The sequence below is a fragment of the Maniola jurtina genome, chromosome 23 (genome assembly GCF_905333055.1).
Source record: "Maniola jurtina chromosome 23, ilManJurt1.1, whole genome shotgun sequence".
Classification (NCBI taxonomy): Eukaryota; Metazoa; Arthropoda; class Insecta; order Lepidoptera; family Nymphalidae; genus Maniola; species Maniola jurtina.
Window position 1 is genome coordinate 1,581,007 of NC_060051.1, and position 121,896 is coordinate 1,702,902.

At 38.0% G+C, this 121,896-nt stretch overlaps 3 protein-coding genes and 2 long non-coding RNA genes across 14 annotated transcripts in view; 4 read left to right on the forward strand and 1 right to left on the reverse strand.

Annotated features, from left to right (window-relative positions):
- Positions 1–29,373, forward strand: part of LOC123877432 — a 77,234-nt gene extending 47,861 nt beyond the window's left edge. Inside the window, exons 5-14 of one of the 2 annotated variants that reach the window (XM_045924225.1) lie at positions 1–5; positions 1,570–1,723; positions 6,185–6,296; positions 9,565–9,949; positions 11,330–11,460; positions 12,354–12,562; positions 12,909–13,031; positions 13,403–13,612; positions 17,561–17,764; positions 25,574–29,373. The exon at positions 1–5 is cut by the window's left edge and continues 88 nt beyond it. In XM_045924225.1, the coding sequence (XP_045780181.1) occupies positions 1–5; positions 1,570–1,723; positions 6,185–6,296; positions 9,565–9,949; positions 11,330–11,460; positions 12,354–12,562; positions 12,909–13,031; positions 13,403–13,612; positions 17,561–17,764; positions 25,574–25,995 (1,955 nt within the window). In that variant the 3' untranslated portion in view covers positions 25,996–29,373. Of the gene's footprint in view, positions 6–1,569; positions 1,724–6,184; positions 6,297–9,564; positions 9,950–11,329; positions 11,461–12,353; positions 12,563–12,908; positions 13,032–13,402; positions 13,613–17,560; positions 17,765–21,266; positions 22,040–25,573 lie in introns of those variants that run through there. The other variant, XM_045924226.1, reaches the window with a different exon arrangement.
- Positions 29,374–38,747: 9,374 nt separating this feature from the next.
- Positions 38,748–100,126, reverse strand: LOC123877426 (microtubule-associated serine/threonine-protein kinase 3). 7 transcript variants are annotated; one of them, XM_045924206.1, is made up of 38 exons: positions 99,736–100,126; positions 77,953–78,035; positions 77,152–77,226; positions 67,946–68,079; positions 65,207–65,218; positions 64,815–64,890; positions 59,429–59,529; positions 58,888–59,007; positions 58,607–58,735; positions 58,295–58,376; positions 57,809–57,913; positions 57,142–57,306; positions 56,182–56,309; positions 55,509–55,655; positions 54,734–54,839; positions 54,026–54,225; positions 53,448–53,518; positions 52,941–53,050; positions 52,445–52,562; positions 51,685–51,809; positions 51,453–51,555; positions 50,954–51,114; positions 50,727–50,813; positions 49,942–50,120; positions 49,591–49,730; positions 49,024–49,150; positions 48,404–48,530; positions 47,718–47,819; positions 47,415–47,486; positions 46,563–46,685; positions 46,284–46,381; positions 45,362–45,508; positions 44,333–44,446; positions 42,951–43,184; positions 42,346–42,524; positions 41,529–42,031; positions 41,004–41,132; positions 38,748–40,256 (listed from the first exon to the last, which is right to left on the reverse strand). In XM_045924206.1, exons 1-38 carry the CDS (start codon positions 99,866–99,868, stop codon positions 40,101–40,103), a joined length of 5,001 nt encoding a protein of 1,666 aa, XP_045780162.1. In that variant the 5' UTR covers positions 99,869–100,126; the 3' UTR covers positions 38,748–40,100. The 7 variants fall into 7 exon arrangements, with proteins under 7 accessions (XP_045780162.1, XP_045780163.1, XP_045780161.1 ...); XM_045924207.1 differs by having other exon boundaries at positions 44,333–44,443; positions 59,429–59,532; XM_045924205.1 differs by having other exon boundaries at positions 59,429–59,532.
- LOC123877449 lies at positions 59,769–71,279 on the forward strand. The gene is made up of 3 exons (XR_006798592.1): positions 59,769–59,844; positions 69,043–69,048; positions 71,268–71,279. It is a non-coding gene; the product is annotated as an uncharacterized LOC123877449 (long non-coding RNA).
- On the forward strand, positions 82,103–92,362 carry LOC123877453. Its single transcript, XR_006798596.1, has 3 exons — positions 82,103–82,113; positions 83,202–83,205; positions 92,284–92,362. It is a non-coding gene; the product is annotated as an uncharacterized LOC123877453 (long non-coding RNA).
- A 1,390-nt stretch (positions 100,127–101,516) lies between the features above and the next one.
- Positions 101,517–117,727, forward strand: LOC123877433 (pollen-specific leucine-rich repeat extensin-like protein 1). 3 transcript variants are annotated; one of them, XM_045924227.1, is made up of 10 exons: positions 101,517–101,677; positions 106,989–107,063; positions 107,423–107,558; positions 109,457–109,533; positions 112,012–112,060; positions 113,000–113,134; positions 114,540–114,618; positions 115,073–115,295; positions 115,599–115,710; positions 116,080–117,727. In XM_045924227.1, the coding sequence occupies exons 1-10, from the start codon at positions 101,615–101,617 to the stop codon at positions 117,123–117,125; spliced, it is 1,995 nt and encodes a 664-aa protein (XP_045780183.1). In that variant the 5' UTR covers positions 101,517–101,614; the 3' UTR covers positions 117,126–117,727. The 3 variants fall into 3 exon arrangements, with proteins under 3 accessions (XP_045780183.1, XP_045780184.1, XP_045780185.1); XM_045924228.1 differs by having other exon boundaries at positions 112,015–112,060; XM_045924229.1 differs by lacking the exon at positions 101,517–101,677 and adding an exon at positions 101,738–102,252.
- The last annotated feature ends 4,169 nt before the right edge of the window (positions 117,728–121,896 follow it).

Consider the following 121,896-nt stretch of genomic DNA (forward strand, 5'->3'; position numbering starts at 1 on the left):
CAAAGGTAAACCACCTCTCTACGTCGCATTCCTTATTTCAGAGGGGTTTTTTTTATTATTCAGATAAAGTTCCCTGCAAATTCACCTGGTGGTAAGTGATACTGATGATCTTAATTGTGGACTAGACGATATTTTTTTATTTTTTTTTATTTCAAACCCTTATTTTACTCCTTTAGGGATTGAATATTCAGAAATTCTTTCTTAACAGATGTTTACATCATAATACGATCCGTCGCGTCCAGTGGTTTGAGCTATGCGTTGATAGAACAGTCAGTAAGTCAGTCAGTCAGGTTTTCCTTTTATAGACATAGATTATCAAATAAATAGTAATGAAAGTAATGTTAGTTATGACCTACGATCCTGGCGCCGCCTAGTGTGAGTTTCCTGAGGATCTCTTTTCATACTGAATTGGCGCCAATACTGGAATTATATTTTGTCCTAATAGAATTTATAAGTTGATAACTATGACCTTCTGTTGTTTGTTTTCATTGTGACTCGGTATGACTTATAATTTATGAATTTCAATAATGGCTTTATATTCTGGGATTGTCGCCGACATATTATACCATACCAAAATGTTTTTTTTTTTTCATTTATTTATTCTGTTACCAGACTCCAAAACAGATTGTGATACCCTTCGTGCCCCAGAGAGCATGTAATGTCCTTATTCTAAACTTGAGCTACTCGTTCATCCATAACCGTCTGCAGAGGTCAAACTGCCATCCGATCTGTGTACTCTATGTGTATTATGTCAAATATCAGTTGTTGTATTTATAACAAGTGTAAATTAAAAATTTATAACACCCCCGACAAGTGACGGTTAAAGTAACTAGAAAAGAGCAGATAACTTTCAAACCGCTGAACCGATTTTCTTGGATTATAGCTAAGAACACTCTCGATAAAGCCACCTTTCAAACAAAAACAAACTAAATTAAAATCGGTTCACTAGTTTAGGAGCTACGATGCCATAGACAGATACACAGATACACACGTCAAACTTATAACACCCCTCTTTTTGGGTCGGGGGTTAAAAACCAACGATATTATAAAACTCAAGAGCAAAGCTCATTATTTTAAATAGTGAAGAAGAATTCGTACGTTTATGCGTGTGGGATTTAATAATTGCTTAATGTTTTAAGCAATTAATAAATATCTTTGACGGTGATGCAAAACATGGAAACCTGAATTCCTGAGAGTTGTTTATAATGTTCCCAAAGGTGCATAAAATCTACCAACCCGCACCAGCGTGATGGACTATAGGCTAATTTTTCTTGTCGGTTCGCGCCCGACGCCCTGATGTTAGGCCACGGTTTGCTTTTTGCCAGTGTAAATCAGACTAATATTATAAGAGTGAAAGTTTGTATATGTGTGTGTGCGTGTGTGTATGTTTGTTACTCCCGCGGGACTCACAAACCTATTCACCGCGGCTAACACCGCACGCAACTCGTTTGTTACATGTATGTTCACTCATTACATTTAGAAATTTCCTTGAAGTATAGGTAATAAACTATCATAAAAATTATAAAGATGACGGTGATGACGATGGCTAACAGTAACTCCATGTTTCAGGCAACCACAGCTCTCGGGGAGGTGCTGGCGGTGAAGGAACCCGAGGTTGTCGTCAGCACGGAGTACCGCAACCAGTTCGCGTGGCCCAAAGATGACTCCGCGCCCAGGAAGAGTATCTCAATGGGCGCGCTCAAGAAGGCAGCCGTCGCTGAAGGTGAGTTTTAGCCCCAGGGTGTAGGACTTTGAATCTTATGACAATGACGATAAAGTTCACTGTCGCATCGAGGAACCGGGCTTAATCGTCAGTATGAACTCTCAGTCTCCTCTTTCATGAGTTTCTGTCCCAAGGTGTCGGACTTTGAATCTTATGCTAATAAAGATAAAGTTCACTGTTGTATCGAAGAACCGGGGGTTTGATCGTCAGCATGGATTCAGTCTCTTCTTTCATTAGTTTCTACCCCAGGGTGTACGACTTTGAATCTTATTGTAATAAAAATAAAGTTCAATGTCGCATTGAGGAAACGGAGGGGGTTACGCGCTGCCCAGCCAGTGATTTTTTGTGAGACAGAACCTGGGTACTTCGTCATGCTAAATTGTCAGCCGGCTCCTTTTGTTCGCCTATTACAGGATGTAACCAGAACACTAGCAAAAATGAAGACAGGTGATAGTACTGATGACTACTGATAAGCTCCCACAAAAAAAACGCGAAAAAAATATTTAGAAATCCTGTATTTTTTAAAAGTTCACAAATTGCAAATAAAACATCTGATAACGCTAGAGGTCATCGAACGTTACGTAACTCGGTCACTGGAAGCCAGTGCCTAGTCGAAGGTGGGACATTGACCCGAGTTTTTAACCCCCGACCCAAAAAGATAGGTGTTATAAGTTTGACGTGTGTATCTGTGTATCTGTCTGTGGCATCGTAGCTCCTAAACGAATTAACCGACTTTAATTTAGTTTTTTTTTTGTTTGAAAGGTGGCTTGATCGAGATTGTTCTTCGCTATAATCGAAGCAAATCGGTTCTGCCTTTTGAATGTTATCAGCACTTTTCTAGTTTTCTTATAGAGGTTTTTGTGTCGAGGTTTTTTTTTTTTAATTTTAAGTTATGTACGCTATACATTGCGGGTTTGAAAAACACTAAATGACTAAAGGTACACGATAGGCACATGCTCATTGGCATTGGATTGTGGCAGTATAATAACGATCTTAAGTTTTTGCTAGCGTTCTGTTTGCACTTTGTATAATAAATACCCTAACTATATATCTTGCATACCTACAGTTTGAAGCCCGCAATATTAAGCCAGACTTTACTTACTACCTTCAGATCAAAAGCCAGACCTACCCTCTAAAGTAATAAGAACGACGACCCTTTTAAAATATTCAGCTAAAATCTATCCCCTGTTCGACAATGCCTACCCGATTCCACTTCCTCGCCGTCACAAAACCCTGCGGCATTATTTCTTACAGAGCATCGTATTTGGGAATTGGGAAGTTGGGAACCTTGGAATACGAAATTTATTGAATTAGGTACTAAAGTAAAACAGTTTTCGTCCTCTAAAAGGATCTTTTACCAGACGAAATTGACGATTTAAAAGATCTTATACTTAGTTAATGTTAAAATAAAATGTTTCAAGTTTGCATTATTGCCTACTAGAGGATGCCCGCGACTTCGTCCGTGTGGATTTAGGTTTTTAAAGATCCCGTGGAAATTGTTTGATTTTCCGGGATAATCTGCCTATGTCAATAACAGGGACGCAAGCTACCTCGGTACGAAATATCATACAAATCGATTAAGCGGATGGGTTTTTAGGAATCCCGTGGAAACTTTGATTTTCCGGGATAATGTCCGTCCCCGGGATATAAGCTAACCCTGTACCAAATTTCGTCAGAATCGGTTAAACTTTTGGTCCGTGAAAAGGTAGCAGACAGACAGACACAATTTCGCGTTTAAAATATTAGTATGGATAAACCAGCCCTTCTGTCATTTAAGTGGCTCTAAGTCAATAGGTATTTCCTTAGTAGCCTTTTCAAGTGAAATAATCCAACGAAATTATTATTGTTTGTTGAAGAGAGAAAATAATGGCCACGCTTTCTGCTCGGATTGCGAGGTAAAAGTTTGTTTAAACCCCGGTTATACAAGCAAGATAATATTTTTGCTTCATTTTAAAGCCTTTTCCTTTGAAAAGAATCTACTTGTTCTTCTTGCCAGTTCACTGAATAAGAAACGATCATTTCCAGTCTTAACTCCGACCCGTCTACATTCTGTAATTAGATTTTAGAGCATATCTACCTCTACTATACCTGAATTGATTTAGTGTGAAAGTGTGTTCGTTGATAGTTTGTCCTTCAATCATGCCGCGCCGCAACAGATCAATCAGCGTTAGGCCCGGTATCTACCTAAGCGGAGAGAAGAGATGTGTTCAGTCGACCAATCAGACAACAGATGCCGTAAAAAAAAAACATGTCATCATTTAAAAATCTGATTGGTTGACTGTACACATCTCCTCTCCACTTCGACGAAGGGTTCCTGACCCTTCGTCGACGTCCTCGTCGTCAACCAATAAACGACCACTGTAGGACAATGTCCTTTGTAAGAAATTCCACACGGTCCAGCTCCGCGCCTGGATAGGATGGATCCAGCGGCTTCCTGCGACTCGTTTGATGTGGTCTGTCCACCCTATGGGAATCTGCCAACGCTTTTACAAGTGTAAATTAAAAATTTATAACACCCCCGACAAGTGAAGGTTACAAGTAACTAGAAAAGACCTGATAACTTTCATACGGCTCTCTTCAAACACTCTCGATCAAGCCACCTTTTAAACAAAAAAAACTAAATTCAAATCGGTTCATTAGTTTAGGAGCTACGATGCCAGAGACAGATACATAGATACACACGTCAAACTTATAACACCCCTCTTTTTGGGTCGGGGGTTCAAAATAGAGTTAAACAGAATAATTTTTTTTAATGTAAACTTTTGCAAGTCCTTTTGAATCGTCAAAGTAATTTACCACTGGTTCGGAATGCCGTTTTTACCGAGAAGATTATCAGACGTGCTGGATATCACTATACATTGAGGAAAATGTTGGTGGGCAGTATGTAGGTACAATTATTAATAATGATTTAATAAATAATAAACTAAACAACTAAACTAAATAACTAAATAATAATAATTAAAATAATGAACCTAAAACTAAAAAAAAACCCTTAAAAATATAATATAATAACTAAAATAAATTATTAAAGGAAGTCCCTTTAGGCAAGGTTCCGAAGATACTGGCAGCGTTCCCCCTTTGGATGGCTAGACTAATTCTTTGTCCGCTGCCAGCTCTTCGGTCTCCTGTGATGTCGATTAACCTTTTTGATATTTCCCTAAAAAGGCTTATAGCGCTAGGACCCCAATTATTGAAATAGAATGTAAGAAGCAGTAAGCCACCCAAACTTCACTGTTTTCAACTAAGTAATTTGAATAACTCAGGCGAAAGTTTGAGACTGCAAATTCATCCTTCTACTTATTCAGTTGTTTATAAACTTGATGGGAGACCGACGCGGCGGCCGAATTTTGATGAAGTCAGAGGAGTTACATAAATTGCCTCAACTTTCAAGAAACTTTGTTCATAGCTACTCCGAGCATAGCTACTACAGATCCAGCCATCCGAGTTCATGGTGCTATATTGTAAAAGCACAATCAAAGCGGGTTTGAAAATCAATGAGTGTATTTTCACATTAAAACCTGTTTTTATTGTAACTTTAGATTTTTAAAACTTAAATCCACGTGGATAAGTTACATCATAACAATTATAAAATGCTATAATGATCTAAAGCACGTCATTTTTATGTTAAAGTGATTTCAATATAGTGTTACATTTGTAATTCTGCACCTCTGAAATGTGTATCAGTCATTATTTCGGCTGATATACCTCGCCTAAAAAACCTAAGAAAATAATTTAACATATAATATATTATTGTAGTAATAAACACTTTTTTCTCTTTAAAATGAAATGATACATGAAATGAATATAATATTTAGTTGTATGCTAAAATATGGATATAGCACATCCCAGACATGTTTAAGTACCTCAATTCAGGCAAAATATTTATAAGTCATAGCTATATAGCTAGTCATATTAATATTATAAATGCGAGTGTGTTTGTTTGTTGGTTTGTCCTTCAATCACGCCACAACGGAGCAACGGATTGGCTTGTTTTTTGCGCAAGCGACGGGCCTGCCCGCGAAATTCAAATTTTATTTGGTTTTTCGCAATTTGTAAACTAATACGACAAAGCAGGCTTATGGCATTCTAGTTGCGACAATGACAGTATCATTTCCACGTGTTTATATAAAAATCTTTACTTGATAAGGTCCAGTTTAAGATATTAACTAACTAATTTTTGAGTTACAGTCGATACTAGAGCTAATTTCTTAAACTGGACCCTTTAAAGTAAAGATTTTTATATAAATAGATGAAGTAAAGATTTTTATATACTGTTATTGTCGCAAATAGAATGCCATACGTCTACTTTGTCATATAAGTTTACAAATGAAAAACCAAATAAAATTTGAATTTCGCCGGCAGACCCGTCACATCTACCTTGAGAGTGAGCCTGGAGTGACATGCGGATGAAGTCCGTGGGCATCGGATAGTGTAATATAAAATTACCTAATCTTTTTCCAGGGTCAGTAGAAGCTGAGCCCCTCATGAACCACGTGGACGGAGACCATGACGATGCTCCCAAAAGGTACATCGAAGACTATCTGTGGAACGGACAGAAGCCCGGCGTGCAAAGGTAGGCTTTACAATTATATGTAAACACTCGATTTAACCCTCTTTGGTTACAGGGTGGTATTTATATTTCATACATGCTGAAAACCAAACGTTTTTGTTTGAAGTAAAAATCAAGCAATGTCGTTATCACCCTGATACAAGCCGTCTCAGTCAAGAGTATGTTTGTATGGGAAACTTCTCCGTAGAGTAATTAATATGAAAAAAAGTACACAATGATCGTCATACTACCAAAAAAAGGCAACCTGTGCTCAAAAAATTTTACCTCCAAACTTTTCAAGCGAAGTTTTGTAGAAAATTCAGAAATGAAATAGTTATAGTACATTTTAAGATTTTCTTTTAATGTTGTTTAAAAAAAAAAGTTGTTAACTTTTAGTGTACTAAGATAGATAATAAAGCATGTATGAAATATAAATAACTTAATGAATCTTTTACTACAGTAAAAATATAAACTCAGAGTCTATTTATAAATCCGAAAATTTTAATATCATAAATAGGCTCTGACTAAAAATTTTGCTTTAGCTTATACTCACGAACTCACTCGTGCTTTTCCATTTATATTTTTAAAAATTTATAGATTGTTTCGAATATTTTTTCATGTAACTATAATTTCCACATTTCTAATTCGCATGCCCTTATTATTAATATTACTAATATAATATCTTTCACATAAATGACAGTTATAAATACAAAAAACTACAGGAACAGTCTATAATTTAAAACAGAAAACCGAAAAAAGTCTTCTCATGTACCATCACGATGCTTTTGCTTTTGCTGAAGCAGCTTTTTTGCAAATCACCATTTTGAGTACCCATAAAAAATGAAATGGATTTTAACAATTTAAAACACCCTGTATTTCATATAAAAACACTTGCCCACACATACACATAAAAACCACACTTTTAGAAAAATCCGTGAGATTCCGGACGTTTTTTACACACAAAGAATATTTCAAGTACTGTTACGATAATTTATGTAGTTATATTTCTATATATTTTTTTGTAAGTTTAAAAGATAATAAAAATAATTTTTCAGGTGAAGAAAAAATAATAAAATGCTAATTATTACTAACGACACTTGCTAACTGCTTTTAATATCTGTGTCTAGATTTTTTGTACTTTATCTACACACGCAGGAAACTTTTACTTATCTTTGACGACTCTTTTATAAGTTTGTAAATAAACAAAAATATATGAACTTAATTTTGTAAGAGCAATGTAAAGTAACCCTTCTTATATTACAAAAACCAGCCGATTTCCATAACCGTTCGTGTGGATTTAGGTTTTTAAAAATCTTGGCAGAACTTTTTTTTTTTTCACGGATACAAAGGTATCGTCGTGCATGATGCAAGATGAAAAATCTCTAGACTTGTTTCTCTGTGTCAAACATTTAAATTGGTTCAAGGCAAAAGACCGACAAACACATTTTCCCATTTAACTTAATATATTATGGGAATGAACCTTGCTATTTAAACTTACATAACCCACCTGATTTAACCTATGGAAGTATTTACATTAAAAATCTAAATTTAAATACCGATGTGCACTTTAAGCATTTCTTACACTTTTGGCTATCGTTTTCACCCTGTGTTTACACAATATTTCCTCTTACGCACTACTATACTATAGCAAAATTAAACATCTTATTTCAATTAGGTCTCTCTATACAATCTCCTTTACCTACCTAAAATAAAAAAGGTTGCGCCCAAAAAATATTCTGTACTTTGATACGTTTAACAAAATCTTATGTTTGTTACTAAAAGAAAGCCCTATACAAGGTTCTGAATTTTGAAAAAAGCCAATAATATTTTTCACTAATATTATATAGAAATTTATTCATTTTTTCGTACGAAACATTTAAATTTGAAGAAAATGATAACTAAGTAGGTATATAGTGGGTACTTCATATTTTCGTATATGCTTACGGCATATAATCCTCGTAAAGACGAAACCAATTCTCAACTACATGCAACCCGGTATATTTTCTGAATTTTATGGCGAATAATTTACGGAGTTTATAGCCATTTGCGAGGTAACCTTGAAGTTAGATAGCAGACTTCGTTTGCGACACTGTGTCTATTCTAGCTCTAAGGTCAAGGTCTAAAACAATGTCATTTCTTCATACCATTCAACATTTACGAAAAAAACAAGTTATTTTTTTTCAATTACGACTGCGAACAATAACAATAGCTAGATCAAATAAAGAGATACTATAAAAATCATATACTCCTATTAACATACGAATATTCATGGATTACAAATATTATAACTGTGAAAATGTGTCTGTCTGTCTGTTACCTGTTTTATTGCTCATTTATTCGACTGATTTTTACAAAATTTGGTATAGAGATAGCTTGCACCTTGGAAATGTACTGGTACTTTTTATCCCAGAAAATCATAGAGATCCCGCGGGAAAATCCAAAATCCCTAAACCCATGCTTACGAAGTCACTGATTTCATCTAGAAAGAAATAAAAATCAGCAGATAATACAAAAAGAGTTACAAAGTTTAACTAAAGTTAAATCCGAAGTCAAGCAACATGACATACCTACCACAGCAATTAATACCTATCCATGACGACAATCTTATTTCTGAATTCATAAAAATATTGAATTCATGAGGTGTTATTTAGTGCAGTCCCATTTTCGAAATGGTCACCCTTCACATTATGTTTGACTTGATATACAGGGTGTATCGCGATTAGAGAATTGTTAAAAAAATATTAATTTAATTTAAAGTGCAAATATTTTTGAAAACAATTGCAATATGGTATTAAATGAAGTAAGTGAACGTGTAAAAGTTTCCTGCGCGTCTGTTCTGCCCTATCTGTTGCGAAGTCACGTGTCTGGGTGAAGCAGAACAAGTCTAAATTTCGTTTTTGGTATTTGCTTACATCTCAGTCTCCTCACGGTGGCGGTTCCTAGGCCGAGTAGAACTAGACAGACTATATTTAATAATTATAATTAGTTCGGAATGTCATCTAATAGATTCTTTTTTAATATCGATGTGTCCTGCACTTTTGTCGATGTGAACGTTAATTCAAATTTTTGTTAGATTGTATGTCGTTGTATCACCTAACACTTCCGACACCGAGTCCGACGGCGCCGGCGCATCCTTCTAGACTCTTCCAGGACTAACATCCTAACACCATTGCGAGCTTAACAATTATTTGAGCATGAATCTTACTAACCTGGCTCGGCGCGAGCTCTTCCGTTTATTTGCCGCATCTCATAGTAACGGCCAGACGTCTGACTTGAAACTGGAATTTTGCAGAAAATCGACGTTCCGTAGCGCGCTATCGGCCCTCATATACAACGGGGAGGATCGTTCCAAAGATAATAGGAAACGTTACAAAAGCGAGTACAAAAAGAAATTTAGACCGTTCTCTCAATACGTGTACGAGGCGTCTAAAGGGACGTTTACGAAATGCAGGGGGAAAGGGAAAGCGATAGAGGAGGCGAGCGAGCGATTGGTGGGGGGTGCGGAGGGCGCGGGGGCGAGGGCCGGGGGCGACGGGGTAGACGGGGCGGGGCCGGCGGGCGCCGAGGACTCGGCCACGACGCTGCGCGCGGCCGGCCTGCAGCCGCTCGGCCTCGCGCAGGGCGACTCGTGGTACCGCGAGGTGCTGGACCTGCGCAAGCGCGCCGGCGAGTACAAGGTCTGCGCCACCTCTCTACATACTTCATACTCACCACACTCCTACACTTGTAACCGATTTGAGGAAAGTTGGACGTGTTTCTGATGGCCAAACCGGATTTGCCATGATATCGAAATCGTACCTACCTATCAGTGTTTTGTAACGTCATATTTGACATCCCTTCAACGGTGAAAGGACCATGGGCGTTTTGGGCTAGCCCTCAAAAGTTACCGTTGTCATATAAAAAGTATGTGTGTACTCCATTTTAAAACTATGCATCTTAGTTCTAATCGAAGGGGAAAATGCTGATACGGCTCATTTTTTAATTTGCCAAGTGAAACGGACACTTTCAGATTTAAAAAGTGGAGAGAAAAATATATGAAGGAGTTTTTATTTTATCAAATTCAGTTACTGGTAGAGCATGAAATTAAAAAAAAACTTTTTGAAGGTCGAATACTGACAAAAATTTAAAGAATTGTGTTCTTTGACTTTTGGATACTGAAAATTGCTCAAAACTCTACTAGTGCATTTGAATTCTACTTTGCTCCCATAACAGGAAAAAAAGTAGAAACAAAACCCCTATCATTTCATTTCATATCACTTAATAGGTTAGCCCCAGCTTCATACAAACGTGCCCATGGTCCTTTAATATAAATTGCACATACGATTTTAATTTCATAGCGTATAAATTCAGACTAATATAAACAATTAATTCAGAAAAATTTGACATTCAAAAATCTTGTGAGTACTATACTATAGTCAAACTAAATCAGAACAAATCTTAAAGTTTTCTCAAATCCAGTCTCTTTTTAATTAAAAGATCTTAAAAAGTTCCACCAAGCAAAATAAAAATAATTCTATATTCTATCAACCCCTATTCTTTATATTCCAAAATTTTAATTTAATATCCCCAAACCATCATTCATATTGGCAATTTAGTATACTATACCACTTATCAAATATTACAAAGTTCCTATTTATCTTATTAATAATTCAGGACAGTACCTCTTGATGACTAGACCTGCACTTCACGTAAAAAGCAATTAGGGGTATAAGACTATTGAACTGCGATACCTCTTTGAGTTTAGAGTACTTTCATCTAAGACTACAGAATATGAGAGCACTATCAAGCTCTAAATTGTAACTGAATACGAACATATTATAATAATAATGCTGCAGTGTTTTGAGTGAGACACTAGCTCCAAATAAGTACTTAAGATTATTATAAAATTCATTCCTCTCATGAATAAAAACATATACAATACACTGCAGATGTTTTGAGTGAGGCACCACCTCCAAATAGGTACTTAAGATTATTCCTTTCATATTCAATTGAATATTTGATAAGTGGTATATTCACAATCATGCTTTCATATTCAAAATTGGCATTATATCCGACAGTACCGCGGCTGGGGGACCGAACTAGCTCCAGAGCACATCACCCAGCTTTACAATAAACAAATCGAACTCTGGTACCAAGTGTCCCGCCGGTCCTCGCTGTCTGCCCTTTCACTCGCTTCCACCAATCACAAGTAAGTGATGCACTAGATTATATTTTTTAATTGGTTAATCCAGCACTGAGGGCCAGATTTGAGTTTAGAAGCTTTGCTGTCAAGTTAGATTTCAGGGTCTTCCCAGATTCATCCATGACAGAATGTAAAAATGAGGTTGAAAATGGGATGATTGTAAGTCTAGTCTGAGCTTTAGTTTTCAATCAAACAACATCATCTCCATTTTACGTAAAATGATTCGATTGAAGGACAAACCTTTGAATTAATTTGATACATATAGAGCAAAAACCATCATCCTGAAGTTTAAATCATAGAGGATGTGCTTCATACGACTAAATACCTAGAACCTCAATAGCTCAACCGGTAAAGGAGTGGACTGAAAACCGAAAGGTCGACGGTTCAAACCCCGCCCGTTGCACTATTGTCGTACCTACTCCTAGCACAAGCCTGACGCTTAGTTGGAGAGGAAAGGGGAATATTAGTCATTTAACATGGCTAATATTCTTTAAAAAAAAATGCTAATCAGCTATATGCATGATGATAATCATAATGATGCATGACAGGAGTTCTGTAATCTGTATCTAATGTTATAGCAAAATAGCTTGAAAAATATGGTGCAGTAGCTACAAAGCTAACTTTGTTGATGAATTTCGGAAGGTCTACAATTTATTAAAATCATGGTCCTTGGAGTTGGACGAATTTCGCTTACATTAAGTTACATTTAAGTTTGATTAGCGTGGAGCTGATGCTAGCAAAGAATGGCTTGGATTGCGAGGTGATGAAGCCATCGGTGTTATGCGTAGTTTAGCCATCATCAGCCAGGAGTAGATCCAAACGCAGAGCGATTAGTTAAAAATTACTAAGATTTTATACCAAAAAATAGGTCCGTAATACAACCAAAGAGGGTTTTTCAGGGCCTTGCCTCGAGATGAAAAGGATGGCAAGGAGTCGAGGAACCAATCCCCGAAGAAGTTCAGGTCATTCCGCTCGGCACCACACCAGTCCATCCATGCCAAGCTTCAGGAGACGAAGGCTTTAGAACGGTCTCCACATAAGACTTCGCCCCAGAAGCAAAGGAAGAAGCTGCAAGGGCACAGCTTTGATGATGGTGCTACCCAAGAAGGTAAGGATTCATTGAAAAGTGATACTGTAATGATTTAGTACTAGATACAATTTAAAAAGCTAGATTCTATTTAATTAATAATTTTAGATAAAAATCTATTATAACGATTTATCGTCATCATGTTGTCGTACTTGATTTACGTACAGCATTGCCCTTGTCAATAGTTAAATATGCATGTGGAAGAAAAAAAGAGAAGAGGACGACCAAAGAAAAAGTGGATGGATTGCGTGAAAGAGGATATGCGTATAAAAAAGAAGACATGTTTTGCCGACCCCGCGTAACGTGGGATAAGGTCAGGAAGAAGAAGATTGTCTCTAGTCTAATAAATTTTTTGTTTCAATTTCAGGGGCAAAAACTGATTCAGCATTCCGCTCCCCGCGCCGCCGGCCGCGCTCCGCTGACCCCGCGCCCGTGCCTAGCGTGCGGCACATGCCCAACGGACACGAGGCACGCCCTGCCAAGCCTACTGGTAAGTGTGTTGTAACTGTTGTAACCAAGGGCATATGCTAGATGATTGTTGAATCCCAGATGTATGATCAACTGTGGTCAATTTTCTGTTCATTATTCTCTTGTTTATCGATGTAAATCATTAAGTAATCAATATAATAAATGTCTGAGATTTATATTTTTTGTTTTTGAAATTGTTTAACTCAATTAGAATACATCTATCCCAATTCTTCAATTTTAAACATTGCTAGTTCTTGGCTCAAGATTATTTTGATTTATTCATATATTCGTAATATGTAGCCCTTAAGTACTGACTTTTTACTGTTATCCTGCCTGATGCTTGACCCTATATCCAATTTTCTAGATATTCTAGTGTGACTATTTGTTCTGTAGGTTTGCCGTTAAGTAGGGGGAGTAGTAGTAGAGTTAGGTCGTCATCCCGAGGGGGCAGATCACCCTCGGCACCGAGCAAAACTGGGGCAGTAAATGGGACAGTATTGGTAAATGGGGATGTTGGGGCAAACGGGACATTGGGGAAAGGGGCAACATCGCCAGACCGGGGCCGACGCAGTCGCAGCGTTTCAAAAGTGGGCATAAAATTGGGTGCGTACGATCAGGTGACAGTTGCGTCGACGCTCTGTTTTATTTGACCTGCTTTTGTTGAATTTGTTAAAATATTCTGTATCGCTTAAGTTCTTTATAATTGAGTAAAAGTCATATTTTTCTGCGATACACTTAAGGAAAATTTATTCTTGGATTTTGTGTAGGGAACTAGAAACTTAAATATATTCAAGACTAAATGCCTAATATCTTTTAGGGTCCGTAGACTACGTACCTATGATTTGGCTACTTTTATTATTATCACTGATCATCGCACATTTTTTCAATGTTTTCTTTCAAAAAAAAAAATTCAAATTATTTTTATTCAATTAGACTTTTACAAGTGCTTTTGAATCGTCAAAATAATCTACCACTGGTTCGGAATGCTGTTCCTACCGAGAAGAACCAGCAAGAAACTCGGCGGTTGCTCTTTTCAAATGTACAATTTACAATAATATGCCATACTGTATACAAGCAATTGCAGCGCCGTGTATTGCTGGAGCGCATCAAATCCAAGCTTTTTTGTCATTTACATAATCTTCGATTGTATAATAAGCTTTTTTCAGGAGCATACTTTTAATAGATTTTTTAAACTTGTGTAAAGGCAAGTCTAAAATTGATTGTGGAATTTTATTATAAAATATTACACTCATTCCCACAAACGATTTTCCAACTTTCCTGAGGCGGAGCGTAGGATATGCGAGCCTATCACGGTTTCTAGTTTGCCGGTCGTGGAAATCACCGATTTTTTTGTAACTATGAATGTTTTGTCGTACAAAAATTATATTAGCGTAAATATATTGAGAAGCTACTGTAAGAATACCTATTTCCTTAAATTTCTCTCGTAGGGAATCGCGCGGTTTTAAATTATAGATTGCGCGTATTGCCCTTTTTTGTAATACGAAAATTTTTCCAATATCTGCCGCTTTACCCCATAGTAAGATTCCGTAAGACATAATACTGTGAAAATAGGCAAAATATACAATTTTTGCAGTTTCCACATCAGTTATCTGTCGAATCCTTCTAACAGCGTAAGCAGCAGAGCTGAGTTTACCAGCAAGTGTTGATATATGGGCGTTCCATTGAAGCTTTGCATCTAAAGTTATCCCCAGGAACACGGTAGTTTCTTCTACTTTCAACATATCATTATTTACCATTAAATTAAAATCATTTGCCGTCTTAGTATTGGGCAATGCGATATTCTCATTATGGAAACAATTATTTCAATTTGAGCAAACTGTTTGCTGTCACAACAAAATAAAAATAAATAAAAATACCTTGTAGATAAATCGCATATGGCCGTTACTGTCGGCAAAGTAAATTATTATTTTCTGAGATTGTAAAACTGCATAATTAATTTATTTTTTATCAATAATAAAAATAAATAATTTGGAAGTTTGACCTACTCATAGCTACCGGTCCGAGAATTTTTTGATTTTTCAGAAACATCCTGCCTGTATGCCTAGAGTGTATCGCATCAAAGTATGATGAATTCCTATTATATTGTAAAATATCTAAATTGCCTACGTATAGTGCCCGGTAAACAACTTGAGCATTGACGCGATTGGCTGGCGAATGGCGGGGGCACGCCATTGGTTGATCAGCCGGCGCGAGTGCACGCGATTGGTTGATACGCCGACTTTTGCTTCCCGGATTCGCCAACTTTCTCCCACTACGCTGCTTCAGGTCCAAGTTGTTTACCAGGCATTATATGTAGAGTGGGATTTTTTAATTTTAAATATATTATTTGTAATTTTTAAAGCTTTTGTTCAGCTTATGTGATTATTATTATACTAACTAGTCAGTGCGTCTACGCAACGCAGGTCACGTAAAAAACGCATTGGCACCTCAAGTGGGAATGGCTTCGGCACTTCACGGCGCGTGAACTGTATGTGTGTCTTGTCCGTTTGTCACACTAATTGCACTAACAACACATTAGTGGATTGTGTTAGAATATAATATTTTTAGGGTTCCGTACCTTAAAAGGAAAAACAGTACCCTTATAGGATCACTTTGTTGTCTGTCGTGTCTATCAAGCAAACCCATAGGGTACTTCCCGTTGACCTAGAATCATGAAATTTGGCAGGTAATCTTATAGCACAAGTAAAGGAAAAACCGAAAACTGAGAAAGTTTTTACATCACAATAAAAAATTAGAATGTGTTCATGAACAAATATAATTAATTAGTATTTTCAATTTTCAAAGTAGGTAAGATGGTTATACCGAGTGGGGTATCATATGAAAAGGCTTTACATGTAAATTCTAAACCAGATTTTTATTTAATTTTATGCATAGTTTTTGATTTATCATGCAAAATATCGAAAAAATACGACTGTAGTACGGAACCTTCAATGCGCGAGTCTGACTCGCACTTGGACTTGACTTTTTTTTTGGAAAGGGAAGAAATGGTGGAGGGTAAGGGTTGATGGTTAAAGAGATTTAAGAGTATGCCACGTTCGATTTAAATACCTTCAAGGCAAGAGAGAATAGGCATCTTGTAGGCAAGCGCAAGCCTATCTTCCAATGAAAAAAATTGGGTGTATTTATTAGATAAATGTGTAGTTTAAAAAAATCGCTTTTTCAATTATATTTGTGTCGTTTGTGACACTAACGACACATTATACCTATTTGTATTAGAACAAATTAGTGTAAAATAGTAAGGAATGGTTTGGGGCTCTAATCATTTGTGTAGTGTCATGTGTAACACTAACTGCACTAACGACATATTAGGGGATTTGTGTCATATACTTATAGAGATGTAAAATGGTGTGGTGGTTGAAATTTTTGGGTCATATTTTTTTGGTTTCTAGTGTTTTGTGACAATTTTTGAATAACTTTTAGATTGTGTGAATTTTTTAACTCGCATGTACCTATCTTTTGTCTCGTGATTTTGTTTTTTATTTTTATTTAATATTTTATAGTCAATCCTAAACGTACCATTTATGGGTACATACATAACCTTTTGTGAATTGGCTTTATTTTATTTTTTTCATTTTGATGTTTGTATCTGTGAGCGTGTTCACTTTCAATATTGATGTTGTGAATTAGATGTCGTAGAAATTGGTAGAACTAAATTAATAATAATAAATTATTTATGATTTTAGAGTAGGTAAGTTAATACCGTGATTTAACTTTATAAACTCTATGCTAAATAGAAAAGATAGTGACATTATCAACGTACAGCTCAAATCGATGAGTCAGAGATGTTGCTTGCTGGTTTTCGTGATAAGATAAGATAAGTTGATGATGAGTGAAGTCGGAGGATACCTACTGTGATAAATATACTTACTGAATTTTATTAGTAGGTAGGTACTTATAACTGAACATATCCAACGATCAATAAATAAAAGCTCACGATCACATCATTTACTGATTTATCGATCGACAAAAATGATCCGTAGCTACCTACAGTGACGACAGTCAAAAAATATGATGACAATCGGATGCCCCTTATATACAGGCTGTAACCAGAACGCTAGCAAAAACGAAGACAGATGATAATACTGATCACTGACAAGATTCCACAAAAAAAAACCCAAAAAAAAATCCTGTATTTTTAAAAGTTCACAATATATTGCAAATAAAACATCTGACTGACGCTAGAGGTCAACGAACCTTGCGTAAGTAGGTCACTCGGAGTAAATGCCGCGTCGTAGGTGGGGCATTGACTCGGTGGTTCTGGTTACACCCTGTATAACGAGTCCAAACTATTAAGAAAGGAAAATCGTGTCCGCAATATTGTGATGGCTAAAAATTAAACTATTTTGTCACACATTTAAAATTTGTCCAACAAAATCCATTGAAAATAAATATTGAATCAAAATATGAATGACGGAAACGATTTCACTTTGTTAGTTTGGATTTGGACGCGTTTCATTACTATTATTATTATTATCAAGGATAGCTTTGGTCGGCATTTTTTTTTTTAATTATTACATTTTCAAATTACAGACGATGAGATAATACCGTCTCACCGTAGCGCATCGGTTGCCAAGGATCACTTTTTCGACGACTCGCCGATCGTCAAATCGCCTCCGGAGCCAACCCGGGTGAAGTCCCCGGAACAACTGAACATGCGTTCACCCGACCCGGTCAATTGGACGGTACCTCTTGACACCGGAAAGACTTTCACGGTCACCCAAAACGTCAAAAGCGGTGAGTGTAGTCTTTTGAACAGATTGGCGGCAAATATTATCAAACTAAGTTAATTTATAAGTTAAGTTAGGGTAACTTCGAATTGAATTGTCAGTTTTGAGTAACTTTTTAATTTGGTCGTGTTATAAAAAGGTCTTTTATAGTAGTCAGTTGGTTCGGAAACATTTTTGTGATAGTTTCAACTTTCACTCGCTTCAAAGAGTATCTTTTTCATATTAAAATTATTTTATCTTACACATATTAAAATACCTACCCATTCATGTACTTAGTAAATAGTGTTGCAATAGCAAAATTTCTACCAATAAAAAAGTAATAATTTTGATACGAATTTTTTATACATAATATGAAAAATTAGTTTTGAAATTCGTATTATACGGGGTGTAAGTATGGCGTAAACTTAACACAGCTGATTATATTTTTCAATATTTTTTTACTTAATTAAAAAATCTACCACGTTATTACGTGGCGTAGAATTTCCTACAATAGGTTACAACTTTGCTTTTATTCGAAAAACTTAATTATTTTTTTTGAGTTTTATTTGTTAAATTAGAATTGGGTAGTTTTACGAAACGCCATGACTTACGCTGTGTATACGAATATTCTTTAAAAACTTACATAGTATTTTGCTGTTTTTTTAATAATATCAATTAAATCATTATTAGAATAGGAAAATAAATTAGTAACGACTGAAAAACATTAGTCTTTCTACCTCGATTAATTGGAATTTGATCAATCAAAAGAATCTAAATGGACAAGATACTCTTTAATACGTAGATAGGCAGCATTCGTGAAATCAGGAATGTACTTAATTGTTACCTAATTAAGACCTTTGTTACCTTGATGTAGGTAAAGACGTACCTAAAGATCAACAAAATTTAAACACTAATATTTACGCGATATTTTAATAAGCATGCGCCACGGTGACTGATAAGTCAGTCATTAAAAAAGTCAAAAATTTCGACTTTGACTATAAATTGAAATTTTAAAATACTTTTTCGAGACTTGGAGTCAACTTTTTTTAAGTCAAAGTGTTTTTGAACACTTTATCAGCCTAGTTACTAGTTCGAGGGGTGCCCAACGAGTCACACTCAATCGTGTCACAGGATGTGATTACTGATTTATATAGTGCACTTTGACTTTGCTTAGACTTAAGATTGAGTTGAAACGAGACAGATTTATGTGCGAGATATACATCATCTGTCTCGTTTTTACTCTGTCTTAAGTCTAAGCAAAGTCAGAATGCGCTCTGTAGACTTCACCCACATTGTGACTCGTTGGGAATTGATCGATTTTTTCCCATCGAGTCACTGTTACTAGTTGCAACCTTTGGGATGCAAACCTTTGACGGCCTCTCTGGCGAAGTGGTAAGCGCTGTGGTCTTGTAAGCAGAGGTCCCAGGTTCGATTGGGGGTTTGAAATTTTAGAATTTTTAAATTTCTGATCTGGTTTGAGGGAAGCTTCAGTCGTGGTTACTTACAATTCTAATTGCCAAGCCGTACCGCCAAGCGATTTAGTCTTCCAGTAGAATACCGTGTAGAAACCAAAGGAGTTTGGGTTTGATGAAAACTGCCGAACCCCTTCCAGGTTAGCCCCACCACTACCAGATGAGATTGCAGTCGAGGGCTAACTTGCATCTGAATAAAATAATAACAGAAATCACACTAATATTATAAAGGAGAAAGTTTGTATGTGTTTGTTTGTTGTAGCACATAGGCTACTTTTTATCCCGGAAAATTAAAGTGTTCCCAAGAGAATTTTAAAAAACCTACATCCACGCGAACGAAGTCGCGGGTATCAGCTAGTATACAATATAAGGAAGACATTTAATTCGATTTAGCGACCTGCTGGACCTTGAAAGCTTAACAAATATATTACCGGCATATAAACGTAGAAAATATTAGTGTTTAAATTTTCCAAAATCAAAAACAATACGAGCCATCACACTATCATGCCACACAGTTATCTAGCTACGACATAATATTTACCATTCCATTAGTAACAAAGTGTGTATTGTGTATAGCAACCCCACAGTACGACGTAGACGCTTGCAACACTCACACTGAGACACAATAAAATCATGTACATATAATTAATTATCCCTTAAGGCGCATGACACTGGTCTGCCCGCGAAATTCAAATTTAATTTGGTTATTTCCAATTTGTAAACTGATACGACAAAGTAGGCTTATGGCATTCTAATGGCGCCAATGGCAGTAATATCATCTCCACAGGTTTATATAAAAATCTTTTCTTGAAAGTTTTCAGTTTTAGAATTTAGTCAAAATAATAATGCATGGCTTTGAAATACTCTTCCGCGATCTGTGTTTCCTACCAATACAATCCGAGAATCTTTAAAACAAGAGTGAATAGGCACCTTCTAGGTAAACGCGTCCCATCTTAGGCCACATCATCACTTTCCATCAGGTGTGATTGTAGTCAAGCGCTTGCCTATAGTGAAAAAAAAAATGAGTTCGACGTGAGTTAGTCACAAATTAGTCGATACTCTGAATAATTTCTTAAACTGGACACTTTCAAGTAAAGATTTTTACATAAACCTGTGGAGATGATACTTCCATTGGCGCTATTAGAATGCCATAAGCCTATTTTGTCGTATTAGTTTACAAATTGAGAAAACCTAAGTTAAATTTGATATTCGCAGGCACCGTGTAAGTTAAGCCTTAAGCTGATCGCGTACGCACTTAACGCAAGCCTAATAAAAAAAAATCTGTTAAGTTAAAGTAAGTAAAACTATTTTTGAGGATGAATCGGCAAAAGGTAACTTATCTTCTAGTTCTAAAACCGGATCGTTTACTTGAAGTTACTCATTCTCATTCGCAAACTGTACTTTCCCTTCTAAAAATTACTAACTAGTGCCTTGCAGCGCGGTAGGGCACGTTAGGCGCGTAATGTGCGATCATCTTTATGGGGATTTAATCAGAGTTTTAAAAAATACTCATTAAAAAAAAAGAATCATCCACTTGGTTTTTTCACAAACATTGCGTTTTTTTTTTAATTGAATCATCCGAACATGTAGACGTTTGACGTCCACAGAAATTATTTGGAAAGGATTCACAGGGCCTTTGCCTGGAATGTAGATAAAAGAAAAAAAAAACTTAAGTATAACATATAATTTTACCAAAATGCAATGGCGGGGATCTATTCGAGTAGCTAAAGCTAGGAGCGAGGACTATAACTATTCGAGTTTTAAAACTATTCGATTTCACAAATGAAAAAGTCGATCTTTTTCATAGTTCCTGTAAATACTTTGAAAAAAAAAAGATTGATGCCGTCTACTCTTCAATACCAAAAATATTATAATTTTCTTGGTCTGAAGTCTATTTTCTATTTCTATATAGAATCTACGTTCAAATCTTAGCGCGAAACACAACTGTCACTGTCAACTTACGTCAAACGTCAAATAATTTCTGCGGACATAGAACGTAACCGTAGTCGTTTCACTTATTTCACGTCATTACCATACAAATCACTCACCATATTTCAGATGAGAGCATTAAGCGCCCTAGCTCTGACTTTAAGAGCGCCTCCGTGGCCGAAGAAGGTCCCCTGAAGACAGGTACGACGACTAACGCCCTCGCCTAGGCAACGGCCATACAGCCATACACACACGGTCTTAATCAGTGTGACGGACGATGCGACAGTGAACTCTATCTCGATTAACATAAGAATCAAAGTCCTTAACCGCCATGAAATAGTTATAATTGTTATGTCAAACTTGACAGTTCTTACGAAGAAGTGTCAAATTTGATTTAATAAAATAAATACCGCGTTCTACGACGTCAAACTAATTTGACAGCTTTAATACAAGAACTGTCAATTTTGCTGTAAAAAATTGCAGTTACGAATCTGCTGCATTTCAATTTTCTTAGTGAGTAAAAGTTGGAAAAATACTTTTGAAACGTGACGTGATTTAAGTCCAATCAATTGTAGCATTTTGTATGACTATGCAACACTATAGATGAACTTTTAATCGCACTTACCTAAGAAGTATTTTTTCACCCTTTATCGCTATATATTAAAATCTTAACATAGTCGTAACTGTAAATTGGGATGTATAACTTGACAGTTATTATATGGAGGCTGTAAAATTTGCGTGTCGTGATTAAACGTAAGTACCTATTTGTCGCGTCGTGTTTTCGCCTGGCCCTATAGAGATCACTGCCCCATAACACACCATCGACACAAGAAAAATATATTAATCTGTTTTATATCTATTGACATTGAATAGTTCATGATTAAATTGTGTTACTCCAATAACTGAAATGCTTTTATTTATTTTGACCGTTTACCGCCGAGATGTCGACCACGTATGTATTCACTTGTTGTGTGTGTGTCTGTTTCAATGTTTGCGTCACAATCACAGTTTCGCACCCTGGGGCTTGATTCTCCGAGACATCCAAATCGTATCAAAAGTTAAGAAAATCAAAATCATTTATTCAAAGTATGTGCACCTTTTGTTCGTCAGATTTGTTAGATTTGAAAGATGATAATATAGTGGTGATAATTAATTACGTTAACTTAAAACTAAAGCTACGAGGATTTCAAACGTGCCGAGGTCTGAGTATCAGTCTCAGTCTGGTATCAATGATTACCGGCCTTAAAAGTTCTGCGAAAATTGTACACAGGAAGGACTTTGACGTCCTTCAAAAATCTGATTAAATATTACCATCTTTCGTCAACTCCAATTAAATTTTGTCGAAAAAAAGGATAGTACGTTTAGGTACCTCTGAACACGCATTGGCAAAGATATAATGTGGCTAAAACTGATAAAGGTACACAATCTTTAAACTAATTTGACAGGTGTAAATTCGATGCTATCATTTTCCTCGGCACTTTGAAAACGATATATTTGGCCCTGTCATTTTAGTTTATAAATTGTATGGAACGAAATTACTAACCATCCACAATGTGTGTTCAGTCGGGGAAAATCGTATACCACAATATCAACGGTCTAAAGACGGCAACCAACTGATAAAATCCTGTCTTAAAAGAATTGGTTGTCTGCATTCACTTGAACTGCTATTTTTGAGGTCACATTATATGGTGCTTGTATAAAGAGTTGTTGATTTTGAGATTACACAATGCAGTTTGAACTTTGCAGCAAGATACAATTTGGATGTCTCTATGAATAAGGTTCCTGGACTTTACCCTTGTTATTCATCTCATCTGTCGACCCTATCGTTCACTTTTGCATGCTGCCGTCATGCGAGTGTAGGTTTTTGAGTAAACTCATTCACTGGATTTGGCGTTGTCCTGTTAATTTTAATGGCGAGTCAGAGACTAACGTATTTTTTCAAAATCGGAAATCTATCATTTAGTATGGGTGGAAAACCTAACATAACCTAACATCTTTATACTAAATGACAGATTAAGGCCTGGTTTCCACCTAAGCGAAGCGGAGCTGTGTTTAGTTGACCAATCAGATTTTTAGAAGTTGATGTGCTAATTTTTTCTGGTTAGTTATTAAGAATCTGATTGATCAACTGCACATCTCCTCTCCACTCCACTTAGGAAAAGGAGGAGTCTCTGTTAATTTTTATGACAAATCAGGGTAATGATTCTTTATGAGCTATGAGACATCAATCGTATCTTACTCAACCCATTTTCGGCAAGGTCAAAAATGCATGTCATCAAATTGCTAAGATAAGATTTGAATGGCAATATGGAATCACGTCCCTGTTCGTACTATAATTTAGAAATTACAATTCACGCAAAAAGTTACACTCAAGACTGTTGAAATCTTATACGAATTTTGGAAACGTTTATCTTTTCACTAAGAAGACTGCGAAAATATAAAGTCTAACGACTATAATTTCAGAACCTATGTTGAATTTTGATTGTCATAAACGTTTACAAAATTCTAGCCATTCAAGCATTGTGACTGATATGAAGAGTGACTTATTTTTTTTCAAAAAAGGACAATCATGCTAGCACTTTTAAATTAACTCTAGTGACGTCACAATTTTATACCACTTCTTATAATGATTGTGAAATAAAGCAATCAGGGCCCGCTATGATATCAAATCCTATCACACTCTTAATTAAAAGTGACCTCAAACTTGATAATAAAATTAAGAAGTGTCAAACTAGACATCACTTAATGCAAATGGAAAATTTGCTGTTATCGATACATAAAATTGGGACGTCCATAAAGGAATATTAAATTCGTTTCCCGTCATCACTTGATAGCTTTTGGGCTAGCCCACAGTATATAAAACCTCCGATAGATATTTCTTCAGTGATTTCATAACATCAAAAAAATTGCATGATTTCTACAACCCCTGTTTATATCTCTAGCTAGATGTTCTTGTATGTCCCTCTTCCCTTGAATAACTAGGAAGCATGAGTTAAAAGTTTCACTAAAGATATCTACACCAACGATTTTCCAAATAGATAAATAATATATTGGAGCAGATTTGAGTAAACAAATTCCTCACTTAAGTTCCCGAAATCAAAAGAGACAGTCAAAAAATAACCCACCATCGATATATGTATATTCACTTAGTATGATAGGATATACTTAAGTAAAAAATCATAATTATATTTAGTAGGAATGAAGTTCTAAAATCCCATTTGGCCATCCATACAAATAGACAGTGCAGCAACTCTAATGATTAGTGTTATTTTATAAAATTAAAAAAAAAACATTTGAAACTCGAGTTCTTTATTCGCTATTATGTAACTGCAGTACTTGGTCAAACTTGTTAACCCATATATCAATAGGTGTCAAAATTATTGATATCATTAATTCGGTTAAGAGAAAATACGATTCAATTGCCATACTCAGTAGACTTCTGAAATGAGTTCAGTAGAATTTAAAGAGATTTAAAAGAAATTTCCTCAGTTTTGAGTAAAGAAATAAGTTGGTGGTGATATCATTAAAAGATAGCATGTAAAAGTGAAAACTTCAGAAAAAAATGTTTTTCTATTACAGTCTTGTAAAACGTAGGCATTTTCGAGAATGATATCTATAAATAATGATCGATGTACACAAAAAACTAAATTCAGAGTGCTTAATTATTATAAGGTTACCTACGAAAAAGAAAAAATTGTTTTAGCTCTCACAATTTAGTTTAATATTTATAGTTTTGTGTACATCATTATTGAAATAAACTATGTAAACGGTTTATCTATATATCTAAATGTAAGTAAGTATGAAATAAATAATAGAGTTTCCTAGACTGCACCATAAATGGTGACGCCAAAGCGATTCAATAACATTAGGTGTTTGGATACATTTAGATTTTTATATCTTTACTGCTAATAAATTTTATAGGCACAGTAGAAAAGAATAAATCCTATAGCTACACGACGTTAGAGTTTTCCACGTTTTTACAATTAGTGTATTGATATAACTACTTATATAATTATTGATATTTAATGTTAACATGTATTGAAAAAATCTGTCTGTGTTTTTTCTGTGCTTTTTATGTTTATTTTGGAAGTTTCAAAATACAAAGTTCTACTTGCTAGAGTCTACTTATTATATTTGTAGTTGTAAAAGAAATTATTGAACTACAATTTTTCATACAAATAATGAACGCGAACGATAGTGAATAGAAAAAGAAAAAGTTGCCAAAACGGCAATATTATGTATAGGAATTGAAGAATTATACATAGCATCCATACAAATTAACAGAGTAAGGCCAATAAGTACTGGAAAATAATATAGACATTAATCTTATTTAGTCGAAAATTGTAGTCAATTTGTTTTATTTGCAAATAATTTTGAAGCTTCCAAATGTAGATTAATTTTGAGCATTAGACTGATCTAAACGAACCCCTTTCCAGAAATCGCTCCAATTCACCACCAGCAAATGTCACCAATTCGCTCTCTTAAAAAGAGCGACTCCCCTACAAGCCTTAGCAAGCGCACCGATAAGACCCCCACAACACCTATCAGCTTAACCCCTATCGATGAAACCAAGGCACTGGACATGAACAATATAAACGGAATCAACGGGATTAACAGCAACCAGGTAACCCCTGAAACCCCTATCGACATTAAAGATATCAAAGATATTAAAGAAATGAAGGAAAAAGAGAAGGAAGTAGTCAAAAAGTCGACCGAAGCGACTCAAGTGGCACCAGGGGTCGTCGACACGACCGTGGTCAATGAGACCCCCACAGGGGGTCTGACTGCGGCAGAAGTCCTGGACAGGGCTCGCACAAGGTTTGACAAGTTTTGGGGCAAAAAGGAGGATGAGGTTTAGTCAATTTCAAAAAGTTTATTACAAATTGTGACAATTTAACAATTCGCCTATCAGTTCCTAAAGCTTCGATGAATTTATAAGACGAAATAAAATAAAGTTGTAACTGCAATTTTTGACATCAAGCTTGAATTTTTGGATGAAAAGGGCTTTAAATTGACATCTCTACATACAAAATTGACTTAATTGACAGTAACAATTTATATAAATAAACAATTGTCCATATATTATGACAACTCTCCATATAGTCAAGTTCGATGTACAAAATGCAGTTATCAATGTGTTAAGATTGGAATATCATGGCGTATAAGAAAGTATTAGGTACGTAGGTAAGTATGTATTATGAATTCTTGTGGGGCTTGAAAATTAGTACCTATGCATTTTATGGTATGAAATAAATTGTCACAATACGTAGTAAAACCGGAAAAGTAGGGAAAAAGAGCGGTGTATAGCTAGCTTCGCTTCAAACAACAATGTAAAGATAATAAAATATTTATTTGATAATTTCTCGACGAATTATGATATATCACTGTCTGATAGGAGTGTGATGGCTTGTGATAGTAGTGATGACCTTGACGACTAGACTAAATATTATAATATATCGGTTACTATATAATTACTAACACATTGTAATTTTTGTAATATATCTAAGAAATTCAAGTACGAATACCGGTTCCTTTTTAATCCAAAACAATATAAGAATAATCTTACTTAATTAAAAAATCGAATAATGTTATTATCAATATTATAAGAGTATCTTTAAACCACAAATACTTTGGTTAGCCGATAGTTTGGTGGGCTAGAGCAATCGCGCTCCTGTGTCGTTGAAATGATTACCTTGCATTTACATATTTGCCATAGAGGCCTGATTTGTCAAACTCGCCACTGTCCGATTGCGTGACGAGACCGAAGATGAATGTGTGAACGGGTAGCTCACGATCTGGCTTGCCATTTCTTACGCCCTCTAGTGCGAATGTGTAAATGTATGTTTATGAAAGGCACATACTTCCAAAGTTGACAATCACTTATGATTAAAAGATAGAGTTGGATTATAAGTTGATGATTGCAAAAGGATGCGTGTAAAGTTATATAAATCTTCAAGTTTTGGACTATCGGCCAATTAAAACTGTGTCCCGAGAAAACTCTTTTTCCATGTTAGTTATCATAAATCCCCTAACCTGTCTCTGATGATTTTCAAAAATTCCTATTTTTTGCTGTCATCGACAATTTTTATTTATATTTCTTGGCGTGCCCCTATTGAAATTAGCTTTGTATACCGTCTGTCTCTCCGTCCATCATATAGTAAAAATAAACCATACAAACTTCCAGTACCGGTCTTACTGATAAACTGTCAAATTGATTGATTATTCTATCATTATATCATTAATTATTTATAATATTAACTCATTTTTAACTACCCAATAAACCACATAGTAGGTACATAAAAATGTCAAATTCAGTCAGTATTATATTTATTTGAAGCATTAAAAAAATCTTAGTTTTAATTTTTTTTTTAAATTTCTTTATTATTCTGCTACTACGTTTACGTTCTATATTAAAAAATAACAGTCACTATAATACCAACCTAAAAAAATAAACAAAGTATACTCGCGTAAATGTAGTAAGCCGTCCAAAATGTAGTATTTTTTTGCGAATCTTTTTTAAAATTTAACATATTAATAGTTAAAATATTTTATTTTTAAAAATACTTGTAGCACTTCTTAAAAGTGTAGGCTATATTGAAAATATTTTTGAAAGCTTCTGTTTTATCTGTGCCTAATACAGAAAATTCGAATTTCGATTATGTGGCGGGAAACTTAATTAAGCTGAGTGTGAAGTGTTAATTGTTTATCAAACAAGTAAATAAATTATTAAAAATAATGGAAAAAGCTCGTCAATCCTGTAGACTTTGTCTTTCAACGTCAGAATTTAACATTTCCTTATTCAGGAATTATTCCCGTAAAACTAATATGCTGGAGAAAATAATCACTTGTTATGATCTCGTCATCAAGGAGTCTGATAACTTGACAAATATTTGTCACCATTGTGCAACAAATGTTGAGAATTATTATGATTCTATTATTCAGGTGAGAAAAACACAGGATAAGATTTGTAAATCAGATATATCTATCAACAAAAGCCAAAAGATTGAAGGTGAAAACAGGTGGGTAACGAGAACGTCATACGTTCGGGAACAAGTAAACGACATTGGACTATAAGTTTTCATTCCTAGACGTATATTTCGGCAAAGAGATTTGCGCAGAACCGAAGAAGACAAGCTCAAGTGCGTTGTTTTCTTATTTTTAATCACCAAACGTAAGTAAACCATCAAATAATAATGGTTATAGCTGGAAAACGCCAACCACTCTCATCGCGAATTTAGTGGTGAAAAAATAAATAAGAAGCGCGAAGCAAAACACAACCATAAAAATGTCTAATTCAGTCGGTATTATATTTGTTTGAAGCATTAAAAAATCTTAGCTTTGAAATTTAAAAATGTTTCTTTATTAATCTGCTACTACGTTTACGTTCTATGTTATAAAATAATAACGGTCACTATAGTACTAACCTAAAAAAAAAAAAAAAACAAAGTATACTCGCGTAAATGTAGTAAGCCGTCCAAAATGTAGTATTTTTTGCGAATCTTTTTAAAATTTAACATAATAATAGTAAATACATTTTATTTTTGAAAATACTTGTAGCACTTCCTTAAAGTGTAGGCTATATTGAATTTTTTTTCTGAAAGCTTCTGTTTTATCTGTGCGTAATACAGAAAATTCGAATTTTGATTGTGGCGGGAAACTTAATTAAGCTTAGTGTGAAGTGTTAATTGTTTATCAAACAAGTAAATAAATTATTAAAAATAATGGAAATAACTCGTCAATCCTGTAGACTTTGTCTTTCAACGGCAGAATTTAACATTTCCTTATTCGGCAATTATTCCCGTAAAACTAATATGCTGGAGAAAATAATCAGTTGTTATGATCTCGTCATCAAGGAGTCTGATAACTTGACAAATATTTGTCACCGTTGTGCAACAAGTGTTGAAAATTATTTTGATTCGATTACTCAGGTGAGAAAAACACAAGATAAGATTTGTAAATCAGAGATATCTATCAACAAAAGCCAAAAGAGTGAAGGTGAAAACAGGTGTGTTACGAGAGCGTCATACGTTCGGAAACAAGTAAACGACATGGACTATACGTTTTCATTCCTAGACGTATCTTTCGGCAAAGAGATTTGCGCAGAACCGAAGAAGACAAGCTCAAGTGCGTTGTTTTCTTATTTTTCATCACCAAACCTAAGTAAACCATCAAATAATAATTCTTACAAATGGAAAACGCCAAACACTCTCACCGCGAATTTTAGTGGTGAAAAATTAAGTAAAAAGCGCGAAGCAAAACACCAGGAGAGAGTTCAATCGAAAGATATGTTTGAATTATTTGACGGTTTACCATCAAATAATAATGACTATAAGTGGAAAACGCCAAAAAATGTCACCACGCGTTTTAGTGGTGGAAAAATCGAAAAACAGCGTGAAGAGAAACGCCAGGCGAGATGCCCATCGAAAGATATATTCGAATCGCAATCCCAAGACGTCGAAGATGAGTCTCGTAACTTTAGCATGGATTGGAAAATAACACCGAATGAAGATAGCATAAAACGCGTGCGGGAAAAAGTTTTTAGTCGATTGCATTTTTAGATTCGAATTTGGAATTTCCGTTACATTATTTTGCCTTCTTATTTGTAATAATTAGGTTAACAGCTCAACCCTTTTGAGCCACTGATGTTTTGATAAAATGTAAATTATTTTGTAATCTATTGTTTAAACTGTGTGATTTTAATTAATTATTATTATTCAACAGTTTAATAAGTATAAATAATAATAATTATTGTGAGATATCAAGGGTTTTTGGTAAATGACTGAATTCTTCTAAACGATTTTCAGTTTATTGCCACGCGAATAAATCATATACAATTTACTGTAAAATCAACAAAAACAGGTTATAAGGCCGAAAATTCCATACAATGCGTCCGAATTAAGAATAGGAATGTCATAATTCCTTCATTTGTCAACTGTCGCTTCAAAATAAATTACGGTTGCACGTAAAATACTTTGCATTATTAATGACGTATTCCTACGTTTAATAACCAAGTTCTAGTACTAAAAACCATTGAGAGCGTTATTTAAATTAAATCGAAATGTATTTCTAGCTACGACGTCACAAAACGTTGGGTGTTTCCTATTCTTAGCTCGAACGCATTATACCTACTTAAATTTCGATGTACTTATAGCAAACAAGTAAATTATTGATTAATCAAAGTGGCATCTAAAGTGACGATTTAAAGGTGGGGGGTGCAATCATTTACCAAAATATCACGATTATTTCGATACAATTTCCATGGAATTCCGTAGAACAGGGTACATAATATTAGCGTTTATTAAAGCTTAGCATATTATGACTGGTCGCACCCTGACGTAAAGAAATATAAGTATCATCTGCAGTTTTTTGATAAAGTGAAATAGCATTTTAGGTAGGTATTTAAAGCCGAATACTAAAAACAGGCACTTCAGAAGCTTCTTAAATTTTAAGTGTCTGCTTTTTTGACTGGCTTTCTCTTAATAGACAAAACGATGTTTACCTAAGTCAAATAAAACCGTTCACTTTTGAAATGATTTTTAAAGTGTTCGGAAATAATTTTCTTTATCAAACATAGAATTAACTTAAAAAAATTAACAAAGCAACTATAGAATATACCTAATATTTATAATGAAAACTAATAAAATCTGTATTATAATTGAAAGGCCTTTGAAAGGCTGATTTTAGTAAAGCCATACGTAGAGGGGCGGCCAGCCATGGTGTGCGTTGAATTTTAGAATTATTTCAATGTTGTAGAGAACTAAATATTTTATGCCTTTCCTACTCATTTATCTACTATACCTACCTGAAAATATTGTATGACGTATAATGCTGAAAGTAGTTACATGTGATTTTTTTTTAAATTATATTTTTAAATGAATTTCGTTCACCATTGTAAAGGCTTAGAACGGCAACGTGTCTAACGCGGCTTAACTCGTGTCAATAAAGAAATGAATCGAAAAGGCGGTGTTGTTCGTTCCCTCTCACTTATACATTATGATTGTATAAAAAGTATGAATGAGATGGAACGATTTACGCCGCTTCATTTCGATTCGTTTCTTTTTGGCCGAGTTATTCAAGGAATAACTGTGAATGAAGGTGTTCATAATTCATACTATCCACAGCGATTCTCTACAGTATGAGGCGATTTATTTCAGTAAGACCTGCCTTGAAGTTTCCGTCTTGTGTCGTTGCCATTACGCGTTATGCAAGTTCAGTATCAAGCCTTTTTTGTTCAAAAGGATACATTTTGTAGTATGTACTACACATACATTAATTAATTAATAATTATACTTTCATGTTGTAACTATGAAAATTATCTTTAAAAAAATATTTCTTAATGAATTCTTAAGTACCTACCTACCTATACGTATAACATAAAAGATACGATTAAATTATTTAAATTAAATATTACCTAAGTTGTTGAACAGTATTTTAATTAATTTAACGAAATATTAAATTAAAATGTTAAATGTATTTCAAATGAATGTACCTAAGTAATGAATTTAATAATCGTCTTGGATTAAAAAATATACGTGTTTGAATTTTATTACGCACGTGTTATAAAACTCGTACACACTACTGTGTTGTCGTGTGTTGTGACTCGATAATTCGTTTCTCGCAAAAAGACAACTTGCCTTGTAGCATTAACCTATTTGGTAGAAATTTGGTGTCAGACGACGCGACAAAAGTTAAGAGGGGTCTCTCCGTCACTCGCTTCATACAAACGTAGTTCCAATTTCATTTGAATATTAAGCAACCAAAGTCCATGAAATTTTGCAGACATATTCTAGAAACTAATATATGTGTTTTCTGTGGTTTTCCAGATTTCTGTTAAAATATTCGGTTTCAACGTTACGCGGTCTTAAAAATTTACATACAAATCTTTGAGCCCCTGTAATTTTAAAACTACATATTTTTAGAAAAATCTAAAACACCACAGACACAGATATTAGTTTCTAGAATATGTCTGCAAAATTTCATTGCTTTCGTTTCGTTGCTTAATATTCAAATGAAATTGGAACTACGATTGTATGAAGCGAGTGACGGAGAGAGCCCTGTTAAGGGGGATTTGTTAATTAGTCAACAGCACAGTGACCAACAAACAATTTGAGCAAATGCATACCTATAGTCCATTTTCAAATTTCTTTGGCGAACCGACCAAGGTTTGAGGGGATCTCCACCACGCGAGGGCACGCGACTGGCCGATTAATCGGCCCCTGTTTTCCGCGATGCGCCAACTGAGCCACTTTTGCTCAAGTTGTTTGCCTTTCTATCTGCACAATAGTCTGTCGCTTACTAACGATTGGTCAATATTGCGTTGCAACACATAACAACACCGTAATGTGTGGATAGCTCTAAAATCATAGTTGGAAACAAACTATAAAATATACACGTCGCGTTTCATCGATTTCCGTAGCTTGTCCAAAATGTGTTACTGTTGATTAAATATTGTTTTGTAGAATAAAAACGACGTGATTACCAAAATCATTTTAACTTACCTATATTAGTTTCCTTGATCGCAAGAGGCGTATTTTTCAGTACTGAAAATACGAATGAGGTCAGCAGCATCAGGCGTCAGGAATTATTTATTTGGAAAATAAGTCGGCAGAGGCTAGGTACCTTAGTTGACCAAACTTGTAGGAACTAATTAGGAGTACCTAACAATGAGTTTAATTAAATTGTAATACTCATACCCCTTCCAAGTGAGTTCGTTTCCGTCAGCTGAGCTTTTCATGGAGTATAGAGTGTACTTTGTCTTTGCTTAGACTTAAGACTGAGTTAAAACGAGACATATGTGAGATATATACATCTGTCTCGTTTTAACTAATCAAAGTCAGAGTGCGCTCTATAGATACCACCATGAGTTAAATAGTGAGTGAGAGTGATTCATGCCACTTATTACCACAAGTTCGTGAAGTGAACTCACAATCACGGACTAACTTGTTATCAAAGAAAAAAAATGTCCTCAGTATTTTTGTAGATGCAATCGATTCTTTCGAATCACTACTGACATCATTCACGTATTGAAAAATGCGTTGCTTGCACCTCTTACTGGTTAGTTAGTCCTACCTAGCTATTTATTTTACGTAAAATATCAAAAATTGCATTAGATATCTACCAGCAGGATTTGTACCTGGATTTCGCGCCAGCCCAACTTAGTATTGTTACTTGACAACGTTGTTATTTGTCTAAAAATAAGGTACCATGACAAAATATATCTAACAATATTGCTAAGTACCTAGTTTATCGACAGATAACAGATAGATTATATTATTTTGGCTGGTAGATATCAAGGTTCACCTTACCATATTATTATCGGGTCGAAATTTCTCAAATCCCACCCGGTTTCCGCAATTTTTGATATTATTTGAAAAATTGTTTCTAAATAAATACATTGTTAAGTTCCTAAATTAAAAATTCAAATGTTTTCTCCGCACAAATGTTTGTTTGTAATTATTTGTGACCCAACCTCCAAAATATTAGAAATAGACTCCATAGCATAATAATTAGCTTTGCTACGAGTTTTTAGCGTGATTTGACTTTTCAGTTGTAAGATCAAAATGGACACCTCGAATAAAATATGAAAAATGAATGTTTTTTATTTAACCTTTTTCGTTGGCCATAATTACTTACCTATTATTTAAATAACTAACTTCGAATTCAAACCAAGTAGGTAGTAGATAGTAACACAGGGAACTCCCAGTTACAATCTAATCGTCAACCCATCGCCGAATCACTACTGAGGACGGGTCTTCAGCAGGCACCCAGGTGGAGAGGGTGAAATTGCTTACGGTGGCGTGCGGTGAGGTTGTAGAAAAAGGAGGATGGAATGAGGTCAAACAGTTATTCAGTACACTCTCCTTTATACTCGTAATGGTGATAAAACAAGCAAAGAGAGCTCACGTCTCTGCGGTGCTCCAGGCTTTCCAACGAGCCAGTTAGGTTGGAGTAAGGACTTAGCTTTGACTTTTAGTTGAAACGAGACAGATTCATGCCAGCGGTATAACGCTGTCTCGTTTTAACAGTGTCTTAAGTCTAAGCAAAGTCTAAGTTGCGCTCTATTAATCTCAGCCTTAGTTTTCAAAGTCCACACGCCACGGTAGGGTAAAAAAAAACCAATAGAAACAGTTAATTCATGACTTTATTTCGTATTCACATCGAATCGTACAAGTTACTCAGAACATTCCTTTGCTCGAATATCTAGACACTTATTCAAAAAAAATCACATTCAGTATTTTTTTAACTAACCGCTACATACAATAAATTTGTTTTATCATGTTAAAACTTTATGGCAGGCAACACAGTAGATTGAAATAACGATACATAATAAGCTCATATTATACCTATTATGCAGTTCAATTAATAAGACATCATCGTCATCGTCAACAACCGATAAGGTAAGTCAGCGATGACCTTAAAACACCGGCAATTTATTGATCATATCATAATATATTCATAATATAATACAAATATTTTTTTTTTATTTAAATCGCTAAGCAAATGTAACAAAATGGTGTATGTTATACAATATTATTTAAAATTATGGTCCCAAAAACAATTTTGTTTAATAATAATAATATTCAGTACGCTAATTCATTGTTTCTCTTGGTCTCGATATTACATAAATAAATAATGAAAAGCCCCTTGACTACATTGGCCTAATTTACTCGGCGCAATGTAAAATGCCACTTGACATAACTGGTTTTGTTCCTTTAAAAAGGATTTTACTGCATTTCGTACATTGTCCAGCAGTCGCCTAACTTGTTTGGCTAATGTGAATATGAGGCTTAAAACTATAGATACCAAATTAAAGCATTCTTCGTTAAAAGAATACTTTTATTATCCCAAAGTTATATAAAAGCAGTTAGAGCTTGTCTATTTTGAAACGACGCGCCCCACCACCGCAATTTACACATCACTACTACACAAAATTATGTAGTGGGGCGCGTCATTTCAAAATAGACAAGCTCTACCCCAATTTGCTGACATAGCGATGAATTTTCTTTCAAATCATAACTAGGGTAGTGTGTGTACACCTTTACCCTGTATTGCCATGCATAAAAATTCACAAGCAAATTAAAAATTAATCAACCAATGAGTATTCAAATACTTACAAAGAGAAAAATCCATGTCAAATTTTTAAATAATAAAATCTTTTTCGAATGCACTTATTACTGAAAGTTTTAACTGTACTTCAATTACATTTTTTAATGCAAATACATAATATTTCTATAGGTACTTATACGAGTTTAAACATAAAATTTGTATTAGTATTAATATTTACAAGTTCTTTAATATAATATTATATCATTATAGTAAAGGTAAAAATAGTAATTCAATCAATTCAGCATAGCTATTTTAGCGACGATTTTGAATATATTAAAATGAAATGTCAATTGCAAAATAATTACATATACAAATTACTTATTAGTTTTTGTACAGAAGCAAAAATAAACAAGTAATAACCTGAAACAATATTAATAGGTGAATTCTATTACCGCATATAAAATTGATATATAAACAATGTTAAACAATTATTTACTATCTTTCCTTGTTCGGAAAGATAAATAAATAATAATCTTAGATTTTTTACAGTTTCGTTTTTGGAATGTTGGCAAACTGCAAAAAAATCGATTCTAGAATATCGTGTAGGCATCTGTTCTCACTAAGAGTCAATTTTTTTCTATATTCAAACTCTTACTCCGGAATAAGTTTGACTTTTGACAGTTTATTAATTCTGTTAGGTTATCGAACTATTGAAAAATCAACCCTTAGTTGCGTGAACCAGTTTGGTTGTGTACATTATATTTTTACAGCCGAATTTAATATGTAGATATATCAATCTAATGTCAAACTTATCGACAATAAACTTTGCAACGTTGTTCATTTGTCAAAAAAGACCATTTTGACAGATAACAACGTTGCTAAGTAACTTATCGACAGATTACAACCAGATTATAGTTCGATTCGGCTTTTTGAAGTACGAGAGATAAACTGCAAGAGCTGGTCCACGTAAATACAGTACAGTACCCGGTAGTATTATGTTTTTTTAAGATTACAAGGTGATTTGTGGCTCACTTCTCAACCGCCAATAAGTTTGAACCATTATTATATTATACCTAGCCATGTCCCTTAAGGTGCGAAATAATTTTCGCGCCTGTGTCAGACAAATCGCGTATATGATTCACTTTTGAAGATGATAATCGTATAGAAATATATTACAAAATTACAACGAATTATTTAGTAAAATCATTTAAAAATCTTCCATTTTATACAACAATAGCAAGGATGCTGGAAGACGAAGCCTCTAGGCTCTATGTGAGAATTTAATACTTAGTAGAAGAAAAATACCAACAAAAAAAAGCTATAAAAATTAAGGTTTTTGGACTTGAACGTCAAATGTCGAAAAAATAAAAAGATGTTCGACACAAGAGTTTGTTGATAAATGTACTTTTAGGAGCAATATGTTTAAAAATGGAATAGAATAGATTTTTATTCAAATAAACAGTCCTTTCAAATCGTCAAATAATTATTTACCGAGAAGAATAGTAAGCTCCATAGCCATTAAAAATACTTTTTTTTTCGTTATTATTCATTAAATAAAAAATTAAACAAAACATATTTAAAATCTTGTATCGAACTTCTTTTTATTGGCTGCTCAAATATTATACGTCATGTAAAAAAAAATTAATAAAAAAACTTCAATTAAAAAAGTTAAACAGAAATTAGAACAAGCTAAATGAATAAAAACATAGAAATAGGACAAAGATGTTATGTTGTTAGGATATTAACTCGGAACATCTCTGCATATAAAATAGTGACAAATAAAAGGAAAAAAGCTTAAGCAAAAAAAAACTCAACTAATCCTAAAAATACTATCACATTATCAAACTATTTTCTAAAGCAATAACTGTTACAAAAAATAAACTCGAATAGCGTAAGAGCCCACGGAATAAATTGGTACTTCCATTGAGATTAACTAGCTAACCCGCCCGGGTTTCGTTTGTGTGGGATTTCGGAAACCCTTTCCTAGTAAGGGGCTACGTAAAGAGAAAACCTACATGCAAGATCTCAAGTTCCTAGACCCAGCTGTTTGGTATGTTAGTCAGACATCTTCTTTCATACACCACTGCTTTTGAATTACCATAAAAAAATGAAGGGTGAAAGTAAAAGTTTATTGTTTTGTTTTTAAAATAAAGGTTTGGATACGTACGCTAACAATATTTTGACTAATTCATTATTAATACTATGCGTTACTAAGCATATATTGGGATGATCAATTTAATTTTTTAAACTGAAAAGTTAACTAAAAGTATCGAATTCTGACTAAGCAGATTATTTTATGGTAATTAAAAATTAGTGGTGTATGTTATGTACAGATGAAAACGGGAAACCACCCTCAGAAAGAAGGCACTTTCAGAGGGACTCAACTTACTCGTCAAGCTCTTAGCTTATTTTTTCCTCAAACTATATTATTATCTACGAGATTAAAACAATTATTATATGTTTCGCTCGCGCATAGTTACATCTCTTTTACACTAAAGCATTTTCATTAAAAAAAAATTATATTATAAACGCCTCAACTTTGTAATACTGAAAGACAGAGCCCGAAATATTTACTTCAAAAAAAAAAAAAAACAGTAAAAAATAAACTTTTTCCTTATATTTTCATACTTTAAAATAAAATCAATAAAAAGTATTCAAATAAAAAAATTCTATAAAGTTTTTGAGAAAGAAGAAATATTACTTCACTGGCAAGACATTTCGTGTTGGTAAATTCAAAATGGCTAGAGCCCATAGACGTTGAGTTAATTAAAAAAAAATGTTACTTTTAAATTTCGAACCCTGTCACAACGTAATATTTCAGACTAAAATCTGTACACAGTCTAACAAATAGGTACGTCGCAACTTACTTTTTTTTTCTTTTTTTACTATAATACACAACACCGACATATTACTTAGGTACTAAAAATCATTCAAATATTATCATTATAATTAGTTCATTTATCAGTTTCATTATATCAATAGTTTAATTAAATAAAAAGAAATCTATTTTACAAATTCTTCGGATGACACTAACGTTCAGTTTCTAAAACCGCTTAACAACGTTGTAATTTGTTAAAAATTGTATGGATCTTTGGAATTATGATTATGACAGCAGCAACTTTGCTAAGGAACAAATTTTTTCGTGCGCAAGTGTGGATCCACCATTATGAGAGCACCTTATCTGGGCGGACAATCAAATTTTCACTGCATTTATTCCTAGCTTAATCCATACTAATATTATAATTGGGAAAGTGTGTCCGTCCGAATGTCTGCTACCTTTTCACGGCCTAACAGTATAACCCATTTTGATGAAAGGTACAGAGTTAGCTTACATCCCGGGGACGGACATCTGCTACTTTTTATCCCGGAAAATCAAAGTTCCCACGAGATTCTGAGTCATCCGTTTATCCGATTCATATGTAATTTGGTACAGAGGTAGTTTGCGTCCCAAAAATTGACACAGGCAACTTTTCATCCCGGAAAAGCAGAGATTTTTAAAGAACCTAAATCCACGCGGACGAAGTCGCGGGCGTCATCTAGTATGGAAAATATATCAACATTTTCTGAACTCCAAATAAATTACTTTTAATGTCCATCTAGCAGACAGTCAAGTATGATAAGATGTAATAGCTCGGTTTCTAAACTCAAATTTTTTGTTGTTGTTAAAAACAGGTATATTTTGTATCCGAAACTGCATTCAATCGCATTGAATTAAAGTTCAATTTTGTTTGAAACCTCCAAACTTCATTATGTCAGTGTCATCCGAAATTGCACTTAATCAGACAGGTTTAAAGTATCAATTTGATTGACAAACAACATATACCAACACTACACAAATACACCACATTTACACTAGTGAAAATACACATACAGCTAGCTATATAGTAAAATGACAAAATGACGAAAATATATCTTATTCATTTCTTCTCGCTACAACTAATATATCTGTCTCTATTTGAACACGCCCAGATCCGAATTCACCGTACACTACACACATTCATAGTTAAACTTTTAAAGCACTAAGCGTTTACTAATTTCTACAGAAACTTTGACATACAGTGTTTTTCTTTTTGCTTGGAACCTACAGTCTGTTCACTAAGATATACTCTATCTTCGGAAATAAGTCAGTATAGCGCTCTCTCTGTTACGTATTCCCATACAAATGATAGAGACAAAAATCTTATTGGGCGCTAACCATTTTGTGTTACCAACCAATCTTGAAATCAGAATTTCGAATGTTTTTTGAAAACATGTTTGTGATTGGAGTTTCTTGCCTCTATCATATGTATGGGATTGCGGAACAGAGAGTGTTTCTTAAATGTTTTTCTAATCTAGGAATATAATAGAATGCTATTCTATTGTAATATATATAAAATACGAATATAAATAAACCCAAGTTAGGTAGTTAAGCGAATTATAATAAAACCTTTGACAAGATGCGGCACGTGCCAAGGCGTCGCGACTCAGAGGCGACCGTATCTAAGCGAACAGACTTTATTTAAACCGTTGTATATTCAGTAACAGACAGTTGTAGCGTTTGATCTACCGCATTTAAACTACCAAACAACCCGTTACACTATATTTCAATACTTTTCGAGTTCTGCGTTTCGCTACCTACATACTTTATGCGCATTAATATAAATCAACCACATACTATCAAAAAATTTGTTTGAAATGTCACTCTGTTGACAATGTACTAACCCCGCAAACTCGGAATGTTGTCGGATCGGACATACGCTTCTGACATTCGCAGAGTGAGTGGGACAAAAAGTTTACCAACAAACAATTTCTGATAATATCAAATTTACAGCCGGCTTTAAACGATACTTTTGAACGGTAAAGGTGCAGTTCCTTTTCACTCTATATATGCGTCTCTTTCTCACTTATCGGTGACACTGTATAGCTGTCTCTGTCTTCTTATTTTTCAACCGAAGAGGAACTGGAGGCTCTGCCCCGTCCCTTTTTCCCTTTTTTATCATCTGTGTCCTGTCTGTCGTAGTTTTTGTCTATGGGCAGTGATTCGGGTTGCTTTTGAATTTGTATCGGCTGAGAAGGTGAGTTGTAAGTAGTATTCTGAAACAAGTTACACAAGTTTAAAATTCTATAAAAAGTATGCTCCTGAAAAAAGGCATATTACAAAATCGAAGATTATGTAAATGATAAAAGAGTGTGGATTTTACCTGCAGCTCGTTTCAGCAGCGAGCGGGACCGCAATTACTTTTATACATGGCATAATATTGTAGGTATATCAAATCTTTGAAAAGAGCAACCGCCGAGTTTCTTGCTGGTTCTTCTCGGTAGGAAAGGCATTCCGAACCAGTGGTAGATGCTTTTGGTGATTCAACAGTATCTACGCTGTCTCAACCGCGCCGCGCAGCGAGCCGAGACCCTATGAAAAGGGACCCCAGGTGGGTTCGAAACTAGTCGGGCTTACATCGACTAAATACGTGAGTAAAGCCGATATCCATACTAAATGCGAAAGTGTGTCCGTCTGTCGGTCTGCTACCTTTTCACGGCCCAACAGTTTAACCGCTTTTGACGTTTGGTACAGAGTTAGCTTATATTCCGGGGAATCGGCTACTTTTATGCCGGAAAATCAAAGAGTTCCCACGGGAATTCTAAAGACCCATCCGCTCAACCGATTTGTATGAAATTTTGTGCCGAGGTAGCTTGCGTCATGTTATTGACAAAGACAACTTTTTATCCCGGAAAACCAAACAGTTCCCACGGGATCTTCAAGAACCTAAATCCACGCGGACGAAGTCGCGGGCATCCTCTAGTATTCTATACTTAAAATGGAAATCACTCATGATAGTTTACCTTTTTCTTGGCGTGCTTGTCTTTCTTGCATCTCTCGTCGTCATCGCGCTTGCGCCCCATCACACCCAACAACTTGCTAACCATGCTGTTCTTGCTTCTACCTTCGCTGCTTTCGGGGGCTTCGGGAGACTGCAAACACATTTGTTACATGACGATTAAGTCATACATACAGACACATCACAATCCAGATTCAAGAAAGCCAATAGTGGTATTGATTCTGACAGCAACTAAATTTTAGTTTATTCACATCTCTTTCTTATTAATGTAATGAGAAAATGACAGACAAACTTATTTTAAGTCTAAACTGTCAAACCACGTGACTATAGGTACCAGTCTTGAGCATGGTGTTCTCTAGAGTAGCACTATTTGAAGTCTTTAAATTAAAATTCACTTTCCGTTTCTTCTAAAATTTAGTTTTGGCTGTTCCCTAGTCAGTTCATCATAGCTCGCTTTCAGTGAAATATGTTTTAGTTTCAAGTTTTGGCCTGCAATAAAGAAAACACATAAATTAATTTCGACTCTTACCTTACACGCCTCCACAGATTCCTGCCTTTTCAATCCCTCCAACTTCTTCATCGACTCCGACCGCTTCGCTTCTATCTTCTCTTGCTGCTTCTTTTCCTTCTCTTGCTTTTCCTGCTTCTTTTCTTCTCTCTTATCCTGTTTCTTATCTTCTCTCTTGTCTTTACCCTCTGATTTTCTAACTGATCCGCTTCTTTCCATTGCCTTTTCTTGTTTCGACTTTTCTTCTGCTTTAGGGAGTTCTTGGTATTTTTCTTCCATTTTGAATTCCTTCCTTTCTTCTTTCTCTATCTTCTTGATCGAATCTTGCTTTTTCAACTCTTTCTCTTGTTTGGATTTGGATTTTTCCTTAGGTTTAAAATCTTCGTCTTTGAGGGAGGAATCTGATTTTTTCCGCGTTTTTGGTTGTATGTCTGTGATGCTTGGAATTGATTCTTGTGTTGTGTTAAGTTTTTTACTGGTCTCCGACTGTGGGATGCTAATATCTGTGCTTGATCTGCTATCATCTGAAATACATAAAAATATTGAAACTTCTTTATCTTACATACGACGTATAATTTGCGGTCTATTTAACAGTATTCTGTTAATTATTAGGTCATCTCTTGGAAAGATACATATTAATGCACCTTACTCACAACCTGCACGGGGAAGCTGGAAGAAATCTCTGTTTAGAGATAACCATCTCCTATGTACATAGCTTAATTTATCATAACTTTGTAACTACAATTTTGGTACATTAAAAATAAATATAAATATATAAAGGTCTATGTCCAGCAGTGGACATTCACCGGTAGATGATTATGATAATGTTGAAACGTACCCAGATTAAGGTCCCGCGACGTGTCGAGATTAGACATGCCATCCATGCTGCTATCAACGAAGGATTCGTCGGAGAGCGAGAGCGATGCGAAAGATGCGCTTGTGTTGAACGCAGACTTGTCTAGGCTCGTCTTTGGCGACGAGGTGAAGATACTCGGCGTGCTCTGTTTGGCTGGAGTCCTGAAACAACATAATTCCATGAAACTCAAAACTCAAAAACTCGAAACTCAAAATCATTGATTTAAAGTAGATATACTATTGTACTCCTTTTGATGGTGAGAATTGTTAGAATTTAAAGATGATTGGTGATAATTAATTAAAACATCTTGACAAAGATGACTTTTTGGATACGGACCGAACTACGAAGCTACTCTAAAGCTGAGATTTATAGAGAGAATTCAGACTTAAGTTTCAGTTAAACTGACAGAGCTCGCTAACGCGGCCGCGGCGATTTCGACCGTCTCAGATCCATTGTGATTGCCACGATCACAATGGATCGGAGACGGTCAAAGTAATGGGAACTTTCAAGGACCTGCACAGCCCCAAAGAAGAAAAGGAAATAAGAAGCAGAAGAGAGAAGAACTTCACTTCCATCGCTGTGTATACCTGGCCGGCAGTCGGACAGCGTGGTGCGTGGGCGAGTCCTTCTCCTCGGCGATGCGCGGCAGGGTGGGCTCGTCCGGCTTGTCCGGGGGTGGAGGGGTGGGCGGCGCGGGCGCGGGGGCTCGCCAGCTAGTGCCGCGGCGACTGCTCGTCACAGTGCTGACGGTGTTGGAGCCCACTCCCGCGCAACAGAGGGGCGATATCGAGCATTTCGCTTCTGCTGAACGCGGGTGTAACCTGTGGTGAAGTTATAATAAATAGAAGTTTATTTCATAAACGGCATTAAATATATGAAGTAGTCCAAATGCTGAGCATCTTTAACGATATAAACCAAATTAACATAATTAAAACTCAAAATATGTATACCTAATATAAGAGTAAGAGTGTATGCTAAGAGTGTAATTTTTGTACAATAATTAAAATGTTTAAATAAATAAATAAAAATATAACGTCACAACTAAACAAAAAGCATGAACTAAAGAAATATGTAAAAGCAACATAAAAGCGTGCTAAAAAATGACGCAACGAAAAATGTGATGATAAAAATAATTGAATTGAATGTAAACGATATAATACAATGTGCAAATAAAAATAAAATCATCTGAAAATAGATAGATAAAATTAGGTGTTAAAATAATAAGTTCGGCCACGGCGACCAATCTCAACAGAATAGAATAGTATAGAATATTTTTTTACTCAAACAAACTTTTAAGTGCTTTTGAACCGTCAGAATAATTTACCACGTCTGGTTCGGAATGCTGTTCGTACCGAGAAGAAACAGCAGGACATTCGGCGTTTTCAAATGTTCAATTTTAAATATAACAGGAAAAGCTGACTGACTGACTGACGGACTGACTGACTGACTGATCTATCAACATGTTACGCCGACCCAGGCACAGCACACCGCGCAGCTCAATATTGTTGATAGAACAACAGCACCAGAAAGTTGGCTCACAGCACACCACAGCGCAGCATAGCTCAATGTTGATTGGTCACCCCTATCCTATCTACGCAGCATGTGATCAACTCATTTCCGCCCCACTACTGAGTACGGGTCTCCTCTCAGAATGAGAAGGGTTTAGGCCATAGTCTGCCACGCTGGCCCAATGCGGATGGCAGACTTCACATACCTTTGAGGACATGGAGAACTCTCAGGCATGCAGGTTTCCTCACGATGTTTTCCTTCACCGTTAAAGCAAGTGATATTTAATTGCTTAAAACGCACGTAACTGAAAAGTTAGTGGTGCGTACCCGGGATCGAACCCCCGACCTCCGATTAGGAGGCGGACGTTCTAACCACTAGGCTATCACAGCTTCTACTTCTACTTCTTCTTCAGCTACGCAGCATAATCAATCCAAAATTTTAAAAAAATATATGGACCTACCTGTCAGGCGACAAAGCTCGTCGTAGTAACGGAGAGGCGGGGTCCCGTCGAGGCCATGCGCGTCTACACTCTCGCGTCGCGAGTGGCGAGGGGCTTCGAGCCTCGCAACCCCTGCTGTGTGGCGTTATGAGGGGTTATATTATAATGACATGTGCGTATGAACGTTACAACTTTCATCATCTAAATATATAAAAAGAAAAGATGACTGTCGGATCCTATTAGCGCACAGCTTCAAACTACTGGACGGATCGGGCTGCGATAGCTATTGTGATGTAGACCTTCACTAAGAAAAGATTTTCGAAAATTCAACCCCTAAGGGTGTAAAATAGGGGTTCAAAATTTTTGTGTTCGGCGCGGACGAAGTCGCGGGCTTATGCTTACCTTACCTTAAATGCCTTATCTCATTAGGACACCGGTGGTGGCAAAACCAGGTCGCACTACCAAAACTTTTTTCTTTCTTTTTTAACGATGTAATAAAAACCTTTTACTGACTCATTTTTAAAAATCGAATCCTGTAGATTACTAACAACCGAGAGCAAAAGTTACAGGACCAATTTTTTTTTACCAAAAGTTGTAACGTACAATGGCGATGAAAACAATGCATATATTGTTAGTTAGTACGATTATATGCAAAAAACATCCATATTATGATACTAAAAGATAAGTACAAACACAGTGCACAGATGACGCAAACGTGGACAAACATATAAATTACAAAAGACATTACTGCAATGTTTAGAAAGGTATTACCTATTTATAGAACTATTATCATGGTAATTAAGATTTAATTCAGTCATTAGGCATCCATTCATTCTTCTCTCTGGGCTGGTTTCCGCACGTAAACGTTTCCGTCTGTTGTGCTTATCCATTCATTCATTAGGGGCCAGAATTCTATCGAACCAAAGTGAAAATTCTATCGAAATAAACAGTTCAGTTCTATTTCAGTTTGTCGAATCATTCATTCGTCTGTTCATTAATTAACTTTTTCATTTAGTCATTCACTCAATCATTCATTCATTCATCAGTTACCTGGTGGGCGAGGCAGGCGCGGGTTGCGGCGGCTGCGGCGAGGGGGAGGGCGTTCTCGCGAGCGGCGATAGGGGCATGTGTTGTAAAGAGGCTCGGCGAACCTCCGCACCTCCCAACTTGTGCTTTAGACCGTGGAGGGAAGAGGGCCTGTTGAGTTTACATAGGGTTTTAACTTTTAGGATAGAATACATTTAAAACTCTGCAATCAATTTTGGACTTGCCTTTACATAAGTTTAAAAAATCTATTAAAACTATGCTCCTGAGAAAAGCATATTATACAATCCAAGGTTTTTTTAAATGATAAAAGAGCGTGGATTTGACCTGCAGCTCGCTCCAGCAATGCGCGGGACTTCAATTACTTTTATAATTGGCATAATATTGTATATCAAATCTTTTAAAAGAGCAATCGCCAAGTTTCTTGCTGGTTTTCTTGCTGTAGGAAAGGTATTCCGAACCAGTGGTAGATGCCTTTGACGATTCAAAAGTACTTGTAAAAGTCTAATTGAATAAAAATATTTTGATTTTTTTTTTATGAATCATCTGTCAGCTAGCTTTTCACTGCCCATCTATTTGACCGATTTTGACGAAATTAGGTACAGAAATACTTCCATTCCGCGGAAGAACGTAGGTACTTATTTTTTGTCGGCAAGAATCACGAGTTTACACGGGATTTTTAAAAGGCCTAAATTCAAGCCGATAGATACAAAGGTAGGTTGCATCCCAGATACAAACATATAGGCATATCCTGGAAAATCAAAGAGGTCCCACGGAATTTTTAAAAAACTAAACTCATGCGGAAAATTCCCACGGAGTTTTGAAACTGAAACAAGCGGGCAGAGTCGCGGGCAGTTTCTAGTTTCAAATATATTAAAATATAATTACTCATCAACAAAAGCAGTTTTTTTTTTCAAGTTTTGCTCACCGCTGGTAATGTGTGGTAGGGTGGGTGGTGTGCAGCGGTGAATCGGCGGCCGGCGACACGGTAGGGGATGGTAGCTCGCTTGAACCAGCGGACACCATCTGCACAATATTTACGTGTTTTTTTACTTAATAACCAAGGAAACGGGGAACCAAGGAGCCGGTCAATGTTTATTCTCCCTGGAACCCCAAGACCCATGGCACACACATCCTAAAACTCCCGTAATAGAGTCCCGTGGGCACACTTCGGGTACGGAACCCTAAAAATGACTAAGTAACATACCTGATGCATTTCCTGCGAAGCTCGCTTGGTAGAGATCCGCCGGAACAGAGAACACCGGCGGCGCGGGCGCGGGCGCGGCGGCGCGGACGCGCGTCTGCCGCCCGCTCTACGACGACCGCCCGCCTGAGATACACTTTCTTTATAGTCATTGTTAGGACATGGCGAAGCGTTACGCCTTTGCAAGAGTCCAAACTTAAACTGACTTTACTTTTTATGTGTATTAGGCCTTATTACTCGACGTGTAGATTATTATCTGTGCTTTTTTTGATTTCTCCAAAAGTTTGACTTACCAAAAGTAATAATTTATTGCATAACGTCAAAAGCCGTAAGTTGTTTAGCACTTTAATGATCTCATATTCGCGTGGCACAGTTATGCACATGCGTTAGGTGTATGTGGCGTGTTTATAGAAAAAGGTCATAAGTGCAACAGGTTTTTGATGCAATCACGGAAGTGCTACTCGAATTCTGAGGCCGACCGTACAATGAATTGAATTTACTAAATAATACAAGTGTAAATTAAAAATTTATAACATAACCCCGACAAGTGAAGGTTACAGTAACTAGGAAATAACTTTCAAACAGCTGAATCGATTTTCTTGGATTATGGCTAAGAACCCATCAAACCACCTTTCAAACAAAAAAAAACCCAAATTAAAATCGGTTCATTAGTTTAGGAGCTACGATGTCACAGACACGTACACAGATACACACGTCAAACTTATAACACCCCTCTTTTTGGGTCGGGGGTTTAAAAAGGCGGACCTTAATGGGTAAAACAAAGGAGCACATATTTTTTGAATAGACTAACTCGCCTAACTCAAACATTTAATGATTTTGATTGTAATTATTCACCTGTATGGTGGTCTGGTCTAACGGCGTAGCGCGAAGTGTAGCGTGCGGTGCCGCCAATAATAGCCTCAACACCTGCAAATAAAACAATAACATCATTACTACATACTAACTAACTAATTTAAACGCTGCGCTGGAGCTAAAAAATCGAAATTTTGGGTGATTTGGAATTGTTTCTTTTACAATGTAGACACACAATTAGATTTTTGGAAATTGGCTTTTTGTAGTGCCAGACCAGCACAATGGTCTTTGCCAGTGTCAAGTAGCTTGAAGAAAGCACATAAGAGTACCAATTTTCTGAATTACCTGTGTATGCAGCAGTCCCTGTACGGACTCCCCATTGAGTTGTGTAATGAGATCTCCAGCTCTCAGGCCGGCCGCCCACGCCGCACCTTGTTCACTCACAGCCTATAAAATAACATTTATGTTTTATCACACATATAAATAATAAATAAATCAACTAAATATCACTACTAATTCTGCGTTGCTGCTGAATGCTGATTTTTTTGCCAGCTCTTCTCAGTAGAATCTGCTTTTCGAACCGGTGGTAGAATCTTGGCATGACATAAGTGGCACAGGCTATCTATGTAAGTATAATATTTACGTAATTTACTTATATCATATTTTTTTATAAGTACCTTTTCTCCTTTTACAACCACTCTTATTGCCTAAGGGTCAATAGTAGAGATCTCTTATAGAGATAAGTACTTCCCTGTCCACTTTTCATCTATTAAAAAATTTAATTAAAAAAAATTAACTAAATTACTTTTATTACTTGAATAAGAATAAGGAGTGTTTATTTGCTAGAATGCTAGATTATGGTAAAATATACATTGTTCTTAAATATTAGGTAGAATCGCATATTCTGCCAAGCATGGCGTGCAAAATTAATTGAATTTATATAACGCAAAAAACATAGATATCATGTACGTTGTATGTATGTCATTGGTACAAGTAAATAAAAAATAAAAAAATCTGTGTAATATACTCACCGAAACCAAGTGATGCATGGTGTAATAATCTGTATCGCCGTAGTACACACGCACAGTGTGGATCGTGAAGCCGAAACCGCGTGGACCGCGACGCACCACGATCGGCGGTTTGGACGATTGGATAAGCCTGACAAACATACACAATACTCAAAAAACATGAAAAATACAGAAACATGTAACGAGCATAAATTGATTGTTTTACTTGACTTAAACTGAGAAATATACCTACAGTTGCACAGCCCTTCAAAGAAGAGGGAGAGAGAGAAGGAGATATGGCCGGGGGAGGGGAATAGAACAGAGATACCATTTATATGCAATGTGATTTATTAAATATAATAATCTCATATCGCAGTGCTGTGCAAGCTGAATTTATGTATGACTGTATGACTTTATTGTATCGTAACAGAGTCGTACAGTATTCTGCGGTATAGGACCCTCCCTGGCTATATAAGGTTGAAATCTATAGAACACACTTTGACTTTGCTTAGGCTTAAATTTCAGTTAAAACGAGACAGATTTATGCCAGCGGTATAACGCTGTCTCGTTTTAACAGGGTCTTAAGACAACAAAGTCAACGTGCGCTTATAGATCTCAGGCTTAGTCTTTGTCAGAATACTCACGAGTGGTTAGCGGTCGCGAAGGGCGAGGGCGGGTCGCGGCAGGGCGATGAGTCGCGCGACGAGTTGGTTGACGAAGTGTTGCCGGCGCATGGCGACGCCGCACCGCCTAACACTATGCTTTCCTCCGCTGAAACAAAGCAAAATTACAGTGACACACGGACAGACAGACAACAGATAGACAAACTGTCTGGACGAAATCAATTTGCAGCAATATTGTGGCTAATTTTGTTGTCATCATCATCAACCGATAGACATTAACAGCGAGACATAGGTCTCTTGTAGAGACTTCCATACGCCACGGTCTTGCGCCGCCGCCATCCTCGCGACTCGATTGCTGTCATCTGAATTCTGTAGTACACAATCGATTAACTGCACCGAAATTATTAATAGATTAAAGTCTAGTGCTCTTTTCGCCGCGACTTTGTCCACGCGGATTTACGCTATTAAAGATCCCTTTGGGATTTCTCAAAATACTTCTTGAGCGCCGTTTAAGGGTACACAAGAAATATTTTTTTTCTTATTACAGATTTAAGTTCAGTCCTACAATCGGAGATAAATAAAACTTACCCGGATGTATAACAAGCGACAGGCCTGATGTGCTGGCGGAACGACGCATAGACTTTGGCGCCGTCAAAACAGATGGCTTGCTCTTCTCTGATTTGTCCAGCTTGTCTATACCTTTGTCCTCTTTCTTCGGCGCGTCCGGTCTAAAACACAAGACAAAAACTGTATTAAATATTAGCTATCAAAAAACAATCACCAAGGAATTCTTTGTAGACTTCTCTCATTCGTCGTGCTTTTACGTTAGTAAAAGTAGTTTCGACTGCAATCAAAACTCTTCGCTGGAAATACATCATGGAGTCCACAGAAAATAAATGCCGTTATTCTGGTTCTTTCTATCTATCTAATAATACTCACAGTCTGGGTAACGGCGCGACGTGGCTCGCGTGCAACGGATGCGGATGCGGGTGCGAATGTGTGTGTGAGTGCGGATGCGCCAACGGACGCAATGCGGCGCGTCGTCGCGCAGCGGGGGACACGTCGTCTGAATCCGTTTGTGAGGATTCTGCTGTAGAGCCTCCACCTGCCCCGACCATCTGGCGACAAAAAAATTGGATAAAATATGTCATGTGCTTAATGGTGTCTTTAACTGTATAATAAAGATTTTTTTCTGTAATTTATTGAAGTATGGGCTTTTTAAAAAACCGAATGTTGGCTATTAGCTGCCAAAAATGCGATAGGCAGAACATGTGCAACGCATGACGACACAAGAACCCCGAAAAAGTTATTGGACAGCAAACCAGAGGGCCGTAGACGCCGAGGAAGACTGACGGAGTGGAAAAGAAGATTAGGGGTTTTGGGGTTCGGAGCCAGAAGGAAGCTACGTCTGACTACCTCCAAGGTAGAGTCTGCTTGACCAGGCCAAGGTTCACACAGGACTGACCAGGCCAAGGTTCACACAGGACTAAAGTGCTTTGTTGTTGATGATGATTTTTTTTATGACAAAACGTTTATCCATCTAGATATGACGGACGAGGAGTTTCATTTATCGCATTCTAGAGGGTCGTTACAATTATTTAAGTAAGAAATAGAAAATATAAATTCAAGCAGTGTTAATAATATGTATCGCTACATCTTGAATTATTCACATATAAAAGTGCATAGCTATTTATGTATGTATGTATATGGTAAATCCGACTTACGGGACATTTGGGGTGATGGTGTAGGGGTGCAGTGGGCGTTGTGGGCGGCCCGGCGCTGTCCGGCGTGCCCGGCCAACTGTCCGTACTCTGTGAACCAAACAAAACTATGCAAAACCATCCATACTAATAATACGAAAATAACTGTCTGTATATCCGTCTCTATATTTATCTTTTCATGGTGAATCTATTTCGACATAACTAGAACTTGGCTAGAAGAAGTCACTTACTCGGGAATCGTGAGACAGTGCGGAATGTGAGTGGTGGTAGTGGCGGCGCCATTGCGGTGATGTGGACGAGAATGCCGCGAACAGTCCCGCCTCGTCTGCTTCGTGCGTTTCCGTCGCTTCATCGGTTTCCACTTCGCTGTGGTTATAGCGATCGCAGCGACCTATATCAAACATTTCATATCACAGTAAACTTTTTATAGAGGTATTGGGCTTGCTGGGCGAATGACTTGTTTGTTATTGATATGAATATTTGGTCAAAGTCAAAGTCAAATTCATTTATTCAAAGTAGGTACAATTGTACTTCTTTTGATGGTCGAAATTGTTATATTTGTACGATAATAATTAATTTCGTAACTTAAAACTAAAAAAGCTCCGAGTTTTAGATGGCGTTAGGTTCTGACAGACAGCCGGACAAATGCAAATTAACCCAAGTAAACTCGGAGACCTCGATTCATTCTTTATGCTTCAGTCTCATAGTTAAGTTGTGTAGTTAACTCACTATCAAAATAACTGGTATCTTCGTCGTTTTCCAACTGTGGTATAAACTCCGCTTTTCGCCGCAGAAGGTTATTCCAATCCAGGCCGTAGAAATATATATGATCCTGTAAAATGAGATTTTAATAACGGTTACAGTAGGGTAATTCGCTATTCGCTATCTCTGTGATCTTTTTCTTTCATTGACTCGACAGAAGCAAAATTCGTTATTTTTCTGAAGCTATCCTACCACTTACCTTAACTTGATGGGTGCCCGCGGTCCCCAGCCGGTCGCGAGGGTTCCGCGCCAGCAGTTCCGTTATGATGGCACGCGCTTCTACCGCTATGGGGAAGTCATCTTCCGATGGCCACTCGATGTCATCTGTATGTGAGACCATTTTAAAGTACTGAACCGCGTTTGTATACAAGGTGTCACCAGAACGCTAGCAAAATCGAAGACAGGTGACAGTACTTATAATAACTGATAAGATAACAAAATAACTACGAAAAAATTAAAAAAATCCTGTATTTTTAAAAGTTATATAAAATATATTGCAAATAAAACATGTGACTGACGCTAGAGGTCAATGAACGTTCCGTAAATATATCTCTCGAGACAATGCATTGACCCGAGTTTTGCACATACAACGCGGGTTTGAAAAATACTAAATCATTAAAACTAGAAGATAAGGCAAATGGTTATTGGCATTGGATTGTGTTAAGGTAGTGTAATGTTGACAAGTCAATGACGAGTCTTTTTATATGCATAGACTTACCAAAAATCTTTTGTCTTAAGAACTATTAATGTGTTCCGAAGATACATAATTTTTTTTAAGTAAAGAATATTAGCTATATTTATCATTATGACTTATATTTCCCTTTCCCCTCCAATTAAGCGTAAAGCTTGTGCTAAAAGTTGGTACGACAATAGTGCACGGGTGGGGTTTGAACCGGCGACCTTTCGGATTTCAGTCCTCTAACCGTTGAGCTATCGAGGCTATATATAATTTCACGTACCGTTGACAGTGTGCGCGAAGAGTTCTTCAGGGGTGTCACCAAAGAATGGAACGCAGCCCACAATGAATTCGTACAGAATGATGCCCATCGACCACCAATCCACCGGCTTGCCATAACCCTGACACAAAAACACAAAGCAATTTACACTTGGTTAAAGGTCAGAAGTGACCAGCAGGGTGATTAGTTAACTCAGTGTTCAACACTGAATGATAGCCACTGAGGCCCCCCCCCCCCCCACCTCTCAATAAAAATCTGGATGGTTCTACTTCTTAAAACCCTTCTCTGGGTCCTGCCAGAGGAAAAGTGTCTTATAAGTGGGACTACACGGCAACTTCTGACTCGCACGCTAGATGTCTCTGCGCTGTATTGAATGACACTAGCGTACCTGTCGCAAGATTACTTCGGTCGTGCCGTACACCTACTTATCATCTTTGTAGTTAACTTCTGACTCGCTTGATAGATGTCGCTGCTGGCAGTTAAATGGCATTAGCGTTACCTGTCGCAATATGACTTCGGGCGCGATGTACTCGGGCGTGCCGCACACCTGCTTATCGGAGAACTGCCGCGCCTCGCGATCCGCGTACTCTTCGTATAGATTCGTTGCCACTGGAAGAAAAAATATTAATCTCAAAGATAAATAAACAAATGAACTTTTATCATTGACTTTATTATACAAGCAAAACTAGCTATCGCTAAAAAGTGTTAAGCAAAAACTTCTGAACAGCGCTGTGCCAGATAGCAATAACAATTCATTCAAATTCAGATGTTATTTCGTTACCGTAAGATACAATTTCAACTATACGCCATAGTGACAAAGCTGATTAAAAACATGCCCAGTAGTTGATCGTGATTGTGAGCTTTACTGGTATAGTAAGTCAATACTTCTTACTGACTAGAACTCAGATGATATACAAAATATAAAAATTGCAAAAGGACTGCACTGTCAGCATCCGGGTTCTATCGCTTATACCCATGTATAAATTAAAATAAAATATAAACTTACATGACATTAGACCCATTTTGCTGAGTCCAAAGTCAGTCAGTTTGATATGGCCCGTTGCAGTGATAAGCAGGCTGAAAAATAAATTCGTTAATGTAACACATTATGATGTTTCTAATTACATTTATGACAGCAGGACTTAGAATTACACGTCGTTACACGATGTTTATCACACAAACAGTTAATACATTAATTTTAAAAATTAATGTATTTGCTGTTTATACAAAAAACAACAAACAAATTAACTAAAAAAGCTTCAACAATTTTATACTTGTACGACATCCGAAGTTAATAGTAACGTTGTGAGTATTTTGCCGGCCAGCACATGAAGTTCCAGCAAAAATAACAAGAAAGCGAGAAAGTTCAATACGGCCCGGGATAGATATAAATATCAATAATTCAAAATCATGGAATTAATCGTAGTACCCGCTATTTACATTACAAATAAAGTGATTTTTTAACAAAATAAAATTTTACAAGTACTTCTGAGTTGTTGAATCTACCACTGGTTAGGAATGATTTTCCTACCGAAAAGAGCCAGCAAGAAACTCGACGGTTGCTCTTTAATATTAAGTACTCACTTGTCAGGCTTCAAATCCCGATGCACGATTCCGTAGGAGTGTAGATACTCCACAGCCAACACGGCCTCTGCAAAATAGTGGCGCGCCATGTCCGGAGGCAAAGGACCAGCCCGTAATAGTGTCGCACAGTCTCCCCCCTCCACGAACTCCAGAATGAGACAGAGATGTCTCTTCGTCTCGAACGAGCAGTACATCGTCACCTATAATTACAATAACACTAGACCTTATAAGAAATCACAATCAGATGGAGAAAGCTATCTGCTCGGAGTTTCTTTACGTGATCAGATCAAAAATAAGATCAGTAGAAGAATTAGAGTCACAGATATATGACCACAGGTTGCAGTCTGCAGAGCTGAAGTGGCAATAGACGGGACACGTAGTTCAAAGAACCGATAGACATAGGGGTCTCAAGACTCTCAAGGTGCTGGAATGGCGACCTCGCACTGGAAAACACAGCGTTTTTCAGGCACTATCCTCTATTAGATGAACAGATGACATCAAACGAGTCGCAGGGAGATAAATAGATACAGTGCAAAACCGTTACATGCGCCAGCAGTGGATGTCCATCGGTTCTAGACGACGACGCAAGAAAGTATGCAGAACGTATGAAAAAAAGAATTTGCTCAAGTTAATATGTATGTATCTTGTACAAGCCTAGCTTTTCTTTGTTCTTACCATTTATAAATTATGAAAAAAAAGATGACTTACCACAAAAGGGTTGTCCGCAAAACTTAATATATCTCTCTCAGCGAAGGCCTGCTCCACTTGATTTCTTAATATCAAATTGTTTTTGCTTATTTTCTTCATGGCATACCTTAAAAAATTTGAAAGTGTGTCAAATATCGATTCCAGATAAGAAAATTCTTGTCAAATCGTAATTGTTTATGTCCAGTCGTTAAATGATCCTTACATGAAACTGAGTCGATCGGCATTTAAAAAAAATTGTCAATTTCATTGACTTTTATGTGCAACTCACGCTTGCCCAAAAAATTGAATATGCCAAAATTGTTTTCACAAAGAAAGTCCTAAAGGTTCCTAAGACAGTTTCCCTGTATATCCTATAGTTTTGAATTTCCCCATACTGCCCCAGTTAAAAAAACACACTGTATATTATAGATTCGTGGATTTATCGTACTAAGTCATTTACAGTTCTTTCTTTACGCATTATAGTCATTTTTCATCATATATTGGTCGAACGTGTTCGGAACGAGACGGAGAGATGGGAGATATTCACTAGATTTCCCATTCTTCGCCAGATTGGCGGCTGTAACAGTGCCCTATCCCAACCTCTGTCGGATGAGGCTAGAGCCCTGCTACGGCTATACAAAAAGGCCTTACGGAAATAGATGTTTTCACAAAATCTGATGGCTTACGGAGTGACATATTCCCAAAAGGAAAAAATCCTCAAATAAAGAATTTAAAAAAAAAATAGTCATTTTCAAGTCGTCAAGATGTCAAGTTGTCCTGTATTCTTCTTCCATACCTCTGCCTAGTCTGCTTATGTTTGACGAGATACACAGCCCCGTAGGCGCCATTGGATATGAGCTTTATGACTTGATAATCGTTTTCTGAGGGTGGAGCGCCGCTTGCGGACCCCGGGCCTCCGGGAGGTGATTGACGACCGCGAATCCTGGATAACCAAAAAAAAATTAATGATAATAATCCATAAAGGCCGGCAACGCATCGGCGGTACTTCTGGTGCTGCAAATTTTCATGGGCGGCGGTAATCACTTAACTTCAGCTGACCCGCCTGCTCGTTTGCTCGCTATTTTATTGTTCAATAAAATCTTCTTAATTTAGTCCATCGCGGCTTCGTTTAGGCACTTGTGCGAGCTCCGATGAATAATCCCAACTAATCTTATGAATACGAAAGTGTGTCTGTCTGATATATGTCTACTAGCTATTCACGGGCCAACAGTATAACCGATTTTAATGAAAGGTACAGAGTGAGCTTACATCCCAGGGATGGATATGCTTCTTTTTATCCCGGAAAATCAAAGAGGTCAAGAGAAATTTTAAAAAACCTAAATCGCGGGTGTTGCACTGCTGTGTAAGACCATGTATGATGTACCTATATGATACCTCGAATAAACATTTTTCTATTCTATTCTAATCTATATTGTTTCAAGTTGCCACTAATGTGATTTGATACTTACTTGGAGGGTGAGGAACTGATGGGCACTGGCGGAGGGGGAGGCGGGGGCGGCACGTGCAGTTCAGCGAGAGGATCCTTGGACAACCCTAGTTTGTGGATGATGTACTGCGGTATATCTGTTGAGATGCCCTGGAAAATAAACGAACATTTCATCATCATAATAATCCTGAGGATTGACTATGATGACAAGTGTAAATAAAAAATTTATAACACCCCCGACAAGTGAAGGTTACAGTAACTAGAAAAGAGCTGATAACTTTCAAACGGCTGAACCGATTTTTTTCGATTATAGCTAAGAACACTCTCGATCAAGCCACCTTTCAAACATAAAAAAAACTAAATTAAAATCGGTTCATTAGTATAGGAGCTACGATGCCACAGACAGATACACAGATACACACGACAAACTTATAACAACCCTCTTTTTGAATCGGGGGTTAAAATGAGAAGGGTTTAGGCCAGCGGGCTGCAACAGGTAGACCGCGATCCGTAGGCGGACCGCGGACGGTCGAATCTTGGACCACTAAATGTTTTTAATAATATACCATGTATGAATTATGAATGAAAAAATTAAAACGTTTAACTTTTATACATTTTGCATTATAAATCATGATAATATCCACTTTGGTAGGATTATAAGTATTTCGCATTTGCTGTTCCTTGCGTGAACCAAACTTTAAAAACTGACCTTTGGCGTAATTTTTCCTATTAATGTTACCAATTGTGATTTATATAAATAACTCAAATATTGTAAAATATGTACATATGAGTTTTTGTTCTGGACCTCAATAAGAAAATTCAACAGTATTCGGACCCCTCTTAAAATTACTTACGGACCCCTGGTTTAGGCTACTCCGCCACGCTGGCCAACTATGGATTGACAGACTTAAAACACCCAGCCGCTCCGCAGAGGAAGACACGGGAGAAGGACACATTATGCTCATCTTCTATGAATGAATACCTGCAAATGCCTCGCATGTCCCTCAGCGGCCTCCAAAAGACGGTAGAACCTCTCAGGGTCGAACTCTAGGCATTCTAACAATCGCGCCGGTCGCGCCATGGCTAACGTCAGTCTTGTTACTAGTGGAGCCACTTTGTTACCGGCTTCAGCTGATTTCTCGCGTGTCTAAAACAAAATAACACTTTTTAGTATGTAAATTGTAATTTTTGTGACAGTTTTTAATAAACCTACTATATAAAACGAAAAGTTGACTGCCTGACTGATGTATCAACGCAGAGCTCAAACTATTTGACGAATCGGGCTGAAATCCTAGAGGGAAATTTTAAACAAATTTCAACCCCCTGTTTTACCACGTCCACGCGGACGAAGTCGAAAGGCTCGAAAGTCCACCTTAAGTTTGAGTTGGTATCAAGAAAGATCGCTTCAACTTTGCCGTGTGCTGTGCGCGTAAGCTTGTTTCTTGTAAAGGTTTAGCGTTCCTGTACGATGGCGTGTAGAAACCAAAGGGTTATAGTTTTAATAAAAACTGGCGTATCCCTTCTAGGTTAGCCTGTTTCCATCTTACACTGCATCATCACTTACCACCAGGTGAGATTGCAGTCAAGGGCTAACTTGTATCTGAATTTTTAAAAAAAGGGCTAAAAAATGTAAAGTAAAATAAGCTTACCTCAGCCAATAACCTGTCTAAACTGTCGCCCATATCGTAGAAATAGCTGCTTGTAACTTGTTTGGATTCAGACTTGTGTAAACAGTCGCGAGCCATTTCTAACACCTGCAATAAGATACTAGTGTAAATTAAAAATTTATAACACCCCCGGCAAGTGAAGGTTACAGTAACAAGAAAAGAGCTGATAACTTTCAAACGGCTGAACCGATTTTCTTGGATTATAGCTAAGAACACTTTCGATCAAGCCACCTTTCAAACAAAAACAAACTAAATTAAAATCGGTTCATTAGTTTAGGAGCTACGATGCCACAGGCAGCTGATACACAGATACACACGTCAAACTTATAACGCCCCTCTTTTTGGGTCGGTGGTTAAAAAGCAGTAATTGAAAGGCAAGGAAAAACCAGCATTAAATGTATTTACACTTTGGTTCGGATTCGGATGGCTATTGAAACTAATTTTCCAAGTATCAGCGGCAAAAATTACCTGTCTCTGTACAAATCTCTCGATGGGCGGACGGTCTTGTTTCTTATCTAATTCAGTCAGTTCCTCTATCAGCATTTTTAGCCTGAAAATTTTATGTCCTTTATCATGATACCCAAAACATATAATAGTTTTCTTATATTTTTCCATAAAACCTTAACAGAATATGTTTTTTTTTCTCACTGTGATACAGTGTTGACACACGCTCACAAGTTTTGGTTGCGTGAACACGCACTCACGCACTTAAAATCTTTACAGTAAATAATATGCACCTTATTTATCAAGTGCTAAGGTTCATATTGTTTTACGACTTACTTGTCGTCCATAGCCTTCTGCGCGGCGGGGAAGCGGGCAGCGAAGAGTGAGGACATCGCTGACACAGCGTCGTCTCTTGCGCCGCTGTCCGACCCGCCGCTGCCACCACCGGGGGAGCGCGACGGAGAACTACAAAAGACAAAAAAACCGATCAGGTGCGAGTCAAACTCGTACACCAAGGGTTCCGTACCAACGTCTTTTGTAGGTCTAAGACTAAGGCTTTAATGAGACGCGTTTTACGAGGCGTACTCATGCCAGAGACTGTATAGAGTAGCCCTTACCTGAGGCTGCGACTGCGCACCCGCCGCGGTACCGCCCTTGGAGAGGGCGCGCGGGCCGCGTGTCCACTGCCCCCACTGTCCGACAACGACGCCCAGTTCATGCCGCTGCCTTGTGAGCTGCTGCAATGGACAAAACAAATCACTTAGCCTGAGATCTATAGAGCGTACTTTGTTTTTACTCAGCCTTTTGCTTTAAATAAACGACATGCATTTATTTAACAATCTAACGCATTTATTTAACAATCTACTTTGAATAAATGATTTTGACTTTTTTTTTACTTTTTGAGTTTACGATGGTCGATGTCGACTGCCGAGTTAACGATGATCGATATCGACTGTCGAGCTAACAAAGGTCGATGTCGACTGTCGAGTTAACGAATGTCGATGTCTACTGTCGAGATAACGAAGATCAATGATAACTTTCGAGTTAACGATGGTCGATGTCGACTGTCAAATTAACGACAGGCGACGCCCACTGTCGAGGCAACGAAGGTCGATGTCGACGGTCGAGGCTACGGAGGATAAGGTGAAGTATAGTTACTTGAGCGAGTTCTGGTGGTGATGGCAGTGGGGACACGGCGCGCGCGGCGGCTCGCACTGCGCCTGCGCCGCCAGCAGCCGCTCCTGCGACGAGCATTGCGACTGCAACAAGGAGACGCAACGATAATAGCACAGCCTGCACAGCACAGAGGTACTTCGTACCAGAAATGGCCATTTCACAGAAAGCATGTGAAAAATCACGTCTTTTCATGAGTAACACTTGCTGCTTTACCTACTTAAAATAGCATGCAAAATCACGAAGGAAAGTCTCACTAAGGCTCGATTTTTCAATCATCAAATAACTTTTATCTAAGGAATTTTTGACAGATACATAATTTTGACAGATTTCCAATAGAAAAAATGTCAAAACCTCAAATTTTTGCCTCAGACAAAAGTTATTTGACGATTGAAAAATCAGTCCTAAGTTTGTAAATTGTTGCATTTAATCCCGCTTTATTGTTTAAATCATTTCAATGAAAGAGTTCCCACAGGATTTTTAAAACCTAAATCCACGCTGACGACGCGACGCGCGCCGCGAGCATCAGCTATATCGTTCAATAATTCAAAACTTCTACGCTACGAGCAACAAAACATATTTCACGAAAACTAATATAGAAAGCTTTAGGCATACATTTTTCATTACCAAGTAACAATGTAGCGATGCAGAAAACTTGGACGACTTTCAAAGAATATTTTAAGGGTGTACAATATGAAATGATCTCTAAAACTGTAGACGCAAGGTCGAGATTAGAATACAAATAACATAGCCTATTGAAAGAGAAGATGTACATACTTTACTACAAGTTCACAAGATTCTTGAGACTATTTAATTGGAGAGGGGGTGAAATAGTGATTTATTAAATTACTGCCTCGCTGGGGTGATAGCGAAGTGGTTAAGGTTTCACCTTCGTATTCAGGGGGTCTACGGTTCGATTCCACACACGCACCTTTAATTTTTCGGGCTAGTTTTTGCCCACGACTCCGTCCCCGATACATACTTATAGAACACGACAGGTCGAGATGGCAATCGGGGTATCAGGCGGAGGGACGCCCCCTACACCCACAGAGCACCCACGCTCGCTTTCACCGGGTTAGCACGGGGGTTGTGCGGGGCGATTGCCAACTCAACCTGTCGCGTACTATGCTTTGATGTAATAAAAGTCAAGAGTATTGCTATTTAGTTATAAAAACCCCATCAAAGCTTACAAACATGATTGCAAGCTGTAAGCGCTGTAAGGTAGTTTTTTTTTTTCAAAGAATATTAGTCACTAGCTGATGCCCGCGACTTCGTTCGCGTGGATTAAGGTTTATTGAAATCCCGTGGGAACTCTTTGGTTCTCCGGGATAAAAAGTAGCCTATGTGCTAATCCAGGGTATTATCTATCTCCATTCCGAATTTCAGCCAAATCCGTCCAGTAGTTTTTGCGTGAAGGAGTAACAAACATACACACACACACACACACACATACAAACTTTCGCCTTTATAATATTAGTGTGATTTTAATCATAACCAACATTCCCCTTTTCCCCTCCAATTAAGCGTTGAGCTTCTGCTAGGAGTGGGTACGACAATAGTGCAACGGGTGGGGTTTGAACCTCCGACCTTTCGGTTTTCAGTCCGCTCCTATAACCGTTGAGCTATTGAGGCTTTGGCAGAACACTAACTAGGTATTAAGATCTGTAAACTAACCCAAATTCGCAAGAAAGTAAATTGAATTAAACTTTATCTTTTTATAATATTAGTGTATGTACGGTGTGCTGAAAATCCAGTTACAAATGAGTAAGTGAAATTCTATGTAAATGAATCATGCATTCTTAACAATAACTACTTGAAATTATACTTCCGAAAGTACTTAATTAGCATGTGTGACACTTGTGTGAACGACCATGAATACGGCGGGTTTTTGGAACCATCACACTAATATTATAAAGGCGAAAGTTTGTATGTGTGTGTGTGTGTGTGTGTGTGTGTGTGTGTGTGTGTGTGTGTGTGTGTGTGTGTGTTTGTGTGTGTGTGTGTGTGTATGTTTGTTACTCCTTCACGCAAAAACCACTGGACAGATTTGGCTGAAATTTGGAATGGAGATAGAAAATATCCTGGATTAGCACATAGGCTACTTTTTATCCCGGAAAATCAAAGAGTTCCCACGGGATTTTGAAAAACCTAAATCCACGCGGGCGAAGTCGCGGGCATCGGCTAGTGGATAAATAAATAACTAGACTACCTAGAATATATATGAAGTTAGAATATACAAAAAAATGCATATAATTCTGAATTAAGAAAGCTTTTTGCAACAATGAGATTTTTTCAAACAACCGTCTTATGTTATTTTCACTTCTGTTTCAGAGTTAGCTTACATCCCGGGGAAGGACATAAGCTACTTTTTATCCCGGAAAATCAAGGAGTTCCCACGGGCTATTTAAAAACCTAAATCCACGCGGACGAAGTCGCGGGCATCATCTAGTAGGTAGGTAGGTACCTACCGAATATAATTTCAGAATCGATATCGTATTAATGACTAGCTGATGCCCGCGACTACGTTCGCGTGGATGTAGTTTTTAAAAATCCCGTGGGAACTTTTCAACTTTTCAATTTTCCAGAGTATAATCTATCTCCATTCTAAATTTCAGCCCAATCCGTCCAGTAGTTTTTCCGTGAAGGAGTAACTAACAAACATACACACACACACACATACAAACTTTCGCCTTTATAATATTAGTGTGATGTGATATAATATTAGTGTGATTCTTACTAACACGTTTTTATTAATTTGCTTTCGTGTGTTTGTTTATTTGCCTCCCGGCATAAATTTTGTAATCAATGTTGAACTAAATTCCCGATCAGCTAGAGGTTTGAAATTTTACATTTGTTGGTACTAGATGACAATCTAATTTTAAAACGCGGTATTTTAAATAAAATAAAATTTAGACTAAAAATATCAACGCGTTTTTCGTGGTTGTCCCATACAAACTTAACAAGAAGTGAATTGCACTGAGTCACGACAAGATAAAAATACAAACATTTCATGCATTTTATCACTGTACAGAGTTTAGCTATGAATAACAGGACTTGTATATCTATGTCTGGATTTTCAATATCACTTCTAATCTAATCTAAATTACAATTTGTGCTGTTCCAAGCATTTCAAATCCATTTCCTTGAATATATTATTTCATTTGACTAGTCACTAGGCTAAGTGCTGACCAACTACAGTACGCGACAGGCCGAGATGGCAATCGGGGTATGAGGCGGAGGGACGTCGCGCACACCCGCACGTCTCCCATGCTAACCCGCACCGGTTTAACGATTGCTATTTCGATCTGTCGCGTACTAAAACATACATACTTTCAATAGGTACTTATCATATCAGTCATACATATAACAAGGTACCTACCTAATATAAATTATTATAAGTATTAAGTTATTCCCAGGCTTTTTTTCTCAGAAAAAAAGACTTTCTAATCACTAATATAATTTCCATTTATCGTTAACTACCGGACGGAACTTTGGCGTTGAAAAAAGCATGTTTAATCCATTTCCTTGAATTAATTTTATTTGAATAGGCTGAGCGCATAGATATGTATGCTGAGCGAAACAAACCGCCGAGTTTCTTGTTGGTTGTTCTCGGTAGGAAAGGCATTCCAAACCAGTCGTAGATGCGATTGGCAATTCAAAGTCATCATCATTATCATCATCATCATCATCATGATCAACATATGACCAGCTCACTACAGATCACGGGTTTCCTCTCAGAATAAGAAGGATTGTGGCCATAGCCACGCTGGTCAAGTGCAGACTTCACACACCTTGATCATATTACGGAGAATTCTCAGGCATGTAGGTATGTGTGGGAAACAGTTGAGGCACGGTAATATTATGTAATATTACCGTGGTTGAGGGCCCTTTAAGAATCCCGTGGGAATTCTTTGATTTTCCAGGATAAAACGTAGCCTATGTCCTTGCCCCTAACTATCGGGCCGTGAAAAGCTAGCAAACGGACAAACAGACAGACAGACTTTTGCATTTATAATAATTAGTAAGGAAGTTAGATTTTTGATTACACATTTTCTCAACAATAAGACTACGATGCTGCAATCAATATCGCACACCGAGCGCCGGACATTATCGATTGCATTATGACCTTTGCAACTTGTCACGGGCGAATCGCTAACACATTCATCATGATCAACCTTTCTTCTTTCTTTCTTTCTTTCTTTTTAGGGTTCCGTACCTCAAAAGGAAAAACGGAACCCTTATAGGATCACTTTGTTGTCTGTCTGTCTGTCAAGAAACCTACAGGGTACATCCTGTTGACCTATAATCATGAAATTTGGAAGGTAGGTAGGTCTTATAGCACAAGTACAGGAACAAATCTGAAAACCGCGAATTTGTGGTTACATCATTTAAAAAAAATGTGTTTCAATTTTCAAAGTAAGATAACTATACCAAGTGGGGTATCATATGAAAGGGCTTTACCTGTACATCCTAAAACAAATTTTTATTTATTTTTATTATGTATAATAGTTTTTGATTTATCGTGCAAAATGTTGGGAAAATACCCGAGTACGGAACCCTCAGTGCGCGAGTCTGATTCGCACTTGGTCGGTTTTTTCTTTCTTTCTTCTCTCTGGGTTGGTTTCCGCACTTGAACGTTTCCGTCTGTTATACATGCGTTGGCCCTCCCCGCCGAAGTCTTCACTCCAGCCATCCAAGCTCGCTCCAGAAGCGGAGTAGACCGCCCAGGTTGCCGAGGGCTTCGTCACGGGCGAATCGTTAACACGTTAGATTGACAATACATATTTTATCCAAGTATACATAAACAGATAACCGACTACATACTTGTTTACAACTTACAAATTTTACTACTTGTTTACATCCGGGTGGAGAGAAATTCAATAATATATTATGTGACTATAAATGTTATGTAATAACTAATAGCGGCCATTTCGAAATTTATTGTTTTTATAGCGGCAATGGTTTTTTTTTTTTTGCTGGTAAAAATGCAGTTACGCATTTCCCATTAAAGCGGGTATGTGGGACTCACTGGCAATGCTACAGAGTACTAAACCCACTAAAACCCAACGGTACCTTCAATATGAGACGTCTCAGGATCCCGGGTATCGTATGCGACTGAGACGTCCCGACGTTGAACCGACACAGGTTTACACCCAATTCCTAGTGCGGGACAAGGTGAGCATAACGTCTTCTTCTCCCATGTTTTGTTCTGGGGAGTATAGGTGGCTAACCTTTACCTGTTACGGTTCATGAGGTACGCCAACTGACATACATACGGATGGACAGACAGACGCACGCATAGCGGAGGCTTAGTAAAAGGGTTCCGTACCCGAATGGTACCAACGGGACCATAGCTAAAGGTAATACTTACTGAAAGGCTGGAGCTGCCTGGCGTAGTACCGTAGCCAGAGGACGGCAAAGACGCTACAGACCATCGACGCCCGTCTCTGCAAATAAAGGAAATAATAAACTACCGACTAAATCAATTTATTTACCCAACTACGACAAAGCCAAAAGGAAGGGTTATGATTTTAGCAGTGTATGTATGTATGTATGTATGTATGTATTTATGTAGGTTTGTATTTATGTGTGTTCCACCGTAGTGAACTACTGAGCCGATTTTGATGAATGAGGTGTCTATCGATTCGTTATTACGGTCCGGGTGACATAGGCTACATTTTATACGAACAAAATTGACCTGACTGGTGTTATATCCAAAAAGTGGATTCTCCAAAAATTGTTTTGTTACTAAACAATACTTACATATCTTTATTCCTAATCAGCGCAGACATACAACAAATAATAAATTAATTATTATTGATATTTAGTATTTAAGTAATAAGTATGCATGCAACATTTATAAAAAGCAAATAAAAAAAGACTTCCATACCTAAAATAATTTCGAAATCAGATTCAATATTGAATAATAATAAATAGATTAGATAAAAGATTGATAAAAGTGATCTATAGCAAGTCTATAGTACGCGACAGACCGAGATGGCTATCGAGGTGAGGACGCCCCGCACAACCGCACAGCCCCCGCGCTCACCCGATGCGGGATAGTGCGGGTGAAGTGCTGGTGTACAGGGCGTCCCCTCGCCTTATAACCCCGATCGCCATCACAACCTGTCGGATACTATGAGTACAAGGTCCTAGCCAGGAATTTATTTTGGGTGAGGTTTCAGCGGGACCAAATTTTACCCAAATCCTCTCATGAGAATTTTGTATCAGTTTATAGAGTTGCTCGGATGCAAATTCCAACGGGATCTCTCAAACCTAATGCACTTCTACGCGGACGGCGTTGCTGGAAAACGTAAAAGAACAAACAAGCGCGAGCGAAGTGTGCACTAAATTTTTTAAACATCATAGGTACATAGATGCGTAAATAAGGAAATTCAATAATGAGATTTTTAGAAATCATTTCTCTTCATGTCTGGGAGATTGATGATCCCCCAAAACCCCTCTGGCTACGGCCATCATCATCATCATCATCATCACCAACCGGTATCCCCTGTTGGACATAGGTCTCTTGTAGGGACTTCCTCACGCCACGATCTTGCGCCGCCTGAATCCAGCGGCTCCCTGCGACTCACCTGATGCCGTTTGTCCACCTAGTGTGAGGTATTTATTATCATCAGACAGCTTAAACAGCTAGGTCTAGAAACTTGAAAATATACATACTAGACATTTGATGTCTCTACAACGCGACGCTGACTTCTAATAAGAAAGAATTTAAAGAATTTTCACCCGAAATGAAAACCTTATTTCAAAACCTTAAAAAAACATTCTAGGTAGGTACTACGACGTGAGAACTAAGAACGCAATTACAAGCAAGCAAAATCAACTATTACAAAAAAACGGCCAAGTACGAGACGGACTCACACACGAAGGGTTCCGTACAAGAAATAACACTTTTTAATTCCTTAGTTATGTAACCACAAATCCCCGAGTTTCGGATTTTTCCCTTTACTTGTGCTATAAGACATTGCTACCTGTCTTTTTTTTATTTTTAGGCGGTTGGCTGCAATTAGACCTGCTGGCAAGTGTTGATGCAGCCTAAGATGGAGCGCACTTGCATAGAAGATGCTTATTCACTCTTGACTTGAAGGTACCCATATTAAAATTGGAATTTCATGATTCTAGAATCTAGATCAACGGGAAGTACACTGTAGATTTCGATTTTTTTTACAGATCTTGACAGACAAGACAAGATTTTTTTTTAATTCATTATAGGACAGCGCTTGACCACAATCATACCTGATGGAAAGTGATGACGTGGCTTAAGATGGGACATGGGAAGTACCCTACAGGAAAACCAAGACAGACAACAAAGTGATCCTATAAGGGTTCCTTTTTTCCTTTTGAGGTACTGAACCCTAAAAACAAATGCACGGGCGGATTTATCCATCATCAAATGACAGGTTACCTATTGAAGCACGGATGATTAATAAATAGACTTTTTGCCGTACTCAAAGCGCGTCGGCAAAAACTATAAAACACGTTTTGAGTTCCAACTGATGATATTTTATCACGACTGGATGTTAAATAACTAGTACCTAACTACCTACCTAGTGAGAAGTTCAATGTATACCTGATTTTTTACACGCGCCTATACTTAGTCAGTTTTTTGTTTGTATACGCTTGGCCATCGATGTCAACTGATCCGATGATATTAATTTTCCAGTCCTACTTGTCGTCAAATTTCTTACGTATTTATGTGATATCTTTTTTCTTCTGCTTAGAGCCTTGTGTTTGTTAGCCATAAGTAAATCGTACTTTAGACTAATACGTTATCTAGTCAAAAATAAATTATTACTCAGTGATTATTTAATAGAGAGTCTTCCAAAATACTTAAAATCCACCTCCTTTGTTAGATTTAAGTTGAATAACCATTTTAAATCACCGATTAAACTAAGAAAACACGTGAAATCATTGTGACGTCACATGCCAGTATTTCATAGAAGCTTGCATACTAAGCGCGGGTTTTGACGTTTGAGAAAAAAGATACTGATTTGACTACTTGTCAAACGCCGGATAACACCGACATAAAGCCCCTTTAGAATAATGTTGTAGTTAAAATAAAAATATTTTTTATTCAATTAGACTTTTACAAGTACTTTTGAATTGTCAAATGCATATACCACTGGTTCGGAATGCCTTTCCTACCGAGAAGAACAAGCAAGAAACTCGGCGGTTGCTCTTTTCAAAGATTTGAAAATACAATATTATTATGGCATGAATAAAAGTAATTGAAGTCCACCGGTTAAATCCACGCTCTTTTATCATTTACATAATCTTCAATTGTATAATATACTTTCTGCAGGAGCATATTTCTAATAGATTTTTTGAAGTTGTGACTTGTGTAAAGGCAAGTCCAAAATTGACTGTGGAATTTTGTTATAAAAGATTACTTCCTGGCAGACCTTCCTGTGTTCCGACGTAGGAGTCGTAAGCTTAAGTATTACGGTTTCTAGAAATGTTAGAAATTAGAATGATACTTACAACTCCTTCCCCCGTTTCACGCTAGAAGATAACAGCGCGTGGTGTAAAGGGTGCGCGTGGTGTGCGTGCCATCGAGGCCCTTCTGCCGGGGACAGGGGGCCCGTACCTGGCGAGCTACATCGTCCGGAGCCCACCTGCAAAAAAAAAATACGTGAGTGGGTTCTGTTGTAGAACCGACGGCCGGTGGGGCAGACGTGTTCTGGAGTGGAGACCACGTACCGGTAAGCGCAGTGTGGGACGACCTCCAGCCCGCTGGACCAATGGTGATGAAGGTAGCGGGGAGCGGGTGGATGAGGAAGGCGGAGGACCGTGTTTGGTGGCGCGCTCTTGGAAAGGCCTATGCCCAGCAGTGGACGCTTAAAGGCTGATGGAATGGAGTGAATGGGTTCATAGTATGAATTTCTTTAGTCAGAGTGACGAAATAGGTATGTCTCTACATAAATCTGTCTCGTTTTAACTTTGTTTTAACACTATGGCTGAGATCTATTGAGCGCACTTTGACTTTGCTCAGAATTAAGACACTGTTAAAACGAGACAGCGTTATACCGCTGGCATAAGTCTGTCTCGTTTTAACTGAAACTTAAGTCTAAGCAAAGTCAAAGTGCGCTCTATAGATTTCAACATAAGTCAAAGTTCGCTCTCAGTACTCATATTAAGTTACTATTACTAATATTAAGGTTCATACTGATATTAAGTTAGTATTACTAATATTAAAGTTTGTACCTAAGTTTGTTTGTAGGAGGTAATCTTTTGGTAATTACTGAACCGATTTTGAAAATTCTTAAACCAGTAGAAAGTTACATTATACCTGAGTAGCATAAGCTATATTTTATTTACAAAAATTTGAGGTCCCTACTACCTTTGCGAAGCCGGGGCGGATCGCTAGTAATTGATAAATCAGTGAAAGTAAAGGGAATCAAGTCTTTGACTTTTCGAAGGAGAAATTCCGTCCAGTTTACGCAATAAAAATAGAAATTCCGAGTTTGTTTCCGAGTGTCGGTTGATAAGCACTTGGCTTGGCTCGTTAGCAGAAACAACGTAACTAATGTAATATGTGTAAAGTCACCCTGAATGTTATTCCAAAAATATTACGTAAGGCACTTGTCCCACCGCCGACGATTAGCGAGAAACGAGTTAAACCAAAAACTAGAAACGAGTTGGCAAGCAACGTGAAGCGAGTGTGTAGTTGGAGTAGTTCTGTTGCTGTGCTATGAGCGAGTGTGCAAGTGCAACGACACGGTGGGGCAGATCCGGGAATTAGCTGGCCATAAATCGATTTCTCAAAAATGGCCATTGACAAACAAAACTTACTACCTTAGGTAATTAAGTAGACACCGAACATAATGCCACCTCTCCATTCCTCTAATTAGGGGTGTTCACCATTTTGTGTCAGTCTAAACCTGAGCGTCACTCTAAGTGTTCATATTGCGTTAACTGATTCAATTAAAACAACTTTTTAAAAAGTGATTTTTATATGTTAGTGAGTTATTTTTGAAAAAAATCTTAATGGATTCGATTATAACAGGTAAGCGCCCATATATTACATTTATAAAAAAGTTTGAATAACGATAAAATAGATATTTTATGGCACTTGCAAAATAATGCTTCTGTTGCGGTCGAAAAATCATCTTTTAGATACTCAAAAAGGTTTTACTTTAACTTCCCACCGAGTCCCATCGGTTTTATTCATTGTAAATAAAAACTGACTATTATCCCTAATTGAATACATCGAGATTAGCTGCGGTCTCCCGCGGAATCCATATTTTGAAGGCTATGAAGTACATAGCGGAAAATCGCCGTATTTCACAAATTTCTTTTTTTTCGGTTTAAACCGGTTTTTATTTGCTTCCAGAATAGAAAGGCACTTTAGGGACTCGCACCGTAACACGTGGATTTCTTTTTACTAAAATGCAATAACAAGACTTGCCCGATTTTGATGCAAAATTGATTTATCTTGAGAGATATATTCTATCACAAGATGAATATTGTGATGAACAAAAGAAGGAAGTTAAACATAATTTCTCACGTCTAAAGTCACAATTTAAGAAAAAATGGATTGAGTCACATTAAAAGGCCCATACTTTCATTCAAAAGAATGATGATTGGTTAAAAGGAACATACGAAATACCGAGACCTAAAAAGCCTTCTTCTGGTAGACCATCAAAGTCGTTTGAAGATTCAAGTAAGAAAAGTAAACGCAGAAAAACACTCAAAATGTGTAGCACTATAGAAACAGACCACAAAACTTTATATTGAGTTGTATCCCTGGCACCCTATGTCTCCAACAATGCATAAAATCTTAATACATTGTGCAACTGTAATGGATCATGCGCTTCTGCCTATTTGATTACTATCCGAAGAAGCAGCAGAGGCACGAAACAAACATTTTCGCCAGTATCGGTATTTCGCAAGAAAATGCTCAAGGGAGCAATGCAATTATGACGGCCTTAATAGGTTGTTTGCTAAGTTCGGATCCATTAATATCGAGCATAAAGCCTAAAAGAAAAAATGTGCCTCATAGCAAAGAAGCGTTGGAAATGCTTATTTCCGCTGAACTCAACACAGCAGAATGTCCTCATGAGGAATCTGAACCGGATCAACTTGACAAGGATGAATTGAGCTCTAGCTCTGGTGAAGACACTTGGGATTGATCTGAATCACATTATGTTTATTTTTGTATTTTTTTATTTACCATTGCATCTTTATTTTCTTAGTTTTTGTTTTTATATTTTCTTAATTTATAATAATCACGATTTTAATTTACTATTATAGTTTTAGTGTTTTTAGTTTTTTACTATGTTTTATATAGAAATAAAATCTGTTTTGGCACTTCATTGAATTATTTGTTTTTCGTGTCAAAAAACGTTTGTTTCTTCTTATCGGTAAAACTACTGAACCGATTTGGCTGAAATTTCGAATGAATATAGATTATGCCCTGGGTTAGCACATAGGTTACTTTTTATCTCAGAAAATCCATGGTTTCCACATGATTTAAATCAGAATTTCGACAAACAGGATTTAAAACCAAAATATACGCAAGCGGGGCCGCGGGCATCAGTTAGTTTTAAAAAATAAGTTCCCAAAATACTAAAAAATATAATTTAACCTATTTACAACACATATATGGGAGAAAATAATATTGGCCGCCTAATTCCTGGATCGGCCCCACTGTGCGACGGTTTGTAGTCCGTTCAAAATGAGTTCTCATGCGCCATTTTAGCTTTATGTATCAACTGTCATGTCAAAAGTACGGTTCACCTTTAAAATAAGGGCTAAAATCATACTTTTAACATGACTTTTGACAAGTACTTAAAGTTACAAGTGTAAATTAAAAATTTTCAACACCCCCGACAAATCATTTTCAAATAAATAATTATGTATATCTAGGCAACGTCCATCTTGACAACTTGACATTTGTCAATTGACACTTGAATATTATGAACCTAAGGGTTATCTAACCTTCTTTTCTACAAGAAAACTAGAAAAGAGCTGATAACTCTTAAACGGCTGAACCAATTTTTTTGGATTATAGCTAAGAACACTCTCGATCAAGCCACCTTTCAAACAAAAAAAACTAAATTAAAATCGGTTCATTCGTTTAGGCGCTACGATGCAACAGACAGATACACAGATACACAGATACACAGACACACAGATACACACGTCAAACTTATAACACCCCTCTTTTTGGGTCGAGGGTTAAAAATAGCATGTGAGAACTCATCTTGTACGCATTATACCCGTGTCACTTGGATGGGCGGCTGAGACATACATTTAATTCCTGTGCGAGTGTTTTGACCGCCAAGAGAGTGTCGCTGAACGAGTTAACTCTTTTCTCTGCGACAAACTAGTGGGGTTAGAGTTCTCGCCGGCATACAGTGTGCAGTCTGTACTTAGATTTTCGTGTACGAGCTAATAAAATAGACCTAGACCTAGAAATGATTTTATAGAGAAATAGAATGTAGTGAACTAGACTCAAGAAACGGTTTATAAAATGTATCTATCCTATAGTAGGTACATAAAAAGATTAACACGAGACCAACCTGTTGCTAGCTCCATTTATAAAAGGTCGTAGAGTTTCTTAACAAAACCCCCACTCGGATGCAAAAGGTTACATCGGAACAAAGCTTAAAGCACACTAACATGAAAAAACTTCTTGAGAGGTTTTTTCTTTTAACTAGAATCACTGGATTGTAAGAAAACCTCTTGAGTCTTGAAGGTTTTTCTTTTTTTTCTTGGCTTTGTCGACTTTTAGAGATTAATTTCTTTGATACCTTTACCACTTTTTAAATAATTTTAACTAGGATCAGTAGATTGTAAGAAAACCTCTCGAGTCTTGAAGGTTTTTCTTTTAATTTTTTCTTGGGTGTGTTGGCTTTTAGATTAATTTCTTTCATACCTTTACCATTTCCTATATCACCATCATTATCTCAACTCATCACCAGCACACTACTGAACACGAAACCCTTAGAATGAGAATGGTTTGAGCCATACAATGACTTTCTAAGCAAGGACATCGCACTGGCGCGCATAACAAGGGACCAAGTAAGTGTGCTTATACTCGGTGTAAGCACACTTTCTTCATTAGTCGCATGTTGACTGCTAAGCTGTCAAGATGCCTAAATGCGCGATCAAAAAGTGCCGAAATAATACGTTAACGACGCAGAAAAGAGATGGTGTGACTTACCACCGGTAAGTTAATTTTATTAACGTAAGATAACATGCGAAAAAGTGTAAAATACTTAGTAAAACCATTGAAAATACTAGAAATGTCTAAAATTATTTACAATGTTCCCATTCCTTTCTCTCACGCACATCGGAAAGAGACAGATGGAAGGGCGCGTCACGAATGTCGGAAAAACAAAACTGTGGAGTAGCTTTTTTTTGTTCAATGTAAAATCTATTGGCCATTATTGTATCACATTTATTTTATTATCTTTTGACGACCTCCGGTGCGCAGTGGTAGCGCGGTGGATTTGTATGACGAGGGTCCCGGGTTCGATTCTCGGCTGGGCCGATTGAGATTTTCTTAATTGGTTTAGGTCGGCTGGTGGGAGGCCTTTGGCCGTGGCTACTTACCACTCTACCGCCAAGCGATTTAACGTTCCGGTACGATGCCATATAGAAACATCTATAACGGGTATGGATTTTACCCCACCCCTACAAGTTAGCCCGCTACTACCGTAGACTGTATCATCACTTTCCACCAGGTGTGATTGCAATCTAGGGCTTTTAATTTTTTTTTAAATATAAATCATCCCACGTAAAACCATATACATATAACTAGTAGGGCGCGTAGTGGACCGCAATTTTTCTGCTCATCAAGTTGAATTTCGGGTCCTGATCATTTTTTGCCAAGAAACCACTCTTCCATCTTTTATAATCTTCGAGATAGACACCGGCGAAATTTGTATGGCCGCCATATTGAATCCGCCATTTTGGTTTTAATTTTTAGCTCCCTGTCTATTGGATGAAGTTCTGAGTGACATTTGTTCGAGCACCCCCCACCTATCTTCAATACCCTGGCCGTGCTCCTCACCGAAATCCTCAATCATCAGCTCTATCCATATTTTTCCTCCGAATCATTTTTTGTCCTCTATACGAAACTATCGGTAAAAAAAACATACAAAGAGGTGATCAAATGAGTCAGTCAGTCAGTCAGTGAATCAGCACGAGCAGATATAGTATAATAGTTATATAGTATAGATATCACACTAATATTATAAAGGCGAAAGTTTGTATGTGTGTGTGTGTGTGTGTGTGTGTGTGTGTGTGTGTGTGTGTGTGTGTGTGTGTGTGTGTGTGTGTGTGTGTGTGTGTGTGTGTGTGTGTGTGTGTGTGTGTGTGTGTGTGTGTGTGTGTGTGTGTGTGTGTTTGTTACTCCTTCACGCAAAAACTACTACACGGATTTGGCTGAAATTGAGATAGATAATATCCTGGATTAGCACATAGGCTACTTTTTGTCCCGGAAAATCAAAGAGTTCCCGCGGGATTTCAAAAAACCTAAATCCACGCGGGCGAAGTCGCGGGCATCGGCTAGTAGTATAATAGTTTCATATTTACAAAAACGAAAAATCTCTCAAAGAAATAACAAAAATTAATAGTGCTACACTACTCCATTCCATTTTTTGTTCAAGTTTGCTTCTAAAATCACCTTATTCAGCTTCGAGTGCAATAATCGATTTACATTGCGGCTTAATCACTGAGGTTAGTTTACAGGACTTGAATGTTAGCGGGAATGTATAAATGGAGCAGTTGAAGCTACATAAGGTGAATTTAGAAACGTGTGCCATGTTTGGGCTCTTGTGTTGTATGCCGTGATGTGTCCATGCTTAGAAAGTCATTGGAGCCATAGCTCAATACGCTGGCCAAGTGCGGATTGGCATTCCCAACATACTTTTGAGAACTCTTGAAGTTTTCCGATGTCCGTTTTTTTTTTTAATTTTTCATAAACTTCTCAATCCTTTTTCAAAAAAGCTTATAAGTTTTTTTTTTCACTTTTTTTTTTTACTTATTAAGTATGATGTATTTCAAGAAGAACATGTAGGCCCAAATAGAAAATAATTTATTATCACATAATAATAATTCATTCAACAAGTGTAAATTAAAAATTTATAACACCCCCGACAAGTGAACGTTACAGTAATAACTAGAAAAGAGCTGATAACTTTCAAACGGCTGAACCGATTATCTTGAATTCTAGCTAAAAACATTCTCGATCAAGCCACCTTTCAAACAAAAAAAAACTTAATTAAAATCGTTTCATTAGTTTAGGAGCTACGATGCCACAGACAGATACACAGATACACAGATACACACGTCAAACTTATACCCTCTTTTTGGGTCGGGGATTAAAAATAAATGTTTTTAGGGTTCCGTACCTACCCGAAGGGTGTCAATAGGACCCTATTACTAACCATCCGCCTTCCGTACGTACGTCTGTCAGCGGGCTGTATCTCTTAAACCATGAATAGGGTAGAGAGTATTATTGCCGCTACAACAAAACAACAAAATTTAAAATAGCCGCCACGATAAAAATTAAAAAGTGTTAATTCTTGCACGATGGTACGGAACCCTTTGTGAGCGATTCCAAATCGCACTTGACCGATTTTTTTAAATTACCCAAGTTCATGAGGCGAACGGAAATTTTCCAAGATATTCGTGTACTAGAAGATGATCTAAAATGTTACTAAGGTAAATAAACAACTAATGAATAATGAGCGATGATGAAATGTACATATTATGAAGTAGGAGTTGTTATGAAATCCGTGTTTATTTTAGCACGAGTGCTGAAAATAACTCTTTGTAGTATTTACTAACTTCCAACGATTAAAATTAGACGATCTCAGGCGCAACACGACAGTTTTTTTTAATTCTTGTAAAAAAGACAGTAGGTATGTATGATGAAAAACCTAGTAGCATCTACAAACCAGAGTTTCAGGACTTTAGGGTTCTTTTTTGATCTGCCATAACACAAAAAAGTACTTTTGAATTTGTTTAGATTTCAACGAGGACAAGATGTTGGACACATAACTCTGACATATTAAGATCTCGTTTCAATTTTGGGGTCCTACTGCCATCGCTTAAAGTAATAATGTTTCAATATTGTATGTTACAATCTTTGTATGAAAATGTCAAAACAATATTGAAACATTATCACTCTAAGGGGTGGGTAGTAAGGCCCCTGAACTCTGTTACAGCAGCAGGCTGACGTCAGATAGCAATACTATAGAAGGTTTATGATAAAATGATTCATCTAACGACGCGGATATATTGGGAAACCCATTCATATCAGAGATCGTCACAACTTGTCTCTCGATAATCGATTCTGACTTTCAAATGCTTAGCTGTGCAATATGTCAGAATCGTGAATTTGTCGCGTCGTCGTGATTTTGTTGATGTCGTAATTTAGGGTCGCCGCGTTTCCCAAGCGGTGAAATATGATCAATTTATTGAAATAATCAGGATTTTAACTAAGCATTAAAAAAAAAAAAAAAACTTTTACATAAAATTCGCTTCGTTTCCATACAAATTGTTGCTAGTCTAAACAATGGTAGGTTCTTCAAGGCAAGCGCGCTTTAATCTAGACATCATCATAGCTTTTTATTAAGCATGATTGTCTTCAAGCGCAAGCCTCTTACATGATTGTTTTCAAGCGCAAGCCATCTTGCTTGATTGTCGCCAAGCGCAAGACTATAGACATCATCATTGCTTTTTATTAAGCACTAGCTGATGCCCGCAGCTTCGCCCGCGTGGATTGGTCAGATCCCCTGCAGCATCAGGATTGAGGAGTTGGACTCCAAATTTTTTATGAAACAATGTCGCGAAGTTCCTCTATCGATTAAAAAAGAAATGACGCAAATCGGTTCAGAAATCTCGGAGATTTCGGTGTACATAAGTACACCGAAAAACACAACTCCCTTTTTGAAAGTCGGTTAAAAAAGTAGCCTATGTTACACCCTGGTCAATCCTCTACTTGTCTCTGAAAATCCCGTCAAAATCGGTTCAGCCGTTCCAAAGATTAGCCTTTTCAAACAGACAGACAGACAGACAGACAGACAGACAGACAGACAGACAGACAGACAGACAGACAAAAATTTTAAAAACGTGTGATTCAGTGTTGGTATCGTTCAAATAACCATATGAGCTTAATATGAGGTAGTTATTTCGAAATTACAGACAGACACTCCAATTTTATTTATTAGTATAGATGATTTTTTTTTATATATTTTGCTACTTCTGTTTAAACAATAATGAAAACGTTTTAATACGTTGTTATTAATAATAGATAATAATAATTAGTTGTATAATAAATAGTACATAGTAAATTAAACTGAGAGATGACATAATATTATAAATAAATCCTACGAATTAAATAATAGAATAAGGTCATATTTTTTGTTAGATATAATTAGCCCTTTTTTTACTTTATTTATTGTTTCGATATACTATGTGTTTAAATATTTTGTTGGATAATAATGAAATAATTTAAGAATGATGTAATATATCTTCAAGCACAAGGCTATCTTACATGATTGTTTTCAAGCGTAAGCCTATCTTATTCTTTTTTTTTAATTTTTGGGTGAATCTATCTAGGACAAAGATATATTCTCACTCAAAAAGGAGACCCATTCTCAGCAGTGGCCCGGCAATCAGTTGAGATGATGATCATGAGGTAGAGTTGTTGAAAGTAGGTTTTCACTTACCACGAGCGAGAGTCTGTGGTGTGGTGGTGGCGGTGGCAATCGGGATGGCCGTCGTGACACCGAGCATGAGTCTTTCTATAACAAGACAAAGTTCAAAACTATAACCCGACTGTCGCCTGAGACACAGGTCTTATACCTCGCCATACCAACTTAAAAATATACCTAACTAGATGATGCCCGCGACTTTGTCTGCGTGGACTTAGTTTTTCCGAAATCCTGTGGGAACTCTTTGATTTTCCAGGGTAAAAAGTTGCTACTGTTAATTTCCGGAGTGCAAGCAACCTCTGTACCTTTCACATAAATCGGTTAAACAGATGGACTTTTAAGAATCCCGTGGGAACTCTTTGATTTTCCGGGATAAAAAGTAGCCTATGTCCTTCCCCGGGATGTAAGCTAACTCTAAAATTCAAATTCAAATTCAAATTCAAAATGTTTTTATTCAATTAGACTTTTACAAGTTCTTTCGAATCGTCAAAAGCATCTACCACTGGTTCGGAATGCCTTTCCTACCGAGAAGAACCAGCAAGAAACTCGGCGGTTGCTCTTTTCAAAGATTTGATATACAATATTATGCCATGTATAAAAGCAATCGAAGTCCTGCGCATTGCTGGAGCGAATCGAAGTTCAAATCCACGCTTTTTTATCAAAACCTGGACAACAAACTCTGGACCAAATTTCATCAACATCGGTTAAACTGTTGGACCGTGAAAAGGTAGCAGACAAACAAAGAAACAGACAGACAGACTGACACACTTTCGCATTTATAATACCTATTAGTATAAGTGTCAAGTGTCAACTTACGACATGGATGGACAGTGTCGGCGCGGACTTCCCGAGGGCGGATCGACGCATGCGCACCAGATTGGTACGCGCTTTGCTCGCATCTGTCAACAAAACAACATTACATAGATTAATTCTACAGCCATATCTTTTTTTACTGGCGGGGGAGGAATCTTCTCGAGATACCCGATTTCTTTGGGGAGAGATCTACGGCTCAATTACGGTAGAACGACAGCTACAATGCCACGATCGCAATCATCTCTGATTGGTTTATGCTCGCTTACTATTGGCTACAATGTATTGTTGCAACAAGAATACCAGAAATTCAGTCAATCAAAACGATTGTGATATTAATAATGATCGATGTAATTTTCATGCATTCGCGCGGTTTGTGCGATTTCTACCCACTACAACCCCTTCGCTGACTGGCCATCCTCAGCTTATATTAAGAGGCTCCGGGAACTGTTACAAACGTGCACCGCCTCTTTTCCGCTAGAGAGAGATATACCTATTCCATTCAATCGGTCGCCAAAAAAAATCCCAATTGGGGTCATGTCATTATTAAATCAAGGAGATACTAGCTTATGCCCACGACTTCGTCCACTTGGACTACACAAATTTCAAACCCCTATTTTACCACTTTAGCGGGTGATTTATCAAAAATCCTTTCTTAGGATGTCGACATCATAAATCATAATAGCTATCTACTTTCTACATGCCAAATTTAGCCCGATCCGTCTCGTAATTTGAGCTGTGCTGATAGATCAGTTAGTCAGTCAGTCAGCTTTTTCTTTTATACATTTAGATATTACTAATTTTTTTTTTGTACCAGAAAGTAATTGTAACAATAAAAATAAAAATAAAGAAAAAGTGGACAGGGAAGCACTTATTTCTATAATAGATCTGTACCAGTGACCCAGAGGTTGTAAAGAGAGTAGAATAGGTACAGCAAAGATAGACAGTACCTAATTATGAAAAAAGCTTAGTGGATGGATTGCGTGAAAGAGGATATGTGTGTAAATGGAGTGGAAAATGCGTTGACGTATGACAGTAGTGAGTGGAAGAAAAAGGCATGTTGGGCCGACCCCACATATAGCGTGGAATAAAGGACAAGAAGAAGAACACTAGGATTTTTAGGGTTCCGTAGCCAAATGGCAAAAAACGGAACCCTTATTCGTCATGTTCATTGTATGAATTCGCACATTTGTTCTACATACTTAGTTAATACACGGTCTTGACTCTGTTCCAAAATAAACACTCATAGCGCGACGTCACTTCGCTATGATAACATGGCCACAGGGTTTTATACACGCTAGTAGGTGTGGTCTTGGGGCGTGGGAATTTGTATTTAGGACACTTCGATAATAATTGTGGGCCTTTCTGGCGCAGTGGTCTTATTAGTGGGAGGTCCCGGGTTTGATTCCCGGCACCTGATTGGTTTGGAATTTTTATAATTTCTAAATTTCTGGTCTGGTTTAGTGCGAGGCTTCGGCCATGGCTAGTTACCACCCTACCGGCAAAACGATTTAGCGTTCCGGTACGATGCCTGTAGAAACCAAAGGCGTATTTTGAAAACTGCCATAGCCCTTGCAGGTTAGCCCGCTTCCATCTCAGACTGCATCATCACTTACCACCAAGTCAGATTGCAGTCAAGGGCTCACTTATATCTGAATAAACACAAGTGTAAATTAAAAAATGACACCCCCGGCAAGTGAAGGTTACAGTAACTAGAAAAGAGCTGATAACTTTCAAACGGCTATATTTAAGTATATTATAATGAACAAGTGTAAATTAAAAATTTGTAACTCCCCCCACAAGCGAAGATTGTACAGTAACTAGACAAGAGCTGATAACTTTCCAACGGCAGAACCGATTTTCTTAGATTATAGCTAAGAACACTCTCGATCAAGCCACCTTTCAAACAAAAACTAAATTAAAATCGGTTCATTAGTTTAGGTGCTACGATGCCAGAGACAGATACACAGATAAACAGATACACACGTCAAACTTATAACACCCTTCTTTTTAGGTCGGAAGTAAAAAAGAAAGAAGCAGTGATAGCCTAGTGGTTAAGACGTCGATCTCATGTTCGGAAGGTCGGGCATTCGATCCGGGCATTAAGGATTAAGCATTTAAATATCACTTGCTAATTGTTTTAACGAAGGAAAACATCGTGAGGGTGGACGGGAAATGAAAAATTCCATGCAAAGGGAGAGTGTTATAGTCTCACTTTCTCTCCGGTTAGGTTACATTAGTAAGCTAGTTGCTAGATATATCGATATGTTAGGTAATTGAGAGAGCTGGCACCGGTCCATTCCCAGATCAATAGAAACAAGTTCAAGGTACAGACAACCGTAACTCGGAGTTGAGATTTACGACTAAATGTTTATCCGCTTTCACATAGAGTCAACGATATTTTATTTTACTAAGAGACTATAGCATCCCACAGCTGGGGATAAGCCCACATTGTGGTATATGGCCCACGGCACTATGCACCTAGAATAAGAGGGCAGTCTCATTACGCCATACATATAAAATGTAACCAAAGTTATATATTATAGCCTCAATAGCTCAACGGTTGTATAGGAGCGGACTGAAATCCGAAACTGTTAACCCCCACTTGTGCAACCCATTTTGCTTTGATCAACGCTCAAAGTTTAACGATAACTTTAACCGCCTGTCATATAAATGAAGTTTAATATTAGATACTAGCGACCCGCCCCGGCTTCGCACGGGAGGACTTTTATTTTTTCTATTTTCCGGGATAAAATATAGCCTATACGGATTCGGAAGAATCCCTCTAAGTAATGGTAAAAGAAATTTTGAAATCGGTCCAGTAGTTTTTGAGCCTATTCAATACAAACATACAAAAATACAAAGGTTTCCTCTTTATAATATTATTATTAGATACAACAGATCACAATTTAATCGAAAAGGTTGATCATTGGACATGATCAGTCATCGCGGGCGATATAAGATATCTGGGACATACGCCTACAAGTGACAAGCAACGATGGTGAATGATATGAGCATATGTTATCAAGGGCTGCCACTTTTATTTTTATTGACAAGGTAGGGTTGTCTCTGGTCTATAGTTTATATCCATAGTTAAGTATATTTATATACAAGATGCATTTAAACAGCTCTAAAATCCGACTACTACCCGCGAACTTCCGATAGATATATTTAATTTACGTTTCTATAGTTTTATTTTTATTGTATAGCTATAATAAGTTAACTCAGTGCCCGGTAAAACCAACTTGTGGTTTTTGTGGCGCTGTTTGTAACAAAAACTCTCTATATATTTTTTAAGTTAATAAATATAAATAAAATATAGTTTTTCTATCGCTCGGTATATTTCAACATCCCTCAGGTCAATTTTTTACGTATAAAATGTAGCCTATGTTACTTGCACTATAATAACGAATCGATTGACACCTCATTCATCAAAATCGGCTCAGTAGTTTAGGCGCTACGGTGGAACACACGTAAATACAAACCTACATACATACATTGACTGTTAAAATCATAATTTCCTTTTGGCTTTGCCGTAGTCGAGTAAAAAGGAGTATAATAATAATTATGTCATATAATATAATGTGAGTATGTACCTATTATGTATGTGGAAAGGCATATATTATATATTTTTTACAAAAAAAAAATTGCCATCGCAACGGAACACACCAATTTTACGACGAAAAATAATTACTTAAGTACTAGGTACTATATGGTGGCCTTTGGACAAATTCCCTAGAGCAGGTAACATAGTTATTTACTTTCTTAATTTACCACCACGAGGCCGCACGCGACGGCCCCTGCGATTACAAATACCAACACCAATCAATACGTCAACGCAACATACGTAAGTCTCGACCACTCAACTATCGATACATAATCTAATATTTCATTGTTAATAGGGGTTTCTCCGTCACTCGCTCCATACAAACGTAGTTCGTCTCTCATTGGTATACTATCCAATCATACTCAATGGAATTTTGTAGAAACGTTCCGGAAACTAATATCTATGCCTGTGGTTTTCCAGATTTCTGTAAAATATTCGGTTTCAAAGTTACGCGGTCTTAAAAATTCACATACAAATCTTTGAGCCCCTGTATTCTTAAAACTACATATTTTTAGAAAAATCTAAAACACCACAGGCACAGATATTAGTTTCTAGAATATGTCAAAATATTGCAAATTGCAAAATTCCATGGACTTTGGTTGCTTAATATTCGAATGAAATGGGAACTACGATTGTATGAAGTAAGTGACGGAAAGAGCCCTGTTAACTGTTGTCTATTGAACATCAAAGGTGCCCGACAGCGCTGTGTTACGATATTTTTTTTACTAGATGATGCCCGCGACTTCGTCCGCGTGGATTTCGGTTTCCGAAATCCCATGGAACTCTTTATTTTCCGGGATAAAAGTAGCCTATGTGCTAATCCAGAATATTACATATCTCCATTCCAAACAGCCAAATCCGGTCAGTAGTTTTTGCGTGAAAGAGAAACAATCACACACACACATACATTCACACATACATACACACACTCTTTCGCCTTTATATTATTACTGTGAAGTGTGATTCAGTTTTTTTTTTTTGGATCTTTTAATCACTATGCGATTATGCCAGATCCATAATAGCCTAATTAAACTTCGATTTATCATAACTTAATACATAAGATACGAAGCTAATCAGATTGCGATAATCTATTCTAGGTCAACGAGCTCTATACTTAGGTTTCTTGACTGATACGGAAGACGGACAGACAACAAAATAATCCTACAAGGGTCCCGTATTTCCATTTGAGGTACGGAACCCTAAAAACAGTCATAAAATTGAACTGATGTTATAAAAAACAAACTTTATCATGATATAGCTAAGCGTCAAATGTAGGTAACATTTGACGCCTGCCAGTGACGTCGACGTTTACAAGTTCCCTAACTGTCGTTAACAGTGGTTAGTGCTCCGGCATGATTCAGTACTGACTTATTCCTTTTCTGGAGTCCAATAACTACCCATAAGATACCTATATTGTATATCGAAATCGATTCATATCTGAAATTAACCGCTAGGATAACGTTTTCGAAAGAACTCGTGGGTGAAACAAGGAGAAACCGCGCAGTGTGGGCTGGAAACTGTGTCGCGAATCTTGCTTACAGCCAACCAGATATTACCCAACTAGGCATTAAGTAGGTCAATCAATTTAAAAAGTCTAGGTAGGTATATTCCAAAACTAGATCTAGAAAGTCACCGTAAGTGGGCCTAGTTTTGTTGATTCAGATATGCAGTGCAAATGCCTACATAAAAAATCTGATCTGTCTCCTATGTTGTGCTTATTGATTTCTTTTACTTTTTCTTTCTTTTTTAATGAATATTTGCCAAGTTTATCATGACGAAAAATATTCCTCTTTTTCGTCCCACTAAGCGCAAAGCTTGTGCTAGGAGTAGGTACGACAATAGTGCAACGGATGGGGTTTAAACCGGCGACTTTCGAATTTCAGTCCACTACACCTTTAACCGTTGAGCTCAATAGGTTCTTAATTTTAACCGTTGAGCTCAATAGGTTCTTAATTTTAACCGTTGAGCTCAATAGGTTCTTAATTTTAACCGTTGAGCTCAATAGGTTCTTAATTTTTTAATTTGAAAATTGCATCTCAGAAACTAGAATAAAAACCGATCAAGCGCGAGTCGGACTCGCACACGAAGAGTTCCGTGCCATCGTACATAATATACGGTCAACATTTTTATGTAGAACACTGCAAGTTAATGACTGATTACGCCATCTATAATAATTTTTTAACACATTTTAATTTTTTGTGATGTAACCATAAATTCATGGTTTTCGGATTTTTTCCTTTACTTATGCTCCGTTTTCGTACGGAACCCAAAAAAGACGCCTTGGCTCCCCTCTACTCCGTACGTGTACGTCGGACCTTATACGCTATGGCCTATGCCTGCTAGAATGATTAGACACCCAATCAATTGAAGCCAGTATGCGCTGAATCTATATTTGATAACAAAGTAGGTGTTAAGCCCAGTGCATTTGCCTGGATAATTAACTGATAATGATAACTGATACTGGCCGTCCGTCGAGTCTGTTTAGTAAATAAACAAAACGATACACCAACTAATTAAACAATCAAAGAGGACTCACTATCTTATCGGTTTATTAATAGTCTGGTCAATTTACAAACATAACATAATTAGCACTGATATTTCCAAATAAGCAACTCGCGTGGGTAGCCCCTCTCGCTCGGAGAGGTACTTACAAGTTACAGCCTAGTATAATACTGCAACCACCTGGCCACGGTGATAAGGATAAAAAATAATCATTCTTCAATTCGTTGACCAAGACCCTATTAGTGAAAGTCTTGGTCAAACAAAGCGTTACTGAGCGCCGATAGCTAGATTAAGTAACTATCGCAATTATCTCACCACCATGCAGCGTGCAAGCGTGATTATGATTACTGATTAGAGTCGAGTTAGGTATTTTAGTTCAAGGTTTGACTGCGAGCCGTGACTTAGTTTCTCCGCCCTACTGCACCATGTTAACTAATCATTTTTGGTGCAATTGGTCATCACGATGAACCCATTACCGGCCCAGTACTGAGCGCGGGTCTCTTCACAGAGTGAGAAGGGTTTGTAGGCCATAGTCTGCCACGCTGGCCCAATGCGGATTGACAGACTTCACACACCTTTGGGAATATGGAGAACTATCCGGCATGCAGGTTTCCTCCGATATTCTCCTTCGCCTTAAAACAAGTGATATTTAATTGCTTAAAAAGCAGATAACTGAAAAGTTAAACGGTGGGTGCCCGTTGTCGAACCCCCAACTTCCGATTCGGAGCCGCACGTTCTAACCACTAGGCTATCACAGCGTATTAGCAACTGGTCAATTGCAATGATGATCTTCTAAATACATATATATAAAAGAACAAGTGTAAATTAAAAATTTTCAACACCCCCGACAAATCATTTTCAAATAAATAATTATGTATATCTAGGCAAGATCTAGGCAACGTCCATCTTGACAGCTTGACATTTGCCAATTGACACTTGAATATTATGAACCTAAGGGTTATCTAACCTTCTTTTCTACAAGAAAACTAGAAAATAGCTGATAACTTTTAAACGGCTGAACCAATTATTTTGGATTATAGCTAAGAACACTCTCGATCAAGCCACCTTTCAAACAAAAAAAAGTAAATTAAAATCGGTTCATTCGTTTAGGCGCTACGATGCCACAGACAGATACACAGATACACAGACACACAGATACACACGTCAAACTTATAACACCCCTCTTTTTGGGTCGGGGGTTAAAAAGATGACTGACTGATGATCAGTCACTGATCTATCAACGCACAGCTCAAACTACTAGACGGATCGGACTGAAATGTGGCATGCAGATAGCTACTATGACGTAGATATCCGCTCAAAAAGGATTTTTGAAAATTCAGCCCTATTAAGAGGGTAAAATTAGGGTTTGAAATTTGCGTAGTCTAGGGGCATATGCTAGTCTAAATGACTGACTGATGTATCGAACTGATCGGACTGAAATTTGGCAAAGCTATTATCACACTAATATTATAAAGAGGAAAGTTTGTGTGCATGTGTGTCTATGTGTATGTATATATGTTTGTGTATGTTTGTTACTCCTTCACGCAAAAACTACTGAACGGATTGGGCTGAAATTTAGAATACATATAGATTATACTCTGGATTAGCACATGGGCTACTTTTTATCCCGGAAAATCAAAGAGTTCCCACGGGATTTTTGAAAACCTACATCCACGCGAACGAAGTCGCGGGCATCAACTAGTAAGTTATAACGTAGACATAATGATGAGACCAGGGCCATCGCCAGATCGCCAGATTTTAGCGTATTTTTCACGTATTTTAAGCACATTTTAAGTAAGTAATTACTTATACATAATTATTTACGTACCTACTTACATTAATTTAAAAAAGTCACGTAATAAATGCACCTTTACATTTAATAATATCGCGATTTACATGCACCGGAGCGTATGTGATCCAATTTATCGCGTGCACGGTGTAACGCAGAACGCTGTTTCGGATGACAAAACGCAGCAACTCGGATTACCACGTTTTGTCGTAACTTAGCTTATTTTAACCTACTACTTCCTGAACCAAGGGGAAGTTTGAAAGTAGCGCCAGTGATAGAAAAGATGAGGGGTAATAGATTGGCATGGTATGGGCATGTAATGCGAAGGGAAGAAAATCATGTCACTACAAGTGTAAATTAAAAATTTATAACACCCCCGACAAGTGAAGGTTACAGTAACTAAAAAAAGCTGATAACTTTCAACGGCTGAACCGATTTTCTTCGATTATAGCTAAGAACACTCTCAAACAAGTCACCTTTAAAACAAAAAAAGCTAAATTAAAATCGGTCCATTCATTTAGGAGCTACGATGCCACAGACAGATACACAGATGACGTTGGGGTGTTATAAGTTTTACGTGTGTCAAACTTATTACACCCCTCTTTTTGGGTCAGGGGTTAATAAAAATGTTAAATATGTATGTGGAAGGAAAAAAGAGGAGAGGAAGACAAAAGAAAAGGTGGAGGGATTGCGTGAAAGAGTATATGTGTGTAAAAGGGGGTGGAAAATGCGTTGACGTATGACAGAAGCGAGGGGAAGAAAAATACATGTTGTGCCGACCCCACATAGCTTGGGGTAAAGGACAAGAAGAAGACTCCTGAACCAATACTAAGGTTGAGACCTATGGAGCACACTTTGACTTTGTTTAGACTTAAGACACTGTTAAAACGAACATATCTGTCGTTTTAACTGAAACTTTAGTCTGAGCAAAATCAAAGTACGCTCTATAGACTTCAACCTAAGGTTGAGAGAGCACATTTATGACTTTGCTTAGACTTAATGACACCGTTAAAACGAGACAGCGTTATATCGCTCTAGCATATCTGTCTCGTTTGAACTGAAACTTAAGTCTGAGCAAAGTCAAAGTACGCTCTATAGGTCTCAGCCTTAGGTTGAGATCTATAGAGAGCACTTTGACTTTGCTTAGACTTAAGACACTGTTAAAACGAGACATCGCTATACTGCTGACATAAAAAGGTCTCGTTTTAACTGAAACTTAAGTCTGAGCAAATTCAAAGTACGCTCAATAGATCTCAGCCTAAGTGTGGTAAAAAATACTTTATTTAATAAGAAAATGCAAATAGACAGAATCACAAACATTTTGATAAAACGAACTTTTTTTTTCGATTTTACTAACTTTGGGTTACCCTGTTTTGTCGTCCGAGAGCAGTGTGTGATCGTGGGTCGACGACATTGAATTTCAGAACACGTTAACCGGTCATGCTTTCATGTTTAAGAGGGGTCTCTCCGTCACTCGCTTCATACAAACGTAGTTACGTAGATATTAGTTTCTAGAATATGTCTGCAAAATTTCATGGACTTTAGTTGCTTAATATTCAAATGAAATTGGAACTAAGATTGTATGAAGCGAATGACGGAGAGAGCCCTGTTAACTCTCAGGTGCATAGCGCAGTTATGACGACTCTCTAGCGCAATGGTCAGTCAGCGTTGAGGTCTGGATTGTGGGCAGGGGCAATTTGGGAGTTTAAAATTTCTAAGTTTCTTTTTAGGGTTCCGTAGCCAAATGGCAAAAAAACGGAACCCTTATCGATTCGTCATGTCTGTCTGTCTGTCAGTCCGTATGTCACAGCCACTTTTTTCCGAAACTATAAGAACTATACTGTTGAAACTTGGTAAGTAGATGTATTCTGTGAACCGCATTAAGATTTTCACACAAAAATAGAAAAAAAAACCAATAAATTTTGGGGGTTCCCCATACTAAGAACTGAAACTAGTTGATTTTAATTTATTTTTTTAATTTTTGCCATAGTACTTACCTACCCACTAGATTAAGTACTATGTACCTACATTACCAATTTGTCATTACGCTGGTTTCTATAATTTTATTTTTATTGTATAGCTATAACTAGTATACTCAGTGCCCGGTAAAACCAACTGTGGTTTTTGTGGCGCTGAATGTAACCAAAACTCTTTGTATATTTTTTAATGTAATAATAAATAAAAAATAGTAAGGACCAGAACTGTGAGTTTCACACATGTGTTAATTTTCGTATTCTATAATACTTTTATTGCTATTCCTGCTATTTTAGAGCAAAATAGCAGGAATAGATCTCAGCTTGCGTTGCTCTTTAATATGGCGGGGTTAATTTCTAAGTTGGCTCCAAGTTCAGTCATTCAGCGGGCGATGGTTTGTTTCGTTGGTGACTCAAAATGATTAACGCCCACTGAGTTTTTTGTCTTTGTCATTTGTATGGGAATACGTAACAGAGAGAGCTCTATAATATATCTCTAACTTTTTTATTATTATTATTCACTATAGGCAAGCGCTTGACCACAATCACACCTGAGAGTGATGATGTGGTCTAAGATGGGACGCGTTTACCTAGAAGGTGCCTATTCACTCTTGTTTTAAAGATACCCGGATTGTAATTGGTAGGAAACACCGATCGCGGGAGAGTATTCCAAACCTTAGCCATGCGTATGAGGAATGAAGACGCAAAACGTTTCGTGCGTGTAGATGGAATGTCGACGACATAAGGATGGAAACTTCTCTCCGTGGATAGAGTATACATACTAACTACAGTCATAGTAGCTAACTTATTAGTTATTACTAATATGCTAGGGGCAGTTATGCTATACCGAGTGACATCATTGGCTATAATAATATGAACTCGGCGCGTCCGATATTGAATTTAATCGCATTTGTATTGTAATGCCTACTTGATAGTTGATTGACTATTCATAATGTTTTCGTTCCATTTAACATTGAATAACGATTAATTTATACACGTACCGTAGTAAACGTTGGATCAAATGTTATTGTTTTATAGTGGAAATATAAAAACATGCCTTTAAAACTCGACGTTTCAGGGGTTTTTTTATAAAGAATATTAGCCTTTTGAATCATGACTAACATTCCCCTTACCCCTCCAACTGAGCGTAAAGCTTGCGCTAGGAGTAGGTACGACAATAGTGCAACGGGTGGGGTTTGAACCGCCGACCTTTCGGATCTATAACCGTTGAGCTATTGAGGCTTAACAGGGCTCTCTCCGTCACTCGTTTCATACAATCGTAGTTCCAATTTCATTTGAATATTAAGCAACCAAAGTCCATGAAATTTTGCAGACATATTCTAGAAACTAATATCTGTGTCTGTGGTGTTTTAGATTTTTCTAAAAATATGTAGTTTTAAAATTACAGGGGCTCAAAGATTTGTATGTAAATTTTTAAGATCGCGTAACTTTGAAACCTAATATTTTAACAGAAATCTGGAAAACCACAGACATAGCTATATTAGTTTCTAGAATATGTCTGCAAAATTTCATGGACTTTGGTTGCTTAATATTCAAATGAAATTGGAACTACGTTTGTATGAAATGAGTGACGGAGAGAGCCCTCTTAAGGTTGAGGTTTTAGTAAGGGCAGAGTCAACTAGAATATAATAATCTAGCTATCTAGTAATTAGGTATCTAGGGTTTTAACCCTGTGGAAACTCTGATCTTCCCGGATAAAAGTAGCCTGTCACTCTGCACTCCGGTCTTGAATGACCCATGCAAAAAATCACGTCGATCCCTTGGTCCTTGCGAGTTGCGAAGAGATTGAATGATTGATAAACTAATAAACCAACAAAAAAATTGTACCTGCCTATTTTTTGTTTTGCTTTGAATGTGTTTTTTCTGTATTAATTTCGTAATGCATAAAAGCATATTCATTCATTCAAAACAAGTTCGCATTTATAATATTATGTAGTATAGTAGTGAAATTCGTGAAAAAAAAAATTGAAAAATTAGTCCTAAGTAGTTACTAGTTAGGTACTTACCTTCTACTTAGGACTACTTTTCCAACTACTTCAATTACCTAAGTAGGTAAGTACCTACCTACTTACCTAACTGTTGGTAAAAAGAATAACAATTACATAGGTACCTAACTTCGCTCATTTAAGAGGCATGAAACGGGCTTGCCCGCGAAATTCAAATTTAATTTGGTTTTTCGCATTTTTTAAACTAATAAGACAACGTGGGCTTATGGCATTTTCAATTGCGACAATGGCAGTATCATCCTCACAGGTTTATATAAAAATCTTTACTTGAAAGGGTCCAGGTTAAGAAATTAGCTGTAGTATCGACTAATGTGTCAGAATTACGATACTACAGCTAATTTCTTAACCTGGACCAAATTAAATTTGAATTTCGCGGGCAGGCCTGTCGCTTCCACCATAAAAGGTGTACATTCAGGAAATAAGTACAGTACCAAATTAGGTACCTACCTAACTACTGGAATTCAGCATAATAAGGCAAATCTTAATGTAAACAATTACGCGCATTATTCAAAACAAAGCAAACCATTATTCAGGTCAATCGCTACTTGGAACTTTTTCAAATTAAATTGAGGCTAATTAGTAATTACCTACTTTGAAAACTCTTTAAATATTAATAAACATAGGCGTTGAATTGAGGACCTCCTACTTTTTTTGGGTTTTACCTGTACATTCTAAAACAGATTTTAAATTATTTTTATGCATAATTTTTTTTTGATTTATCATGCAAAATGTCAGAATAAATACTCGAGTACGGAACCCTCGGTGCGCGAGTCTGATTCGCCCTTGGCCGGTTTATTACGTGTTGTAACCACAAATTCACGGTTTTCGGATTTTTCGCTTTACATGTGCTATAAGACCTACCTATCTGCCTTTCATGATTCTAGGGCCTAGGTCAACCGGAAGTACCCTATAGGTATCTTGACAGACAGACAGACAACAAAGTTATCCTATCAGGGTTTCTTTATTTCTTTTGAGATTAAAAAAAACCCTAAAAATAAAGGACTTCCCACGAAACTTTTAAAATCTTGGTTTATCTACGCAGACGAAGTCGCGGACATCAGCTAATGTATAATTAATATTCAAGTAGGTAACTAATGTATATTATTAATAGGTAGGCAGTACATGGCGAATGTCGGCGAAAAAACATGTCTCTTGGGAAATTATCAAACTACTCACATCATTACTTTTTGTGTTCCATTTAGGGGATATTATAAATAACCTATCCATTTTCTGATGGTGTCAGGCATGGCCTGGTGACAAACAAACGGTCAGGTAAAAAGAACTCTAGACGGAAGTGGTGTAGAGGCATGCAGCCTCTTTTAAGACTGGCAGCTGCGAAGAAAACAACACACTTTGCAGCTGTCACTTAGAGAACACAATTTGAAACCGGAACGATTCAAAATATCCTGCTGGCCTGGACGAACCCCGGGCAGCGCATTCGACCAATTCACTTAAGATCATCAAGACCGAAATGCCTTGGTCTAGCATCAAGCTCCGGCCCTCGATTTTCTACCACAGTTTTAATTGTAACCAAGGCACATATTGTAAATAATAATTACTCATATAATACAATGTGATAATATGTAGCGGCATTGCATTTACTAGTTATCATATGCTGCATGGCTGCTACAGTGGTACAGTGCCCGGCAATCAACTTGAGCATTGACGCGATTGGCTGGCGAATGGCGGGTGCACGCGATTGGTTGATCAGTCAGCCCTGGCTTCGCACGGGTGCAATATAGATACTAATGTAGTGTCAGCATGAAGTGATTTCAGGGGGCTTGATTTCTTGGGACATCTTGAATGTATTTACTGTCATATTTTGACAAATTAACAGATAACGATATTACTCAACCTATAGATGAAAACTGCATTAAAATCTGTTGCAGTTAGATCTAAGGGTACAGAGGCTTACAGAGACTTTGTTTTAAATACTATGTAGAGATTACTCCTTCATTTATCAATCAAGAGTTGCGGTAAACCATCGCAATACAAAGTTACATCAGATATACAAACATGGCTCATAGCTTATCATATAATATTTTTATCAAACCAAGCCTAAAAATAAAACTATTCATATTTATTTATCACTTTGATTCTTAGATATTAAGTATTAGTATCACAATTACAATGATAAAATTTTCACCAACATATTAAAATACTGAAACTTCAGCAATAACACTTCATAAGATGAATTTCATGATAGGTAGTAGGTACCTAGTTAAATAATGAAGATAAGAGCGAATAAAAAAATTGTCAAATGCCCAATGCGGGCAGGATTATCCTAACTAAGAAGATGCTGAATTTTTCTTTCTTAGCAGATCTATTATGATGTAGACATCCGCTAAAAAAGGATTTTTGGAAACTCAACCCCTAAGGGGGTAAGATAGGTGGGGGTAAGGTTCGAAATTTGTGTAGTCCATGCAGACAAAATCACAGTATTTAGGTGTTCGAGCCTTTAGGCTTGACCCACTTGAGATAACCCTTTAGAACATCAGCGCCATCTAGTAGTTCGTAACGACACAACCCGAGCATTGATCGTATCGGCTCGGTGATTTGTGGAGGGGAGTCAGCGCACAGGCAGGTGGTGTCGGCCATTTTAATTTCAGTACGCTTTTGAATCTCAGCGTCGTCAGTAAGAAATTAATTCCGCAGAATTAATTTCAAATTAATTCAAATTTTTCAAACATTGAATTAAAATTAAATATTATTCAAATGTAAGCATTTACATTAATAACTAACAAATCGTTAATAATAGTCTTACATCGGTGTCCGTAGTTTGATACGGAAATCACTCATGTAAGCTGGTGCTAAAATATGTTGCTCCGGCACATATTATAACTTTTCGTAGTTACGCTACGAACTATTTCATAATGTTATTATGAAATTCTTGTCGTCTCGCAATGAACGACAAACTGCCGGAAAACCTTTCGTAGGTGATGGCAGAATAGCACCATGATAGGCTGGAAAGAATTCCAGTGTCAGTCGTATCAACTGAGACGTTGGGTCGAATCGATTGAGACGTCCGGTCGCATCGATAAGACTCAATCCAACGACCCAGGCGCCCGGTCGTCTCAATTGAGACGCCCGGTCGTATCAATTGAGACGCCCAGTCGTATCAATTGATACGTCGTCACATCAACTAACCAAAAAGTGGTAATTAGCAAAACTCATCTCATATGACGTTTTCACTACCTTCCCAGATCATGGCATCTACAACTATGGGAGAACTAGGTCTCAGACCAGTCTCACTAGAACAAGAAGGTTCCTTCTCCAGAATAGTTCAAATTATTTATTGAATATACCTACCCCGACGGCTAGAGGTCGTGAGAGATCCAAGATCTATCTTACTCACGACTCTATCTCACTAAACAATTACTTGTTTGGGGATAAGATAGAGGCAAAATTAAGAGTCGCAATACCGACGGCCAAGATGGCTACAGCATATTACCCAAATGATCTCCATGGGAAAAGAAATATCGGTGATAAAAAGGAAATTGCTAGAATGGCCTCTGGGGAGGGCGTTATTATACTCCCCGCATAGCATTATGGAGAAGATTCATGATAAATCCTACGAGGACTTCATTAAGACAATCAAACTACTGAAACCGCGGCTGATGTCAAGGGATAAAGCCTCGTCTAGCGAAAGCACACTGAGAAAACGGGGTCCCACATCCCCTATCAGCTTGCGCGACAGCAAAACATCACACTATGAATCGTTAGATCCATACATGGCTCCCGTAACAGATTCATTCATGGTGAAAATGATGGATCGCCTTACAAAACAAACCTAAGCGATCGAAAGCGTGCAAGCTGGGTTTTCAATCTTCGCTTCTAAGAGTGATCAAGGCATTTCTGAACTAGACGAGCCCTTCGAATCAGCACCAGACAGTACTGAACCCAAGGATGAATTTAGAGGTCCCTCTCCGAATGTTCTGCCTCAGGAAAACACCTCATTATTAAGTACCCTAATGAATGCCGATTCCGAAGAAGCTACATTAGTGGCGCAAATCGCCGAGGCTCAGCGAAAACTGGCCTCTATTAATGCAACCGGCAATATTCCGCAGTGTGACTTTTCACCTTGCACCACTGAAGCTGAAACCAAGCTAGCCAAAGCAGATCCAAACCTCGTCGATCAAGATCGGAAGTATCAACGACTGAATGAAGACGGCTGGAAGAACATAAGATACGCCGATGTTCAAAAATCATTCCACGCCACTCCAGTATTTTTGGCACTTACTGTCAACAGTCATTTGGCAGCAATAACACCTAACTGGAATTCAACAGCACAACTAGAGAAAACAGATATGACCCTGGGTGCTAAAACATATATGGGTTGCTGCCGCAAAGAAAAGCTTTCCAAAAAGCTCACCAAAAAATGGATCCTAACACGTTCAATAGATCCAGATCCAAGATCATAATATGCTTGGCGCACACAGCTCTTTTAGGAAAATTTCTGACGGGCTACTGCAATACTCTTCTGGCAGAAGAGACGAAAGAATCCAAGCCTGAAGAGAGTCCTGTAAGCCAGCGAACAAAGTACTGAGCAATACTCTTCATGACATACCACCCTCTGATACTCATCTCTTTGCTGAAGGAAAATTATCCGAAGTGATAAAGGATCAGGGGGGGGGGCACATAAGATCTTTTCGAAGAAAACTAGTCCCAATAATAAAACTGGGAAGAACAACAGCCTCAAAAGGATCCAAAAACTTTAAAGAATATAAGCCACAAAAATAACAGCGTAATTTTCGTGACTCTCGCTCAAAACAAGATAGTGGCACGTCCGGCACTAATAAAGCCAGGACCCCTCAAACCACTACAAAAAAAGCCCTAATTCGCAGGTATTTATACCTGGTCAGCTTGGCTTAAGGTTTGATCTATGGGAATCTTTAGGAGCATCAGAGACAATCTCAAATGTTATAAGAGGTTACTTACAAGGTTTTCTAACTGTAATATCGAATCGTATGAACCCAAAACCTCAGAGGACATGTCTAAACAAAGGAAAAATCTACTACTAAATATTGGTGCAAATACTTGTGGGGTACCGTATGGGTATATGTGGACTCCGTTAGATCGTAAAGGATACACCCAAGTTATGTACAATATTTTATTTATCCAACTTGTTTTTTTTTGTATATAATGAAAAAAAAAAAAAAAAAAAAAACAAGTTACACTAAGAGTTTGTATTTACAGAATGTTATTTACACGGAACAGAAGTGTCCTATTTACTATCGCGAGTCGTCCAAAAGGTGGACGCAACGACCGCCCAAGCAGGCGAATAGAACGAACTGAACACGGGGGATGTGGGAAAAGCCCTTTTATAGCCTTTCCCAATCTATCGTACTTTACCATTACGCTAAACCCAGTAAATACCGGTTCATACCGGTGGCAAGCGCCCAAGAATAGGCACGCAGGTGCACTTTGCAGGTGTTGTTCGCAGGTGTTATTCGCAGGTGTTATTTGCAGGTGCAATTCTTGGAATTGGCTTGCTGCGAATCACCATCGTCTAACAACAAACAGTTGCGCGACGACCTAACGCGGTCTAACCATCCTACAGTAGTCGGTCGCCACATCAGCCCCCCCGGAGACCTTTAGGGTCGATAAAAATCCGGGAACCTACCTTGGCGACCAGAGCGAGAGGTAGTTTGACATGCGGGTGGCCGCTCTGAAATCCTTAATGCTCTCTCCAAGGCAAATGGTGTTGGGTGGACGCTAAGCGATAATTAGGCAAATTAAACTTTGCGGCCAATGTAATCCCACTAGGCTTTCTGTATTACAGACGCATTCAGATTGCAGCAAAATCACTCTCGGACATACGGAGATACAAAAGGTTCCCGTTGCCGGATCAAATAAAGGAAGATCTGGTGGCTCCAAAATATGTATTACGGAAGCATCGAATATTCAAGTCGCCCCAGCATCAATCTTCATAGCCACCGACGCCTCAGACATCGGATGGAGTACTATAATAAACGGCATGGAACAGTCCCGTCACTGGAGTATCTATCAAAATCACTGGCATTGCAAGCAAAAGAACTTATGAACCTTATTCGAAGTGATTCGAATGAACTTAGAAAAGGTCTCGGGGAGAACAATCTTCTTTCGAACAGACAGCAGAACAGCGGCCTCCTACATGAGGAAACAGGGTGGGACGAAATCACAAAAACTCCTTAAGATTGCCCCAAAAATCCTGATTTTAGCACAACAACTCAAAATCACTATCATTCCGAAATACCTGCCAGGCAGATACAACGGAATAGCTGACTGCCTATCGCGACTAAAAGGTCATCAAGAATGGCACCTCCATCTAACGATACAGAAGAGAATTTTTCAAAAGATGGACACACCAGAAATCGACCTCTTTGCGAGCAAATCCTCTGCAGTAGTCTCGAGGTATGTGAGCGAAGACCACAAGGAGCTACAAGCAATTACCCGGATGCTTTCAGCAGGCAATGGAATTACAAAGTGGCTTGGATCTTCCCACCACCAGCGCTAATTCCACGTGTGCTGCAATACCTGAATGATTCCCAGGGACACTACCTCTTAGTGATACTGAAGTGGAAGTAAGCTTTTTGGAGGACCGAAGTGAAGAAGAGGGCACAGGCTTCCTACAGAATTCAAAATCTAAATGACCACCTTCTGGACTTACAAACAAACCTACAACCTTGGAACATTCAGAAATCGGAATTTGTTTTTGGAGGTATGGAAAGTACGGGCTGGTCCCATGAGATAACAAATTGGAGCGAATTGAAACGCACTATATTACAATCAGCCTGGAGACACTCCATGTTTAGAACCAACAGATCTCTTGGAGAGCATGGTTACAATGGACATTAGACAACAACGTATCTCCAAAGACGCCAAATCCCGGCGACTCAGCCAGATACTTAATTCATCTTTACGAAGTTAAAAAGTTAGCCTCAAGAATTGTACTGGTCCATAAGTCAGAAATCTCTACCTTCACAAAGCCTTGTAACACGTCTCCCCTAAGTGACCATCCATTAGTGAAGAAAACCATTAAAGCAATTTTATTAAAGAATTCTCCTATACGATGTCCTTACATTTTGGAATGGATCTTGTAAATTGGATTGGCAGAGGAAAATCGAGGTTTCCAGTTTATTTAAAATTTCTCAACACGTGGCAACTTTGCTACTCCTCGCTGCAGGTCGTCGCATTCATGATTTAACTTTGCTCCACATAGACGCGGAAGACGCGGTCAAATTACAAGAGAGCAAATCGTATTCTGGCCCTCTTTTGGGTCAAAAAACGGATAATGCGAATTACCAGCAATCGGATTGGTACCTGTCGAGGAGCGATAAGATTATTTTTGACCTCTGCTATTGGATACCAAAACTGATAAACAAATCAGAACAACAGAGGAAAGCAGACCCAACTTTAACAAACGTATTCATCACTACGCGGAACAGAGTCAAAGCAGCATCTAGATCTGTAATAGCAGGCTGGTTAAGGCTAATTCTGAAAGATGCTAAAGGCTGACAAAAAAGCCTCTCTCGGCAGTTTTAGGTCAGCTGTTGCTACAGACAACTGGGTCAACAAGAACCTTGATGTTGATGAGGTACTACGCAAAGGTAATTGGCGTAGAAACTCAACTTTCTTGAAACACTTATTTAAGGAAGTAGAGATTAGAACAAGAAATGTTATTGTAAATTTAACAATGTGTGATTAATAGTTTTTTTTTTCACAATTTAGAATTATTATATCTGTGATTGTGTAAACGAGTACAAGTTAAAACTTATGACATTAACATTATGTTAGTGATTACGATGAAAGAATTATATTAATCACTAAGAAAATAATATCTTATTTTCTCATTCCTAAATGGAACATAATCTTTAAGTGAATCATACTCCATACATAGTCACAGTACGCTAAGTCAGCGCCGGCAGATATTAAACATCTCAAGTGGGTCAAGCCTAAAGGCTCGAACACCTAAATAGAAACGTTTTTCCCCCGAAGGGTAAAAAACGTATATTTAGGTTTCAGCCGAAAGGCTTGACCCACCATTAAATACCTTACCGGCTTCACCTCGCTTCGATTCCTGAAATCGGTACTGAAATTAAAATGGCCGACACCACCTGCCTGTGCGCTGACTCCCCTCCACAAATCACCGAGCCGATACGATCAATGCTCGGGTTGTGTCGTTACGAACTACTAGATGGCGCTGATGTTCTAAAGGGTTATCTCAAGTGGGTCAAGCCTTTCGGCTGAAACCTAAATATACGTTTTTTACCCTTCGGGGGAAAAACGTTTCTATTAAGCCAAATATATCACAGTATTAAGCAAAATATGGGTGACCTGAAATCAAAGACAAATAGGCAATTCATAGGCCAATGTTACCAAAGCTGTGTGCCATAAAAACAAAATTGAATTTAATTGAGAAATATGACATAGACAGAGATAGAGAGTAGAATAATAACAAGATGAAATTCTGTTTACTGAGTCAAGAAAGAAAAGTCTAACTATAATGTTTAACCACAAAAGTTCCCATACAACTATTGTTCTAATCTGTTACATGGGTAAGTATTATGAACTGTACTACAAATATTATGGTTATTAACTGGCTAAGTTGCATCTAAAAATAGAACAACTAGTAGTAATGATATAATGGTATTGTACTTGTAGGTATGAAGGTTAGGTTAAATTGAAAACCCATATTATTATAAATGTTATATTTCTTGATTAAACAATTAATTGTTTCCTTGAGTTTTGTATGCCTGCTTGAATAATAGAATTTCATATAAGTTAGTAGCAATGGTATTCCCTATCCTCCATCTTTAAAAACTAAACTAAGGGGTTGAAATTTATGTAAAAAAAAATTAAGGGTGTGTGTGTATGTGGGTGTGCGTGTGTATTAGATATAGTTAAAGGCTAGACGAGTTACATAGGGTATTTTTATTTCTAGAAAATAAATAGTACCTGTAGAATGTCATGGTATTTTTCATGCTTTTGTTCTTTAATTGCATAGCAGGAGATCAATGGATTTTTGTTTCATATGAATGTATTAAATTCTAGAAATGACATGGACCACTTTTTATCTTAGAAAATCAATGAGTTCCCATATGATTTAAAAAAAATTAAATCCAAGTGAGCATTCTACAGTGGGCTAGTTTTTAATCTAATTGCCATTTTTTTTCGTGTACTTGATAGAATGATATATAAATGTTTTGTTTTTTTTATTGTTATTATTAATCATCACTTATTTGGTTAATGTTACACTGAATTCTCAGAGACTATGATAAAATTAAATATCAACTGAATAGGTAACAACTAAACACATTTTTATGGTTTCACTAGCTAATGCCTATGACTTCATTCATGTGGATACAGGTTTTTAAAATTCCTGTGGGAACTCTTTAATTTATGGGATGAAAAGTAGATTATGTCTCAAACCAGAGTATAATCTATCTTCCTTCGAAATTTCAGCCAAATCCATCCAGTACTTTTTGTGTGAAAATAACAAACATAAACACACACATACATACACAAACTTTCGCCTTTAAAATAATTCGTGTAATTTTATTAGTGTGCCAGTTTGTTAAATAAAAATTAAGAGAGAACAGAATATTTTCTCACTGAAAGTGTGTTGTTTTATTCATAGGTATGCTATAAAGCTTTCACATTTACACAGTACAGATACTGAACTATATAGTAAATATTATATTTAAGTAACTTTATCACAAGCAAAAGATCACCTGAAGGTACTTTAACAACAGTTATTTGTAGGAAATCGGAGTAGTATTGAGGCGAGCGGCCTATTTTTGTTGGTAAAACGCGAACGCCTTATAATAATATTGACAGATGAAAAAACCTTGAATACCGCCGCGTACTATATCAACAATTTTGAACAAAATGTAATACCGAATTACTGACCTTCCGCACTTTGGTTTAACGATGATGTTGCTACGGACGTTCCCAGGTCCTTTTTCTGGACCGCTTTGGGAGGATCCGAATCTGAGTCGTCGAAAACTAGCGTCCGGACGGACTGAGAACACCTTCGATCCATTGCCACACACTACACACCACACAAATAAACCACTATTTTGGCCATTTATAAACACCTAACAACTTCGATTTTACGCATCACACAAACATATCACACCAGTAAAAGCCGGTGTTTATTCTCGCCAGACGCGCTCGCTTTATTCCAAAGCAAAATGAAAGTAGTTACATAGTCGTCGCAACTCGCAATCGTAGTTTACGCGATACGGCGGCTCAAGGGGCTCCATACAAATTACCTACGAATCGAAAACCCCAAAAAGCCCTATACGAAAAGTCAGAAAAGTGACACCAAGTGACACTTTATCGTTTTGAAAGATGGACAAGCTCCCCCACAGCTTAAATATTAATTACTCTATTATACCGATTTACTCTATGGATCAGATTGGGTGGCCGACAAATAAGGCTGGGAGCACATTTGTATAAATTAGATTGTCTGATTTTGGTTTTCTGTGATCGACATACTTTTGTAAGTAAACCATTAAATTCATTCAAAATTTTCTTATCCACAAAAACAGGCAAATCTGCTGCAAAGGCAAATGTAGTGAACGTACATAATATTATAATATACCTGGAACTTCCAGTTAATGCTCATTGCCCCTAAACAAGCTCATTAATATTCTCCTCTTCGATCATAGATTTATAGTATACTTATATATACAAAAGTCTGAGATTCTCTCTTTGTACAAACAAACAGTATGAATAGATATTATTTAATAATTTATTACTAACTACCTAGTCATTTTGTTGTTCTATAAATTAACCTATCTGGGTATTGGTTCCTGGTTGGTGTCTGGCAGTAAAAAATTAAACTAGAAGCAACTGAAGGCATGAAGGTAACTTAAAACTAAAATTGCGAGGGTAATACTACCGACTGAAGCAATGAAAGGGCTATTCCGTTTTTCCCTATTAGGTAAAAAAGATTTTTTTCAGATTCGGCGGTTGCAATGAAATGCGAATGTCAAAGGGTATGATGTTAGTGCACTTATTCGTATTCAATTCGTTTTCGTGATTCGTGAAAATACGAATCAATGTGAAAAGAATCACGTACACGCATGTACACGTCATACGATCCGAAGTGGGCTTCATACAAAACGTACGTATTCTCACTCATTCGTGTTTTTTACGATCCCGTCAAAATACTATGTAATTTTTTAATTTAAATAAAAATTGTTCGATTGGACCCAAGATGGACCACGGATTGTACCTTGTACATTAATTTTCTCATCTGGCAATAATACATTGTTATCTTTTGAGCCATTCTTGATCTATGGGGTCTATGGTTCATAACTACACCGTTTTAGGTGAGAGTCATCTAGCGAGTAAAAATAAAAACATTCTACAATCTTGCCATTTTTCAATAAATACCCTGTACAGTGTTGCCAAACTAGTATCTTGGGACTTATTTTTAAAATCAAATATTTAAAAAAATATAGATTCTACCATGATAATTGTTTCAATTCTGCCGCTGTTATTAAATTGCTGATTTATTTAATTAAAAAAGAGCATCTAATCCATTACAGTTCTTGATTTGTTCTTTCGTTACATTGCGCCATCTAGTATCGAGAATTGGACATCTGGCCTTTTTCCTGTCAAAAGAAACGGAAAAACACGAGTGTGCGTCGCCTGTAGTAGATATCAGCTGAATTATTCGGCTAAAATGCCCTGGCACGGGCATACGTAGTCGTCGGTCCGCCATTACGACGCAGCCGAGACACGTTCGTCGTATTTAGTTAAATATTTTCGTTTATAAATGAGTAATAACGCTCATGAGCTAAGCAATCGACTCCTGAATGCGTTGGATAGCAACTACAATGTAAGTTTGCGAGTTTTGAAGACCCTAAATCGAAAAATCAAGTTGGAGTTACGGAAACGGTTCGCACGAGCCTGTGTGACACCCGATTCGAGTTGCTATTCGGCCTCCAGGAAGGTTAACTTGCTGCTGCCGAGTGGTTTCAGCGAGTGTTTCGGCGTACAGAGGCTCCCCGTGTCGGTGGGAGCTAGTGTGATGCGCGCTCCATGATGTGAATGTGGTGTGTGTTTGGGTACGTGAGCGATGCGAGTGATGTACGGGGCCACTGACGTCGCCAGCGCTCCTCTCTTCCCTCCGTCGGCCGTCCCTAGTGCCAAATATTTTGCAATGTGAAAGTATGGAATGGAATTGTGCCACGCGTGACCTTTCCCAAAGATGTTCGTCAGGTTGTGCTTTGCTGTGACTAGCATCGCTCGAAAAGAAAAATGTGTTTGTTTTTTCGTAAGTTGCGTGCACAATCGGGCGATGGGACCTGCATGGGAGACCTGCGGGCGCGTGGTTTCCATCACTATAGTACCTCAGGATGATGTAAAATGGTGCAGCTTTTTTATTAATTCTATATGATGGTGCAATCACAGGTCAGTCTAGTTGCATTTTCGCGATAGCCTAAACATCTATATTTATGATTTATACAGTATATAACATAAGTAAGATATAAAGTTTCATTTTTAAGTAGCTATGCTGTTTTACCTTTTCACTTAAAAATTGGTGTTCTATGAAGGTTATCAATTAACAAAATGTTGCACAGAGATGAATTTAAAACATGTTCTTTTAACAAAAAATGAACATTAACCTGCCAAATTAAGTATTAAAAAAAATGTTGAAAAACGAAAAAATTGCAATGTGGTCATCAGTCATACTAGGTTTGCGTTCATTGACCCCTTCATGAATTAATCATGAGAATATTCTACTATATTTGAATAAATACTAGCTGGATTTCTGGAACATAGTACTTATTGAATATGTCTTGTTAAGTTTGTAGGAGCCTATTAAATAATTTAAACAATTTTGAGCATTAATAAAAATGTGGTAATTTGTTGCCATGTGAACATTGTTACATAGCATTATTATAGGTTTGAATCAGCTCAAAGTTGATTACTGGTAACAGCAGCTTTTTATTTCTTCTAAACCAAAGGAAATTCATTTTTAATCTAGCCTATAGTCTAGTAGATTCACTTAACAATTTGAAAACACTTGTCAAAATTTATGTAGTTAAATATTTTTTTCTTTGATATTTACCATACCTTACTAATTACCTACCACACCAAATGTATCTACTATTCTCATCCGTCATGGTCTCCACTCCAGAATTTTCCAGCTCCAGTGGCCATGCACCAAGCATGGCCTGCCACTTTTACTTGCTGATAGTTTGGGCTGTGTCTGTCCCTTATGATCTCCTACAGATTTCTTCATTTTGAATATTATCCTTCAGAGAGACTCCTAACATAGCCCTCTTCATATACACAAAATAACAAATTACACACACTTTATTTGTGTGTTAAAACTTAAAATAGATCTAGTAGATATATCTGGGTTTTACATTTAAAAGTCTGGGGTCTTCGAGAGGCCCTTGTCCTTGTTCACAGATTTTATAGATAGCAACCTAACATAGGGCCATTGTTTTGAAAATATGCCTTGTAGAATAAAATAGAATATATTTTTATTCAAGTAAACTTTTACAAGTGCTTTTGAATTGTCAAAATAATTTACCACTGGTACAATGCTGTTCCTACCAAGAAGAACCAGCAAGAAACTTGGCAGTTAAGATAGCTGTAGAAAAGTGTTATGGGTCGTAATTAGCTATTTGTTCATTTAAGCATTACCAAATTAACACCCTTGCATTTAAATTACTATGGAGGTCATTACTCATTAGTCTTTACACTGTTGCTATGTCATTAGAAATGGTAAAAAATAAATTCAATGTTATAGATTGCTTGTTGAATTTCAGTCTAGTAGCCTGTTCTACATTGTGATGAAAATTTTGTGTATGTGTGTTAACGTTTCATGGCCCATCCACTAAACTGATTTTGATACAGTTTGGTGTAGAGATAGCATGCATCCAAGAGATGTGGGTGCCTAAGATTTCTCCATAATGTTCTGAAAGGTGTGTGAAGTCTGCCAATCCACACTTGGGTAGCATAGTGGTCTATGGCCTAAATCCTTATTCTGAGAGATCTTGGCTCTATATTGGGTCATGATGATGATCACCTTTCTGAAGGGCACCTCATACAATGCTTACCTCTGGGGGAACTAGAATTGTTATTTTTTTTTTAATCCATTAGAAGTTTGCTCTTGACTGCAATCTCACCTGGTGGTAAGTGATGATGCACGTCTTACCGAAAGCAGGCTAAATTGGAAGGTAATTTTATTAAGCCCTACTCCTTATTGGTTTACACCGTAAATCACTGTATTCACAACTTTGCAGGGTGGTAAATAGCCTCGTCCACATAGATTTATGTTTTTAAAGTTCTGAAAGTAGCCTATGTATGTCCGCCTCTGAGTTGCAGGCTATGTCTGTACAAAATTTCATCAAAATCGGTTAAATGGAAAGGTAACAGATGGACAAGACACATTTTCGCATTTATAAAAGTTAGATGATGCTCGCGACTTCGTCTGTGTGTAGGTTTTGAATATCCTGTGAACTTGTAAATTTTCCAGGATCCAAAGAAGCTATGTCCTTTCCCAGGATGCAAGCTATCTCTGTATCAAATGTCAAAATCTATTAGGCAAATGGGCTGTGAAAATCTAGCAGACAGTACAAACACAAACTTTCGCAATTATAATATTCGGCTTCGCTAGGGTAGCTTATTACAATTTCGATAAGGATCTCCAACTTTATTTTGAAATTGAATTATCCTATGTTACTCACGAATAATGTAGCTTTCTACTGGTGAAAGAATATTCAAAATCGGTTCAGTGGTTTCAGTGATTATCCCTTACAAACAAACCTTCACACTTTACCATGACTTTATCTCTTTATGATATTAGTATAGACTAGCTGTGCCCGCGACTTCGTTCGCGTGGAATAGTGACTTTTCGGGCAGCGTGATTCTTTAAATTGACATAACTTTTTTATTTATGAACCGATTGACATTAAATAAACACTAAATGTTAAGTGAAGCTTACTACAATATATTAGTGAAAATCGTATCTAAATCGAATAAGCCGTTTCTGATATTAGCGTGCACAAACACACAGACAAACAGACAAAAAAAAATTAATTACAATTTCGGGTTCGGCATCAATATAATAACAACCCCTGCTACTTTTTTTTTAATATATTTCCATTGTACAGACACCACTTGTCTACAATTTTATTATATGTATAGATGTATAGTATGGATTAAGACTGGCTATAGGTATACTATGACACATACATTATTTGTGATTATTAAGAATATGATTGAGTAACCAAGGCATTATCAAATATTATTCTTATCACAACAACAATTAATTTATACCAAAATATTTATTACTTCAACATTTTTCTAAGAACTTCATATTTCTTTGTAAACTTTTCATTCATATCATCATCATCAAACTATAATATCAATATCGGCTCACTACTGAGTACGGGTCTCCTCTCAGAATGAGAAAAGTTTGGCCACACTAATACAATTACCACTTTGACCAGTGAGGGTCGGCAGACTTCACACCTTTGAGAAAATTATGGAGAACTCTCAGGCATGTACAGGTTTCATGACGATGCTTTCCTTCACCATTAGAGCAAGTTAGAGGTGCACAAAAGAGGGGTGTTATAAGTTTGACCTGTGTATCTGTCTGTGGTATCGTAGCTCCTAAACTAATGAACCGATTTTAACTTAGTTTTTTTGTTTGAAAGGTGGCTTGATCGAGAGTGTTCTTAGCTATAATCCGAGAAAATCGGTTCAGCCGTTTGAAAGTTATCAGCTCTTTTCTAGTTACTGTACACATCTTCACTTGTGGGGGGTGTTGTAAATTTTTAATTTACACTTGTTCATTATAATATACTTAGATATATTGTTGGCCAAACCATTGGCCAAGGAAAGTTGAAATTTATTTTTAGCCGTAACTCAAATCATTACAATAGTAGGAAATTGGTCATAGTCGTTTCTTTATAATACTTACATGTGTAGAAGTAGGTAATTTGATTGTGGTCGTAAAACATCGCTTGTAGGAAGTAACCGTAACCATAAAATGAATGAAAAATGTTCTTTTCATTTCAATTAGTTTTACAGTTGTAAAGTATTATTATGTGATGTATTTCTGTAGATTTTCATTTCTCAATAACTCTGTTAGTATAGTACGCGACGAGTCGAGATGGCAATCGGGGTATGAGGCGGGGGGCACACCCGCACGGCACCTGCGCGTACTATGGTAATACGTAATAGTTGTACTGTGATTGCCTCATTGATCTAGTTATGACATTCATCATCATCATCATCTTCTTTGTCGACTGATAGGCGTCCACTGTTGGACATAGATATCTTCTAGAGACTTCTACACGCGACGCGGTCACTGTTTGATGTCGTATGAGGGGGGGGGGGGGGGGGGATTTTACTTCCAGTCTGAAGTGGTTGCACAATTTTTCAAACTATGTACCCTGCCCATTACCATTTCAGCTTCGCATTCGAACCAATGTTGGTGTAATTATTACAGCGTACAGCTGCTAATTATGAGGTGACATGGCTATAGCTTTTTCAGTTCCAATCCTGGGTCTGGTTAAAAAAAAAATGGGTATTACTATCAAGAAATTCTCAGTCTTCGTCTTCGCCAAATGATAGACGTTCACTGCTGCAAAAGATCTGTTCCACGATTATTTACACGCGCCGCGGTCTTACTCTGCTTGGTTTTTTTTTTTTAATTATATAGACTAGCGCTTGGCTGCAATCAGACCTGCTAGCAAGTGATGATGCAGCCTAAGATGGAGCGCGCTTGCCTAGAAGTTGCCTATTCACTCTTGACTTGTAGGTACCCATCCAGCAGCAATTCCTTTGATGTTGTGAGACCACCACCTAGGGGTATGTCAACATTGCGCTTTCCAATGCGAGGTTCCATTGCCTTGTCTCTAGCACCTTAAAGATAGGCCAAGATAAAAAATAATAGTCTTGCTGGTTTTCTACGCGAACTGGAGATTCGTTGGCCTTATTTGCTAACATGATGCGATATTTGGCTGCAATAAGGATGGGAACTGAAAATGAAGATAACAGTGATCAAAAAGACAAATGTGTGATACAGGGACCCTGCAAAGCCACTACTCGCAAGATGAAGAAGCTAGGCAGATCATAATAGTATTAATTGTTAAAACTAAGTAATGTCTTCTCTCTTCTTCCAGGTCGTCGACATGCAGACAGTTAACGAAATTATATCCATTTTGGAGAAATTCAATATTACGAAGGAACTGTTGGAGGTAATATCATCCTTATATGCAAGATTATATCCCGCTATTATCTTTTCACTATTTCACCAATTAACCAGTCTTGACACAATTCGGTCCAAAAATACCTTGCATTTTGGAGATGGACATTGAACACTTTTTATCCTGGGAAATCTGGGAATTCCTATGGGTTTTTAAAAAAAACTGAAGTTGTAAGCCCACAAGTAAACTGGTGCCTATTGTCTGGTCCAATCTGAAACTGCTAACTTACCAGCAGCAAAATGTTTTCTAATGTACAATATTGGAGTTCCCTGTGTGTTATTTGTTGTATTTATTATTTTTATGCATTGTGGTTTCATGAATGAGTATTTAAAAAGTTTGTTATATTTCAGACCACCCGACTGGGTAAGCACGTGAACGAGCTGAGAAGAAAGACAACAGACCCCACACTCGCGCGGCGCGCCAAGGTGCTGGTGAAACGATGGCGCGATCTCGTCATACCGGCCGTAGCGTCGCCCGCGCACACCGGTAAGTAACAGTAAAGTATTCCGACTGGGTAAGCACGTGAACGAAGTGAGAAGAAAGTCAACAGACCCCACACGCGCGGCGCGCCAAGGTGCTGGTGAAACGATGGCGCGATCTCGTCATACCGGCTGTAGCGTCGCCCGCGCACACCGGTAAGTAACAGTAAAGTATTCCGACTGGGTAAGCACGTGAACGAAGTGAGAAGAAAGTCAACAGACCCCACACGCGCGGCGCGCCTAGGTGCTGGTGAAACGATGGCGCGATCTCGTCATACCGGCCGTAGCGTCGCCCGCGCACACCGGTAAGTAACAGTAAAGTATTCCGACTGGGTAAGCACGTGAACGAAGTGAGAAGAAAGTCAACAGACCCCACACGCGCGGCGCGCCAAGGTGCTGGTGAAACGATGGCGCGATCTCGTCATACCGGCTGTAGCGTCGCCCGCGCACACCGGTAAGTAACAGTAAAGTATTCCGACTGGGTAAGCACGTGAACGAAGTGAGAAGAAAGTCAACAGACCCCACACGCGCGGCGCGCCAAGGTGCTGGTGAAACGATGGCGCGATCTCGTCATACCGGCTGTAGCGTCGCCCGCGCACACCGGTAAGTAACAGTAAAGTATTCCGACTGGGTAAGCACGTGAACGAAGTGAGAAGAAAGTCAACAGACCCCACACGCGCGGCGCGCCAAGGTGCTGGTGAAACGATGGCGCGATCTCGTCATACCGGCTGTAGCGTCGCCCGCGCACACCGGTAAGTAACAGTAAAGTATTCCGACTGGGTAAGCACGTGAACGAAGTGAGAAGAAAGTCAACAGACCCCACACGCGCGGCGCGCCAAGGTGCTGGTGAAACGATGGCGCGATCTCGTCATACCGGCTGTAGCGTCGCCCGCGCACACCGGTAAGTAACAGCAAAGTATTCCGACTGGGTAAGCACGTGAATGAACTGAGAAGAAAGACAACAGACCCAACACTCGCGCGGCGCGCCAAGGTGCTGGTGAAACGATGGCGCGATCTCGTCATACCGGCCGTAGCGTCGCCCGCGCACACCGGTAAGTAGCAATAAAGCATTCAAACTGGGTAAGCCATGAATGAGTTCAGGAGGGAGACAAAAGACCCCAGATTAGTGCGGTGCACCAAGGTGCTCGTAAAGCGATGGTGCGACTTCGTCATACCGGCTGTAGCACCGTACACTGGTAAGTAACATGAAAGTATTCCGGCTGGGTAGCACGTGAACGAACTGAGGAAGATGACAGATCTAACATTAGCAACATTCCAAGGTACTGGTAAAACGAAGGCGCGGCCTCGTCATACCGGCCGTAGTGTACACTGGTAAGTAATATCCATACATTTTACGACGTTGAAATGTTGTAAGAGTAAAAAAAATTCGATGCATTATGCTAAATTGTACTAAGGGTAGAAACAAAGCCACTCTGCTCAAATTGATTTTATAAATATAAAAATTTTATGAACCATTCAATCCTGCATGAGTTTGTCCACATAAAAATATGTGAAGATCTACCATCGATCATTATAAGGATCAAATAATTATTGAGAAATGAATAAAACAGTTTAAGCTCAATAGTTCTTGTTCATTATTCAAATTAGCTATGGGTATGGCATAGGTTTCCAGAGCAATGTGCATTTTAAGCAATTAAATATCACTTGCTTTAATGGTGAAGGAAAACATCTTGAGGAAACCTGCATGCCTGAGAGTTCACCATAATGTTCTCAAGGGTGTGTGAAGTCTGACGATCTACATTTGGCCAGAGTTGCAGACTATGGCCCTTCTCATTCCCAGAGGAGACATGTCCTCAGTAGTGGGCCGGTGATTGGTTGATCATGATGATGATGATGAAAGATGAACAAGGTTTACAGTTATTTTCAACAGTAACTTTGTCCCAGGTTCAAACCGCTCGTCAGCGGAGCGGCAAGTGCGGCGGCTGGGCGGCACCCCGCTCACCTCCCCTGCACTATCGAGGGTGCGTACTTATCTTTAAAAGAAAGAAAGAAAATACATTTATTTGTTGTTGGTGTCACAGATAAAAACAAAGCATACAAACGTACGGTCGGCCTCAGAACTCGAGTAGCAATTTTATTATCAAAAACCTGTCACACTTATGCCCTTTTTAACCCCCGACCCAAAAAGAGGGGTGTTATAAGTTTGACGTGTGTATCTGTGTGTCTGTGTATCTGTGTATCTGTCTGTGGCATCGTAGCGCCTAAACGAATGAACCGATTTTAATTTAGTTTTTTTTGTTTGAAAGGTGGCTTGATCGAGAGTGTTCTTAGCTATAATCCAAAAAAAATGGTTCAGCCGTTTAAGAGTTATCAGCTCTTTTCTAGTTTTCTTGTAGAAAAGAAGGTTAGATAACCGTTAGGTTCATAATATTATGTCAATAGACAAATGTCAAGCTGTCAAGATGGAGAGTGCGGGTCTTCTCCGTTTGGTCGGAACGGCCAAGCGGGGGTACGGGCCTCGAGGCATGGCCTCCTTACCCGGGTGAGGCGCAGGGCAACATTGTACCCTGGTGGTGATCTTTTAGCCGGGATTTCACCGGCTAGGGCCTGCCATCTTGGCTTACGGCCCTAGTGGGCTTCTTTGTATATCCGGTGTTGTTAGTCCGGGATTGGTCTCCGCGCGACGGCGGCTAGAGTTCGCTGTCGAGCGCGGAGACGGGGTCATATCCGGTAGATCTTGCGTCGTCGTAGTCGTCGTCGCTTAGGTCGGCTGCGTGCCGCGCCGGGGATGGCGATCGCAGGAGCTCACGAGGTAGTTGACGTCCGGTCGGCGGTCGAGGGATAAGTGGAGCGATGCCGTGGAGGTGTTCGTACGGTCCGTTGTCCGCGCGCGCAAACATGCGCCGCGCAAGTGTGCGGACGTACTCCTCCACGGTGGGCGTCTTGAGGTCGCGATGGATGACGTCATTCCTCACGTACCTCGGAGCTTCCACGATTAGGCGCAGGCACTTGTTTTGCTGGACCTGTAGGCGGCGTCTCTGGTACTCCGAACAGAGTGAGTACCAGGCTGGGGCCGCGTACGTCAACCTTGAGCGGACATAGGCTCCGTAGATTCGGAGCTTGGTCTTCAGTGAGAGGCTTGAGGCGAGGACCTGGCGCAGCATCGACGTAGCTGCACATGCCTGGTTAACGGCGTGGTTCACCATGGGAACCATGTGCAGGTTGGCGTCGATGTGACAACCCAAGTAGCGCACCGAAGTCTGCCACTCTATGTCCTGCCCTCGAAGACGGAGTTGACGGTAGGGTTGCCGAGCACCGAACAGGATGGCGGCCGTCTTCCCCACGTTGACGGCCATTCTCCATTTATCCAGCCACTCCGGCAGCAGGTCCAACAAACGTTGAAGTCTGTTGATAGCGACGATCTGGTGGTACGACGACGCAAGATACGCGCTGTCGTCGGCGTAGAGCGATAACAGCACGTCTTCCTCCCCCTCGCGCAGATGTTCGGCGAGGGTAGGGATGTCATCCGTGTACACCGCGTATAGACACGGGGACAGGCAGCTGCCCTGCGGTACTCCTGCCCGTATTGGGCGCGGCTGGGAGTCCGCGCCTTCTACGGATACTCGGAAGGACCTGCCCTCCAGGAACGATGCTACCAGCCGCACGATCGCGGGTGGTAGGTTGGTCGAGAGGAGCTTCGCCAGGAGGCCGGCATGCCACACACGGTCGAAGGCCTTCTCGATGTCGAGGAAGACTCCGACGGTGCAGTATCCTCTGTTCTTCTCACTGGCGATGAAGTTTAGTCCTCTCGCTAGCTGGAGTGTCGTGAAGTCAAGATGGACGTTGCCTAGATACATAATTATTTATTTGAAAATGATGTTTTGGAAAACTCAGATACTTTGGATCGTCGGGGGTGTTATAAATTTTTAATTTACACTTGTTCTATAAACACGCCACACACACCTAACGCATATGTATAACCGTGCCCCGCAATATGATCATTAAGGTGCTAATCGACTTACGGCCTTTGACTGTACATTTTCATCTGTGAAACCACCCCAAATGGGTTTACAACTCAGCATTATGTCAATACAAAATGATGAAGATGCGGGCACCATCTACTTGCTCTACTTTTTATCCTAGAAAAACAAAAAGTACCATGGGATTTTCAAAAACTTAAATCCACACAAATAAATTCGCGGGCATATATATGCTGTTCGAATCGTTCCAAGGCATTCTCGATATTTATTTAAAAACCTAGCTTATGCCCTCGACTTCGTTTGCGTTAACTACACAAACAATCCATTATTTGCCTCCCTTAGGGGTTAAATTTTCAAAAATTCTTGCTTAGCGGATGTCTACGTCATAATAACTATCTGCATGCCCTGCCCAATCCATACATTGACTTGAGCTGTGCGTTGAGAGATCAGTCAGTCAGCTTTTCCTTTTATATACATATATAATATATATATGATGTATAAATGTATGTCTGTTTGCAGCAGGTGGTGAGCCCCGCGGTGTGCAGTCCGCGGCCCCCGTCTAGACCAGGTATACGATCCACCAGGTCGCGTCCTTTTTAGGGATCCGTACCTCAAAAGAAAAAACGGAACCCTCATAGGATTACTTCGCTGTCGTGTCTGTCAAGAAATCCTGTAGGGTACTTCCCGTTGACCTAGAATCATGAAATTTGGCAGGTAGATAGATCTTATAGCACAAAAAAAGGAAAAAATCTCAAAACCGTGTATTTATGCTTACATCACAAAAAAAATTAAAATGTGTTCATGAATAAATATAATTGGTATTTTCAATTTCCAAAGCAAGATAACTACACCAAGTGGGGTATCATATGAAAGACGTTTACCTTTACATTCTCAAACAGGTTTTTATTTACTTTTATGCAAAACATTTCTTGATTTATCGTGCAAATTGTCGAAAAAAATATCTGAATACGGAACGTTTTCTGTATGTATATATGTCACCGTAATATTGTAAATACGGTTAGATTATAGTCTATCTCGCGAAATTGTAAACTGTAACATAGTGTTTTTTTTTCTTTAAATCTGGCTTTACTCTGATTAGCCAATGTCAAGTTTGTGATATTTTCAAGTTATTGAATTTATACAAGTATGGACTCCGTCTGCGCCGGCGCCCGCCGACATACGCGCGGCGCCCCTTTAGAGCGCTTCCCAGTCAGTTCCACCACCAAAAAACACCAGCTAACACAAAAACCAGCCACTCTTAACAAAAAAACACTCTAAACAAGGACAGTATGCGCGCCAGCAAACGCCATCACAGACGAAGTCCAACATAGTGTTTACAATTTAACGTATTATTCTTTGATAGATTATGATCTATTGAAGTGAAACCGTCAAATGAAATGAATTCACAATCTTTCGATAGTTCACAATCTCGTGAGATAGATTATAATCTAACCGTATTTACAATTTTACGGGGACATATATATTGATATAGTTGTGATTATAACAGCATGGGGCGGCTACGAGTCAGATTCACAGGACGTGATTCTGGTGGATGACGACCCCCCTCCGCCCGCGCTGCCGCAGCCCACCCTCGCGCCGCCAACCCCTCTAACCCCCCTCGCGCACAAGCCGCTCACATCGCGTAAGTATCCATAATATTTTAGTTTTACCTATTTAAAACTATATTCAAATCAAATCATTTATTTGCTGATTGTAGGTGGGTACATAAATCAGTTGTTAAGTAATTTTTAGGGTTCCGTACCTCAAAAGGAAAAACGGAACCCTTATAGGATCACTTTGTTGTCTGTCTGTCAAGAAACCTATAGGGTCCTTCCCGTTGACCTAGAATCATGAAATTTGGTAGGTAGGTAGGTAGGTCTTATAGCACAAGTACAGATATAAATCTGAAAACCGTGAATTTGTGGTTACATCATTTAACAAGTGTAAATTAAAAATTTATAACACCCCCGACAAATGAAGTTACAGTAACTAGAAAAGACCGAAAAGACCTGATAACTTTCAAACGGCTGAACCGATTTTCTTGGACTATTCCGCGCCTACGATCCAAAGTATCAGAGTTTTCCAAAACATCATTTTCAAATAAATAATTATGTATCAAGGCAACGTCCATCTTGACAGCTTGACATTTGTCAATTGACATAGTATTATGAACCTAACGGTTATTTAATCTTCTTTTCTACAAGAAAACTAGAAAAGAGCTGATAACTCTTAAACGGCTGCACCAATTTTTTTATAGCTAAGAACACTCTCGATCAAGCCACCTTTCAAACAAAAAAACTAAATTAAAATCGGTTCATTCGTTTAGGCGCTACGATGCCACAGACAGATACACAGATACACACGTCAAACTTATAACACCCCTCTTTTTGGGTCGGGGGTTAAAAAAAATTAAAATTTGTTTCAATTTTCAAAATAAGGCTATACCAAGTGGTGTATCATATGAAAGGGCTTTACTTGTACATCCTAAAACAGATTTTTATTTATTTGTATGTATTTGTATGTATGTTTTTGATTTATCGTGCAAAATGTTGGAAAAAATACCCGAGTACGGAACCCTCAGTGCGCGAGTCTGAGTCGCACTTGGCCGGTTTTTTTTTTATTCTGAGCCACAATCTTATTTTTAAGATTATTATAAATCTTATTTTATAGGACCAGTTCAAACAAAGAGGAGTAGAGTACTACCTAAACTTAGCTTTATGTATTTTAACATACGGTTAGAATTGGTATACTGAAAACTAAAACACGGAGGAAAAAATGCTACTAAAACCGAATGTACACCAATGAGATAAAAACCTTAATGCTTGACGAAGAATAAGATTTCAAACACAAGAAGGATAGAGACTCGTGCTATCTCGCTCATATTTCGCGCGTACAAAACGTGGCGCGTAGGTAGTTTACCAATAGCGAGCAGACGCACGCTATGATTGACTAAGATATTTTCTTATTCAAAAATAATACTTCTGCGCAGGTACATTGGCGTAACTTATAAAATTGTTAGTACCTTAAAATGTATTTGTTTATTGTAGCGGCGAAGCGGCCGCCGTCTCCTGAACCCCTTTTTGATGAGAAAAAGGCGAAGAGGGACAAGAAACCCAAAAAGAGAAGGTAAGAATATTTTGATAGAAAAACAATTTTAGTCGAGCTATAATCACACTTTGCACTATCACACTAATATAATAAAAGCGAATGTGTGTGTGTATGTTTGTAACTCCTTCATGCAAAAGCTACTTGATAGATTTGGCTGAAATTTGGAATGGAGGTATCCTGGATTAGCACATAGGCTACTTTTTATCCCGGAAAATCAAAGAGTTCCCACGGGATTTTAAATAACCTAAATCCACGCAGACGAAGTCGCGGTGGATGTATCTTAATGCATAATATATTGCAGTCTATACAAAGTGTAACCAGAATGCTAGCAAAAACTTAGGGTTATTACGCTACGCTGCAAAAAGTCGCAGAGGGCAACCTCCCTTACACATACAAGGAGGTTTTCACTCATATAAACGTTTATCTTAAAAGTTCTTGATTCTGATTATTTACGTAGTTAAAAATAAACCAGGGGTCACAGTCGAGCCGGTTCCGGCACGGAAACGGCGACATCGGCCGGCGAGACGTCTCCGCACATTCCCACGCCTGTACCGAGCCCTGCCGGTGCGCTAGGCCACGCGTGGGGCGCCCGGAACGGATCCGGCCCCGAGCGGAGACGGAACGGCTGGCGGCGGGACAAACCGGATCCTTACGCCGCACTTGTAAATAGGTTACCCCCCGCGGGCGCGAAAAAGGTAACTTTTTCATCTCACTAGCTTGGAAAGGCACTTTTTGTCGTTCGAAATCTGCGTGAAAAAGTCAATTTCAACTGCTGGCGTGGAAAGTCATTCGAAATTCGCCTAAATTATTTCGATGGTGACGAAGTATGGTCTATAGATGGCGAACCTAACTTTTCTTTCTATTAAAAAATACCACTTAATTAATAAAATAATAATAATATATTTTACAAAATTTTCTTGTATTTCACATAATTTTGGTTTGTTTTCCTCGCTTTTTTGGTGTTTTGTTGTTGTTAATTAGGATGTTGGATATTCCAGGTGAAGACGACCAAGGAGCTGCTGGAACAGATCCAATCGCGAGGCAAACCCGCCTCGCGCCCCGCCTCGCCTGCCTCGCCCGCCTCGCCCGACGTCATGCTCATAGAGGATGGTCAGTTGTCACATTTAATTTTGAAAAAAAAAAACAGGAACTGCCGACAGAAGTGAACACTTAGCATACTTTGACAATTACATTAAAAATTGGATTTTCAAAGGTTGTGTCAAGCTTATAAAGCTAATAAAATTGGCATTTTTGTGACGCGACCTTCATCAAAGCTGCCACAGTCTCGTGCATTTCGAATATTTGCTGTAAAATTAATTATAAAATTCCTAATACAATTTTATAAACTGATGATTTTATAGAATGACGTGATTTTATAGATATTTTTAGATTTTTCTCGCTTGGTGTAAAATGCCCTGTTTTGCTGAATCAAAGTCATCCATTCTAGATATTAATAAAGTCTACCGTACCATGTTTCAGTGTGTCCCATAACTGTGGAGTCGCCTCTACGGAACGGCAGCAGTGAACCAAAACACGAACCAGCAGTCAAACCTGAACCCTTCATACTGCCCCCCTTGGAGGAAGAGAGGGAGTGGGCGGATTGTACCTGCGGGGACGAAGAGGCACCCGACTGCCCTGCGGCTGTGAGGAACGCCCTCAGGCCTCTGCACGTGAGGGCCTTGCACAACGCCCTCCTCCCAGGCCTCAACGGGACTCGGGCCCCCGCGGAGCCTCACAAGTTCGCAGTCCGGCCCCCAACGTTACCCGACCAACCGGACTTATTCTCCAGCGTCGTCCCCCTATACAACTATTCCGACTACGCTGACGACTACTGTGTAAAAAATATGTACAGAGTACCGCTATGCACACACATACCTTGGACGACCTTCGCGCCACCCCCTCCTTCTCCACCTCCCCCGAAATCCCCACCCCCTTTAAGACCATACCCATCCCCCGCCCACAAAAGTGACGATATAAAATTAGAAAGTTTAGAAAATTTAAGCGAACCGTTCAAAGAGGTAGAAGAAAAAGTCATACCCAAAGTCGAATGTGAAATGGTCGGGATACCTAATCTTGAACCGAGTGAGAGACTGAAAGCACCTTTACTATCAATAGAGGAAGAGAAACAGTTCAATTCCGAACCCCGAATAGTGACGGAAGTGGTGAAGCAATTTGTATGTGAGTCCCCCGAACATAGGACGGTTGAACGGACGAAAGAAGACATAGATGGACAAATGCTATATTCGTTATGTGAGAAAGCATCCAATGCCATCCCGTACACGTATAACCAAGCCGCGTCCGCACCAATAGTAACTTTACCACCTTTACCCGAAATCGAGGGTAGCTGTGAACCTCCGAAGGAAATCGAAGCGAGTGAAACATTGGAGAAAGCTTTGGATGAAGCGGCGGAGAATACTTCGAGGGATGAAATGGGGCGGCCCGTACGCCCCACGTTGTTTGCGGAGTGGCACGAGTGTGCTCGCTTGGGGGACTTGATAGCTTTACCCTATGTCGTTATAGATTGATCGTGCCAAATGTGTTTATGTGCCGTTATAAGAATGGTGGTGTCTGTGATATGTCAATTTATCTGTTAAGGTTTTCAAATGCAATTTGGCTTTAAATTTCAAAATCTTTGGCTGATGTTTTGTACACATAGTATTTGGATAAATAACTTTTTCGAGATCTGAAATTTTACTTTTAAAAGTCAAAGTCAATCAAATTTTTGACGTGTCTGATTTGTCAGATTTTCATAAAAATATTATGTTGTTTCAAAGTCTCCTAAGTACGTTAACGATTTATATGTAACTTTTTCTTGGGTTTTTATTTTTAAAAAAACCAACACAAAATAATTATATAAATGAAAGCAGAAATATAATGAAATCTCTAATTTATGTACAAGTTTGACTCTTCTTAGTTTTAAAACATAGTATATATTTATGATATACATACCAATATTGTTGTATTCATAATATAGATGACATCAGACAGATGACAAAACACAAACACCACCATGAATCGAGCGGATGTGAAATCGGTGTAGTGGTGTGCCCGACCAAAGCTTCCGATGTCTCAGTGTAGTGTCAAGTGTCCTTACGTTAGATATAAGTGACTTTGCGACTGGCGCGGCGAGATACACGCGGTACTGTGTGCGTTGACCACAGATCAACCAGACTTGATCCTTGGTTAGCTAGGTTTGACCTCGTATCAACTTGAGTTGATTCTTGGTTAACTAGCGTTGACCTTGGATCAACTAGAGTTGATTCTTGGTTGTATAGGGTTGAATAGATTGCGGATTAACTTGGGTTGATTCCGGAGTGACTGGTGCATCAACTTGAGTTGATTCTCGGTTACGAATCAACAGTTTATGAACAGTTTTGTTTATGTACGAAATTATAGTTGGCGTCAGGTAAAATTAATATGGATGATAGTGTTTGGGTTTGCGCATGGTTACTGTACTTTCCTACAGCAGGAGAAGTTAAAGGTTGATTGACATACCAATAGTGCAGTGGTACTGACACCCTACAGTTGACAATAGATCAATAAATCACCCACTGCGCAGGTTCAAGAGTACTTTTTACCTGACGCCAGCTATCTATTTAAGCAGCCTCATAAGACTATGTTTGCCTTCACCATTGATTTACTATACTCAATCATTTAGTTTCTATTCCCATTTTCGTTTCGTTTCGGCCCTAACATCGACTATGACCCATTACACACGGTCGACTAGTCGTCCAACAATTATTCTGTTAACAGCGATCGTTAGAATCTGTAAATTGTATGAAAGTTGCCGAGTCTTCATTCTTTAGATAGATAGATGAAATCTTTATTGCACACAAAACCATGAAAAGGAACACAACACAAAAGGAATAAACAAAAAAAAAACAATTGTGTGCAAAGGCGGCCTTATTGTTTAGAGCAATCTCCACCAGGCAACTTTTGCTGAAAGGAGAAGCTAGTGTTGGATAGTACTAATTCTTTCTTCTCTCTCGGCTGGTTTCCGCAGTTAAACGTTCCGTCTGTTGTGCGTGCGTTGCCCCTCCCCGCCGAAGTCTTCACTCCAGCCATCCAAACTCGCTCCAGAAGCCGAGTAGACCGCGCAGGTTGCCGAGGGCTTTATGAAGTGAGGTTGGGGATCCCAAATGGCGATCTCGTTGTTCTGCCACGCTCGTCGAGTCTATGCGCTGTGGTCTTATTAGTGGAAGGTCCCGGATTCGATTCCCGGCAGGAATTTGGAATTTCTAAAATACTGGTCTGGTCTGGTGGGAGGCTTCGGACGTGGCTAGTTACCACCCTACCGGCAAAGCCGTGCCGCCAAGCGAACCGGTACGATGCCGTGTAGAAACTAAAGGGGTATGGGTTCAATAAAAACTGCCATACCCCTTTAAGGTTAGCCCGCTTCCATCACTTGCCACCAAGTGAGATTGCAGTCAAGGGCTAACTTGTATCTGAATAATACAAAAAAGATTCTAACGGTTGCCGTCGACCCAGCTGCCGGGTAATTAGTCGACCGTGTGTAATGGTTCTTTGCGTGTTTAAGTATGTATTGTTGGCGCTTGCGCCCCGCGTAGTGAATCGTCCGCGCATGCGTCGCCCGGAGACTCTGTAATCTCTAGACTGGTCGACTGTTCGTATCGTATCTTGTTACCGATTGTGATTTACGAGGAGGAGAGGAGTTAGGTAAATAAATAATTAATTAATATTAAATAATAGGAGTTCCAATTGTATATTATACATATATATTATTGCTATATCAAGTCAAATATCAGAATATAATTTATAGTGTTGCGAATCGCGCTCGAATGTAAGTTTTTTTGCGAGAACGTTAGTATAAAATTTTACGCCTGTAAAATATCAGTGGCCGTTAACCATTTTGAGACGCCAATCAATCTCAAACGAAACTGTTTTCGAATTGAATTTCGAACGTTTTTTGAAAACTTTTTCTGATTGGTTGGATTGGATGACTCAAAATGGTTAACGGCCACTGAGATTCTGGTCTCTGTCATTTGTATGGGATTATGTAAAAGAGAGAGTCCTATACTAACTTCTTTCCGTGGATAGAGTATTAATAGATTTCGAGCATCAACAAATTCGGCGCTAAAGTAAATTGGACCTTAAAGGCCTTAGTTTAAAGCTCAAATTCGTCCAGTTGCTGTTGTAATCGGAAATCTTATGAAATTAAAATAGATGGTATTGAATTTTCGACTTTAAACCAATAACCTTTAGGTCCATTTTGCTTTGACGTTGTTGTGTTACGATGCTTAAATTCTATCAATATTGGTGGGATGTAAGATCTCATACTAACCCTACTGCGGCTACGATGTAACATTTCAAGTTAACGTTAACTTTACGTAAATCTGGCATTTAGTATTGGCGGGAAATCTTCGTGATTTGACATACGATTTTGGCAGAGTTACGTAATTCATTGATGTGGATTCCGATGTTTTTCTCTAAACTAAATTTAGAGTATCAGCATCTTTTTCTTTTTAATATTTCTAAAAAAGGATGGAAGATGAATTTCAAATCAGAGACTACAGATTTAAACAATACGCTCACGACTGGCACCTAATGTGACGAGGTTTGACAGTTCTAAATAAAATTTAAAACTGTCAAACCGTGTCTGTCCTTCTCATATTACATTAGTAAAAAAGAGATGCGAATACTCTAAAATTTCTTTGTGATCAGAATCAATAACAGTGTCACGTTTTTTACATGAAATCTTACACTCAAAGCCCTGAAACGTGTCATTGAAGTTGGTGTTAATCTGTCAAATGTTCTTCGCTAATGCCAGTGAAAAGTTTTAGCTAAAAAGTTAAAATCAAAGCTTAGGTTTTGTATGAAAACGTTTGCCATTGGGAAAAATTGATATTCCCTGTTAGAATTTGTTAACCAATTTCAAAAAAGGAGGAGTTTGTCAATTCTTTGAAATCTTTTTTTTTTTGCAAATTCCTATGGATTATCAAAGCTTTATTTTACCGCTGTAAAAACCGGCAAAATAACTGGTATTTTTTTTTACAATATTAATTTTAGCCTAATGGTTAATAATTTGGGGGGTTCGGGATTCAATCCCGGACCCAGACCTCTAACTTTTCGGAGTTATGTGCGTTTTAAGCAATTAAATATCACTTGCTTTAGTTGTGAAGGAAAACATCGTGACGAAACCTGCGTGCCTGAGTTCTCCTTATTGTTCTCAAAGGTGAAGTATTCCAATATGGTCAGTGTGGTAGTAAGTCTGCCAAAGCCTTCTCATTCGTTTTTGTATAAATAATAGCGAGACACCGAGCAGGCGGGTCAGCTGGTGTTAAGTGATTACCACCGCCCATTAACATTTGCAGCACCAGAGGAATGCAATGCGTTGCCGGCCTTTCAGGAATTTGTTGGCCCGCCCCTTGAATAACCCCATGTTTAATTCTGAGATAGTTAATGATATAATTCTGAGAGGAGACCTGTGCTCAGTAGTGAGCCAGTGCCGGGTTGATGATGATGATCCATTAAAAAAATAAACAACCAGTTTTAAGTATCCTTGTGCAAGTCGGCCTAAAGCTGAGATACATGTATATGGGGCGAACATTGATTTTGCTCAGACTTAAGACACTGTTGTGAAAATGAGACAGCCTTATGTCGCTGACATAAATCTGTCTTGTTTTAACTGAAACTTAAATCTGAGCAAAGTCCAAGAACGCTCTATAGATCTCGGCTTTAGTGAAAATTCCTTATCATCATGACCAAGCGATTACTGAGCATAGGACTCCTCTCAGAATGATAAGGGTTTTCGCCATAGTCCACCACGATGGCCAAGGGCGGTTTGGAAGACCTTCCATATAGCAAATGTCTTCATGCAAAACTTGTGAAACGTCTCGTAAGTGAAAATGGTTAAGATATGATAAATTATTTTCAATACATTGCGAGTGATTTTTAGATGAAGAAAAATCTAATATGAAACCCGTAAGAGGCGTCCGCGACTATGTTGTTTATTTGTCGTTTAGTTTGTTTAGTTCATAGACTAGAGGGAAAACATCGATGGAATGTGTGTCGGCTGAAATTGAATCACGTTGGGAGAAGCCTATTTAAAAAAGCAGCGATTATTTCTTTCACTTGTAAACACCCTGGGGGTTGTTTGATAACTTTTTTGTAATTTTTTGCGATTGTCGCGCATTGAATGCGACCTTTCAGAGTAAAATAAAGATTTTTCATATTTTTTTACATTACTGAGTCGCGGAGTGTTGCAATGAACACATTGCGATATTATCAATAATATTTGTGATCGGCTGAATTTAAAGTATTTTTCAAATTCTAATT

Coding starts and splice junctions, on each gene's coding strand:
- LOC123877426 (XM_045924205.1), bottom strand. CDS start 99,868: ATGGATCGAAGGTGTTCTCAGTCCGTCCGGACGCTAGTTTTCGACGAC. Junction 68,080..77,151: donor ACCACAGACTCTCGCTCGTG/GTAAGTGAAAAC, acceptor TTTTTTTTGCAG/GTGGGCTCCGGACGATGTAG. Junction 46,686..47,414: donor TAGACCAGACCACCATACAG/GTGAATAATTAC, acceptor AGTGTATCTCAG/GCGGGCGGTCGTCGTAGAGC.
- LOC123877433 (XM_045924227.1), top strand. CDS start 101,615: ATGAGTAATAACGCTCATGAGCTAAGCAATCGACTCCTGAATGCGTTG. Junction 113,135..114,539: donor GCACAAGCCGCTCACATCGC/GTAAGTATCCAT, acceptor TGTTTATTGTAG/CGGCGAAGCGGCCGCCGTCT. Junction 114,619..115,072: donor AAGAAACCCAAAAAGAGAAG/GTAAGAATATTT, acceptor AAAATAAACCAG/GGGTCACAGTCGAGCCGGTT.